This window comes from Podarcis bocagei (assembly GCF_964188305.1).
Source record: "Podarcis bocagei genome assembly, chromosome: 7".
In the NCBI taxonomy this organism is placed as follows: domain Eukaryota; kingdom Metazoa; phylum Chordata; class Lepidosauria; order Squamata; family Lacertidae; genus Podarcis; species Podarcis bocagei.
The window spans coordinates 70665831-70809607 of NC_138132.1; the positions used below are offsets into that span (position 1 = coordinate 70665831).

Genomic DNA, 143777 nt, shown 5'->3' on the forward strand with positions numbered 1-143777 from the left:
CCTCTGTTTTGCACCCAAGTGTTTTTGCTTGGCTGGAATGTGCTCTTGTACTCCTGAGAATGCTTCTTGCTTGCCAGGATGGGGGAGAGAAAATGTGTGCAGAAACTAGCCTTCTGTGAAAAGGCACCGCCTCCTTCCCACTGGCTTGTGGCCCCCAGAAGGGAATGCAACCCTTTGGCTTGAATCAATTCCCTTGCTAGGAGCATGAAAGGAAGGGTGCGCATTTGTGCATGTGTGTGCAACAGCGATGCATCTCTCCCTTTTGAGTCAAATGACGTTTGAAATCCATTTATTGTGTTACCCCAAGAAAGCTATAAAAATAACACATTTCCCCGCCCCTCCCCCTCAAAGATATCATTACAATAAAAACGAAACGAAACCTCACAATTCATGACAAAGTTTAAACTCCACTTGTGTTTCTTAAGCCCATGTTAAGGTGAATCCCAAAAAGCTTGGGCACGCACACCTGAGAGGGGTCAGGCAGCCACCAGAAGGACGAGATGCAGAGGTTGCCGTATCAGACATCAGAAAGTTTACTGGCCATTTCCAGAACAAACCAATGTAGATGGATTGTTCTTTGCCCTGTTTTATCTGGGAAATACAACTGCATGAAAGACCTGTGCATGAAGGAGGAGGAATCCCCACCCATAGAAGGGGCAATGGGGTCATGGTACTGGTTTGGCCTCATGCACAGTGCCGCATGGGAGCTGATGGCTTGTTGTCCATACACTGAGTGTGGACCTCTGAGGATTAGCCAGCGGAGATCTAACTTTGCCCCCGGTTATTCCAGAAGGGACTCTCATTCAGCACCACTTGTTACAGCAGGGAAAATTGAGTCAAAATAATAATGAGGCATCATAGATGTCTATGGGCATAGGGAGCTGGGCCCCACACACCTGTCCATTAGGGCACTGCCTCACCAACTTCAGCCTTGATTCCTCCAAGCTTACCTGCCTTCTCACTCTTGTAGAACTCGGCACAGAGAAAGAGGACAAAAGTAGTTACAGTGGTAGCTCGGGTTAAGTATTTAATTCGTTCTGGAGGTCCGTTCTTAACCTGAAACTGTTCTTAACCTGAAGCACCACTTTAGCTAATGGGGCCTGCTGCTACTGCCGCACCGCCAGAGCACAACTTCTGTTCTCAACCTGAAGCAAAGTTCTTAACCTGAGGTAATATTTCTGGGTTACTAGAGTCTGTAACCTGAAGTGTATGTAACCTGAAGCGTATGTAACCCGAGGTACCACTGTCGTTGGTTCTGCCTGTCATTGGTTCCAGAGCCACCTGCTTCGCAGCCCTAACAGGCACAAGCCCATCACTGTGGACAGCCTGGGTTTTCAGACTGCGTGGAAGCCTGTAAGTGCTGGCTTCCTTCCTCATATGTTCTTTCTCAACAAGGGACAGGGAGGAAGGCAGGAAAAGAAAGAGAAGGGGAGGGAAAGAGAGATGCCACTCCAGAGTTCCCTACAGTTATCTAGAGTGCCAACACCTTTCTTTCCCTTTTCGTGGTTTTGAATCTACCAGAGTAAGCTGTGGTTTTGGCAGGTGTATATAGGCCTAACTCTAGCTGAAGCCCAGGTAGGTCAACAACATGCACTCTCTCTGTGAATCCCATGGGTCTCCGTTCTCCAGTATGGCTATGAATTGACAAAATGTGATAGGCCTTTCTCTTGCAAACTGTGAACCTTGTATACCTCTAGGTACAAGTACACTTTACATGCATGTTTGTACACATTACTGTGCTGTGCTTCAGTCCTCGTATTTTTCCAGAAAGTGCGAATGAAGGCTCACCTTTGCATGCATACTAAACAAATGTACTCTCCCATCCCTGCTGCTGACTCCAGGATGCTTCCAGAGCTTCTGGATTTTTCCTTAAGCTGCTCATGACGTGTGCCCAACATTTTGAAATTTGCTAGTAACATAAGCATGCAGATGCACACGCACACTCACACACAGATTAATTATATATAGTAATACTGCTCCGGGAAAGCATTTTTCTGACCACTGAAGATGTGAGAGAGTGGGGGAAAGAACAACATAAAGTGCTTTAACTTGCTGCTGCTTCACAAGCACTATTGCATCTTGGCTGTTCCCAAAGTCTCAGCCCCTGCAGGACAAAAACACATGCACAGTTTTCAGACAGGATCTTTAACAAGGTGCAAATCTGGGTGCTCCCTAGAGATAGTCACTGAGTAGTGATGCAAAGTGGGTGAGAGAGAAAAGGAGAAGGATTTTTTTGCTGCGTAATGAGTGACAGATCTGTAGCATTTTGGCTGTGCTAGTTCAGTGGCAGGGGCAGCTGATGTATGTGTCCTGCTTTACAGTGGGCAGTCCTCTGAAAGAGTTCTCTCTTTAAGGGATGGAAGTCCAGAAGAAGCCTATTGAAAAACCAAGAAACACAAACCCAAACCAAAACATTTCCCCTTGCCCTGCAAGGGGCTTTTAAACAAACAAACAAACAAACAAAATCACACAGTGTCACAAAAGGGGGCTCTAAAATTCTACCTGGATGCTGCAACAGGATGGGTGAATTGCAAACTGTTCTTAGCAAAGACAAGAAAACAGAAACGTACAATAGCAGAAGCATGTGAAACAAGGAAAGTCAATGTCGAAAATCCTGGTCAGAATCAGGAGGAAATTTCCAGAGGTACCGATTATGTGTACCTGGGATAGAATGGGGAACCTCAGGCCTTCCAGGTATTGCTAGGCTACAACTTGCATCGTCCCTGCCACTTAGCTGTGTTGGTTGGGGCTGATGGCAATTGGAATTGTTAACAACATCTGGAGGGATTATAAGAGTACTGTGTCCAATTCTAGGCACCCGGGCTGGAGGGTAGAGGATGGCAATGCAAGAATCTGATAACCAAGCCTTATGAGGAACCAAGTTCATCTAGTCCAGCTCTCTGCAATGCAGGAATATGTAGCTGTCCCTTATGGAGATCAAACCTGCAATCTTGGTGTCATCAACTGAGCTCCAACCAATTGAGCTATCCAGATGATTTATTTAACAGAAATTATATACCCCTTGTTCATAGCTATATTCTGTTCCCAAAGTGGCCAACCTGATGGAATGAGTTGCTTTAAAGCAAGAGTAACTAACCAGTTGTCCTTCCAGATGTTGTTGGACTACGACTCCCATTATCCCTAACCTTTGGCCATTCTGCCTGGAGCTGCTGAGAGTTGGAGTCCCATAGCATTTGGAAACTCCCTCCAAAACCTCTTACCTTTCTGGAGTCTATTGAAATGTGCTGCGACAAAAGAAGAAGAAAGTTTAAAGAAAAAGAGAGCAACTTTCTTACAAAGCAAAATTTTGCACTCCAGCCAATAAAACACACACATTGCTGAATGCTACTCCTTATCACCTAAGCATGAATTTGTTCTGAAATCTAGGGAACATAACCCATCTATAGGGCTTCTAAGCAAGAAACAGCTAGTACCAAACTATATATCATTGTGTGTGTTTTTGTGTGTGGAGAAGTGTAATGACAGAGAGCGCATTTCTCCCAAAGATGAAAACTATAGCTTTTTTGATGTTTTGCTTAGGAATCCATTACAAAGACCAAATAATGATTTGGATTTGATCAAGCAATAAACCTTTGACTCTAGAAACAGTTGTGGAATTGTTTTCCTTTCTTGGGTAGGGGAAGAACAATGCCATCTTTGCACCCCCTCAGAAAGGGGGGAAACCTTGTCCATCTGTGAACTCTTCACAATAGCTTACATAGAAAATAAACCTTACAACATCATGGCGAGTATACTGTATATACAACGTGTGTGTACAAAGTTGTCTTGCTAGGCAAAGCCTTCACCCAGCTAACACAGATATCCCTCAGGTTAATCAAATCATAAAGAGCCGCTTTTCTGTTCTGCAAAGTACTGTAGAAAAACAAACACTTTTTTTTTGGCAGTCTGTTAAATAAAAGAAGTCCTTAAGTGGTTTGGTTCCAGTTGGCCATGGAGACCTCCCACGATGTACGATAGGTCAGCCCTGTTCTCACTTAAAGAAGTTAGGGGCTTGGAGACTTTTCTGATGAGGTGGAAGAGAATAGATAAAATGAGATACATGATATCCTTAAGGTACTTGATGCTGTGATACACATTTGACCCAGGTTTGCTACACAACCAAGTGCAACACAACACAGGGGTTTTTTAACCCAGTGCATGTCCTGCTGCTAAATGCAACTGCCAAATTAGCTACCCTTCGTGAAAAGGTACATTGCAAAGGACTGCATTTAAGCTCCAGAGCGCAACCGTCACGTCCTGCCCCAAGCTCTGAAAAAGAATACTTTTCGGTGGCTACCCGAAAGGCTCGTTCCGCCTGGCTGTTGTGCCAAATACCTTTCAGGTCCAATTGTTCAGTTCCTTGCCCTTAATTTGCTGGTTTCCGTGCACCTCTCTAGAGACACTCAGTTGATTTCTCCCTCTGTGAATTCCTCTTTGATGGACTGTTTGCGGGACTTGCAGTCTGGGAGGTCAAAGCCGAAGTCCGCCCACTCATCGGCCCCACTGCGGTTCGGGATGGTGATGGTGTGGCGGACGCGGAAGTGAACGGCTTCCATGACACGTTGCCTCTGCAGCTCGCCAGACGTGCCGATGGAGATGGTGGAGGCATTGCTGCTGGAGCGGATGAGCTGCTGGGCTCCGTAGTCGTGGCCCTGCTTCAGTTCCTGGAGGCCCCTCCAGATAATCATCCGGTACTGCTCCGGGATCTTCAGTGCTCCAAGATCCTGCAGAGAAAGGTGTTTGGGAGATTGGGTTGACAAAAAGGACTGGGTGAACTGTAAGAATATAAGATCAAGTTGCCAGATTTTTTTCCCAATGAATCCGGGGACACTTTCCAACTTCAATGGATTTTGTATGGGGTAAAAGGTAAAGGGACCCCTGACCATTAGGTCCAGTCGTGGCCACTCTGGGGTTGCGGCGCTCATCTCGCTTTATTGGCTGAGGGAGCCAGCGTACAGCTTCTGGGTCATGTGGCCAGCATGACAAAGCCGCTTCTGGCGAACCAGAGCAGCGCATGAAAACGCCGTTGACCTTCCTGCCAGAGCGGTACCTATTTATCTACTTGCACTTTGAGGTGCTTTCAAACTGCTAGGTTGGCAGGAGCAGGGACCGAGCAACGGGAGCTCAGCCCATCGTGGGGATTCAAATTGCTGACCTTCTGATTGGCAAGTCTTAGGCTCTGTGGTTTAACCCGCAGCACCACCCACGTCCCAACTTTGTGTGGGGAGTGATTTGTAAATCTTGGGACTGTCCCCAGGAAATGGGGACATCTGGTAACCTTAATATAAGAAGAGCCCGCTGCATCAGGCCGACAGCCCATCTCGCCCAGCATCCTGTTCTCACAGAGGTCAACCAGATGTCTTTGGAAAGCCCACCAAGAGCACTCTTCCCTCCAGTGTTTTCCAATAATTCGCATTCAGAAACATTACTGCCTCCCTCCACATAGCCATTGTGGCTGCTCATAGCCATTGATATCCCTCTCTAGGGATTTGCCTTATCCAGTCCTGATCTCTCTACCTCACGGCTACTATTTCAAGCTAAATAAATAATAAACAAACATGGAAGGCCCAAGTACTACACGTTTAACATAGCAAGTGCTCTGGCCCTCCATGTGTGATTCATGCAGGAGAGAATTTGGGGGAGGAAATGAGGAGACACAGAGGCCTAAACAAGCCTCACGTTCTTCTCGGAGGACTGATTTACAACACAGCCAGTTTTAAGTCCCACTCATGAAAACAACCATGGATTCATGCGCAAGTGTTAATTTAGTTAAAACAGTAAGCACTGTAATACGCTATTACAGCTTTCCCTAATGTTGTGCCCTACAGATGTTTTGGATTTATTTTGCAGGGAGTTGGCAGTACCACTGCCTCTCTTTTCTTGCTGATGATGCCAGCCATTTTTTACCGGCACTCAGATAACTTTTATGAAGAAATGAGTATCAGCACCTCATTGGGGGTTTTTTAAACAATGACAACAAAAAGAGATGGAGCCCAAAATGTCTGGAGAGCATCAAGTTATGAAAGGCTTCTCTGTTGGGAGTTAGGTGTGGGCATAACTCAGGAAACATGGAAAGTCTTCATGCAAAAATGGGATCTTTCTTTTTTAAAACAATAAAACAAAAAAACAAGCGAACACACAATGCTAAACTTTATGGGGTTAAGCAGCAAGCAGCTTTTGATTCCAGTCTAAGACTGTGCAACTGGCTCCAGGTGTTTGTGGAAGGAAAAGCCCTTATTCTGTGAGTTTTCTGTTCAGTGCTTGAAGCCCGGAGCGGAAAATGACATACAATGCATGGCACCAAAATACGACATGGTGAAGACTTGGTTCTGCGCAACATGTGGCATTTATTGGACAGACATGTGTGTAGGGTTCCCTTAGAGCAGCCTTTTCCAGCCTGGAAACCGCCAGACATGACTGGACTCCAACTCCCATCCCAGCATGGCTGATCAGCAAGGATGATAGGAGGGCAGAATGTTTGGGGAAGGTTGCTCAGGGGACAGTGGGTAGAGATACAGAACTCTGCCTAATTTCTGACCCATACCGCTTTCATATGTTTTTACCTATAATTCCCTTTCATCTGCCATTAAAAAACAACAACACCTCACAAAACCCATGCTTAACTGCATATTTTCTCCCAGAACATGTGTTTAAATGTGTGCTTTTCTCAGAATCTGTGTTTAAATATGTATCCTTTCAGAATAGGTTTTCCTCACAGAATACACATTTAAGGTATTTTCTCTCACAACACATATCTAAATGTCCGTTTTCTCTCAGAGCACATATCGAAATAGGCCTCCCCCCATGCATTTAAATGTGTATTCTTTCTCATATGTTTTTCATTCAAAATTCGTATTCACATATGCATTTTCCCTCAGAATATATTGTATTCTCTCTCAGAATATGTTTTCCTCACAGAATGCATATTTAAATGTGCATTTTTCTCAGAAGCTGCTTGAAGGTGTGTTCTTTCTCACAATGTGTTTTTTGCTCAGAATACATATTCAATTGTGCATTTCCCCTCAGAATACATTGCATTCTCTCTCAGAATATGTTTTTTCCTCAGAACACATATTCAAAGGCGCATTTTCTCTCAGAATATATTTTTCTTTCAGATTATGGGTTCTAACATGTATTCACTCTCAGAATATGTTTTTCTGTCATATTTAAATGTGTGCTTTCCCTCAGAATATGTATCTAGCTCAGTATCATCCTGCAAGCTCCCTATTGTCTACACTGATGGGTTTCAGGTGGGGGACATTTCCTACCTGGAGATACCTGGAGATTGAACTAGGGACCTTCTCATCAGATGTCAAACAAATAAATATTTGACTTTTAGAAGACATCTGAAGGCAGCCCTGTTTAGAGACGTTTTTAATGGTTAACGTTTGATTGTGTTTTTAATATTTTGTTGGGAGCCACCCAGAGTGGCTGAGGCAACCCAGTTAGATGGGTGGCATAATAATAATAATAATAATAATAATAATAATAATAATAATAATAATAATAATAATAATAATAATATTTGTATACCACCTTTTTCCCTAAAAGAGACTCCATGTGGTTTACAGAGTAAATCTGGATTATTTTGAAAGTTGCATGAAGTTTTGCATTAACTGTTCAGTGCTTGACAGAACTGACCACATTATTTCACCATTTTCTGCTATGTGCTCTTCATATTTTTAGAACAAAAATGCAACCAATGATTGTGTGGGAAAGTCACATTATTATTATTATTATTATTATTATTATTATTATTATTATTATTATTATTATTATTATTATTATTATTATTATTATTCTGCATGCAAAGCAGATGTTCTACCACTGAGTTTTTGGCCTGTTCAACCATACCTGAGTACCCAAGCTTGTGGGGAAGGGTGCTCTAAGTAATTGTCTTTATTGTTGAACTAATAATATCGTCAAGATATTTCTCCTGTGACAAGCATGCATTTCAGCTGATTGAGATCTCTCTCCCCCCCCCCTGCAATCCCATCCCCAAAAATGTTGTTTTGAGAGTGACAGCCCCAAGAGAAACAGAGCGACAGATCTTCTCGGTATTTACCTCTAGAGTTAAGTTCTGCAGGTGGTAAAGAGTCTGTAACCCTTGTGAAGTGAAATAGTCAATGCAGTTTGAGCACCCCAAACCTGTTAAAAAACTGCAGAAGAAGAAGAAAAAGAAAAAATATATAGATATATAATGGGGGGGGGGGTAGAATAATGTCCTCAGGTACATTAAACTCTTATCAGTAAGGTAATCTAGGAATGGTAAAATAACGGACAAGCTTCTCATATCCTAGGATGGCTCCAATAACTGATAAGATATTTTGTAATATTGAGGGGAAATGGTTCCCATAACATGTCCCCTTCCCCCTGCCCCGGCTCCCATTTAATGCTGACAGAAACCAATTTTTAAGAATATGATGGGTTAATAGGGACAGCGGTGGTAGGAAATGCGGCTTAAGGCAGGGGTAGCCAACGTGGCGCCCTTCAAATGTTGATGGACTACAACTTCCATCATCCATGACCTTTGGACCTGCTGGCTGGAGCTGGAGGGCAGCAACATCTAGGCCACATCCGTACCAAACATTTAAAACTCTGTGATGCCACTTTAAACATCTTGTTATCCCTTAGCTAAAGAAAACAAGTTGTGAACGGAGCGCTTTCTCTCCCACCCATCTCCCAACAGAACATTGCCTAAGCCAGAGCTTTCCAAACTGTGTGTTGCAACATGTTAGTGTGTCGGCTGAAGTGTTGTCACACGATAAGGGCCTGTATCATAAGGGGTTAGTTTAACCTTCGGTTTGCTAGCAAAACTGAATTACTGTTTCGCGAAACGATGCACGTCTAAAAAGTGTGCCACCGACATGAAGAGTTTGGAAAGCTCTGGCCTAAGCAAACCAGTTGCTACAGAGGTTAGTGTGTGGTTAAACAAAAACAAAACCAGGCGTTGCTGAGTTGACCCATGCTGAGCAACCTTCTTCCTACCTGACAAGGTTTGGGTCTGGGTTGTAGGGCGGAGGGGGCGTGCAATGCGACCCTGAGACCATGGACTGCGAGGGGTGCCCACCGTTCATTTCTCCATTGGACTGCATGGTGTGGCTGTTCAGCATTCCTGGCCCTGGGTTCAAGAAATGGCAGCAAACCAGCCTGGTGAGTTTGCAAAATACATTCCAGGTACAACCTTACACAACTCAGAGGCTGCCAACCCTTCGGGGCCAATGGGATCATAGAGAATGTTGAGAAAATGCCACAAAATGGCTGCAGCGTAGTGCAAAATGGATGCCTTGGGGTGGGGCATGATCAAAAATGGCTATCCCATGCGAAATATATGTATTTAGCGGGGACATTGTGCTGGCTCCAAAGTGGGCAAAGGTGGGCACATAGGCATCGATTGGCACCATGTGTAAGTATCACTGTTCCCCAGGTGCATGCTGGGCTTAGGAGGACAGTCTCACAATACAATGGTGCATGTGTGTACTCAGAAGTAAATCACACTGAGTTCACTTGGGTTTACACCCAGATAGGGATGTTAGAACATGCCTCAATCCATGCCAATATTCATTTGCCCTTTCACCTGACAATTTTTGTTCTGCTGCAGTTGGGTCTTTTTGCACATGCCTGTGTTCCATCTAGTCATCCTCTGATGCAACAAGTATGTATTTTTAAATGGTGTGTGGTGTGTGTGTGTAGCACATAATAGACACACACAAAGCAGTCATCAACAGATATTCACAATCCTTCCTTGCATGTTCCCTTCCAAAGTTAATAAATTTCCCTCTTAGAATGTTTGCAGCCAAACAACAAAGAGCCAAAAATGGCTTTGTGATGGGCCATTAGCCCATTCAAAGCCATCTATGGCTCCAAACCTAGCTATGTCCACTCAGAAGTAAGTCCCGCTGAATTTAGTGGGGTTACCACCAGGTAACGGTGGTTGATTTTGCAGCTCAGGGTAAGCTTGATGTCCTATCCCATTTTCCTCACTCAGGCATCAGGCAGAGACAGTTTAGCTGGTCAGTTACAAGTCAAGAATACATTGCAGGAAAGGAAAGCCATTTTAAATTTTATTTGTTTTTAAAACAGAGACTTAGGGTGGTCAAAAAACGGGCAGCCAAGTCCAGATGGCATCGTCTCTTCTTGGCTGTTGGAGGTGCTTCCCCCCCACACCTGATAGCCATTATTTTACACTTGAATCCAGTTTGCTAGAACCTTGGGAGTTTTGTAAAAAGAGAAAAAGGAACCACAAAGTAGCTCTCACAAGTTTGGGGAAGGGCTGTAGCTCAGTGGTAGAGTGTCTGCTTTGCATGAAGAACCCCACTCCAAGATCAATCCCTGGCTTCTCCAGGTAGAGCTGGGAATACCCCCTGAGTATGAAACCCAGGAGAGCTGCTGCCAGTCAGTGTGGACAACAGTAAGCTAGATGATCCAATGGTTTGACTCAGCACAAAGCAGCTGTTTACACTTCCATATTCCCAAATCGCCCCATCTCGGTTCCAAAAGGAAGAGTGAGGCTTTCCATTTTATTTAGAAAACTATATATCCCATTCTATACAGCCCTGAGAGGCTGGCTCAGGTAGCATGCAAGAAGCCCAAAATACAGGCACACTGAAATTGACTACAGGAAATGAAATGACAGGGTGTCTGTAGGGAACCAGGGAGATTCAGAGAAAGGGTGCTGCACAGACAATAAGAAAACATTTTTGGCCTTTTGCATTAGGTGCCTTGCCTTACCCATCGGCCCAAGGGTGGTCCCAGCGCCGGAGCTGTGCTGCGGGGGCTGCCCCACAAGCTGGTTGACGGATGGCAGCTTATTGATCCCTCCCGTGTGATGCTTGTTGATTGGCGAGAGAACTGGGCCATAGGAAGAAGGAGGCTGAAGGTGAGTCCTGCATGGGGAATAGAGTTTGGTAGTCAGGGGCAGGGATGAGTGGGAGGGTAGGAGAAGTTTGCTCCAGTAAGCATTCAATCAATCAATCAATCAATCAATCAATCAATCAGCTTATTTAAACTTGCGCTCTTTCCAATATGCAACAGTGGCTGCTAGAACACTAATAGCACAAAACTGGAAGACATCAAAAATCCCAACTATAAATGAGTGGCAATCAAAATTATTTGACTATATAGAATTGGCAAAAATGACACAGAAAATAAGAAACCAAAAAGGTACAAAGTTTAATAATGAATGGAATAAATTTATGACATATATTGAAACAGATGTAAAAAATCTAAAAATCACAGTAGGCTCGATATAACGCTTGTGACGCAAAGAGTTTTAAGAAAACGAAACTGCAGATAGGAAACCTTTTGTAACATATTCCAAAACCGAGTTGAAGGGAAGTCAACTATTGTTGTGTGATTTAGTTATGTAGTTATTGTAAGTTTAACTTGTTGGTGTTTTATGTTATGTAATGTTTTTCTTCTTTTTTGTTGTTTTCTTGTGTTTTGTTTGTCTTTTTTGTTGCTTTAATGTTTGGTGTTGCATAATGAATTTGAAACTAATAAAAAATAAATTAAATAAAAATAAAAATAAATAAATAAACTTGCGCTCTCATGCAAACTGCCATCCTGCAATAGCTGATGGACCAAAGGGTTAACCATCCTTGAAACATTTGAAATTTGCTGAATGGTTTTGAAAACATAGAATCCGCTCTTCTGTAAAAATACAAAGTGGCTTGCAACACAGGTGGTGCCAGAGCGAATTAGAGGCAGTCCCAACTAAATCTTGTTTTGTCCCCATCCTCCTCCAGCACCCTGTTCACCCTAATAGTGCTGCAAGTTGTTTTGGGGGAAGATTGGGGAAAGACAATTGGGGACTTACTGGCGTTGCAAGAGCTGTTGCTGTTGCTGGCGGTAGGAGTCGACCAGCTGTTGCGGAACCAGCTCCACCAGCTCCAGGCTCTCCTTGATCTTCATTAGGATCTCAAAGTTCTCTCTGCCACGTACCTGAATCAAGGAGAACAGATGTGAGTTAGAATCAAAAGAATCGGAAGGGACCCTGAGGGGGGGGGGTCATCCAATCTAACCTTCCCCCGTTCAGTGCAGGATCTGCGGCTGCAGCCTCTGCTTTCATCCCTCCAGAGTAGCAGAGCCCATCACCTCTCAAGATGCCTCTTGGACTCTTGGTGTCCCTTGCAACTCAATAGTTCTATGGTTCTATGATCACAGTTCAAATGTGCAATGGATCTTTTTTTTTGGGGGGGGGATGTTCATTGGGACCTTTTGCAGGCATCATAGGAGGCAGTGGTGAGTTCACTGGTGACTGTGCATGCCACCTTGGAAAGCCATGATCTAGTTTATCTTAAAGCGTGCTAGAGTGGCTTGACACTTGTACATGCACACAAACACAAACCAGTCTCAGGTGCTACTTACAGGTACGTAATATGTCTCTTCTTCCCCATGCCTCCTTTTCTTCACTCCAGCTCCCAGTGCTGGAATACCTTGAGGACTTTGCTTGAAAGCTGGGTGAGGGGAGAGAAGGAAACAATGACTGCTATTAGACAGGGCTTAATTTGAGCCAAGGTTGCGACAGTGCAAAGGCATCTTGGGGAGAATGGCGGAGAACCTGCAGCTCAAGGTGGTGTAATGCATTGCTGCCTCAACGGTCCATCATGGCTATAGATAAGACTTCTCTGTGAATTTGTCTAACCTTTTAAAGCCACCCAAGCTGGTGGTCATTGCTGGCTCCTGTGGTTGCAAGTTCCACCGTTCCATCTACAATTCTATGAGTCTATGGAGCTTTAAAGTGCATACCTGTGTCTAGAAACACAGTACAGTGGTACCTCGGGTTAAGAACTTAATTCGTTCTGGAGGTCTGTTCTTAACCTGAAGCACCACTTTAGCTAATGGGGCCTCCCGCTGCCACTGCGCCACCGCTGCATGAATTCTGTTCTCATCCTGAATCAAAGTTCTTAACCCGAGGTAATATTTCTGGGTTAGCAGAGTCTGTAACCTGAAGCGTATGTAACCCGAGGTACCACTGTACTTTCTTTTATCTCATGCAGCAACAGATAGGCAGCTTCCAGTGACCTGTCCATGGTCCTGCGAACCCTGTTCATACCTAGGATCCTACGGCCAATTAGCTCCAGTCATTTGGGTCATTTTATGTTTTGGTATATAGGAAGCTGCCTTGGGGGCAGCTGTCCTTTTTTAAATGCTGCCCACGATCCACAACCCAAAGACTTACTCCGCTTATTTGGGTTGCCATTTTTCGCCACGCTTTCATTCAGGGCCTGCTGCTCTCGGTAATGGTCCTCATCCGCTTTCCGGTCTCTGCCAGGACAAGCGCAGATTCGGCCTTCAAATGACCTCCTCCCCAAGACCTGTCCGCTGAGAAGCAAAGACAATGTCAATTCAGCAGACGTAAACCTCTATACCAACAGTGGGCTGTATCTAATGTTAGTCCTACCCAGAGAAGACCCACTGAAACCTATGGACATGACTACCTTGAGTCCATTAATTTCACGGGGTCTGCTCTGAGCAGAACATAGTTGGATGCAACCTGGTGACCTTGTTTATAATTATTATAATTATTATTAGACTTGTTACTGTGATTAGCAGTAACATAAAAACATGAATACAGTGTAATGTCTTGTAATGTTAACACATTCATTAAAAAAAAGTGCAAGTCACAAAAATATTCAAAACAATCCCTCCCTAAAAGAATGGCCGTGGAAAGTTTGGCAGCAAAAACGATAATCTTCCTAGTTTATCAAAAGCCTGAAGTGGGGAAAGATACATTTTTACTTGGCATCAACAATATGTCAATGAAGGTGTCAGGTGGGGCTCACTGGGGAGAGTGTTCTGCAGTCTGGGAGCCACAGCTGAGAAGGACCTCTACCTCACCATCCTTTTCCAAGCCTCCCTTAAAGAAGGAACCCAGTAGAGGACCTCAGAAGAGATTTAAGGGTCTGGGTGGGTTCAGATCAGGAGATATTGAGGTCTCCTACGTGCTACGCTGATACAGTAAACCACTGTACTAGTTGTCAAATGGGAAGGGGATAACTTTGCATACTTCCATGAGCTGCTGTGTGGTGGCAGTAGCGGGAAGCAGAAGAATGATAACAAAGGAGGAAGGTCCAAAGCCTGACTCTGGGTGTGTTAGGGCCAAACTAGATATAACACAGGAGTTGGTGAATCCATCTCCTGCTGTTATTTCTTCAGTTAATAGCATTAGAGGGAGGGCTGACTTGGTGTGGGTAGTGGGGGATGGGATCCAACCTTTCCCCTCTTGCCCCTAATTCAAATTCTGACAACACACACCCAGCATGGCCAATGGTCAGGGATTCACTGGCTTCCTACATGTGGTTTAGCACATCAGAAGGAAGAACCATCACCTTGGGTTTGGCATGGAAACAGATCAGAACCCAGTGCACTTGACATAAGGCCAATCTAAAAAGCATGTGCCAGTAAGCAACCTGTTGGCTGCACTTCACATGCATTTCCAAACTGTCTTCAAGGGAATACCCCCTATAGAGGCACGGCTCCAATCTTCATCTACCTTCCCAACCCAGCACAAATCAACCCCACTCATCTGACTGTCCATTGGGGAGTTGCATGTCCTCTTGGAGAGCTGGTGTTCACATGACTGACTCACTCTCTGGTCTCCAAGGTGATGATGATGAGGATGGGTCTCCTGTTCATTCCACCCACACAGCTGCTGTTGCACATGAAGTTGTAGAGGATGGTGGTGAATTCGGTACCCACCTGCCGAAGGAGAAAGAGGGGAGAGAAGGTGTGGTGAGCCATGTCTGGGATATGCATAACATTATTATTATAGCTGGAGGTGGGTGGGGATCTGGCCCATTTGCTGGAAAAGGACAGGGGAAAAGGTTAAGAGTAGAAGGGATCGGCTGGATGGGAATGGGTTTGAGGAAAAGGCATGGCTCAGCAGTACAGCATCTGCTATGCATGCAGATGGCACCAGGTTCAATCTCTGGCATTTCCAAGTAAGGCAGTATGAAACCTTGGAGAGGCACTGCCAATCATTGTAGACAGTACTAATCTAAACGAAGGGCTGTGCAAGGGCAGGAACCCAAATTCAACCCACAATTTCACAAACCAAACAGCCAATTCTTATTCTTCTTTAAGTCCCAAGTCTCCCAAAATTATTTGTGTGGAGGTCCAATATGCTGGCATGGTTTAAGAACATTTTAAATGTTGGTTTTCGTCTACGTTTTTAGCAGTTCTCATTTTTATCTGTAAGCTGCCTTGAGTGCTGTCAGGGGAAAAAGGCAGGGTAATTAATAATAATAATAATAATAATAATAATAATAATAATAATAATAATAATAATAGACCCCATAAACAAGCCTCCTTCCTCCACCAAAAAAGCAAAAACAAAAACAGTTTAGAGGGTGAAATTTATAAGGGGGAAACCTTTGTTGTTGCTGCATCTATCATTAAACAAACAGGAGTCAGAATCCTTGCTGATCTATGAAAGATCATTCAGAACTCCACTAGTAAATCTTCTGCCCACCCCAATGTAGGTGACCTTTCGAGGTCTCGGACCTTTTCCTGAAGTGGAAAGCAAAGGCTTAGTGTGGTGTAGTGGTTAGAGTGGCAGACAAAGGCTCTGGAGACCCAGGTTCAAGTCTCACTCAGCCATGAAGCTTGCTGGATTTCCCTGGGCCAGCCACTATTTCTCAGCCTGACCTATCTCGCAGGGTTGTTGTAAGTATAAGATGGGAAGGGGAGAACTACACATGCCACTTTGAGCTCTTTGGCATAGAAAGGCATGAAGCATTGCAAGATGAGCGTGGAATCAAAGTTGCAGTAATGATGTCCAACAGTAGGGGGAGATCCAAGCCTTCCTATAAGCAGTCTTCATTTTTCCTTCTGGGCTTCCCCCTAAAACTCTCCTGCATTTCTCCTCCTTTGAGATGCTGCAGTGTATGTGAGTTTAGAGCAGTAGAAGGTGGGCATATCCTTTAAAGAGCGAGGAGCTACAGGTGTGCTTCTTGACAGGCGAGGATGCAGAACACACCTGGTAGGTGTTCCCATCCTGAATGCAGATGCAGCTAACATCTGGTTTTCCTTCTTGGGGTTTGCAAACATTGGCGGTACATATGTCATACCCCCAGATCCCTAGTTCAATGAATGCAGAAGGAAGGTAAGGCGAAAGTTAGGAGGCTGCTTTGCACCAAGTGAAACCAATGGTCCAGCTAGATCAGGATTGCCTATGCTGACTGCCAGTGGCTTTCCAGGATTTCAGACACAGGGATATTCCCAGCCCTACCTGGAGATACCTGGGACCTTCTTCGCGCACAACAGATGCTCTGCAACTCAGCTGCAGCCCTTCATTATGCTAAGACAGGCTATTGATCCATCTAGCTCAGTACTGTCTCCACTGGCTGGCAGCAGTCTTGAGAGTTTCAGGCAGGGGACATTTCCAGTCCTTAAAGTGAAAGTAAGATTCTAGTCCTCATGGTTCCAGATGAGGAGCTGTTAAAGAAGCTGCATTGTATCTAGTCAGACCATCAGTCCAACTAGCTTATCTTTCATGAAAGGGGGACATTCCCAGTCCTACCTGGCGATGCTGGGGATTGAACCTGGAACCATCTGCATGCAAAATAAATGCTCTGCCACTGAGCTACAACCTCAGTGGTGGATTAAGACTGGGCAATGCTCACGCGTAGCTGCTTTTCCTTCAGAATAAAAACCGGCCAGCTTAAATACTGCTTCCTCCCTGCTGCCTTTTAAGGCCTATTTAACATGCTTGGCCCTTAAAGGTAAAGGTAAAGGGACCCCTGACCATTAGGTCCAGTCGTGACCGACTCTGGGGTTGCGGCACTCATCTCGCTTCACTGGCCGAGGGACCCGGCGTTCAGCTTCCGGGTCATGTGGCCAGCATGACTAAGCCGCTTCTGGCGAATCAGAGCAGCGCATGGAAACGCCTTCCCGCTGGAGCGGTACCTATTTATCTATTTGCACTTTGACGTGCTTTCAAACTGCTAGGTTGGCAAGAGAAGGGACCGAGCAACAGGAGCTCACCCTGTCGCGGGGATTCGAACTGTCAACAAGTCCTAGGCTCTGTGGTTTAACCCACAGCGTCACCTGAGTCCCACAGCACCACCCAAGTCCCTTAGAAGCTTGGCCCTTAGAAGTGGAGAAACCTGATTTGCACCGGTGTCCTCTTCCTTTCCCACACAGTGGGATGCTGCACTCTGTGCAGCAGGAGTGGGGAACCTCAGGCCCAAGAGCTGGATGTGGCCCTCAAGGGTCTTTCTATATGGCCCTTGAAACTCTTCTCAGACAACACCCTTTCCCCTATCCTCACACAATAGCTCTCAATGGCCCTGTTCTGCCCTCCTTCTTGACTGTGATGGTAGGATCCAACTCCTAGGGGCCAAGGGGTCTTCGGTCCCCCCAATAAAATATTTGAGGGCCCCCCCAAGTTGATGGGCATTGCCATTCAAATAGTGCACTGCACCACATCATGTGATTGATTATGCAGAGCAGAGCTTCCCTGGGCCCCTCCAATATTTTATTCTAGGTGACTGATATACTGCCTTTTGTGTGCCTGGATGGAGAGATGAGTGCAGGGCTTGTGTGTATGTGAAACCTCTGGCTGTTACCATATAGTGGTGAGAATAGTGAATTTAAAACTTCAGTCTGCCAGTAGCTGCCTCTACATGAGAAGCATGCTTTTCCTGAAAGCTCCACCCTGTTCTCCAATCAACATTGTGGATTCCCAGGCTCCTCCCTCTGGCTCTGATCCTCAAGAGGTCTAGCAACCTCCACCCACCACCCGCAAAAGAGAGAGAGAGAAATTATGCCTATTGCTTCAAACCTTGCTCCCCCCCCCATTAGCAAGTCAGATTACCTGGGGAGGTTCATAAGGAACCATCACGCTCTGCCTCCCAGTTACAGGGTCATCCACATACTGAGATAGGTTGTTGCCTTCCACGCGGATTAAGTGGCTTGCAGGAGCCGAGAGACCTGTGAAGACAAAAAGCAGGCTTAACTGCAAGTATTTGCTCCTTTAGTTGCCTTTTTGGATGGAGAAGCCAGAAATGCCACTCAACGGAATGTCAACATCAACAGCAGAAATTCCTGTGAGGCCAAGACCCATCATAATGTAAGCCAACAAGATTGTCCTTATGACTGGCTGCTGGGGGGAAGCAATCCACCTTACCAACCTCAGTCTGCCCTGATGTGCCTGCGGTCTTGACATCAGTAAGGGATGAACTTTGCCTCTCATTGGCTCTGGTGCCGCCTAGTGTTGCTCTCACTGTCTTCTGCCAAACTAATCGCAATGGACAACCCATTATAAGGGGGCAGAGGGTCATATTCAGTGTGAGCCCTGTTCAAAGTGGACACATTGAAACGAATAGACATGAAGATTGACCAGATGGCCTGTTGGGTCCCTTTCAACTCTAGAGTTTTATGGTCCTATGGATAACTAAGTTCCACTGATTTCAGTGGGTCTGTTCTGAGTAAATCATAGCTGGAGACAACCCAATGCATTCCTGAACTTCTTGAGAAACAACGGCATACATTTCCTGCTGAACCTGATCTCACCGTCATTGAAGTCGCGCCCGAGCTCATGGTTTGGACACCGCTTCACCACTTCTGTCACATGCTCTGCCTTCTTGTAGACTGGCATGGCTCGGATGACAGTCCCCGGAGGAGGAGGCGTTGACACTTTGATCTGGATGGGGCACGTCTTCGCAATCTGACAGTAGAGCTTCTTGAGCAACGGGGAATACTGGAAAGAGGAACAAGGTGCAAATGTGAATGGGAGTGTGCTAGAACTTCTCATTCGTTCTCCATGGACGGCCACCAAGAGGGGACAACCCATCTGCCTGGAAGGTGGATTTGGAAAACCTGTTCTCCTCCTAACCAGCACTGACCTTTGCATTTGCCAAGTTGCAGAATCAGTTGTGATGTCTTTCTACAAACCTATGGTGCAACCACTTTTGGAATACTGATTACCTCACCTCCAAAGGAGATATTGTAGCATTAGAAAGTGTTCATAAAAAGTTTAGGCAACATTAAAACTTGTGGACATCCAATGAAGGTGAAGGCTGGAAGATTCAGAACAGGTAAAAAGAAAGTATTATGGAACTTACTCCTTCAGGAGACAGCAATGGCCACCCTCTTGAACCACTTTAAAAGAGGATTGGGCAAATTCATAGAGAATAATGCTATCAATGGCTACTAGCAACAGTAGCCTTCCTCCATGGTCAGAGGCCATAATGCTTCTGAATAAAAAAGGTAAAGGGACCCCTGACCATTAGGTCCAGTCATTGCTTAAAACCACAGGAGGGAAGAGCACTCTTGTGCGAGGGTCCTGCTTGTAGGTTTTCGACAGGCATTGGATAGCTCAGTTGGTTAGAGTGTGGTGCTGATCATGCCAAGGTGGCAGGTTTGATCCCCGTATGAGACAGCTGCATATTTCTGCCTTGCAGGGGGTTGGACTAGATGATCGTCAGCATCCCTTCCAACTCTACAATTCTATCATTCGGGAGCTGGAACATTTGACTCCCAAGGTGTTTGGGAGCCGAGGTACGACTGTATTTCTTTGAATGCATATTCCTACTTATGAATGCACATTCCTACTTATGAATGTAGCATGCCTAAATCAAGTGGGTGCATTCATAAGTAGGGATATGCATTCAAAGAAATACAGTCGTACCTCGGCTCCCAAACATCTTGGGAGTTGAATGTTCTGGCTCCCGAACGATCGAAAACCGGAAGTGAGTGTTCCAGTTTTCAAATGTTCTTTGGGAAGCTGAACGTCTGATGGGGCTTCCACAGCTTCTGATTGGCTGCAGGAGCTGATCTTTGGATGTCGAACATTTCAGAAGTTGAATGGATGTCTGGAATGGATTCTGTTCAACTTCCGAGGTACGATTGTATAGGAAGCTTCCAAGCTAGACCATGGGTCTGGCTAACTCAGGACTGTCTACATGGGCCAACAGCAACGCTCCAGGACTTCTGGTAGAGGTTTTTTTCTAGCCCTACCTGGGACGGCAGTGAATGAACCTGAGACCTCTTGCGTGCAAAGCAGATGAGTTATCTACCACTGAGTTATAGCCCTTTACAAAATTCATTTCAGAACAAATGGAAAATTTGGCTGAATGTGTACCTCTCAGTACAGTTTTCAGATATGTTCTGAAATTAATGCAGAGAGGAATGAATTATCGAGTCAGATGTGGAACTGGAGCTCATGCCCATTTGTTCTCCTATTAGAGGTGTGAGGGAAGCACTGGTGTGTTTTGGTGCTTGTGGTTATAGAGCTGACATCTGTAATTGTGGCTGGATCTAGATACATCAAAGAAGCAATTCAGTTAAACACATTGCAAACTTCATACAGGGAAGTTCTGTCAGTGTCATAGTGTTATAACACATAAAAAGTGCTTTATCTTTACAAATGTAGCTGAGTCCTGTATCTAGTGGCCATCATTTATTGCCTCCCAGAATGCCCTTGATGTTGCATAGTTCTTTTAGAGGGGAAATGACAACTACTAGTGGGGGGGGGGGACACCATTTTCCCCCTTCAGAAATGCTGAATTGGGGGGGGGTCTGAAAGGGGGGGAGTCTTGTGGAATGGCTCCAGAATCCAGCTTTGCTGCTGGATTCCAAAACAAAGGTTTTTTTTTATTTAAAAAACTGTTTTAAAAAGAAAAAAGAGGAAATGATCAACAAAATGAATACAAAATCCAAATGAACAAACAACTAAATTAATGCCAGTATGGTGTAGTGGTTAGAGGGCTAAGCTAGGATCTGGGAGACCTGGATTCAAATCCTCCACTTGTTGAGCAACCTTGTACTGGTCACAATCTCTCAGCATAACCTACCTCTAAGGGTTGTTCCTAACACTATATGCTACCTTGAGCACCTTAGAAGAAAGTTGGGAATGTAAATCTAATACTAAGTTCAGTTGAGTTATAATGGAACAAATTAGGATCCTTTAAAAAAAACCCCAAAAAGTGATAATGAAATAGAAGAAAAAGTATTGCAGATCTCTGATACAAAGCAGTTCAATCTACTGTTCTTTTGATCCACCCATCCAGTTATAGTTCCACTTGATCCCAATCATCTAATAGGTTATGCTGACAGGGAGAAATTGATTGACAAGTACTCAAAGGCTGCATACACATGCCATTTTATTCTGGAATCAATGGAGACTGATTTAGTACGTCTTCTTTCTTTCTTTCTTTCTTTCTTTCTTTCTTTCTTTCTTTCTTTCTTTCTTTCTTTCTTTCTTTCTTTGCCTTGGATGGGCAAATGTTTCCTGAGGAATCGGTTTCATTCTGAAAATAAAAGCTCATTGCAGATTGATCTTCTGTTACTCCACAGCATGTCCATTAGAAAACAGGTGTAGGCGGGGCCGGCAATGGAGGGAAGATGCATCCACACCTGTCCGATGACACTGTGCAGGTGTGGACATATACCAAGATCACAATCGCCACTTCCTCCTTCATTCACCTCAGGCAGGTGCAAGGAGGAAAAGGCATGGCTAACCTAATCAAGGGGAGGGTTTTCAGATGTATATCAAGTACCTGCACCAACCCTTGTGGGCAGCAGGATCTAGACTCAATCTAGATGGAAACAGCATGTTGAAGATGAGCTTGAATGACTCAAGATTGAGAAAAACTTCATTTTTGCGCTGCATAGTGTATATGCAGCCCAAGTCAACTTAAACCATTTCCATAGTTTGATGGGTAGTTAGTTAGTTTTAAATGTAAGCTACTTTGAACTTATGTATAAACAATGCAGTATAACTAAGTATAACTAATTACAATTTGAAATAATAAATTATACATAATTCTACTTGCCAAACTCCTTTTTGTTTTCAATAGCCACATGCAGGTGTATGATCAGGAGCGAGAAGCGGAGCTATATCGCGTTCAGTCAATAGATACATCACCACCAGGCACAGCTCATGCTAATTATCTACCTGTCTCTCTGTCTGTCTACAGAGAAAGCTATCTGAGCAGGGTACCACCACATGACATAAGACAAAGTACAAATGCACATGGTTGTATCCAGTTAAATCCTTCTCCCAGTAGACCTACTGTAATTAATGCTTTTGACTCAGGTACACACTTCTGCTAGCAATTTTCCCATATACTGTACAATGCATTTGTGTATGTCATTTTTCTCTAACATGTTCATTTATAATTCACGTACCCCCCCATATATGCATTTTTTGTTGCTGTTGCAAACATTGGCAGGAGAGCAGCCCTGCAAAATGCAAATTCTGAATGGCAGCTGCATTTCGGTTCAAGTAGTGGTCCAAGAAGTGCAAATTCGGTAGCTTCTTGTTTGAATGCAAACATCCCTAGCAAAGACCACAGGCCCACTTTGCCACCCATTGTGGACCAGCCTCTATTAGGCACACCCCCCTGCACCCACCAGTGGTATCCTGATTATTTGGTTGGCCTCTCTCTCTCTCTTTCATGGCAAGGACTGAGAATGGGAGGGGTTTCCCCAACATGCCAGAGCAAGCACCTTTGCTCAGAGATCCCAAAAATTCACACTGAGTTTGCTCCTTGCATGGATCTGCTGGGACAAGTTGGCTTGAGGTGGAAGCCGAGAATAACAAGACCTCACTGTTGAAAAATCTAGAATACCCAGCTCCAAAAAAAGAAAAAGAGCTTTGAACAGGTAAAGACAATGGCAACCTGACACTGATAATTTAGCAAGTGATTGCACAGCCCATTACTTACCCCCTGCCACATTGCTATTAGAGCCTCTGGGGCACACACACACAAAAAAGGTGGCAACCCTCTTTGTTAATGTTTGGACATCTGGTGGGATATTGGTGTAGTGCCGAATCTCCCCTCTGCATTGATCTGGAAAGAGGCATGGGTCAGTTGTAGAGCACATGCTTTGCATGTAGAAGCCCACAGGTCCAGTCCCTGGCATCTTCAGGTAGGGCTGGGAAAGACCCCTGCCTGAAACCCAGTTGAACTCAACTTTGTCAACTTCAAGCTTATGCTTTGTCAACTTCAAGCTTATAGTCCATAGTTTCTAAACCCTCCACACACACACCCAACAGAGTACACAGCAGAAGTGCAAATGCTATTTTCCTAGTGGAAAGACTCCAGCTTTGAAATGCAATAATTAATTTTCTGGTCTTCACAAAGTTCAAGCCACTGTTACAGACAGACTTCAGAATTTGGAAAAAAATGTAAGGAAAAGCCCAACTTATACTGACACTCCTCCTAATTTATACAGTTCGCCTGCTTTGTTGCCTGATTAATTTTTGTCACATTCCAAGCCCATCAGTCCAAAAGTTGCACAAGAGCAGTAAATTTTGAATAATTGCTATCATGAAAACTAATAATTCTCTCCCCCCCCCCATTCCTTTTGTGCCAAAGAAAAAGCATTCTGTATGGAGTTCAAGGTGGAGTCATTTGAGGACATAGGAGTGAACACCTAGGGGCCGCGGTCCCTTCTGCCCCCCAATAAAATACTTGAGGGGGCTAGGGCCCCCCAAAGTTGATGGGCATTGTCATTCAAATGGTGTGCATCTGCTGTTTCATGTGATTGATTATGTGGGGTGGGCTTACCTGGCCCCCACAGTATTTTATTCAAGTTGGCGCCCCTGTTTGAGGGGCAGTTTCTGATGGGCTCTACATCCCTTGTATTTTCTGAACATGCTGAGATAAGGTGATTGTTCTTTCAGTGCATGAGGGAGGTGGGGGCTGTCACAGGATTTTGCTGGTTATTCCTTCCCCACAGGGCTGACCCAAAACATTTTGGCACCTGAGGCAAACCACAAAACGCCCCCCAGCCAGGGAAGAAGGGGGTGAATGAAGAGCTACACCAGGAACAAGGCTTGTGGTGGAATAAAAATCTGCATTGGGGAAAAGGATGAAAAATTAAGATCTACACTGGGAACAATGGGGGGGGGAGAGAAATAGATAGATGATAGATAGATAGATAGATAGATAGATAGATAGATAGATAGATGATAAATAGATAGATAGATAGATAGATAGATAGATAGATATAGATAGATAGATAGATAGATAGATAGATAGATAGATAGATAGATGATAGATAGATAGATAGATAGATAGATAGATGATAGATAGATAGATAGATAGATAGATAGATAGATAGATGATAGAGAGACAGACAGACAGATATAGATGATAAAAATCTACATCTGGATCAAGGGGAGGGGTATCAAATCAACCATACTTGGTGGTTGAAGTGGGAACCAAAGGCTGTTGCAGTGGAGGGGGGCACTTTGAATCACACCAGGCGAGTGCAGAGTCCAGAGGACCCCAGAGGGCAGCCCCCACCATTTCCTCCCTACGGGTGGGAGGAGACCAGCAGTGCCTCCTAGTCACCAAGTGGCCATTGTAGAGACAACATGGGGGGGGGTGTCCTGCCAAGGAAGTCACAGATCTGGTCTCCAAGGAGCGTGTTGCAGCTGCTGCTTCCGCAGAAGCAGTAGAAGTGGGCGATGCATTCCTTGGAGGCCCCTACTCCTGCCCCTACAGATCCTGCCACCTGAGGTGGTCACCTCACCTTGCCTCTTGGGTGGGCCATCCCTGCCCCCCTACCCAACATGCACAGTGGGCATGACCCTTCCTAGCTGCTTGCTAAGTCTCCACTTGGGAGGGCCACTTGCATCAATGCCTGTCATTCCGCTTCCTCTCTATGTACAAGAGACATGAGGTTCCCTTTCCGTGCTCCACCGAGCAAAACAATAGGAATAACCAGCCACATAAATCAACCCCAAAGCACCTTCAATGGCCAGTGGCCCATCCAGGTTCCCTCCGAATGCGGCAACGCTTTGCACGTGCCGCTGAAAGGGGATTGTTGTTTTCGAAGAATCTCTGGAGGCCTCGCAGGAGCTGTTGGGACTTGACGGGGTTATCAGAGGAGGCTTGTCTGTGTGGGGTTGTGGCAGCCTCCCCCCCCCCAGGCTCTGAGCTGCTGCTGCTGCTCAAGAAAAGGTTTCTTCTCCGTGTCATAACATGGCATAACGAGATAATTTGTACTGAGCGGCTTAGCGTAAAGCACCTCCGCTGTCCCAGAACTTTTTCGTTTCCCAGACATGCTGGGGACGTGCCTGGGAATGTCGGCCATGAAAGGGATCCTTTGACAGGAGTCATCCATGTGTTTAACACCTGGCCAGGGGAGGGGGAAATCCCCCCCCATAATCCCCAACCCTTCCCCAAAGGGGAACCCCGGAGGGATTATTGGACTCCTCACAAATGGACAGTGAAGCTGGCAGGGAAACTGGGGAGAGGTTGGAAAACAAGGAATGGTCCTTTTTCACATAAATGGGTCAGTGGAGACATTAAGGCAGTTTCACAGGCAGGACCAGAGTTTGAGACTTTAGTTGACGTCAGTAGGGATGCAGGAAATATACAGAAGGAGCCTTTTTTTGGCAGATTGGTATAATAAGGCCATGCACTGGTTAGAGTAGCAGACTGGCACCTGGGAGAAACCAGGGTTCAAAATCCCACCTGGCCATGAAGCTCACTGGGTAACCATGGGCCAGACACTGCCTCTCAAACCAACCTACCTCGCAGGGTTATTGTGGGGATTAAATTAGGAGGGGCGGGAGAATCACCCACTTTGTCTTCTGCCCCGTCTTGAAAGGAATGCAGCCCTTGCATTAAAAAAACAAACACTTTCATACCCCAGGTCTAGAAGTATGCAGATTACAGCATAAGAATTTGATTGGTTGGTTGATTGATTGATTACGCCATCCTTTACCTGTAGATCTCAGGGCGGTTATGTATAATGTATAATTCTCTTTATGCTCATACGTTTATGTTGGGTTACATCCTGCCTTGCTAAGACATTTGAATATAAGAGCAACCGACTGCCGGGTTGGTTGGAACCCTGGACAGAAGCACTTCACAGTGCAACATTTTATGGCAGTGCTCTGTTGTCTGTTGTTGGTGTCCAAGCTGTATATCCCTTCTTCCTTATTTGCAAATTCTGGGCAGTTAACAATTGTTTAATGTACACGATGCTGCAATGATAAAATACCCATCATTCCATTTTTTCTTTTTAAAAAAGATTTAATTGCATCAGACTTCTTAAACGATACCATAAAACATCATAAAAATCCTAAATGCTTCTCTTATCATGTTCCATCTGCAGCAGCAATTTGTGGGCCACCGTGAGAGGCAAAACATGTACAACATAATTTTGCACAAAGAAAGTATGATATTTATGTTGGCTAGCCTGGTTCAAATTAATGATTTCCTGGCTTGTGGGGTATCTCCCCCCCCCTTCTTCTCACTCCTTGCGTTCCTGTTACCTGTGGCTAGTTGGAACCCACCATGGTGGTGACAGAATAGCATTTACGGTATATATAAAAAAGAGGAAGATAATTGTTAGGATTCCATGTCTGAAAGGAATGTAAGATTCCCACCCCCAAGTCATTGTTGGGGTGTGTATGTCTTAGTTGTAATTCACATCCAAGTGAAGTGAAGGCAATAACCCCCCAAAGGCAGTGCTGACTCTAGACTATTTCACATCTAAAGTGAAAAGTCAAAATAACATTGTTTCAAATTGAGTTGCTTTTAAAAAAATTAATTTACAGAATTGGTACCCATCTCAGCAAGGACTAATGCACAATTCTTTGAGAGAGCCAACGAGAACATAGATAGTGGTGATCTGGTCAACATAGTGTATTTACCTGGACTTTCAAAAAACTTTTGACAAAGCACCTCGCCATCTCAGCAAGGACTATAGCACAGAGAACCTTGCTTTTCTGGCATAGGGAGAGTCCTACTTGCGGGCTTCCCAGAGGAATCTGGTTAGTTACTGTGAGGATGCTGGACTAACCCAGCCTTTGTCCTGATCCAGCAGGGCTCTCCTTGTAGGCTTATGGGGTTCCACCAAGTGTCTATGGAGATGTAAGCAAAGCAAAACTTGAGGTTTTACCTGCCTTTTCTCTCTTAGGTACCACATTCTAAATCCTGGGATATTACCTGGAAGGGCATGTTTGGGCAGGTGATGAACATTCCTTGGGAGCTTTTGATGTGAGCTGGTGTTTTTAAGGGACTTTTTGGTGGTGTGTGTTGTTTTGGTGCTCGGGTTGCATTTTGTGGGGCGATGGGAGGAATGTTTTTGACAGCAAAAACTTGCCCTGCCATGTAGGGACTAGTCAAGCCATGCACTTTGCTTCTAGAGGGAGGAAGCAAGCAAAGAGAGAGTAGCAAGAGACTATCTCTGTAGAAACAGGAGCAGGGATACCTTTTGTCAATCCCAAATGCCAGTGGTCTGTGGGGCCAGAGGCAAAGTGGGTAGAGCAGGGGATGGCATTGTGATCTGAAGGTTAAAAAGCAACAACTTTTACCTCCCTTGTTCTATAGTAATATGCACAACCAGAACATAGTTATTCCCCAGATTTTGTGCCTCTGGTTTCTCTCTCTCTCTGAATTTTGTGGTGCAGTTCTCAACTATCAAATATGTTTAAAATGCATATTTAAGTAATTGCAGATTAATGGAAAACCAGGACATACTGGGTTTCTGAATGAACAGGAACAGACTGATCTGCCCACCCATGCTTCATCAGACATGCGTAATAATTGCAGCTATTATCTTATTAAAGAAGTCTTACCTGTAACCAACTAATAGACTAGTATCACATTTGCATACATTTGGCTGGCAATAAAAAACAACTGCTCTGGAGCAAAAAGTAATTCTATTTTTGTTTTAGATTACCAGACATCGTTTTAGAAGCCCATATTTAGAAGTACTTGAGTCTGATGCCCAACTAAATCAGGGCACCTTCTAGGTCATCCAAAACGTGTGTGCAGGTGCTATTAAAAAATCACTCTGACTCCGGGGTCATCAGCATTGGGATCTTTTGCATAGCAGCTGCTCTACCACTTAGCTACTATCATGTACAAAAGGATCGTTTAGGAAAAAATGACAAAAAAATTAACCAAATGAGGCCATTATTCCCCCCCCCCCCAAAAAAAACACCCTGTGAGATAGATTACACTGAGAGAAAGTTCTTGGACCAAGGTCATCTTGTGACTCATTGAACTGCAGTGTTGGAAGGAACTGCCCCCCCCCCCACAAGGGTGATCTACTTGAACCCCCTGGAATACAGGAATCACACCTAAATCACAGTGACCTTTATGGCCAAGCAGGGATTTGAAGGCTGGATACAGATGAACACATGTAAGGCACCTCCTGATTCCCCAGGGAATCCCTCTTCAGTCTCCCTAGGTCACACAACCTCTTCCCAGCCGTATCTGTCACTGTTCCTGCTTTGCATCCTGAATGTTTTTTGTTTGTTTGTTTGTTTTGGTCTGGGCCAAAGGCATCCTTGAACTCCAAACTTTCTTCTCTGGATGTAGGATAGAGAAAATAACCAATGGTTTGGGACATTGCTCCACCCACATTGACTTCTAGACTCCTTGCCCCAATGGCACGCATAGGACCACAGGAAGCTGCCTTATACTGAGTCAGGCCATTACTCTACCTAGCTTAGAACTGTCCACACTGACTGGCAGCAGCTCTCCAGGATTTCAAACAGGAGTCTCTCCCAGTCCTATCTGGAGATGGCAGGGACTGAACCTGTGGCTTCCTGCTTGCAAGGCAGAGGCTCCTCCACTGAGCCGTGGTCCTTTCACCAACTACATGTTGGCCGTAGGGGAGAGACAACACAGGCCACTCTAAACCCCTTGGAGAGAGAAAAAGAGAGGGGTGGGAAGTATAGCAACGCAAGTCAGTTTCAAAATTACTGGGAGCAGATGGGGAACTGATTCCTGCTTTTCCGGATCCCATTAACCCTCTCAGAACCCATGCTGTTGACAATAATATACAGTGGTACCTCGGGTTACATACGCTTCAGGTTAGATACGCTTCAGGTTACACACTCTGCTAACCTAGAAATAGTGCTTCAGGTTAAGAACAGAAATCGGGCTCCGGTGGCGCGGCAGCAGCAGGAGGCCCCATTAGCTAAAGTGGCGCTTCAGGTTAAGAACAGACCTCCAGAACGAATTAAGTACTTAACCTGAGGTATCACTGTATCCCTAATTATGACAAGGCAATATTGCAAGAAGCTTTTTTCAGCTCAAGGGCCACCTATTCTCCCAGGGGCCACATGCCAGGGGAAGGCGGGGCCAGAGGTAAAAGTGATCAAAGCAATAGAAGTGGATTGTACAGTGGTCTAGTTTCTGCACAGACGTCCAGGCACCCCACTCTGTCCTCCACCATCCCGGTAAGCTAAAGGCATTGCCAGATTTCAAGGGCGCATTTCAGTCAGAGCAAGACACTGAAGGAGGATGCAGAGCAGAGCTGGTGAAGGGTGTGGCTCTGGAAGATTTTTCGAGGGCTGGCTAGAGAGGGCTTGAGGGCTGCATTTGGCCCTCGAGCCTGACATTCCCAGTCGCTACAATATTGTAAGACTGTTTTGGGTTAGCGGTTCCATTTTTGCTTTAAAAACGTTTCCCCTTGCTTTGTTGCAACCTGCCCAGGGCGAGAAACCCTGTAACAAGACAAGTTCCAGGCAAGGAGGGCCTTGGGCTGCAATTTATATCGTCATTTGCAAACACTAATGATGGGGCCCAATTAATGAGTGGTTAGTGGGCTGAAATCAGAGGAAGAGGTTCTCCTGTGTTGCACTCTAGGCTGAGCAGAAAGTAGACTGGGTTATTCTGGTGGATCTCTGGGTGTTTTGAAGCAGATCAACAAGTGCTTTCTGGCTCCCGGCTGCTAAACTAAGGATGCCAGCCTGGTCTCCTTCAAGATGAAAGGTGGATTATATATCCAATAAATAAAGTAAACAACAAAATGACTTAACTGGAAACTCTTATGCTCAGACTGTGGAGGCTGGTCCATTTGGACAAACACCTCAACAATTCTTATTTTTGTTTATTTTTTCAATTTATATCCCACCCTTTCTCTAACAAGTTCAAGGTGGGTTACATAGTTCTCTCCTCTTCCTCATTTAATCCCCACAACAACCCTGTGAGGCAGGTTAAGCTGAGAGGCAGTGAGGGACCCATAGCCACCCAGTAAAATTCATGTCTAAGTGGGAATTTGAACCCTGGTCTCCCAGTTCCTAGTCCAACACTCTAACCACTGCACTAAGCTGGGTCTCCTAGCTGATCTCTAATGGCCTATTTCAATTTGAGGGGCAGCATAGCCCGCCAGCTTCCTCTTCCTCTTTAATCTCAGTGTTGTTCTTCTAGAACCCAGCAGGGAGGAGGATTGGCGCAAAACTGGAATGGGTTAGCTCTGCCTGTCATTGGCTCTGGCTCCCCCTACTGTTGGGCTCCCTGCTTTCCACCCTACCAGTTCTAGGGGGCACCAACAAACACTGGGCTCATTATATGGCCAACAATACCAATTATGCATCTGGTTGGGAGATCTTGGGGGTTCTAGCAAAAGGCAGAGTAGAACTGACTAGCCTGAAATGTGCCAAACCCTGGTCTAGGTATAAAAAGAGAACTGTGCTCTTTGTTTCCATTTCCTTCTTCCTTTATTGCAAGGAGAAAAGACCAGATCATTCAAGGATCATTACAGCTGACTGGTGTTCTTTGTTGTTTGGCCTTTTGATTTGGCAATTTTTCAAAGGAGCTGTCCCTGGTATTTGTCCTATATGGAGTGAAATGGAAACAGCAGCAGCAGCAGCTGATACTGTGGACATTGTGGCTGAGAAGAGGGTGAAGGAGAGGCAATAAATAATCATTCTCATATTGTGAAGTATTGTATCATGGCTGACAACACCTATTCTGCATCTGGTTGGAAAAATCTTGATTGTTCTAGTAAAAAACAGAGTAGAACTGACTAGCCTGAAATATGCCAAACCCTGGTCTAGGTGTAAAGCGAAAACCAGGTGTAAGACACACTTTTGGGGTGACAGGGACAGGTGATGGCTTTGCTATTTTTTTATGCAAATGGATGTCCCATGCAATTAGGCACTTGGTAGGATTCTTCAAATATGGGGAATTTTCTTTTCTCTTTCCTTTGAATGCATTACGAGTATGAAATGTTCAGAATAGTCCTGTTGGCCCATCAGGTCCAGAACCCTTTTCTCACAGTGGCCAACCAGATGCCCCAATGGGAAGCCCACAAGCAGGAGCCAAATGGAACGGCATTCTCCCCACTTGTGAGCTCCAGAAACTGGTATCTCAGCAATTGCTTCTGAGACATGCAGGCAGAACATAGCCATCACAGCCAGTAGCCACTGACAGTCTTACCCTTCATGAATTTGTCTAATTCCCCCTTTAAAGATTTCCACATCAATGACCATCACTGCATCTTATAGGAGTCCTGTGCATTACAGCCATTTAAAGGCAACTATGGGGTGTTCATCTTGCTTCAGGCCGAGGGAGCCGGCATTTGTCCACAGACAGCTCTCTGGGTCATGTGGGCAGCATGACTAATCTGCTTTTGGTGCATTGGAACACTGTGTCGAAAACCAGAGTGCACAGATATGCTGTTTACCTTCCTGCCGCAGTGGTACCTATTTATCTACTTGCACTGGCATGCTTTCAAACTGCTAGGTTGGCAGAAGCTGGGACAGAGCAACAGGAGCTCACCCCATTGCGCGGATTCGAACCACCAACATTCTGATCAGCAAGCCCAAGAGGCTCAGTGGTTTAGACCACAGCACCACCCGCGTCCCTCTTTGGATGATTCTTGAGAGACAGGGGATTCCACAGATTTCTTTTGGATATTGTTTTGTTATTCCTGAGTGCCTATATCTATATATTGGATACATCCCTGCTCCAAAGTGGTGTCTTGCACAAAGTCAGTTGGATGCAAATCAATATGTCATAGTAGACCCTTCACTGTTTTTCCTAGACTCTCATGTCCTAAGCCTGATTGGCCATCAAAAATAGATTAACAACATTTGCTTATTGTGCTAGGGCATCATAGTCTCTCTCAGTTTACTTGGGGAGAAACTCTTGCAGAGAAAAACTGCCCAGCCATTGCTCTTTCTAGCTCAGGACTGTCCACAATGACTGGTAGCAACTCTCCAAGGCTTTGGAAGGAGTTTCTCTGAGCCCTACCTGAAGATGTTGGGGATTGAACCTGGGACCTTCTGCATGCAAGGCGTTGAGCTCCCCGCCCCACTATAGCTGCAGCCCATACCCAGTTGCCAGATCGGATCTCTCCACCTCCCACTCTGCGACCCTCTTCTGGCTGCCTCATAGCAAGATTAAAACTCCTTATATATTGTAGAAAATAAAAGAGGGAGACAAGGCAGAGACAAGGCAATGAATGTCTCTCTCTCTCCCCCCCCTCCCCTTTTAGCATTTGGAGAGCTGAAGGCTAGCCTTGCCTTGCCCAGAAATATTCCTTCGGAGAAATAACTCTGTGTCCGGAACCGCTAGGTGGATGTGTCTCAACAGAATCCCAACTGATAAGATCCCGTTTATCATCAGCTTTTGACACAGAAGTGTCTAGACTTGAAAAGCACAGGGAGGGGTTTGTCCTCCTTCTTTCTTAAAGGAAATGATCCAAACCATTACTGTTGTTTCCTACTCATTCCCATCCTCATCCCCCCCTTTAAAAAGCCACACCCCTAATTTTTCTTTTGTTAGGATTTTTTTTTTTTGCATTCCATTCTCCTCATTAGAGTTTCTCCTCCAGATGTGTTTGGGGATGCAGCAGTCAATGGATCCTAAGGAAACTGCTACCCTGGAAAGAGGGAGCAAGACAAGGGGGGTGGGGGGAGAGGAAAAAAATTGCGCCCCGGGCTGCTAATTTCTCTGCGTTCCCTGAGCAAGCAGTTGCAAGGACCCCCTTCCCTGGTTTGGGCAGGTTTGGGCAGATAGCAGCAGAGAGGTGATAATAATGCGTCTGTCATTTCCCTTCGACATGTAGGATCTTGCAAACCGCAAATACCGTTAACCAGCTTGGCCAAATCTGTTAGGACAGATCCTGGGAGATGAGAACACATGCCTACCGCAAAGCTTGGCTCCTTATTTTATTTTATTTTTTCATTATTATGGATAAGAGCAAGACTCACCCACCCACCCAAAATCGGGGCGCAGAGGGTGGGGGCAGGAAGGGAACATTATTGGAAGGAATTGTGGTCCAGAGCTGGCGGAATCTTTACACAATGAGCAGCAGGTTTTGTAGATCTTGCTACCCCTGACACGGACGATGCTGGGCTTGCTGGTTTTCACAGTGGCCGACCAGTTGCCTGTTACCTTATGAGGAGCCTGCAAAGAGGGCAACAGGGCTCTCTCCCCAATTGTGATTCCTAGCAACTGGTATTTATAGGGATCCTGCCTCTAGCAATGCAGGTAAAATGTAGCCCATATCTGCTAGTTGCTAATGATAGCCTTATTCTCCACGAATGCATTTAACTCCCTTTTCAAAGCCATCTGGTTTGGTGGTCATCCCTGATCCCACAGTTTATTCACTGCATGAAGAATTACTCTCCACCTCATGCATTTCCCTACTACTTTCACACCATGTCGGATTTTATACACTCCTATCCATTATCTCTCCAATAGTCAGATAACAAAAGCAATAACAACTATGTCTTCTCTTATTTGCCTTTCATCTAAACTAAAAAAGAGAGAAGAAACCCCAAGACCAAATGCTGAAACCTTTCATCATAAGGGAGTTGCTCCATCCTCATGATTATTTTTGCTGCCCTTTTCTGAAACTTTTCCATGCTCTACAATCTCCCAACTATGCAATAACTAATGGAACAACTCAGAATAACACAGATAACATGCACTTTTACAGAGTAGGGTAGTGGTGGGTGCATTTTGTAATGAATAAAAAAACTGAGCCATTTCATTTTTCAAATGCTAGTGAAAATGAATGGGCTTTGATTTCCTGACACAGTCTGTGCTGGGTGAGAGCGCTTAACCATCTCTGTCCACAGTGGAGCTGATGTTAACTCGTCCTAGTAGCTTTCGATTTATTTTCTCAATTGCCCCAGTGGAATGAAAAACAACAACAAATTAGGCTGAAACCCTAATTCCACTTACTTGGGAGCAATTGAATCTGTGAGGCAGAGGCCATAATGATCTTTAAATACATCTTTAAAACTTAAAGGTTTTCCCCCAAGCTTTCCTGGACTCTTACCTTTTTAACTCTGCTCTGTATAATGCTCAGTTTTATTTGTGATATGAAGTTTTGTCTTGTTTTTATCTAGGTTTTAAATTTTTTTGCTAAATTTTAATTCTAAGAAATGTCTTTTCATAGCACACTTCAATATTGCATCAAGCAGTATGTTTTAAGAATGCGTAAATAGGTGAGGAACAAAATGAATGTGACATTTATGAATGTGAGTTGCATTCAACGTTAGTCCTATACGAAGCAGACCCATTGAAATTAATGGGCATGCTGAATTTAGTTCCATTAATTTCAATGGATGCTGAGTAGGACGCTGTTGGTTATCACCCAGAGTGACCAACCCAATACATTTCAATTAATGAGTAATAAAAGAAACAAGCCCTTTGATAACAAACATGAATGGCCCTGTGAAATCAAAACCACTTTGCCTGTAAAGGAAGAAACTTGATAGATATTGCTATGTTACCAAGATAACAGCCCTGGCTACTTTCAGAACAGACTTCACCAACCTAGCACCCTGCAAATGTTTTGGACTACAACTTCCATCAACCCCAGCTAGAATGGCCGTGCCCTATTTCGCACCCTCCTTGCTTGTTTTTGCCTTTCTGGAATATGTCATCGAACTCTGACCATGCTTCTTGCTTGTCTGGATGGAAGATAGAGAGTTGTGTGTGCATGCAGAAACTAGTCTACTATACAAAGGTGAAATTTACATTCATTGCGCCACCCAGTATAGCCCCTGGACCAACCCATTATTAGCATGTGGCCCTTGGAAGGTTGTCTGGAAGTAAATGTGGCCCCCAGGTCAAAAGAGATTCCCCACCCCTGCTTTATATGGACAAAAGTTTCTATCTGCCTGCTATGGCACTGTCAACAAACCCAGGTTTAGAACGCAAGAAGGTGAACAACTATTTCCCCTGCCTACTGATTTTACAGATTGTGAAACTGAGGTATGGGAATGGGTCCCAGAGGGAGCCTGTGTTGAATTCACAGAATCACTCCAATGCGAGGAAAACAAAGCAATTAAAATTAGTGTTGCATTCAAATATGCGAGACTCTTGTCGAAATCTGGCATGAGTATTTGTGGGAGTTTATGGTTAATGCTCTTAATCTGGCCTTAATGCAACAAGGGATCATCTTTGATCCTGCCCATGCAATTGGAGAGCCTCAACAAGCTAAAGGGGGAGAGGGAAAGGCAGGAATGCCTTCCAGGTGAACTCAACAACAAGAAAAGCAACCATTGCACTTGGACTTCTAGCAATCGGCGAGGTTCCTTGCTGAATTGGACCAAAGGGCTATCTTATCCCTACACTGGCCAACCAGATGCCTCTGAGGAGCTCACAAGCAGGACCTGAGTACAACAACAGTCTCCCCACTTGTGATTTGCAGCAACCAGTATTCAGCGCCCTGCTGCCTCTGAAATGGGAGGTAATACACAGACATCTTGACAAGCAGCCATTGATCACCTGCAATTTATCATCGTTTCTCATTTAAGGCATCTTCAGATGGTCAGTATTTTGCAGGGAGGCTTCAAGCGCATACCTGTTAATTGGGGTTTGCACCGTTAAATTGGATTCAAGTGCTCTGTCACCCCTAGCACAACAAATGCACTTAAAGAAAAAGGCATTCGGCAATTAGGAAAGTGACGAGGAAATGGGATCCAAAGGCATGGGATGAACAAACGAGCAACACAAAGATGTCTAAACACCGTGCAAGCAAACCAGCAGAAATGCTTGATGTCATATAACAAACACTCAATAAAGGCTGGGCATAGGGTTGCAGCAGTGACAAACCTAGACAGCATCTTAAAAAGCAGAGACATCACCTTGCCAAGAAAGGTCCGTATAGTTAAAGCTATGGTTTTCCCAGTAGTGATGCATGGAAGTGAGAGCTGGACCATAAAGAAGGCTGATCGCCAAAGAATGGATGCTTTTGAATTATGGTGCTGGAGGAGACTCTTGAGAGTCCCATGGACTGCAAGAAGATCAAACCTATTCATTCTGAAGGAAATCAGCCCTGATTGCTCACTGGAAGGACAGATTGTGAAGCTGAGGCTCCAATACTTTGGCCACCTCATGAGAAGAGAAGACTCTCTGGAAAAGACCCTGATGTTGGGAAAGATGGAAGGCACAAGAAGAAGGGGATGACAGAGGACGAGATGGTTGGACAGTGTTCTCGAAGCTACCAGCATGAGTTTGACCAAACTTCGGGAGGCAGTGGAAGACAGGAGTGCCTGGCCTGCTCTGGTCCATGGGGTCACGAAGAGTCAGACACGACTAAACAACAACAACAACAACGGGTTGCAGCCAACTAAGTCATACCCAGAGTAGGCCCATTGAAATGAATGGACTGAGGTTAGTCACATCAATTAATTCCTGTGTGTCTGCAATGAGTAGGACTAATGCAGGAGACAACCCAGTCAAATCTCTCCCTTGTCTGTGCAAGCAAATCTGGATGAAGGCTCAATAAAGAGGGTTACCTGGAAGGGCCCAAAGACTCTGTTTGCTGGATTAAAAACTGGAGTTGCATTCACAGGGCAGTTTATTCCATTTTGCATGACATTTCCTCAACTGTCAGGGGCAGCGCATGATGCTTGAGGTGCAGCTCCACCCATTGAGCCGCCTGCCGTGCCACCTACACTGTGCTGCCTCTGCCATTGGCATGGGTGCCAATTTCCAGCAAGATCTTGCCAGAAATTGGCACTGCTGTGGGTGCCACTTCTCTGCTGGCACCCACAGAGCTTCCACTGCCTGAGGCAGCTGCTTCGCCCTGTCTAATGGGTGGGCTGGTCCTGCTAACTCTTTTTTTCTTCCAATATATTTTAATAAATTTCCAGCAATTTCACATAAACATTCTGATACATGACAATGTAACATATACACTCCAATAAATCACGAATTTTTCTTTTGTTTTGTCAACTTTGCATCCCCTTTTCCATTGTGTTTTTTTTATTTCTCCCCCTTGCTGCACTGTATCTTCTATCTTTTATATCATAACAATGATACAGTAATCTCTAATTCCTTCTGTTGCTCATAGAACAAATCCATCATACTATGGCCCTGCTAACTCTTGAAATTTCACACAATGTAGAAGTCACTTCCAGAACTATAGAGAATATAGTGCAAGTTTAGCACTCATTTGCATATTATTTGCAAATGATCCCCCCCGGAAGCAAATAACATGAAAATGAGCACTGAAGTTGCACTATATATTCCTCTATACAGTAGTTCCAGAAGTGGCTTTTACGTTGGATGAAAGCTCAAATTCAATGTGGAATGTTACAGTAAGGGGAAAGTTGTGGCAAACTGTCATGTGAATGCAGCCTAGGTGAGACTAACAAAGAGTCTGGGCTATAAGTCTGTTTCACATGAGCACTTCTAAACTGGAAGAAACCAATGCATGTGCATGATAGCGATTGCTGGATTGCTGGAAATAATCCCATTTCCTTTTCCTCTTCATTCATTTCCATTCCTCCTCTTTTGCCCACTTCCTCACTCCAAACTAGGGTTTCCATATTTCAAATCTGGACAGAAAAGTTGTTGAGCTTGAAAATATTGACATTTTTGAGCTATTTTGGGGGGGGGGGGAGGGGGACACACACCAAAAATGAAACTGCCAACATGGCTTGCCATAGTTTCAGCTATTTCTGCCCAGACAATGTTTCCGATTGCCAGGTATATCCAGGAAATTCCAGACACATGGCAACCCTACTCCAGCATCTTGAGCAGAGAGTTAAATTTATTAAGTGTAGTGTACGCTGATGGCAGAATATAAAAAATGCAAGCTAGACATGTTCATTACCCCTTCTTTTGCCTGAAGCAGGAGACAGTTTGGGTTCTGGACCATACAAGGCCACTTCCTTGCAGAACACCAGGGCAGCTCCAAAAGAGAGATCATGATAGAGTTGTATGCAGTTATGTGGAAAAAGAGGACAGGAAGAAGTCTGCCCTCTTCCTCTCGTAATACTAGGACCATCCGATGGAGCGGAATGCTGGAAGATTCAGGATGGGCAAAAGTACCTCTTCACACAGTGCATAGTTAAATGATGGAACTCACTCCCACAAGGGGCAGTGATGACCACCAACTTGAATAAGCTTTAAACAAGGGTTAGACAAATTCATGGAGGATACCCATCAGTGGCTACTCTCTGCTATGGCTATGTTCTGCCTCCACAGATGGAAACAATGTGTGCCTTTGGATCCCAGTTGCTGGGAATCGCAGGGGATCACTGGATCATGGAATTGGAGAGTTGGAAGGGACCCCATGGGCCATCTAGTCCAACCCCCTGCAATGCCAGAATGACAGCTAAAGAATCACTTTGTCAATATGGCCAACCTCTGCTTAGAAGCCTCCAGTGAACTTTGCATTCCCTGCTGCATCCGGCTCTTACTTGTGGGCTTCCCACAAGCATTTGGCTGGTGACCCTGAGAGCAGGACGCTGGGCTAGGTGTCCATCAGGCCTCCTCTTCTTCTGTGTGCTTATGCCCTTACATTCTTGCAAGTCTCCTCTGCGGCATGCAAGGCGTGGAGGGCCAAAGGTGCTTTTCTCACTTCAAGCATCCCCCATGCTTTTTGGGGGAGTGCTAAAGAAGGGAGGCAGCGCGTCCCACAGCTGCCATTGCTGCTGCCGCGATTGGACTTGAGAAAAATACTAATTATCTATCAGTTACCAGCTGGCTGGCGTGGCAAGGAGAGGGGAGAGGGGCATGGGGCAGATATGGCAGCTGCGATCAGCTCCCGGTTTTGACACGTCCAGGCAGCTCCTGCAGGCAGACAGCCTGATAGCTTTGCACATGCTGTCGGGCTACTGACATGCTCCATCATGCCCATGGATCAGAGAGCCAGCTTCTCTGGCCTCCCACCCACTATGAAAATGAATCACAAACAGGAGAGTGGCGGTGGGGGGGGGGTTGCTGCCAGGATGTGGGGTTTCTACGAGTTGACCCAGGACCTCAGAGCTGAAGGGGAGCACCCACTGGTCCATGAGTCAGGAGGCCAAAGGGCACTAGGAGGGTGCACCTGCTGCCTCTCAAGGAAGAGCTTGTAGCAATGGGGGCAAGATTAGCCAGGCCCCCTCCATCAGCCAGAGAAGGAGCAGATGCAGGAAGTTGACTTCTCCCTCTCTGTCCCATCTGCCAGTTGCCCAGGTGCCTGCCTTCTTATTTAGATAAGCCTACCCAGATGTGTAGGAAGTTTGTAGGAGTTTCCATTTGTCTTTTGTCTATTCTATTGCGCTTTTAACTTTCTATAAGTTTTAAATCATGGTTGTATTTATTTATTTATTTATTACTGATAAGTTTATTGTTTTTTTTCTTTTTCTTTTTTTGTATACCGCTTTCCCTACAATCAAGGGGTATATAAATAAATAAAAAAACTGAACAGAGGCGCACACTGGTACTATTATTTATAGTTCGTTAGAGCATGGTGTTGGTAATGCCAAGGTTGCAGGTTTGATCCCTGTATGGGACAGCTGCATATTCCTGCATTGCTGGGGGTTGGGCTAGATCAGGCATAGGCAAACTCGGTCCTCCAGATGTTTTGAGACTACAATTCCCATCATCCCTGACCACTGGTCCTGTTAGCTAGAGATGATGGGAGTTGTAGTCCCAAAACATCTGGAGGGCCGAATTTGCCTATGTCTGGGCTAGATGATCCTCATGATTCTGTGATCTTAACAGCCACAATACTAAGGCTAATGAGAATTTCACTCTCTGCTTCTCAGGAAGCACATCATAGTTTGGAGGGCAACCAGCCAGGCACCATCCACCAGCCAGAGGACTAAGAGAGTGCATGGCTGTGTGGATTTAGGGCATGCTGTTGCAATCTATTACAAGTCACTTTGATTAAAAGCTTGGGTGTAAACCTCCAAATCAATGGAGGGGAACTTTTTCCTGCTTGAGGGGCCACATTCTCATCTGGGCAACCTTCTAGGGGCCCCACACTGGTGACAGGTTCAGCCAGAGACAAAAGGGGCCAGAGCAAGAAATGTAAAGTTTTGCCTTTGTAAAATGGACCAGTTTCTACAAGCACACACAAACACCCCTCTCTCTATTCTCCATCCAGGTCAGCAAGAGTCACAATCGAGGACACATTCCACCCAGACCAAAATGCCTGAGGAGGGTACTAAGTGGGGCTGGTGACAGGTGTGGCCTTGGGGAAGGGGATATAGGTGGGGAAGGGGTGTGGCCTGGGGCAAGCCTTGAGGACCAGGCAGAGAAATCTGGATGTCCACATTCTGTCCACAGGCCTGAGCTTCACCACCCCTGCTCTAAATAAATACATTTACCCTATGAGGTCCTTGTTCAGGGGTGAATGATGATGATTATGGAGATGCAGCAGAAGCTGCTAAAGAGAGACCCAAACGATCCTTTGCTGTAGCAGTCACCATGCCTTGAGGCTGAGGGCTAGCCATGATAAGCTACCCGAGACCTGAGTATGCTTCAGGCACAAAAGGGAATAGTGGTTTGTAATGCCAGAACTTTGATTGGCTGGCAGAGGGGAAGCCTCTGGATTGGCTGGGGCTGCTGTAAATACCAGGAGCTTGCATGGCAGTTGTGAAGGTGTTTGTAGGAAGATGCCAGGGATCAAACTGGGACTCTGCCGGAGAACTGCAGGTTTGAACACTTCCAGAAGTCAGGGATGGGGAAGCTGTGGCATTCCAGCAGCTGTTCAACTTTAAGGCCTCATCTGCACCAAGCAGTTAAAGCCCTATAGTGCCACTTTAAATGGCAAAGAATCCAGGGGAACATTAGTTTGCTAAGGATTCTGAGAGTTGTTAGGAGAGCCCTATGCCCTTCACAGACCTCCAGTTCCCACAGTATTGATCCATTTCTCTGGGAACTACAGCCAGAGACAGGCAAATCTGTCAGTTTTGGTTTCTCACTTTTGCACACATTACCCGTGTAGATGCATTTTTAAAATTTATTTTTGCATCTTTTACTCTGCTGGAGAACTGCACTATAAAATTTAGAGAAGTGCATATTTCGAAGGATGGCTGTTGTTTCGGTTCACCCGTTTGTTTCGGGGAGTAAATAAGCTCGCTTTTAGATGCAAACGGAAGTGGCTTTCTTCTCCATCCCTACTGATTGGTTCTCCGTTTCTGACTATCTGGTTAATTCATTGGCTACATCCTCCTGGTGCTCTTCACTCTCATCTTGGACAGCTGCCTGCAGCCAAAGTTCAGTGAGGTTTCTGCCTCTGAGGACAAATGAAGAGAAGCAGAAAATGGTGGCAGCACATTGGAAAGAAGTCCAGTAGATGCCACCTACAGTCTGACCTTCATCTTCCAAACTAGTCTGCTGTCCCATCACCAGTGTGGAAATAAGAATCACCTGTCCACCTGGCCAGATTTTGGGAATGTAACCGGGGGAAGGGCATCTTATCCTTTGCCTCATTAAGCAAAATGTCTTGGGTTAGCACTGGCTAAAGGCTTGTCCACCTCTCCTTTGTGTATCTTCCATTTATTTTAGTGAGGTTTATGTCAAAGAACTTCCTCATCATTGAAAGAGCCCTACAAAATCAGGCCAATAGCCTACCTGATGATGCATCATCCTGTTTTCCTACTGGCCAAGCAGATACCTCAATGGAAAGCCCACAAGTTGGACCTGAGTGTAATTGCAACTCTCCTCTCCTGCAGTTTCCAGCAACTAGTAGCCATTGATAGGCTTATCCTCCATGTATGTGTCAAAACTGTTGTAATACACAGTTACTGACTCACACTTGTGTGCATGAAAGGGTTTTTGAGACTTCTTTTTGTCCATTTGTTTTTACTGAGGGGGATAGGTATCCACCACCATTTCCCCCCCCCTTCCCCATCCACCAGGTTTGTGTTCAAGTCTCCAGGAAGGTTTTATTATTATTATCAAACATTTTTTATTTTATTTTTTGCAATTTTAGCGGTGTGTGTGTGAGCGTTTCCAGCATTTTGGGGAAACTTCCTTTTTAACCATGACAGCCCTGGATCCAATGATCTGTCATAATTCCACCCTTGCAAAGCTTACAAACTTCACAATTGTCCATTGCAAAATGAGATTGGAGATCTTTTTTAAAGGCGAAAGGCGTATTAAATTGCATTGAGAATCCCAGGCTCATAGCCAATGATAAGGAAGCATGCCAATGGGACACAGAAAGCAATTCTGCCATGGGGGTCGTTATGCAAAGCTTAGCGAATTGCCAGCTGATCCACCTTGAGCATTGTGAAACTGCAGCTGAAGCTTTAAGAAAGCTAGAATTTCCATTTGGATTTGTTAGCAAGAGACATCAGGCAAAATGGGTGAAGGAACTATTCAGGCTAAGGCTGAATTCTGAAAGAGACTGTGGCAAGTGTGCTAACACCAACTGACCAGCTGGCTCTAACAGGCTTTTTTTATGACGAGCAAAGATCTCCGTTCTGATCAGCTCACTAGGAGATAATTTTGATGCTTTTGCAAAAGTGTTGGAATGATGAGATGTCCTGGACAGAGCCATGGTATTTCTGAAAGAACACTGCTCCCCAAAGGATGAAGCGTTCCTTTCGTCACAAAGAGAGCCTTCTGACTAAAATGACTTCTCCCATTCCAGGGAGAATTCCCTGCCCAAGAGAGAGCCTCTTACTTGCTTCAGATGTGGGTAGGAGGGGCACAAGGCCAATGTGTGCTGGAGCAGCAACCCTACCCACAAGGTTAACACATTCTAGACAACAATGGGGGAAGCCCCAGAGGAATGTGAACAAATAGAAGGAGACAGAGCAACATGAGTAATATGTTCCTACAGGATCCCCCTCACAGGATTATCAACAGTGGGCGTTCTTCTCACAGTTCCCATAACAGGAATTTCTTTAAGAGTCTAGAACCCACGAGCAGGAACATTCTGATTTCTAACAGTGATGTAATGGAGATCCAAAACAAGGGATCCAGAATGTTAAGATGCAGAGTAAACAACAATCCAAGAGGCCAACAATGTGGTTGATGTTTTTGTACGCTCCAAGTCTGAGCTGCAACATGCTAAACGTCTCTGCATTAGACAAGAAAGAGTTTGCAGGACACTTTGAGAAGAACAAATGCCATGGAGTTAAAGATGGTGTCTTATATGCTGAAGCAAACTTGGCTCTCTCTTCCAAACCTCACTCTCCAACATAAATTTATTTGAAAGCCATCCAAGTTGGTGGCCATCATTACCTCTCATGGAAGCAAATTCCATAGTTTAACTATGGGTTGTGTGGAGAGGTATTTTATTTTGTCTGTCCTGAATCTTCCAGCATTCAGATTCATTGGATGGTCCCAAAGATCTAATACTCTAAGAGGAGGAAGCACCTCTTCCTGTCTACACCATGCATAAATTGTACACGCCTCTGTCATGAACTCCCTTTGGAACTGCTCTGCTGTTCTCCAAGGAAGCCAGATTTGTGTGGTCAGCCCCCAAGCCCATCCTATTGTCCTCAGAAGGCACAGCCTTGCTCCAGCAGGTGCTCCCTAGGAACCTGAGTTCCAATCTTTGCTGAAGAGTTCCAGGGAATTCACCCCCTCAGCAAATGTGATGAAGCCCCCAAGAACACAAAGCTAAAAACAAAATAAAAAAGTGTGGGGAAGATGAACCAGAATAACAGAAGGGAACACCCAGGTGCCGAATGATATTTAATTGCTAAACAACAAAAGTGAGCCACTATCATCTGAAAACATTCCATCGCGGAAGTAATACTAATGCTAAAACATTCAAAGTCAAAATTTATTGATTCCTTCATACATGCTAGGTTTTCATTACAGAAGTATTTCAGTACTTTGAGAAGCGGATAAATAAAGACAGGATTTATTAAATCTATTTAATTTATTAAATTTATTAAATTAAATTTGGAATGTCTTGAGTAGCATATATAGATTTTTGCAGGACACAGTCTCATAAATATATATATTGCTTTTTCTGGGGGGATGCAGGGGTACACATACCCCTAAACATTGTGTGTGTGTGTGTGTGTTTGTGTGTGTGTGTGTGTGTGTGTGAGAGAGAGAGAGAGAGAGAGAGAGAGAGAGTTTAGTAGCAAAATTTTGCATTACATTTTGCCTCTCTGCAACACTCTGCTGATGGGGCATCTGGGGTGCTTCAAGACTGCCAATATTTTCAGGTAGGATTCAACCACACACTAGCAAATCCAGGTTGTGCAATTAAAGTTGATTTGCACAGCAAACTACCCACCCCACCACCCCCAATAAAAAATTATGGAATGAGGAAAGTGACCAGGAAATGAAATGGAAAGTGTGGGATAATAATTGCTTAATGCAACATCTTATAGCCTCCTTGCAAACAAATCACAATGAATGCAGAATAAATAGTTCATCTAAAGGTGATCCTAGTTGAACCCCTATTGAGTTATAGAAATTCAGAGCCCGCATCTCCCTATTAGATCATTGTTCAGTAAGTTCCAGCTGATTAAAAAAGCCCTGGGCAATATGTATAGAATCATAGAACTACAGAGTTGGAAGGAACCTCAAGGGTCATCTAGTCCAACCCCCTGCAATGCAGGAATCACAGGTAAAGAATCCCTGACAAATGGCCACCCAACCTCTGCTGAAAAACATCCAATGAATGAGAGTTCACCACCTTCCAAGGTAGTTTGCTCCACCATCAATCAACTCTTACCACCAGAAAGTTCTTCCTAATATTTAGCTGGAATCTCCTTTATTGTCGTTTGAATCATTTGGATGGTGTCCTCTCCTCTGGAGCAGCAGAAAACAAGCTTGCTTCATCTTCCATGGGGCATCCTTCAGATATTTGAAGATGCCTATCATATCACCTCTCAGTCTTTTATTCGCCAGGCTAAACATACCCAACTCCCTCAACCGTTCCTAATAAGGCTTGGCTTCCAGGCCCTTTGTCATCCTGGTCCCCCTCTTCTGCACATGTTCCAGCTTGTCAATATCCTCCTTAAATATATTTCTCTTCAGAGTAGGTGCAAGGGAAACAGTGGCCTTTGGAAGATCTCTATTCTCCCCTAGGGACTTTCAATAATCAATTCGTTCTGGAGGTCCGTTCTTAACCTGAAGCTGTTCTTAACCTGAGGTACCACTTTAGCTAATGGGGCCTCACGCTGACACCGTGCGATTTCTGTTCTCATCCTGAAGCAAAATTGTTAACCCGAGGTAATATTTCTGGGTTAGCGGAGTCTGTAACCTGAAGCGTTTGTAACCTGAGGTACCACTGTACAGGTATCTCTGCCCTAGAATGGGAGGCCCCTACAGCAGTCATTAATTTCAATGGGTCTACTCTGAGTATAGTGTACTTGAAAGCAACCCTGGGTTGTTGTTGTTGCTGCTGTTTTCTCTTCTGGAAGCGCAACCTCTCTCAAACCACCAGGAGGCCGATTATCCCAAACTGCACATTGAGAAATGGAGAAAGATCTGCTTTGGTCCATAGGATTGACTTGGCGAATCTATGTCCAAACTCTTGTGACATTACTGGGTTGCCCTGGACAAACTATTATCTCAGCTTTATCACCAGAGGCCCATGAACTAACAGTGGCTAGAAGCTCCTTTAACCAGATGTGCCAGCTTAACTATAGTACATCAGGCAGTGGTGGCCTCAGTACCGGATAACTGCAATGCACTCTATGTGGGGTTTCCCTTGTGCTTGGCCTGGGAATTGCAGATAGAGCAGACAGGAGTGAAGCCCTGTCAACATGCAATACCTCTGCTCAGAGACCTGGAGTATTTGCCTGTTCATTACTGGGTCAAGTTCAGGGTGTCACAATTGGTATATAAAGCCCTTAACGGCTTGGGGAAAGTTTACTTGCGGGATAGCCTTACCCCATGTGTGCCCAGTTGACCGCTTCAATTAGCAGAACTGGCCCTGTTACAGACACCACATAATACTCGTTCTACAATTGTAAGAAATCAATCATTTAGTGTAGGAGCACCTACACTTTGGAACTCCCTGCCTATTGATACAAGGCAGAGAGGCCTTTGTGCTATACTCTTTTTGGCACCTGCTTGAAATATTTTTGTTTTGGCAAGCCTATCCAGACATGCAGAATAATAATAATAAAGTGTTGTTATTATTATTTATACCCCGCCCATTTGGCTGGGTTTCCCCAGCCACTCTGCGTGGCTTTCAGCAAAATATTAAAATGCAACAATGCTGACAACTGTTTTGATCTCATTTTAATTACCAATGTTAATTCTCTTTTAAATGTGTTTAGCGTTACCTTTTAAAAAATTGATCATTTTAATATTTCTTGCAAACCTCTACTTAGAGGTTTATTGCATTCAAATGGTATATACATTATGCTAAATAATAAATAAATAAAGTGCAATCCCAGGATATCTGATCAATGGACACTCTGTCCCTAGCAACACTTACTCAAAAGTATCCCCACTGATGGCAAAACAGTTTACATTCCAAGCAGGTCTTCTTGGGGCAGTCATCATCTCAGCCTAACCTACCTCACAGGGTTGTGAAAATAAAATGGAGAGGAAGAGCGCCGTGTATGTCACCTTGAGCTCCTTGAAGGAAAGGTGGGAGATTAAAGCATAGATAGATAGATAGATAGATAGATAGATAGATAGATAGATAGATATAGATAGATAGATAGATAAGCAAGCCACCATTGCACGAGCAGGCAACAACTCAGATTCTGAATTGCAATCATGTTCTATGCCTCTTTATTTGGAAGTATGTTTGGTGGGGCTTACTCCCGGGTGAGTTTGTCTAGGCATCTCCACATTGAGATTGCAGCTGCCTAACTGTCTACAGGACTATAGTCAAGGAGATGTGCATCCAGAGTCTGCGTGCGTTTCCTCGGGAGCTGGGCTCCACTGAATTCAACGAGGCTACTCCCAAGTGTGAATGGACAAAACCTGTCTTTTAGTTTCTTGTTTTTCCAATCTCAAGCCCGTGTTTTCTCCACATCAGCGCCTGAATTCCAATTTTTTATATACTTCTCATGAAAATTCACCCGCATTTGTGAATTCCTGCTAGTATGCATAGTTTTTGGTATGAAGTGCAAAGTTTTTGCAAAGCAGTTTCCCCACAGCGCAGCGCATTTCGGTACATCATTTACACCAATATATGCACGCTTTAGGGACATCTTTACCCCAGTATATGCATTCTGATACACTGGAGAAAGACACAGCAATATTCGGAGACATCCAAATTCCAAAGGATGTCTGTGTCTTGTTGCAGAAAGTACAGATTAGGTTCACCTTTAAATGCAAACTGAATCATATTTCTTCCCCCATCATACCTGGCTCCCAGGTACTGTAAGTGTGCTTAGGCTTGTGGTGAAATATCAGTTGAAATCTTAATGCTAGACAGTAGCATGTAAGACTGGTGATGAGCTCATCCTAACACCTTCCAGTATGAGAAGCGTTTTGTGCGTGCCGTTTAACTTGGGCTGGTATAGAAATATTACCACGATGATTTAACAGCTAGCGGAACACTTGCTACAATATTTGCATGCGTGTGCAGACAATGGGCTTTTATGCCTGGGTGCCAGCTCTCCTTTCAACAACCACTAGTCAGTGATCATAGAATTGTAAAGTTGGAAGGGACCCTGAGGATCAACCCCCTGCAATATGCCGCTGTCCTATACAGGGATTGATCCTGCAACCTTGGCATTAGGAGCCATGCTCTAACCTGTTGAGCTATAACTAAACACGTTAACGTCTGTGCCATGAAAAGAAATTCTGCCTTCCTGTGGGATCCTGGTCACTCTGGGCTGGGTCACTTAGCTAAGGGAGTTCAGTTTAGGGAAGGGAAGGCTGGTGGTAGACCACCTGCTTTTCATGCAGAAGAGCGCAAGTCCTACAACCCTGCAGAATCACCAGGGGAGGCTGGGAATGTCCTCTGCCCAAAGCCATGGGAAGTTGCTGCCAGCCAGTGTCAAAAAGACAGAGCTAGATGGACCAATGGTCTGGCTCGGTATACAGCAGCTGACTATATTCCTGTGTTTTAAGGAAAGGGCTATAGCTCAGTGGTGGAGCACCTGCGTTGAATATAGAAGGTCCCAGGTTTAATCCCCAGCATCTCCAAGGTTGACAGAGAGAGACTTCTGCATGGATTTCCTGGAGAGCCACTGCCAGCCAGTGAAGGCAGTACTGAGTTAGTAGGACCAGTGGTCTGATTCAGTCTAAGGTGGCTTCTTATATTCTGTGATGGAGGCTAGGCTTTGCCCAGAGATGGTGCCCTTAACAGCACTATTTTATGGGTTTGAAACAGCTATATGCTGCCTCCTTCATGACAGCTTGCATTGCAGAAATGCAATGGCGACAGTTAGCGAATAGAATACTGAGAGAACAGTAACGGATAAGGCAGGCCGACCCACTCAAAATTACTACAATATCATGAAAGGGCTGAAGCAAAGGGAAACCCGGTAACAACCCTTCGAAGGACAGCCTGCAAAGGGTTGGGGTTGGGGCTGAGTCCCCGAATATCTCAGGAAAGCCTGCAGCATTTGTGGTCTGGCAATGAATTCCAAAGCCACGTGCCTGCCAACGAGAATGCTCTTGTACCCAAATAAACAGTTTACTTAGGAGGAGAACGGTGCTGTAGTGCCCTTGGCACTCTCCTCACCACTCACACTGCATTATCCTGACTGATAAGGATGAGTGAATCTGTCATCTTCAGCTTCTCGGTTTCTTTTCTTAGTCTTAAATTCAGTTCTCCACATTTCCACATCAATTTCCTGATTATTATTATTTTTTCCCTCTCAAAAAAACCCCAAAAAACCCCAATAAAGTGCTCGTGAAAATTCACCATGATTTTAATGAGACGATCTCCTGATATATGCATGCTTGTCTGCAAGTCTGCCTAATATACACATTTTTGCAAAGCAGTTTCCCCTAACAGAATAGTTTTGCATGTTGTTTTCACTTAATGTCATGCATTTTCATGCATGCTTCTTCACCCCAGCCAATGCGCTTTTGGTGCACGTAACTTGGCTGCCTTGAAAAATTCAAAGAAGCGCAAATTTCAAAGGATGGCCATGTTTCCGTTCGCATATTGTTTCGGAAAGCGTGGAACAGGTAGGCTCGCCTTTAACTGTGAAGTGAGTCAAGTTTCTCCTCCACCCCTGACAGGAACCATGTGAGAAGGGAGGTTGTGTGTGTCACAGGAGCAGCATAGAGGGATGCCTCTCTATGTACCATGTACCACGTGTGTGGTGACCATTTGAGACTGCTGAGGAAGGGAACTGGCTAAACCTGCCGCTTAACCTGAGTGATACTGAAGAAGTGGGTTCAGACCCCTCTCAACCTTGCTGCGGAAAGTGGCTAGTTCGCTTTGTCTTTTGGAGCTCAGTGGGTGACACTTTGAATGATGCCAGTTCTGAAGGCACGGTCTAAGAGTTACAGCCAACAGGGTGCTCTCCCCAGGTGTTGTTGGACTACAACTCCCATCAGCCCAAGCCAGCAAGGCTAGGGATGATGGGCATTGTAGCCCAACAAAATCTGGAAGGCAACACTTTTGGCTACTGCCAGTCTAAAGGGATATGACACAGCCAACTTGCCATACTTAAACAGAGTGGCTGGAGCCACCCAGAGTGGCTGGGGCAACCAAGTCAGATAGGCGGGGTACAATTAAATTGTTATTGTTGTTGTTGTTATCAGGTCAGGTCAGCACATGGATGCAATGCTACATGGGAAACCCCGCCTATGCTGCACTAAGTTGTATGGTCAGATATATGCGTAATAAGTGAACAGTAAATGCCACATCTGTTCAGCTATGCCCTGCACCCTTTTGCTTGCATTGCACCTGGTGTGATGGGATTTTGGAACTGGCTTGATGAGAGAGAGGTCCCATATAATGGACATACCGGTGACCTGGCTCCCAAAATTGGACTGAAGGGCGTAAAAGGCAAGATAGTTGTAAGATGCACCGACACATCTGAAAAGTCCGCTTGCCCAACACGGGCAAATGCATATTTAAAAGAAAGCCTATTGGCACGCACCAGCATTTGAGGGAAGGCCATAACTCAGTGGGTTGAGCATGGAAAGGGGCTCAGATTCAATCCCTGGCATCTCCAGGTCCTTCAGAAACCCTGGGGGGCTTCTGCCCGTCAGTGTAGGCAGCACTGAGTTAGATGGATCAGTGGCCTGAGTCTGCACAAGGCAGTTGCTTAGGTTCTAAAATAAATAAACAAGATGGTAACCTATTGGGAGTGCATTCCTGGCTGGCAAATCCCCAGCTAAAGGACATGAGAAGCTGCCTTATACGGAGTAGGACCAGTGCTTTTCCCCCTAGAAAAATAGGTACTGGTACTCACCATGAAGTTGTTATAGTAAGTGGCACACTTTTCAACAACAACAAAAAATGGTGCTACCCTTGAGTACCCCTTGAAAAAAAGCACTGAGAAGGACCATTGGTCAATCTACCCTAGTATTGTCTTCTCTGCCTTGCAGTGGTGTTCCAGGGCTTCACTGAATCACAGAATTGTAGAGTTGGAGGGGAACTCAAGGGCCATCTAGTCCAACCCCCTGCAATGCAAGAATCTCAACTCAAGCATCCATGGCAGATGGTCATCCAACCTCTGCTTAGAAACCTCCAAGGAAGGAGAGTCCACCACCTTCTGAGGTGGTCCATCCCATTATCAAACCAGCTCTTACTGTCAGAAAGTTCTTCACAATATTTAGGTTAGAATCTCCTTTCTTGGAATTTGAATCTATTGGTTTGGGTCCTACCTGCTGACGGAAACAAGCTCTTTCCATATTCTATGCAGCAGCCCTTCAGGTATTTGAAGATGGCTCTCCTATCACCTCTCAGTCTCCCCTTCTCCAGCCTAAACCTTCAGGAATGAGATTTACCTGGAGACACCAGAAATCAAACCTGGGACTTTCTGCATGCAAAGGGAAGCCGTTCCTCCACTGAGCTGTGGCCTTGCCCCCCCAAAGAGCCAAAAAAATAAAGCCATGCAACTTACTGTCCAGGTTGCAGATTTAGCCGTGCTGGATTGCTGGAAGGTGACCTCGAAGTGATGTGGCCCCGGGTAGTCAGTGTTGGACGGGATGACAGGCGCTGGGGACATGGTGTCGAAGGTGGAGCTGGGCTGCGAGTAAGGTGAGAGCGTCGGGACATTGGAGGCGTGCTCGGAGCTATAAGGGCTAGAGGAGGCGGCCCTGCTGTCAGTGCTCTGATCCATGCTGTTGTTTAGCAAATTAAACTGAGACTGGAGGAAAGGAAACGGAGGGGGAGGAGGATGGAAAGGGGGGGGGAGGAGGAAGGAAGGGATGGAGAGAAATAACACCGCCAGTTTAAACACATGGAAATCTCAACACACTCCTTTTTTTTTGCAAAAGAAAAAGTTTTCCAGGTGTCTTGTTACAGGCACCTTTAAAGGGGTAGCCTCACTCCAGAGAAAACCAGCATGGGCCATTCATGGCTCAGCTTCTTATCTTTAGCCACTACACCACCCCCAATTCCAAGCAAGCCACCACTTGTTAGAAAAAGAGAAGGGTACTCTCTTTTTTTGCCTTTTGCCTTTTTTTCTGACAAGTCTGACCTTGTTCCTCAACTTGGTCCAGGATGGAGATGACATGTGTGCAACCCTCCCCCTCCAAAAAACCCCCCACAATCCAGGATATATACATATATACATACATATATAATACATATAACACATTTAGCAAAATGGAACCCTTGCATTTTGCCCTTGGGAAGAGCTAAAGGTTTTGTGATTTGGGCGCTGTCCATTCTGAAAGTGAGACTAAAGGCATTTGCCTTTATGGACTGGCCCTCATGAACTACCATATCTTGAGGTGCAGCTGTGGGTAGAGATAGAAAGAGATGTCCATTTCAGTTCCTCTCCTTTTTCCAGTCTTAAATCTAGATTGCACATTGCATTTCCCCCCCTTTTACATAAGGCTGCATGAAAATGTGTGTGTGTGCATTTTTACACACGTTTCTCCTTATTTGTGCATTTTTGCAACACATATTTGCCTTCTGTGAGCATTTTTGCAAGCAGTTTCCCCCATCTTCCAATAGGATGCAAGTTTGACTGTTATTTTCACTAATACGTGCGTGCTTGTGTATATATGCAGTCTTTGCTTGGACTATTTCATTGAAAATCTTCTCTTGGAGAAGTGCTCATTTCAAAAGAGAACTGTGTTTTGGTTCACATAGCTGTTTAGGGCGGGGCAGATTTGAGAAGTTTGTATTAAAATGCAGACCAAATGAATTTCCCCTCCATCCCTGAGCCCCAGCCAGCATACAGCCAAAAGTGATGATGGGAGCTGCAGTACAGCAACCTCTGGATGGCCCATAGGTTCCCCACAAAGGAGGTGATGTCCAAGAATCCTTCCAGCTTTGTAAGCCTATGGGCAAGTGTACTTGCAATGGGCTGCAGTGCATTCTCATCCACAGATGTAATGAATGAGCACAGCAGTCATCTGTGGAGAAGCATACAACTATTAAGAGAACAGCAGCCGTGGCTCAATCAAAAGAGCATCAACTTTGCATGCAGAGCAGAGCTTCAAACTGTGACATCTCCAGGCAGAGCTGGGGATTTCCTCTGTCTAAAACCCAGGAGAGCCACAGCCAGTCAGTGTAAACAACACTGAACTAGATAGACCAATGGGTCTGGCTCAGAATAAAGCAGTTCTCTACTTCCTTGTGCAGGTAAACTTGTCCAAGGAACATGCCACACACATGTAGCAGATATAAAGCCACTCACATAGGTCATGCCACCCTCATTGCCACTGAAGTGCTGGGCTGAGTGGCATAAACCTCTCCATACAATTCCATGCTTTAACTGGGCCATTTCACCGTTGCAGTGCTGAGCTGTGCAGAGGGGCTTTAAGCTGCTCAGCTCAGCGTTGAGATGGAGAAAAGAGGGTCTGATTTTGCTGGGAGCTGGTGGGTCCCCTGCAATGGATGTGGTCCATGGGCTTTGGGCATGGCACCCATGAGGCTACCCCACTGATTTCTCCCTGGATGGGCAAATGAATCTTGAAGACTTTGCAAAGAATCTTCCCTGGGGGCAAATGGGGTCCTGGCTTGCCAGCTACCTTTAGCCAACCCCCACCTGCCAGCCTTCTTACTTTCCACTAGTCAACGGGGGGGGGGGGGGCAGGCACTGTCCATCAGCTTCCTCCACCTTAGCCTGAGTGTTGCCCCTTGTATAACTCAGCAGGGAGAAGGAGGCAGATGGGGCACAGCTATAATGAGTCAGCTCTGCCTCTGGCGCCACCTGCTGTTGGGCCTCCTCCCTTTGGCCCCCACCACTCCCAATGGGCACCACAGTGCCACACCTGAGGATGCTGCTCAGAAAGCAAATGCCCTCTTGCTGAGTTACAAAGCCTCCTTCTGATCCACTTTCCTTATTTCAACGTATGCATCTCCCACCTTTTTGAGGTCTTCGAGGCAGTTCGTGAGCGTGTTTGAACAAAGTATATTTTTGGTCTTGGCAGAGGCAAGCCTGCGCACGTACGTAGGTCTTCCACCCCAGAAAAGGCACACAGATTCCCTTGCCCTGTGCTTGGTGTCCATGCTAAAGACCCATGCCAGGGCTTCAATAGCTTTCTAGCATCACTCACTGGGGAGGGACCATAAACTCAATGGTTAGAGCTCCTGCTTTGCACAGACAAGGCCCCAGGTTGAATCAGTGGCATCTCCCGGTACAGCTGGGAATATCCCCTGCCCATAACACTGAACACATGACAGGCAGGGCCAACTACCACTTAGCTGTGATCCCTGCATTGCAGCGGGTTGGACTAGATGACCCTTGGGATCCCTTCCAACTCCACAATTATAAGCTTCTATGATTCTAACTAACTAGTTTCTGCTGCCATTCTCCTCTCTGCTGAATTCTTCAAGGCTCTAATGCAGCCTTTCTCAACCTTGGGTCCCCAGAAGTTGTTGCACTACAACTCCCATCATCCTTAGCTGCCAGAGATGATGGGAGCTGTGGTCCAACAACAGGAAAGTCTGCTCTGGTGCGTTCAAAAGAAAGCTGTATCCACACTCTAGGTCTCAGGCTCAAAAAATAAAGTCCGCTTCCTGGTTGCCATTACAGAATGCAGTTGGGAGAAGGAAGGGTGACAAAGCTAGAACCAGTTAGCTGTGCCTGTCGTTGGCTCTGGCGCCACCTGCTGTTGGGCTCCCTGCTTTCTGCCCCACCAGTCCAAACATCCACCAGCCACCATGGCATGCAAGGGAAAAAATAGAGAGCACAACAACTGATTGGTTAAGCCCTTAAGAGATCTGAAGCGAATGTGAAGGAGAGAGGGAGATACCCAAAGTGGTCCAAGAAGGAGGGGTTATGATGGTTTAAGGAAGGTGTGAAACCAGCCCAGGAAGGTGAGAGGATGGGGACAGCACTGAAGGCCAAACAGAGAGGCTTGGAGAGGCATGTTCAGGTCCAGGAACTCACCTTCCTCTCTACTGGCATGAAAAATACTGCCATTTATATCTTTGGGAAATTCCTAAAGTTCACCTTTACCCAGAACATGAATGTGTGAGCAGTGTACATAAGAATCAAACATCAGTACAATATCATCATCATCATCATCATCATCATATACGCATATGAGTTAAAATAATTTATAAGTGGTTTTTTTTAAAAAAAAAAACTTATATGCCACCTTCTATTCAGGAGTGGAGGAAGGGGGCAGTGGGGGCAGACTGACCCAGGTGTCTTCGCTGAGGGGGGTGACATTTGGACACCGCCAACACACGGCTTCCAAGCCTACCCCAAACTGTCAGGGGAAGGGGGGAGCTGCGCAGCTTTGCCAGCACCATTCCCCCCTTCCCCCTTCGTTTTGACAGCTCAGGGAGGCTTGGGAGTCATGGGTGGGCAGCGTGTTGAATGTCGCCCATCAGCGGCTCGCTCCACCCCTGGCTCCAGGCACTCATGATGCTCCACCCCTCGGGAGTGTGCTCCCCCCCCCCCGGGAGCTCCTCTGCCCTCGTTGGGTGTGCGCCTGCCCTGGGCAGCTTGGGCATATGCTCCACCTCTGCTTCTATTCAGAAGATTTAAGGGCAGTTTACAGTCAAACTATAATGCTGCTGCTGCTGATAATGATGATGTACTATAAAAATGCAATAAGCCAACACTGAAACGCCAGAGCAATAGCACCTACAACATGCAGCAGCAATTATCAGCACAATATCTGTGTCCAGAAAAATGCTTGGGCAAATAAGTGCATGGGTTTGTTTGTTTTCAGCATACACCAGAAACTGTTGGAGCTGAGCTTACTTTGCTGGTGAGTAGGGACATCTTAAGCATAACCGGCACCGTGGTGCAAAGATCCCTCAAGCGCCCCACCCGTGTTTCCCAGAGTTGTTGACCTTTTCCTAAGCCTCTGCAGGGATCACTCTCCTCCCACGGAGGTTTGGGAGGCAAGCTGCACGCCCGCCAGCCATATAGTTGGCGGGGCGCAGCTTCCATCCTAAGCCTCTGCAGGCATCGCTCTCCTCCCATGGAGGCTTTGGAGGCAAGCTGCATGCCTGCCAGCCATATGGTTGACGGGGCACAGCTGGCGGGCATGCAGGGAAAGGGGAGGCCACCGGTAAAGCCGCGCAGCTCCCCCACTCGCTGGGGCGCCCCTGAGAGGCTGGCACCCTGGCGCAACACACCAGTAAACCTAATGGGAAAAACGGCTCTGCTGGTGAGAGGGTAGTACAGCCATAGAATCATAGGACCGTAGACTTGTAAGGGACCCCGAGGTTCATCTGGTTGGCATGTACCAGGGTTGCCATATTTCAAGAACTAAAAATCCAGGCATTTTTTAGGGGGGAGTTTCAAAAACCTGGACATTTTGCCGATTTCCCAAAATCCTCCCCCCTCCAGACCCTAATTCCACCATTACAATCCCAGACATCTCTGGGGAAATCTGGATGTATGGCAACCCTATCATATACATTATTTGGCCACACCCATCAGCATCAATGGGTCTACTCTAGCACTGGATCCCACCCAACGACCTGACTCTACACCAGATAAAGCAAAACTCTGAAGATGTGTCTGCAAAGCACCAGAAGCTGGGTGGATTTCATTTTGCAGATCCCCAGTTCAACACAGCAATGGAACTTAGTTACCCTCCCCTTCTTACCAACATGCCATCAATCTTAAGATTTTTAAAACTAACCAGACTTTGGAATCAAGGGACAAGTTATAACTTGGGATTCTCGAACCTCACCCACGGATAACTTTCTGATGTTGCACTCTAATAGCTTCCTTTCTTTTTCTTTTTTCTTTTTTTTTAAAAAGTACCAACATGAGACATCCATGTCAAGCAAGACCTCCAGCGCGTTGCAACTCCTACAATATCATCAGTGTTCAGTGAGTAACAGTTGGAATTTGGAGCAAGACTGAACTTGCACTGGTGGAGAACACCTCTTTTCTCCCCGAAAATATGCATGCAAAACTCCTTTGTCCTCTTTGATAATACAGTTCCAGGATGCTTTCGCCCTCCGCACCATGGATCCTGAGGTGCCTCCTCAGATAGAGATCCCCAAGAATAGGAATTGAGGAGAATTTTGTCTTGTCTGCATTTTAAAGCAAACCAACCAAATTCACAGTTCTCCAGCTAATATGCAGCTTGAACAGAGTCGGCAGAGTCCGTTTTTTAAAAATGCAGTTTTGGCTCAAAAGACATATACTGAAATCTGTATTTTATGAGGATAATGGGTTGTGGCCAATGCTAGGCTTAATGAGACCAGACCCATTGAAATTACCAAAATGAAGGTAGTCATGCCCATTAACTTCAGAAGATCTACTCTGAGTAGGACTAGCACTGGAATCTATCTAATGCGTACAAAGGTGGAAGGCATATAAAGTGTGAACTTTATAATAGAAATGTATAAAATGTATGTGCAAAAAAATTGCATATTTCAGGGGGAAGTGTGTACAACGATGTATATAATTTAAGCACAACATTTTCATTTTTTAATTTAAAAAAAAAACCTATTAAAAAACAGGACAGGACAGACTTCTGGCTGAAAAACACATGAAAATACAAAAATGTGTTTATCAGGAGGAAATTCACACTAAAATGCTGAAGAATTTTCATGATGATGATTGAATTGCAAATTGCTGCAGAAAGAGATAGAACTGAATTTAAGATTGGAAAAATGAGACACTGATATGCCACAAACTAGCAGATCCTTCCATTGCTAATGGAATAAGAACATACTTTGGCCACCTCATGAGAAGAGAAGACTCCCTGGAAAAGACCCTGATGTTGGGAAAGATGGAGGGCACAAGGAGAAGGGGACGACAGAGGATGAGATGGTTGGACAGTGTTCTCGAAGCTACCAGCATGAGTTTGACCAAACTGCGGGAGGCTATGGAAGACAGGAGTGCCTGGCGTGCTCTGGTCCATGGGGTCACGAAGAGTTGGACATGACTAAACAATAACAACAAGAACATCAGAGGTGTCTTTCTGGATCTGACTAAAGGTACAGCATCCAGTTTCCCAAGCTGGTCATCCAGATGTACATGGGAAGCCCGCCATAAGGACATGGCTGCAAGAAACCCATCCCACTGTTATTCCCCAACAACCGGTCATCAGGGGCATAATATACAGCCATCATGACTTGATGCCACTGATAGCTTCCTACTCCACCACCAAGAATGTGTCTAACCCCATTTTCAAGCCATCACAAGCAATCACCTAATTTTGCAGTAGCAGCTTCCATAGTGTGCAGTCCTTCCTTTGGGCTGGAATCTCCTACCAATCCATTTCTTCAGTTGATCCTGTGTCCTTGTCTCATTAGACACTCTCTCCACACCATGCCTAACTTTCTAAAAAACCTCTGCCAAGTCCCACACCCACCTTTACTCAAACTAAACATTTCTCTGGTGAAAATAGAGACGTCCCATTCCATACCCCCCCAATATTTCTCTGATGAAAATAGTGACATCCTAAGGAAAAGCAGCACATTCCTGGATCAAATCAGAAACCCGGATGACTTCTTTAAATCTGGGATTGCCCCTGGAAAATAGGGGCACTTGGGGAACCTGAACTTCCTTTTCTTTTCTTGAACTAAAAAGGCTGCAGGGATAGGAGCTTCTTAGTTCAAAAAAAGAAAAGAAAATTATAGGGGTGTTGCTGCACCTCGGTGATCATTTTAGTTGCCCTTTTCTACTCCTCTTTTTCCTGATTTGCAACCTCTTCTGAGACTGGGCATAGCATTCCACATGTGATTGCACCGTAGATTTCTACAGAAGTATTGCAATGGGGACAGAGGGTATGGATTCGCTTTGGTTACGATGCTATTGCGGACCTCTGCCTAACTGGCGCTTTCTGAAAAGATAAAAGAACACAGTAACAGCCTGTGAGATCAGCACAAAGGCTCATCTAGCCCCGGATCCTGTTCTCATGGTAGCCTAACAGATTCCTCAATGGGAAACCCGCAAGCAGGATCTGAGTACAAGATCACTCTCCCCTCCATTGATTTTCAGCAACTGGTATTCAGAAGCATGGCTGTCTCCAACTATGGTGGCAGAGACTAGCCATCACGACTAGTAGCCCTTGGTAGCCCTTGCCTCCATGAATTTGTACAATCCTCTTTTGAAGGCCATCAAAGTTGGTGGCAGTTCAGTAACCAAATAATGTGTACAAAGCTGTGAATATATTGGAGCGGGGGGCAGTGTGCATAGAAATGCTAGTGAAATGCATATATTAGTGAAAATGCATCATGTTAGGGAAGACTCCTTGTGAGTAAGTGTATGTATGGCATTTACCATATTTTTTGCTCTATAGGATGCACCGCACAATAAGACGCACCTAGTTTGGGGGGGGGGGGAGGAAACAAGAAGAAAAAAATTCTGAACCCCAGAAGCCAGAACAGCAAGAGGGATCTGGCTTCTGGGATAGCCTCTTGCTGTTCTGGCTTCGGGGACAGCCTGTGAAGCCTCCGCAGGGCAGTGGGGTACCTTCACCCCACTGCCCTGCGGAGGCTTTGCGCAGCCATCCCCAAGCTAGAACAGCGAGACGGAGCGCTGCGCAGCACTCCATCTCCCTGTTCTGGCTTTAGGCTTAGCCGCGCAGCCTGCATTCGCTCCATAAGACGCACACACATTTTCCCATACGTTTTAGAAGGGAAAAAGTGCGTCCTATAGAGCAAAAAATACGGTAAATTGTTTGTACTATCACAAGAAAATGCCATGAACTTGGTCAGCATTTTAACTGTGCTACACCCTCAAGAGCTTTAGTATGTGGTACTATGACAGAATTACTAAATGTAATCCAGCATGGATCAGATCAGAAATCTAGACGAAAGATTACCGGGAGCGCAAGATATACAGATAATAAATGGCTTGTTTTAAAAGAAGAAGAAACAAAACCACAACGGTGGCGATTACTGGTGAAGTAAATTAAAGAGACACAGTCACCCTGACTCTGGCAATTATCTCCTAAGGTTACAGAAAACACATGGCCTGTGAGCATTACACAGGATCGGAGGCAGCTACCGTGAGTGACTCACGCCAATTAGCACAAGTTAAGAGTCAGACCCCACCGAGCACCATGGGTGTGTTACACTGTTTGGTAGACAACAAGGTCTAAGGCAGATCACCTTAAATGCTGAGTGATAAACTGACAGATAACTTCTAACTGTGAAGAATCAGATTATAAATCCCTTTGATTTTAGTGCAATTCACTTCTAGGTAATACATTTAGGGTCCAAGCTAGGAAGCAGGATCCCAATGAAATGGCCAGGATTTAATAAATGCAACTTAGAAGCTAGGCTCTGGAGTGACTTTTAAAGTTACAGCAAAGGGTTTGAGCATGAATTAACATTGCCATTGTTCATATATATGGGGGGAGGAGGGAGAGAGAGAGAGGGATTATTTGTCGTCGTAAACTTCGTGGAAATTTCTGTGCCATTGGAGATGTTCTTGCGGGTTGTTAATTGTTCTGCGATTTCATGGATCAAAGCAAAAGAGAAATGGAAATAATAACTGTGAAATTGCTTTCTTTGCAAGATAGCTTTAAGAGTATAACATGGTGATTTTTCTATATAAAAAGGTATTTACTGTTTGAGATTGTCAAGGATAAATAATGTCAGAAAAGCTAAGAAGCACGCCACCTGAACGTAACATGTTCAAGCAGAAGTCTCATTCTTCTCAGTCTTCCTTTCTCACTTGTTAAGAGTGCTTAATATACTTGCCTTAAAAGCACATACAGTAATGTATGAATGCCATCGGTGAAACACAGAAAACCCATAAAGAAACAAGCCTTCATATCTGTAACCAAGCAATAATCCGATAATTTCAAAGGCTAGGGCACCAGCACAAGAGTCTGGGTTTATCAAACATTAGTCCCATTAATTTCAATGGGATGTATCCAACTAAGTTTAACATAAAATAGACTCATTGGAATGAATTGGTCTACTCTAGGACTAATGTTAGATAAAGCCTAATGGGTCTACTCTGAGCAAAATCTAACTGACTGCTTAATGGAACACTTAATGGACTACTTAACTGACACATACTATTGATTAAAGGCATTTATAATATTTGAAATAAGAGCCAAGCACATTCATCAGTAATTGCCAGTGAGTGCCTTTCTTTTATTCTAAGGAAGCTCGTTTCCGATTCACCGTGGTAAGGAGCCAAATTCTGTGGGCATGTTGACAAACCCTCCTCTGTCACTCTTTGAAGACCATGCTGAGGACCAAAACATTGTGTTGCATTTCGCTGGAGCCCCTGCAAACAGCTGAACTGTCACAGCGTAGGCTACATCGCAGGATCCCATTCCTAAAAAGGACAACGTAGATTCCCCTGTGGTCTTTGTTGACTGCCATATCCTAAACGTACCGGGTCTTTGGTTTTACAGATCCTTTTTTGTCCCCAGTCCTCTTGAGCAGCTTCCTAAACAGCCTCCCTTACAAAGTTATGGATGCATAGGGAAATACCCGCAAGAGAAGCATTTAAAAAATTGACATGTGGGAGACAAAGGTCAAAATACACCACTGAGCCACCGTACCAGATGCCTTGCCAAACAAGCATCCTGTGCTGTGGGACCCAACTCCATCTTCAATGCAAGCCTGCTAGAGTGAGATCAATGCATCTCCCCACATGCTCAGAAGTGCAAAGACAGTGGCTGGCAGCGTCCCTCCAGGTTTTCAGACTCTCTCTGCCCTACCTGGGGATGCCAGGGATTAAAACCCAGGACCTTCTGCATGCAAAGCAGATGTCCTGTGCCACCGAACCATTTGCTAACAGGCAAAGCAAACGCTACCCTGATTCAACCCATCCTGAGCCAGCCCACACTGGCATTCCTCAAGAATCCACAGGTGCCCTGTGTTGGTCTAGCCAAGCGCCACCGCATCACGGGAACCGAGCCCCCGGCAGAAGAAAAGTCGACACCTACCGTGGTGTAGTGCTGCATTGGGTTGCTAGCGTACAGCATTTTAGTCTTCTTGGGGTTTAAAAGTAACAGGGGAAATCCCTGTCGCCGGAGTCATGGAGTCAAGGGGTGGACGGTGGAGCCGCGGGGGGCATTTAAACGGCATGCAAAAGTGGGGAGGGCGGTAAAGTGCCTGTGGTGTGCCAATGGGGAAAGGGCAGCGGAAAGATGTGGGGCTGGCTACTTTGGTGGCTGGCTATTTTGCTTGCTTCTCTACCCCCACCCCCGGCACCCTCCCCACACCTTGGTTCTGTCATCTAGCTGCATCTAACAACAAAACTCATACCCACCCCTTTCCCTCTCTCATGACTATTCATTAAAGAAATAGGCAGGCCTAGACTTGCCCGGTGATGTATTGGACAGTACCACTGGTTCTCAGTGGAAAGGGGGGGGGGTTGGAGTGTGAGGTGGGTGTCCTTTCTGCAGAATAAAACTGAGCCAGACTTAATTCCCATGTCCAAAATATTTTTTTAGCTGCATGAAACAGATTTCGGTGATACGTTGCTTTGTCACGGACAGAGTGAGACTTCTCTGCATGGGCAAACGGAACGATTTGGAAATTGTCCCCAGGTGTGTGTGTGTATTTGTGTGTGTGTATTTGTGAAGCTGAGAAAAAGGTCTGCTCCCAAGACAGATAGTAATAGATTATAGAAGTCTGTGCTTTAAAGAGAAGGCCTTCTTTCTGCAACAAAAACATGTATCAATCCATCGATCGATAGATGCAGATACTGTGGTACCTCAGGTTACATATGCTTCAGGTTACATACGCTTCAGGTTACAGACTCCACTAACCCAGAAATAGTGCTTCAGGTTAAGAACTTTGCTTCAGGATGAGAACAGAAATTGTGCTCCGGCGGTGCAGCGGCAGCAGGAGGCCCCATTAGCTAAAGTGGTGCTTCAGGTTAAGAACAGTTTCAGGTTAAGAACGGACCTCCATAACGAATTAAGTACTTAACCTGAGATACCACTGTATATGCAAGAGTGCAAAGCGGGGTACTGATTGTGCTGCTTCCGTACCACTGGCATGAATGGATTTTAATATCATGGAGTCTGCAAGCTGGCAAGCTGCATGAAAGCTTCTCATTGTTGACCTATAAGGCTTTGGTCCACACCATTAGGGCTGCCATACATCCGGAATTTCTCGGACATAGCCGGGATTCGTCCGCCAAAAATAGTGACTGGGCAGAATTTATGAAAATTGGTCAAAATGTCTGTGAAAACCTGGTCGTACGGCAACCCATGTTTTTTGCAAGAGATTTTGCAAAAGAAGCTAAACAACTTTTGTGTCTGGATTTCCACTTTCTGAAGTATGGCAACCCTGCACATTATACATTTAAAGCATCTCGATCGCATATTTAAAGTACCTGGCTTTCACCCAAAGTACCCCTCATGGAGCAACAATCCCCCATGCCTTTAACATACTACAGTTCCCAGGATTCTCTGGAGGAAGTCATGAGTGCTGAACGTGCTTTGAATGTATGGTGTGGATCTGGATAGTTTGTCTTTTGATTTTGTGTGTGTGTGTGTGTGTGTCTCAAGGACTGGCAAAGAGAGGATCAGGAAGCATGAAGGGTGATGGGCAGCTGTCTTATTTACTGCATCAGACCACTGGTCCATCCAGCTCAGAATCATCGATGGCAAAGATGCAGAATTTTTTTCCAGCTTGAGGGACACATTGCCTTCTGGGCAATATTCCAGGGGCCACATGCCAGTGGTGGGTGGTACCAGAAGCAAGAGCAGGTGGAGCAATGAATGTAAGCTTCAGCTTTGTGCAGTAGATTGGTTTCTACTCACACTTGCAGACACTCATCTCTATCCTTCACCAGGCATGCAAGAGGGATGGTCCAGCTGGGCAGAAGCACTTTAGGAGAGGCTGTGCTCCCCCCGCTCTTCCTCCAATGAGACCCCTGGTTCCAGATCTGAGCAAGAACGAACCCTGACACCATGGTGATTCTTCAGTGTCCACCTTGTTCCCCAGGGCCTCTGGATATAGTTGAGAGTTGTGGCTTGGGAAGAGTTCCAAGGGCCAAAACGTGAGGTTTGCAGGACCACATTCAGCTCTGGGCCTGAGGTTCCTAACCCCTGGTCTATGCTGAACCACAGTGACTCTCCACCCTTTCTGACAGGGCCCATTTCCAGTTCTATCAAGAACCAAACCTAGGAGCTTTTGCCTGCCAAAAGCAGGACTCCAAGTCGCCTCTCCTTCATGCTTCCTTCTGAAAGGAGCCCAGGGCAAGCAAGCAACAAGTGATAAAACAATAAAAACCACCTTGAAAACAATTCCTATACAGATGCAGACTGGGAGAGATCTCAACTTAAAAGGCTTGTTGGGAGAGGAGGAGGGTAGGCACCGAAAATACGGCAGAGACAGCAGCTGTCGATTATTCAAGGAGAGGGTATTCCAGAGGGCAGGAGCCACCACACTGAAGGCCCGGTTTCTACGTTGTGAGCAAAGAGCCTCCTGGTAAGATGGCATTTGCAGGAGGCCCTCACCTGCAGAGCGCAGTGATCGACTGGGTATATAAGGGGTGAGATGATCTTCCAGGTGTCCTGGTCCCATGCTGCATAGAGAGCTTTGTACACCAAAACCAGCACTTTGAACTTAACCAACCATATGAAAAGAACTTCTCAACACTCCGGGATGTAGAGTGCACATACTAACAAGTGCATGCATATCAACCAGCAGGCTCATCTGGATCCACATTCACATTCTCAGGACCATTGGAGATATTGGGATGAAGCCTCCTTTTATCATTCGCTGCCTTCTGCCCATCCCTCTTGCATTCGTCCCCCATCCCTTTATCCATACACTTTCCATGAGCAACGGAGCTCCATTTTCCCAGCAGACTTGAAAGAGTCTGAGGGGGCAGCAAGAACGACCACTCTCACTTCTCCGGAAAAGAGGGCAAAAGAGGAGAGAGATCTACGTCACATTCCCATAATGCTAATTTATATGTGCAGGGGCAGATTTAGAGATAAAGACAGCGATTTAATTGGAACAATTTAATTGGAACTTCTCAGCATAGTGAGGATGACCATGCTTGGTCAGCTTGAGCCACTGTCCAGGTGGAAACTGTGGTTGGGCATCTCCCAGGTCTCTCCTTCGTCCTCTTCCAACAGAGGGCTGTTCTCTATAAAGTGGGGTACATGACATGGTTTGTGTTGGGTCAAGTGACCTCAACACTGCCCTGTAGCCCACAGTATCTTAGGCTGTAGACCAGGGTTTCCCAAAATTGGGTCTCCAGCTGTTTTTGGACTACAACTCCCATCATCCCTAGCTAGCAGGAGCTAGTCAGGGATGATGGGAATTGTATTCCAAAAACAGCTTGAGACTGAAGTTTGGGAAATCCAGATATAGACCCTGGTGCAGAACTTTACAACTCTGGGCAAGATCAGTTCTTCTGTAAACCACAGATTGGATCCTACTCAGAGTATACCCACTGAAGGTCCTCAACATGACTAACTTAGTTAGGTCCAATGATTTCAGCAGGTCTTCTCTGAGCCAGACTCACCTGGATGCAACCACATCCTCTCGGCTCCCACGTAAGGGGCTGTTATTGTGGGGTTACAGCAATTCAGCTCAGATATTATTGACAGGGCTTGGCATATTAGCCCTCCACAAGCAGAACCTGCAATAAAATATTACAGAGGATCCTTGCTTCCAAGAGGGCTGGGAAACCTGTGCCCCTAGTCATGTCAAGCTCTCCAGATATTGGCTTCCAACTCCCATCATCCCAAATCAATTGTCATTGGGGCTGATGGGAACTGTAGTCCAACAACACAGAGAGCACCGCATAGCTATCCATGCCCTAGGCAATGGTAGCTGATGCCTAGTGAGACTGATAGGGCAGAAAGCAGGGAAGTCAACAGCAGGTGGCACCAGAAGCAATGACAGAGCCAACTGATTCTAGTTTTACTCCCCATCCTACTCTTCATACCTGCTAAATTCTATAAGGGCAAGGTCTGAGACTAAGGAGTATGAAAAAGACAGCCAGGGCCACCCTGTAGGCAAGTTGCAAGTAAGAAGGCAGGTGGACATAGAATTATAGAGTTGGAAGGGACTCTGCAGATCATCTAGTGCAACACCCTGCAATGCAGAAATATGCAGTTGTCCCATACGGGGATCGAACCTGCAGCCTTGGCATTATCAGCACCACACTCTAGCCAACTGAGCTATCCAGGCACATCCGGAGGAATCAAGGTTGGTGGGCCAGTACTCCATTTGCTGTAATGGACCAATCTCCACTGCCTCTGGGGCTGCATGCACTCAACTTTCAAAACCCCTCTGCAAACTATCAGTTCAGATCTCTACTCAGAGTGTCTTGCCCCTCTTCCCACAACCAGCTGGCCCCAAGTTCAATTCCCAGGGTCTTCAGCTAGATGATGAAAGTGTTGGAAGTTTGGGTGCAACTCTGCTTGGGGTTATGACAGATAGAGTGAGGGACATCCATATCCACAGATGATCCCTGCGCATTTAACCTATCCGCTTCTTTCTCTGTCTTCTGTCTGTTTAGGCTGATACATCTTAGGTGCCATGTTTACAACTTCCTCCTTCTCCTCCTCACACTTCTTTCTTAGACCTCAAGATGACAGGTCCTCTTTGAACTAGCCTCTGAGAGATTGAAGGAGCAAGCATGGCTGCCTTGTTGTTCTCTGGGCTAGTTAGACTAGAACTAGAAACCTTTCTAGCTGCTATGTATTTCCTAAAATCATTTTGGTGTATTTCCTACAACAAACAACTTTATTATTCTCTTGCATCTCTCTTTGTGTGATTTCAACAGGGAGAGAGGGAAAAATAGTGGAAGTGAACAGCTGGCTTCACAAATGGTGTAAACAGGAACGGTTTGGATTCTTAGATCATGGACTGCAGTTTCTTGAAGATGGACTTCTGGCAAGCGATGGGCTGCACCTCACAACGGTTGGGAGAAATGTTTTTGCCAAAAATCTCAGAAACCTCATCAGGAGGGCTTTAAACTGACTAATGTGGGGGAGGGAGACAGTGCTCCTGAAGGTAGGAGTCTATCAATTGATGAAGATGATCATCCAAATGTCACAGACCAAATGGAGCAAACAGCACGCAGACCTAGTGGTGGGAGGAAAAAATCCTTAAATAAGAAACATGGGGGAATGATTAATGGACTTCAATGTCTGTACACTAATGCGCAAAGCATGGGAAATAAACAAGATGAGCTTGAGCTCTTGGTACAGCAAACTAAATATGACATAATAGGCATCACTGAAACCTGGTGGGATAAGTCCCACGATTGGAATGTAATAATGGGGGGATACAATCTATTTCAGAGAAGCAGACCAGACAAGAAAGGAGGAGGAGTGGCGTTATATGTCAGGGATGTGTATACCTGTGAAGAGATCCAAGATTTAGAACCTCAAAGCCAAAGTGAGAGCATTTGGGTCAAAATTAAGGGAGAGAAGAATAACAGAGACCTCATTGTGGGAGTTTACTATAGATCCCCAAGCCAAACGGAGGACATAGATGATGCCTTCCTGGAACAGATGGCCAAGCATGCAAAAGGAAGGGAGATAGTAGTAATGGGGGACTTCAATTACCCGGATATTTGTTGGATGTCAAACTCAGCCAAGAGCATAAGGTCAAACAGATTCCTCACTAGCCTTGCAGACAACTTCATTGTCCAGAAAGTGGGAGAAGCAACAAGAGGAACAGCCATTTTAGATCTGGTCCTAACCAATGTTGATGAGCTGGTTAGTGGGGTAGAAGTGGAAGGATCATTAGGAGCGAGTGATCATGCTCTTCTGAAGTTTACTATACAGCGGAAAGGAGCAGCCAAGCATACTAGGACTCAATTTCTTGACTTTAAGAAAGCCGACTTCATAAAACTTAGGGAAGTGCTGGGTGAGATCCCATGGACAGTAATACTAAAAGGAAAGGGAGTTCATGATGGCTGGGAGTTTGTTAAGAGGGAGATAGTAAAAGCACAACGTCAGGCAATACCAATGAGACGGAAACATGGAAGGTGCCTAAAGAAGCCAGGGTGGCTATCTAAAGAACTTTTAACTGAGTTAAGATTAAAAAAGGATGTGTACAAAAAATGGAAAAGGGGGGAAACCACCAAAGAGGAATTCAAACAAATAGCCAGCACGTGTAGACACAAAGTCAGAAAAGCTAAAGCACAGAATGAACTCAGGCTTGCTAGAGAGGTTAAAAGCAACAAAAAAGGCTTTTATGGGTATGTTCGTAGCAAAAGGAAGAACAAAGAAACAGTGGGGTCACTCAGAGGAGAAGATGGTGAAATGCAAACAGGGGACACAGAAAGGGCTGAACTCCTCAATGCCTTCTTTGCCTCAGTCTTCTCCGATAAAGAAAACAATGCCCAACCTGAAGAATTTGGAGCAAATGATTCAGCAAAGGAAACACACCCCAGAATAACTAAGGAGATAGTACAAGAATACTTGGCTAGTTTAGATGTATTCAAGTCTCCAGGGCCAGATGAACTGCATCCAAGAGTATTAAAAGAACTGGCAGATGTGCTCTCAGAACCACTGGCAGTCATCTTTGAGAATTCCTGGAGAACAGGCGAAGTCCCGGCAGACTGGAGGAGGGCAAATGTTGTCCCTATTTTCAAAAAGGGGGAAAGAGAGGACCCAAATAATTACCGCCCAGTCAGTCTGACATCAATACCAGGGAAAATTCTGGAGCAGATCATTAAGAAAACAGTCTGTGAGCACCTAGAAAGGAATGCTGTGATCACCAATAGTCAGCATGGATTTCTGAAAAATAAGTCATGTCAGACTAACCTGATCTCGTTTTTTGACAGAATTACAAGCCTGGTAGATGAAGGGAACTCAGTGGATATAGCCTACCTTGATTTCAGTAAGGCATTTGACAAGGTGCCCCATGATATTCTTGTAAAGAAGCTGGTAAAATGCGGTCTTGACTATGCTACCACTCAGTGGATTTGTAACTGGCTGACTGACCGAACCCAAAGGGTGCTCATCAATGGTTCCTCTTCATCCTGGAGAAGAGTGACTAGTGGGGTGCCACAGGGTTCTGTCTTGGGCCCAGTCTTATTCAACATCTTTATCAACGACTTGGATGATGGACTCAAGGGCATCCTGATCAAATTTGCAGATGACACCAAACTGGGAGGGGTGGCTAACACCCCAGAGGACAGGATCACACTTCAAAACGACCTTGACAGATTAGAAAACTGGGCCAAAACAAACAAGATGAATTTTAACAGGGAGAAATGTAAAGTATTGCACTTGGGCAAAAAAAATGAGAGGCACAAATACAAGATGGCTGACACCTGGCTTGAGAGCAGTAAATGTGAAAAGGATCTAGGAGTCTTGGTTGACCACAAACTTGACATGAGCCAACAGTGTGACGCGGCAGCTAAAAAAGCCAATGCAATTCTGGGCCTCATCAATAGGAGTATAGCATCTAGATTAAGGGAAGTAATAGTGCCACTGTATTCTGCTCTGGTCAGACCTCACCTGGAGTACTGTGTCCAGTTCTGGGCACCACAATTCAATAAGGACACTGACAAACTGGAACGTGTCCAGAGGAGGGCAACCAAAATGGTCAAAGGCCTGGAAACGATGCCTTATGAGGAACGGCTAAGGGAGCTGGGCATGTTTAGCCTGGAGAAGAGGAGGTTAAGGGGTGATATGATAGCCATGTTCAAATATATAAAAGGATGTCACATAGAGGAGGGAGAAAGGTTGTTTTCTGCTGCTCCAGAGAAGCGGACACGGAGCGATGGAGCCAAACTACAAGAAAGAAGATTCCACCTAAACATTAGGAAGAACTTCCTGACAGTAAGAGCTGTTCGACAGTGGAATTTGCTGCCAAGGAGTGTGGTGGAGTCTCCTACTTTGGAGGTCTTTAAGCAGAGGCTTGACAACCATATGTCAGGAGTGCTCTGATGGTGTTTCCTGCTTGGCAGGGGGTTGGACTCGATGGCCCTTGTGGTCTCTTCCAACTCTATGATTCTATGATTCTATGATTCTATGAAAGTCTATTCTCTAACCAAGTTTCAGTAGACAAACACTGCTCAATATGCATATGAAAGGGTTTCAGTAGGTAATGGGACCCCAACAGAAAGACCTCTAACTGAATCCCTGGAGAACTCTTGCCAGTCTCTGTAGACAATACTGAGGCAGGTGGACCAACGGTCTGAGTCAGTATAAGGCTCCTTCCTGTATTCCTAGAACTGCAGCATCAGTATCACCGCAGGAAAACATTTTCACGGTTCCTTGCGGCATACCTCTATACCAGCACAAATTGGAACCTCTGCTTTTGTGCTGTTAACGTGCTCCACCTACTGCAAGAATGTTTGCCTTCCACTTGTCCAGTCAAGCAACAGAAGCTTTAAACCTGGATAGCACAGTTGGTTAGAGTGTGGTGCTGATGAACACCAAGGTTGCAGGTTCAATCCCTGGCTGCATATTCCTGCTTTGCAGGGAGTTGAAGTAGATGGTGCTCAGAGTCCCTTCCAAGTTTACAGTTCTATGATTCACATTCCTACACCTGAGAGACGTTTGGCTGTTCAGCTGAGGTGGATGAACTTAAAAAAAGGGGGGGAGGAGGAGGAGGAGGAGGAGGAAGGAAGATGGTCTTCCCTCTTGGGACTCTTGCTTCATATCCTCCCCCACCCCAGCAGCCATGAACCCAACCATGATAAGAGAATAGGGAGGAGAAGGAGAGGGAAGCAACCAAGAGAAACTATAGGCAGTGGCTTCAGCTTTGGTTTTGAAACTCTGGCAACTGGTGCCCGCTGGGGCTAGTGGGGCAGGAGGCAGGAGCCCAGCAGTAGGTGGCGCCAGAACCAATGACAGGCAGAGCCAGCTGATTCTGGGTTGGTCCCTTCCACTCCTCCTTGCTGAAGTTCTACAAGGGCAACACAGAGACGAAGGAAGAGGAAGCAGCGGGCAGTGCTACTCCCTTGACTGGGTGTAAGCAGCGTGGCAGGCAAAGGGTGCACTGATATTGGTGGGGCAGTGTGCCACATTGGCCCTAATGAAGTAGCCTCCACCACTGTCTCCCAGAGAGAAGCCTTGAGGGATCCATGGAAGGTTACCAGAGGTACCTCTGTGTGAAGAGGATGGCACACAACCAGTGGCGTAGCGTGGGTTCTCAGCACCCGGGGCAAGGCAAGTATTTTGCGCCCCCTAACCCGTTGATTTTAGCACTCGAGTCTCTTCCGCCCCCCCCCAGATGTTGCGCCAGGTGCAGCAGGCCCCCCCTGCACCCCCCACACTACGCCACTGCTCCCACCACAAGTCTTCAGGACAGCCATCCTAAGGCTGGCGCGGGGAGAAGGTCTCTCCGCCCCACCGCCAGGCTTCGGAGGAGCCTTCCGAAGGCTGGCGGTGGGGCGGAGAGCCCTCCTCCCGCCGCCAGCCTTCGGAGCATCCTTCCGAAGCCTGGCAGCGGGAGGAGGTCTCTCCGCCCCACAGCCAGGCTTCGGAGGAGGTCCGAGGACAGTGGGGTTCCTGCTTCCTCGAGGAGGGCCGCCCAAACGCGCCCCCCAAAATGTTGCGCCCGGTGCCGCCGGCACCCCTGGCACCCCCCACGCTACGCCACTGCACACAACTCCATGGTAAATCACTCCTTTTTGAATGCAGAGGGTCCTTGATTTGATCCAGCATGTAGAGGAGTGCTGTGCCAAAATCTTCTCCTGCATTCCCCCCCCCCAATTTTCCCATCCAATAACATGAAAGGAAATTGCATTTGCAAAATATTGAAAGGGGAGATGAAAATTTCAGAGAAATTCTCGGGTTGTTTGTTTGCTTGTTTGTTTGCCGTGTGTACCTTTTCAGGGGGCCAAGGGAGTGGTCTGTGACCGTCCTTGCTTTTATTCTATACATCATCTCATCAGTGGCCTGCAGCCTTCCTGGGTGCCCACGTTCCAATCAAAGCCCAGGGAAAGCCATTGTGAGTGACTCACTATTCTCAAAGAGCTATGGGGCAGAGGGGGGAACTGGGCAGGAGGCTGCAGAGCCCCAGAGAAATGTTTACTGTGGAAGAAAGTAACACCAACCACCTGTGACCTCCTTGCAGCAATAAAGTGAGCTCCAACCCTTGCATTGAGAGAAATCCTACAGAAATTCTAAAATGCCTTGAGAATGAGGCAGAAAATCTGAAGCTTCATTTGCGAGGAAAGCAAGCTTTTGAGAAATTGGAGGACACATTTCAGCACACTGATAGTGTACTAGGAGTGTCGGGGGGGGGGAACCAGTTTCAAATCTCTGCTCACTTGTGAAGTTTACTGGATGACCTTGGATCAGTCTCCCAGTCTGACCTACTTCACAAGGCTGTTGTGTGGGTAAAGTCAAGGGGCTTGAATTCACCATCTGGTGGGAAAGACATCTGCCTGAGATTCTGGAGAGCTGCTGCCAATTAGAGGAGACAAACGGTGCCCAATGGTCTGATTTAGCCAAAAGCAACTCTGGAAGATGGAGCATAGCTCAATGGTATAGCATCTGCTTTGCATCCAGAAGGTCTTAGGTAAGAATCTTCAGTAAAATCTTCAGAATCTTCAATAAAGAATCTTCAGTAAAAGGATAGGTTAGAGTAGATAAGACCTCCAAGGGCGTTTCAGAGAATAGCATTGGGAAACCTTTGCTCAGCCTCATGGGAACTGATCTGTGAGCACCACCACCCCATAAGGTTGAATCTTCTCTCCCATTCTATTTAACAACCTCACAGATCCATTGGGACCAGTCCTCAAGAGATCTGAAGCAAAGCATCATCTCTCTCTCTCTCTCTCTCTCTCTCTCTCTCTCTCTCTCTCTCTGTTATCTGGATCAGGAGAGAGAGTGCAGACAGTGAACCAGTGTCTGGAAGGTGTCATGTGATGGATGTGGACCAACAAAGGGTGAAGAAGAAGAAGAAGAAGAAGAAGAAGAAGAAGAAGAAGAAGAAGAAGAAGAAGAAGAAGAAGAACTGGCTGCTCTTTTGCTCCCCTGCTGTGATGCCATGGTGACAAAAGTGGTCCCCCAAATTGTTTCCTTTTCTCTCTCTCTCTCTCTCTCTCTCTCTCTCTCTCTCTCTCTCTCTATATATATATATATATATAGCATAGGTAGTTTAAGAGTGTGATTAACAAAAATGAGGTTTATTGTGAGGAAATCACATCACACAAAATTCAAAATGTAAAAGAAAAGGATGTAGTGTTAAAGCAGCAATCTACTGGATTGGGGCAACCTTGAAAGAGCTCACCTGCAGAGGCCAAATCTCTGCAGGACATGTTGGTAGAGTTTTGAAATGATAGGACAGACAGTACCATTTCAGACTAGGAGTGGGAAATACCCCTCTCTCTCTCTCTCTCTCTCTCTCTCTCTCTCTCTCTCTCTCTCTCTCTCTGTGTGTGTGTGTGTATGTGTGTGTGTGTAGTAGTAGGAGGAGGAGGAGGAGGAGGTTGTTCCATTAGGGCCAAAGGGGCCCTATGATCTCCGCTAGTCTCCAGCTGCATTGCCTTCTTACTTACAGCCCAGGAGGTGGCACTGCCTATCAGCTTCCACTTCCTTAGTCTCAGTGTTGCTTCTTGCAGAACTCAGTAGAGAGGAAGATGGAGACAAAACTGGGATCAGTTGGCTCTGGCTACCCTTGGCTCTGGCGCCGCCTACTGTTCATCTCCCTACCTTCCGCCCTACCAGTCCAGACACCAGTGCTTGAAGTCTGACGTGTCCCTTGAACCAACCCATCACCATGTCATTCCTCTGCATCTTCAACTGAGTCAACAAAGCCTTCCACTTTCTTGCCATCTCTTACCATTACGGAGTCATTCATGCTTCTCATCTGGAAGACATCCATGGTGACCTCTGTGCGGTTAGAAGCTTCACTGCTCCCTGCATGCCCCGACTGGGGAAGGTCAAAATAGGTGCTGTCAGGTTCCCTGGTGGAAAGGAAACAAGAAGGCTTCAGTGCATCTGGTCTGGTTTCCCCATTCATATTTAGCAAGGTGTATATATATATCAGCTTAATCCCCAAAATCTTCAATGGTGCAATCAAAATTCAAAATTCCCTGGCATGAGAGAGTATGGGTTTAGAGGATCTTGTGTTTTCACAACTGGTTTGGAGCTACACTAGAGTAAGTTCCCCACCCTCAGCTCAGTCAGTAAGTCCCACATCCTAGGTTAAGCAGGGCTCTGCCAGCTAAGGTGAGGGTCATCTGGCAAAACTTAGGATTGCTTGGTACATGGCAGGCATGCAATATAAGGCACTCATTAAAATTACCAATAAAATCAGGTGTTAGCTAGGCTGCTTTTTGCAAAATACAGCCAGCAGTTTAAATATATACATAATGAAATAAATTTGCAAATTTAATAGCATGTCAAATTTACCTGTCTGGGGCACAGAAAACAGTACAGTGAAGGCACTTACTTAATATCAATGGGCGGTGTGTTCCAAATAAGAAGTGCTGCCACACTGAAGGACTGATTCCTTGCAAGCATAGAGCAGGCATTATGTGGTCCTCTTTGCCCACAGAAGATCCAATCCCTGGAATCTCTAGGTAAGGCTGGGAGATAGATCCCTGCCTGTAACTCTGGAGAGCTGATGCCAGTCCATATAGGCAGTTCAGACAATATTAAGCTTGTAAGACCAATTGCCTGACTCTGAAGAAGGCTGCTTCCAATGTCCCTGTGATATACATCATTTTGAATGCATGCATTTTAAAATTGCCTTTCAAAACTGTGCATCTCTGCAAACTAATTTCATCTGGAATACAGATGCATGCATGTTGGTTGTTGCATGGCTGTTATTGAAGTTGTAAATTACCTTGTTGGTATGTATGTATGTATGTATGTATGTATGTATGTATGTATTTATTTATTTACTGAAAGCCATTCATTATGGTCCCAGAATCCTGATGGCATAGATCAACCTCCACCAGTCTAGAGCACTCCAGATTGGAGAAGGCTGAAATATTGGAGAAGAGATGATAGAGATGATGGGTAAAACTGTTCAGACAGAGCCAGGCCTGGTAAGAGCCCTGAAAACACAAACCCTGCAATGTCAACTCCCACTGGACAGGGCTCTGTCTCTGAGGACAAGTCCCCTTTGGAACTGCCCACAGTGGAGGGAGGGCACTTTGCGATTACCGCTCTGCAGCCTAGAGCAGCAGTGGTAGTCCCCAGCCCTGCTGGTGCCAGTGCTTAAAATAGGAGTTGTCTCTGTAAGAGCCCACAGTTCCTTTCCTTCTGCTAAAATTAGACCTGAAGGCAGCACTTTGCTGCAGCCAGTTGAACAGTGTGCATTTGTTGCCCTCAACAGTTTCTTCTATTTGTAGATGGGCCCATGGGCCCCAGAAAGGTTGGCAACCTCTGGCCTAAATAGGGCACGACCTCTTTAAGTGCAGCAGTTTCCCCCAGAGGGGGTGGAGCTAAATGGCTGCAATATTATTTAAACCCCCCAGGTGGCTCTGCACCTTTGCTGCAGTTGCATCCTTAGCTGGTGGTATCTGTGCTTCAAGGAGCTGGCCAGGGTCCTGAACGCCTGTCCTGTTACTGAGCCATGCCAGCTCCTCTGTTGGGTCCTGGCCAAAAGCACAGGTTACTGTAATGCTGATGTCTGGGCAGGTTGATGTTACCTGCTTAACAATGGGGGGAAATAAGCCCTTTCTACTATCTGCATCAGCTAGGTGAAGCTCCTAAATCCAGCTATGGCATCAACAAACAATACATGTGGGGTCTCCTCTTTGCCCGCAGTGGGAGAGAAAGTTAGCCAAAATTGTGCATGGAAAGTCACTCAGTGCAACAAGGACATTACTGTAAGCTCTTTGGGGCAGGGGCTCATCACTGCAAAGCTCCGTTCACCTAGACAGTGGCATGCAGACGATACTTACAGGGTGCTCCAAAGGTGCTCAAATGTGGTGCCTTCGTCTGCTGGGGAAGACTCAGACATCTTCACAGCAGGGGTCTCTGATGAAGGATAGATGGCCCTAAAGGGGAGAAAGGGAGTAGGAAATCAGCTTAGCAAGCTTTGAGGTATGTTATTTATAGAAGTGTTCATATACTGCTGCGTCATAAAATAAGGCGGTGTACCATGTTAAAACACAAAGTGCCTTAAAAATAAAATAAAATAGAAGGGCAGGTAATTATAAGGTGATTTTGAACAGCCATAGGTGTTTGACTGTGAAGCTAGATCGAGGTTGGGAAATTTCCAGCCTTCAAACCAGATTAGGTCTACCAAGCCTCAGCATTTAGCCCTCAAGGCCATTTCAGCCAAGCCATAGCCATCTGCCCAACACCTGATATGTCACAGAAGAAGTTAGGTATTGTGCAGGGGAGGAGCCATAGTTCAGTGGCAGAGCATCTCAGGGCTAGGAATGTCCCACTGCCAGACAGTGTAAACAATGCTAGATGGACTGGCTCTGCAGCTTTCTCTCTTCCTATGTACAGGTAAAGGTCCTGGTTCAGCCAAAACTTGTAGGACAAGCACCACCAATCAGCTGATCGGCACCTGAAAAGCCCTTTGCAAGACCCCCCAATAAGCTGATTGCTGAATCCTGTGGAGTGCATTTGCCTACATGGTTTGGTGTCAGAACATGTAGGCAAAAAGGGTCAACCAGGCATCACTGTGATGCACCACTCAGCTGTCAAATTTGGTTTGCATGCAGGGGTGGGGAGGATAACAATCTGGCTTACCGCCTCCCTCTGCCCCAGACTGCGCTACAATGCTTTGCTACTACATCTGAGGCCAGGTTCCAGTTCTGCCTAGAGCTTAAATGGCAACAATTCAATGTAATGAGTTCTACAGGGCTTTTGTTTCCAAGCACAAGGCCGCAGAGGAGATGTGCTAGATCCCCAAGCTCTTGGAACCAGGGGACCAGCCAAGGGATTAAGGAAGGAAGCAACCTGCACACCAGTGAGGTTGGAGGCTCTGGTGTTCCTCTATATAAAAATAAAACATTATTAATTAGCCCTGCCACCAGCTTTATGGATAGCTGCTCTTTTTGCTTTCCACATTGGGGTCACAGGTAGAAATTCAGCAGGTGTAGAGTCTCCCCCTCACACCATCATGTCCTCCCCATTTCAGCCTGTTATTTGGCTGTCAAAGGTAAACAGCTTCTGGCATTCTTTTTTTTTTTTTAAAAAAAAAAAAGGCATCAGGCCTATAATTAATCACCTATTTACTTAGAATCATAGAATTGCAGAATAGGCGGGACCCCAAGGGTCATCTAGTCCAACACCCCACAATGCAGGTATATGCAGGTATCCCCATCTCATCTCAATGGATTGGGGTGGGCAGCTAGTTCACACTGGCTCCTACCCCAGAGGGGCTGCTGGTTGTTTTCTGGGTTTCTTAAGCTTGTGGCTCTTTACCTATCAGTTGTGTTTTCTAAACCTTGTTAGGAACATAGCAAGCTGCCTTAAAGCGAGCCAGAACCATTGGTCCATCGAGCTCTGTACTGTCTACACTGACTGGCAGCAGCAGGGAATCTCTCCCAGTCCTACCTGGGGGTGCTGGAGATTGAACTTGGGACCTTCTTGCATGCAAAGCAGGTGCTATGGCCCTTCCTCAAGAAACAAGAAGCTGCCTTGTGCTGCCATGGTCCTATTGGTCCATCTAGCTCAGTATCACCTCCTACACTAACAGACAGCAGCTCTTCTGGGTTTCAGACAGTGAATGTTCCCAGCCCTACCTAGAGATATCAGGCATTCAAACCTGGGGAAACAGATTCCTGGGAAAGCAGGTTCTACATGCAAAATAGATGCTTTACTCCTAATCTGTGCCCCTTCCCTGTTATCCATTTCTGAGGACTCTTATAGCTACTGAACAACTTACTGAGCAAAACTGTTAAGAGAAGCCATAATTGCCATGATGCAACAAAAATGGAAAACCCCAGCACTTCCGGGGTGGCGTCATCGGCAATGGCGGACTCCCTCTGATCTGGAGGGACTAGCTCCACGTGAAACGGGTCTTTTCTGCTACGGCGAAGCAGGGACCCTTTCAAAAATCACAGGCGGATGAAGCCTGTGACCATGGGACTCGGTGGGCACCCTTAGCGCCCCCCAACCCGCAAAAGAACCCACTAACGGGCTCCGGAGCGAAGAGGGGGAAGTTGCATGGTTTTGAGAGTCAACTGCTTCTTCCGTGGAGTGAAGCCGCACAGCCGTTGCCGGAGAGCGCTGCCTTTTTCCTGGGACAATTTGGCTTCTAAAATAACTTTAAATAAGGACTTGTGAGCAGAAAGGAAAATTGGACTTAAAAGTTTACCGCAATTTGGCACTGAAATGGGAAGGTCTAAACAGGAAGTCAGCCTTCCGTTTCTTTGTAGATAGATTAAAGCAAAGACATGGCAAACTAGAGCTCAGAAAATCCCTTGTAAAAGATTAACTTTCATCATTTAAAATTGTTGAACCCCCTTCGGAAGCAGGGGAAGAGGGGGGATTTTTTCAGACTGTTTAAACCTGCAGAAGTGAGTCTAAAGTAAAGTAACTTTCCACCGTCCTGATCCTGGAGGGGGGTGTCAGGACTGACGTTTGTTTTTTGAAGCTCATTGACCAGAGACAAACGTTTTTGACAGATAGCTATAAGAGGAGAAACATTGATTCCATTGTTCCCCTTCGCTTTTTAAAGGAACAAATATTGACAAAATATCTGAAAAAGGAAACTTTGTTCTTAGACTGGTTTTTAAAAGAAAGAATAAATAGAAGTTTTCCCCCTAGAGGGAGACTGTGAAACTGTAACCAACTCCGGGGAGCTTGCAGCTGTTACAGATTACAATCGTGGGAATAGACTTCTGACCTTGCAGGACAATGTATTCAGAAGCTCTGTTGTGGGAAATGTAAAGAAACTGAAGGTACTTTTTATCACCTTTGGTGGACGTGCCCGAAGATTAAGGCTTTCTGGGAAATGATATATAATGAAATGAAAAAGGTACTTAAATGTACTTTCCCCAAGAAACCAGAAGCCTTTCTCTTGGGTATTGTCGGCCAATTGGTGCCAAAGAAAGACAGAACTTTTTTATGTATGCTACTACAGCAGCAAGAATTCTCATCGCAAAGTATTGGAAGACACAGGATTTACCCACTCTGGAAGAATGGCAGATGAAGGTGATAGACTATATGGGACTGGCTGAAATGACTGGCAGAATCCGAGACCAGGGGAAAGAGACGGCGGAAGAAGATTGGAAGAAATTCAAAATTTATCTTAAGAAATATTGTAAAATTAATGAGTGCTAAAATGTTGAGGTTATAGAAAAAAGGGGACTACAGCTGTAAAAGATTAAGTAAAAGAAAAGAACAAGGGAAAATTAGATAAAATCAAGGGGGAGGATTTGCTGAAACAAATTTGGAAATTGGGATGCAGAAAGGGGAGGTACGGGGAAGTCGGTGAAGTAAGGTTTAAGAAAAAAGGATTTGAAATTATACATGTTTGTTTATGTGTTTGTTTGTTTGTATTGTGTATTGTTTGTGTTTATATAAATTGTGAAAAACCAATAATTTTTTTTATAAAAAAACAGAAGCTCTGTTAATGCACTAGATCGATGGGACAATAAGGACTGACAAAACCCGGGACCAGGAGGAAGGGATGCTGGATGAAGATTGGGTTGTTTTTATTTCTTTTTTTCACTACTAGGATTGTTTTATAAAATTGATGAATGTTAGAAAAATGTTCTAATGAAGTTACTTGGCTTTAGCAAAAATGTTTAAAGAATTATGTAAGAATATTATGGTTATGAGAAGTTGGTAAAATAAGATTTAAGTTTTAAGTTTTAAGGTTTTTTACAGTAAGATAAGATTAAAATAGATTAAGGTAATGTAATGACAGAATATTATGAAATATGGAAAGGATTTGCTGCGATAATGAACAACTAGGATACAAAAAAAGGGAGGAGGAGGAGGTCAAAGAAAGAAGGTAATGACAGTTGAGGATTTGAGAATGATAGATTTCTTTTTAAGTGTTTGTGGTGTATTTTTGTTTTTTGAATTTGTATTGTTTGATGTGGTTTGTTTTTTCTTTTCTTTTTTTCTTTCTCTTTTTCTGCTTTGTTCTTTTTTGTAATTCTATAAAACTTTCAATAAATATCATTTTTTTTTTCAAAAAAAGGAAAACCCCAAACGAACTGGAAGTAGGAGCAAAAGGAGGGGGGAGCCAGGAAGGTATTAATCCACCACATTTCAAGTTCTAGTAGTTCTTCTTTGTTGAAATTTGGGAAAAGATACAACATTTAGAGCTACTGCCACTTTGGATTAATAAATATCTCTTTTGTCCCCTTGCTTTTTGTTCCTAATCGCCATGCGCCTGGGTGATGCTCCCCTTCTTCAGGTGGATTCTGAATCCCATGGGGAAGGGCAGGCAGTGACTGGCCACCTCTCCCAGAAAGCCAGGCTCTGTGAAGGTCCCACTTAGCTATTTATCTAAGCCCAGACATGGCAAGGAGGTCAAGGGGGGTGTTCAGAAGCATTACCGGCTCTGAACATGGAGGCAGCGCCAACCATTCAGATGGCTCACAGAATATTTCAGAACATACTAAAACATCAAACATTAAAAACTTCCCAATACAGGGCTGCCTTCAGATGTTTTCTAAAAGTGGTTGTTTATTTCCTTGACATCTGAAGGAATGGTGTTCCACAGGGAGGGCGCCACTACCGAGAAGGCCCTCTGCCTGGTTCCCTGTAACCTCACTTCTCGCAGGGAGGGAACCAGCAGAAGACCCTAGGAGGAGGAGCTCAGTGTCGGGGTTGAACAATGGGGGAGCAGATGCTCCTTCAGATATACTAGGCCGAGGTCGTTTAGGGCTTTAAAGGTCAGCACCAACACTTTGAATTGTGCTCGGAAATGCACTGGGAGCCAATAAAGATCCAATAAAGATCCGGCTTCCTTGATTTTGTCCAGCGCTCTTTTAAAGCCATCCATTTGGTGGCCATTACTGTCTCCTGTGGGAGGGAGTTCCAAAGCTGAAAAGTGTGTTGCATAAAAAAAGCTCTTCCTTTTATCTGTGTGTGCTGAGCCTTGCAGCTTCATTGGATGTCCATGAGTTCTAACATTACAAGAGAGAGGGGACCAGATTTCTCCATTCTCCAAACTAAAAAGTCCCAGAGGCTGCAACCTTTCCTCATAGAGGTGTCACAGTGGATGAGTAACAGTGGACCTGCATATATGAAACTTTGGTGACTTGTAGGGAAACTGGGTAGTGTTTTTCTCCTGAGGTTATCATAAGAATCTGGTTCTCAACCACAGCCAACCAGCAACCTCTGGAAAATCCAATTGCAGGACCAGAGAGCAGCCATGCTTTCACCTCTTGCAATTCCCCAGCAACTGGCTTGCTCTAGCAAGACTTTTCTCATGCTCAGAGGCATTCTCGAGAAATTAAGGTGGCAGAGTCTTCAGCCACCTTGCCCAGCACTTTCAGAGTTCTGGGCTGTTTGCTGCTGTTGTGATCCACTGCCTGCTCATTTGTCCCAGTGCTGCTGCCCTCTGCTAAGAACTGCTCAGGGCCCCTTCAAACCAGACACCAGCCCTGCTCTTTCTAGACAAACTCTTGCTGCCACACAGGAACACAGGAAGCTCCCATTGTGCGGTCCTTGCTCCTGCCAACCTAGCAGTTCAAAAGCACGTCAAAGTGCAAGTAGATAAATAGGTACTGCTCGGGCGGGAAGGTAAACGCCCTTTCTGTGCACTGCTCTGGTTCGCCAGAAGCGGCTTAGTCATGCTGGCCACATGACCCGGAAGCTGTACGCCGGCTCCCTCGGCCAGTAAAGCTAGATGAGCACCACAACCCCAGAGTCGGCCATGACTGGACCTAATGATCAGGGGTTCCTTTACCTTACCCCCATACCAAGTAGTATTGTCTGTGTTGACAGGCAGTGGCTCTCCAAAAATGCAGGCAGTCCTATCTGGAGATGCAGGCAGGGGTCTATCCCAATCCTATCTGAAAATGCCTGTAATTGGACCTAGGTCCTTCTGCATGCAAAGCAGAAACTCTGCCACTGAGCTACAGCCCTTCCATCGCTCTTTCTTTCCCACAAACCCCCTGCTTTTAAATATGGTCTTTGGCTCATCCATTCAGTATTCCTTCCAAATTCTAAGTACATATCATTGATTTGAACCATGGGCCAAGTCGAAATCACAGATAAATATACCCTCTAAATAAGACATTGTGGGGGACAGGCTTCTGTGTGGGAGGGGGGCAGAACCTCAGATAATCGAGTACATGCTTTTCAATATGCCTCATTCCAAATCCTTACCTAGCTTGGAGTGAGGCATCACTTATTTTTAGTTTTGGATTGCTATTTCGTACAAGCATGGTAAATCACAAAAGGTGTATGTGCACACGTAGAGACCCATGGATCTCAGGTTTCATGGCTTAGAGAAACACACACACACAGAGAGAGAGAGAGAGAGAGAGAGAGAGAGAGAGAGAGAGAGAGAGAGATGGCTGCTGTTTTGTGCAAATCTGGTAGATTGAGAAACTTGTATTTAAAAAACAAACAAACAAAGGTTTGTTCTCACAGGTAAACAGATACCAGTGTGCATGCCCATAATGACCTCAGGCAAGGCCAGCCCACCCATGAAGTGGCGTGAAGTAGCTGCCTGAGGCAACAGAAACCTCTCTCTCTCACCCCCCCCCCCAGGCACCACCCTCATGGGTGCCTCCTGCCTGCATCCTGGGAATAACTCTCCTGACAGATGATTTGGACTGGAGCCACAGTGTGCAAATAAAGGATGAGACTGCCCCTACTACTAGGCCTGGGATCTCCAATGTGGTTCACCCAGCCCCCACTCACAGTACTCCTATGTTGTGAAATGTGGGTTTTTGGGGGGAGGAAGACCCGTTTGATTGGGATATTGCCTGCTCGTGGGTGGGGTGTGGGTGTGGGTGTGTACCTGTGATCCGTGCTATTTCTCTAGAAAAAGATGTGTCAGAAATCACCACAAACACCTCCCCTTGTTCTCTTACAATGGCAACGGTGCCCACCTGAGAGGTGCTGGAACTGAGTTTAAGTGAGTTTTGACTGGGGGGGGGGGAACATTCCCTGTGGTGATGTTTTGCTGGGTGCTGTCACCCTCTGTGCCCCCTACTTCCATTTTGTTCTTCCATTTTTGTTCAAGGAAAGGCTGCAATCTGCCTTTCTCCATGACCAGCTGCTGAAGACACATTTATGGTACAGTGGACGCTCGGGTTGCATACATGATCCATGCGGGAGGCACATTTGCAACCCACAGCGTTCGCAACCTGCAGCGCCGCGTCTGCACACGTGCGGGTTGCAATTTGGCACTTCTGCGCATGCGCAAGCGCCAAAACCTGGAAGTAACCCATTCCGGTACTTCTGGGTTCGGCGTGGTGTGCAACACAAAAACGCGCAACCCGAAGCATCTGTAACCCGAGGTATGACTGTATTTATATTTTTACAGTTAAAACAGCTCTTTTTGGGCATCCCACATTGTTGAGCTTCTTTTAGGGAATCAGTAGGAAATTGTGGGGGGCAAGCTTCTGCATGCAAGGGGGCAAAACCTCAGAAAACTTTCAATGCTTTTCAATAATATTTGTGGAATCGGGGCAGGGGTTGTAGGTGATTTGACCCCTCCCTTCTGTGACTGTTTCTCACCTGCATTGTCCATTTTAGATTGAAGCAATACTTCTCTATTTCTTTGTAATGCATTTTCATAGGTGGTGCCGCAACAATAACCATTTGCCACATAAACAAAAACTTTGTGAGAGCATTGGCTCAGTCTGGTCAAACTTCAGCACTTGGAAATTGTTGACGGTTTCAGTGGGAGACGGAGGCTGTGATTCAGAACACATATACGTTTGGGGGCGATTCAGTTCACATTTAAGGGTGAGCCTGTGCAACCCATACTTTTTGAAACAATATGCAAACCAATACGCAACCATCATCCGAAATTCACGTGTCCTGATTTTGCAATGCAGGTTTCCATCCAAGTAATGTGTACAAAAAAAGGGCACATACTGGGGTAAACTGTGCATGCAAATGAACGTATTAGTGGAAATTGCTTTGCTGAAATATGCTTATCAGAAGAAATTTGTGCTAAAATGCTGACGAGGAGTTGTTGTTTTTAACTGCAAATTGCTTCAAAAACGTGGATAACTGAATTCAAGACTGGGGGAAATGAGAACCCCAGAGAACCAAAACTGAGCAGACCGTTCCATTCCTATTGAAATTATAGAAACAGTTGAACGCAAACGCCGGCGAGCATCACTCTCTAGAGCCAAGTCATCCACACACAACTTTTGCTAACGGGTCATGTGTCTGCTGTAGCGCTAATGCCCCATCCAAAAATGCAGACCTATCTTTCCTGCCAGAGGGGGATTAGCCAGGGAAGCAAATCCCACCCCTCTCCCTTGCATCATAGCCAGCAACACCAGGATCTGATCGTGACCATCAAAAGTGTGCAAATCACACCTTCTTTTAAAAGAAAAAAAAAATGCTTCTAGAGCAGAGCAAAGGAGGGGAAGGGGAATGTGTCCTCTTACCTGTTCGCAGCCCCCAGAAAGTTTGGGTTTCCCTCAAAGAGACAGAGAGAGGCCTAAAGGGTTGAGATTCTGAGTTATTTAACTGCACCCGCTGACAAAGTAGCGTCCCGGTCGCCTAGGTGATGACATTGGAGCTGTCGAAAGCTATGTGAAATGTGTGGCAAAGGCCCGCGCACTCCTTCCTGGAACGCCAAGTGTGGCGGGGAGGGGCTGTTCACTCCCCCAACTGTGTCCCTGCCTTGAGGAATTAGAGAGCAGGCCCTGGAGCGGAAACCCTAGACGACTTGCCTCACCTGGACATCCGATTCTTTTCTTTTCCTGCAAACTCTCCTGAAAGCATCCAACACCTTTTGCAGATTCTGCGTAGGTATATGACCCCGCTTACATCTGGCTTTTTAACTCGGGGTGCCTCTGCCAGGCTATCCGTATTTTTGCAGAAGGGATTTAAAAAAGCCAAACCGGGGAAATTCAGGTTTACGCAGCAATCAAAGTGGATTAAAGCACTCCGTCGCCTCAGCGCGACAAAGCCTCTTTGGAAAAGAAACAGACCTCCTTGTTTTGCAGTTAGGAAACTGTTAGGAGAAAGTGCACTGACAAGCGCGAGATGAGCAAATGATTAATGGAATGACAGATTGTGCGAGCAAATTGTGATGAATGCTTATTGTCAGATAACATCTGAATGAGCAGACCTGAACGCCATCTAACCTCTGCGTAAGCTTTGTAGAAGCAATGTGGGATGAATGCTCAATATATAGTTGTTCTGGAAGAGGCCACTGACAGTTACATTTCAGCTGATATCCTGTATGTACATACTTAGGAGTCAGTCCGTTCAAACACAGCCCAATTTATTTCTGAGTAAAGGTTCAAATCACATTGTTATCCAATTAAGTGGCTGTCTTTGTTGGTTAAATAGTGTAGGCAAAATTCTGACAGCAGGCACCATCTTAGCCAGGAACCTAGAATCACAGAACTGTAGAGTTAGAAGGTATCACCAAAGGTCATCTAGTCCAACCCCCTGAAATGCAGGAATCACAGCACTCCAGTTCCCTGTCTGGGGCTACCAGGAACTGGTGCCCAAAAGCATCTGGAGGGCTATGGGAAGAACTTTCTGGTGGGAAGAGCTGTTTGACGGTGGAACAGACTGCTTTGGAGGGTGGTGGACTCTCCTTCATTGGAGATTTTTAAGCGGACTAGATGAATCTCAGGGTCCCTTCCAACTCTACAATGTTTCTAATTGGAAGGCACCAGGTTGGCAAAGTCTGCGCTAATTGATCACCTGACATTGGACCTTCCATTTCATGCCAACAGCCCTGTATTGTTTTTGTTTTTGTTTTTTTTTATAAAATTTTTATTGGTTTTACAAAAATTTTTAAAGACAAACAAACACCTAAAAAGACATACAAACACGTATAATTTCATAACATTTTTTTCATAAACCTCTTTTCCGGGACTCCCCCATACCCCCCCCTTTCTGCATTCCAATGTCCATAATTTTTTAGCAACTTCTAAATATTCCTTTCCAACCTCTGTCATCTTAATCTTTTCTATAGTCTGTTCTTATGTCACTGTATCCCTTTTTTCCTGCAAACCTCAACATTCTAGCATTCATCAAGTTTATAATAGTCCTTAAGATATCTCTTAAATTTTCTCCATTCTTCTTCCGCCGTCTCTTTTCCTTGATCACGGATTCTGCCTGTCATCTCGGCCAATGTCATATAGTCCATCACTTTCATCTGCCATTCTTCCAGAGTAGGTAGATCTTGTGTCTTCCAATACTTTGCGATAAGTATTCTTGCTGCTGTTGTAGCATACATAAAGAAAGTTCTATCCCTCTTTGACACCAATTGGCCGACAATGCCCAAGAGAAAGGCCTCTGGTTTTTTAAGGAAAGTACATTTAAGTACCTTTTTCATTTCATTATAAATCATTTCCCAGAAAGCCTTAATCTTCGGGCATGTCCACCAAAGGTGATAGAAGGTACCTTCAGTCTCTTTACATTTCCAACACTTGTTATCGGGCAAGTGGTAAATTTTTGCCAGCTTGACTGGGGTCATGTACCACCTATAGACCATTTTCATAATATTTTCCTTTAAAGCATTACATGCCGTAAATTTAATACCGGTGTTCCATAACCATTCCCAGTCAGCAGACATAATATTATGACCAATATCCTGTGCCCACTTAATCATAGCCGATTTAACTGTTTCATCCTGTGTATTCCATTTCAGCAGCAAGTTATACATTCTTGATAAATTCTTGGTATTGGGTTCTAACAGTTCAGTCTCTAGTTTTGATTTTTCCACCTGGAAGCCAATTTTCCTATCCTGTTTGAAAAACTCCATTATTTGATGATATTGAAACCAATTTTGTACATTATGTTTCATTTTCTCATAACTTTGTAATTTCAATTTATCTCCCTCCTGCTCCAAAATTTCCCAATACTTCGGCCATCCGACCTCCATATTGAGTTTCTTCACTGCCTTAGCCTCCACTGGTGACACCCATCTGGGGGTTTTATTTTCCAACAGATCTTTGTATCTTATCCAAACATTAAACAATGCTTTTCTGACAATATGATTTTTAAAAGCACTATGCAGCTTAATTTTATCATACCATAGATATGCATGCCAACCTAATGCGTTATTAAAACCTTCCAGATCCAAAATGTCTGTGTTCTCGAGGAGCATCCACTCTTTCAGCCAGCAAAACGCTGCTGCCTCATAGTACAGTTTTAAGTCCGGCAGGGCAAAACCCCCTCTTTCTTTAGCGTCTGTCAGTATTTTGAATTTAATTCTGGGCTTTTTGCCCTGCCAGACAAATTTCGAGATGTCTTTCTGCCACCTCTTGAAACATTCCATCTTGTCAAGAATCTGCAAGGTCTGAAACAAAAACAACATTCTAGGCAATACATTCATTTTAATCACTGCAATTCGGCCTAACATTGACAGTTTCAAATTTGACCATATTTCTAGATCTTTTTTTATTTCTGACCAACATTTTTCATAATTATCCTTATACAAATTCACATTTTTAGATGTCAAATAAACCCCTAGATATTTCACCTTTTTGACCACCGTCAACCCTGTCTCCTCTTGGAATTTCTCCTTTTCCATATCTGTTAAATTTTTTCCTAAAACTTTAGTTTTTTGTTTATTCAACTTAAATCCGGCTACCTGGCCAAACTGTTGGATTATTTCTAACACCTTTTTCGTACTAGTGTTTGGCTCTTGCAAAGTCAATACTAGGTCATCTGCAAATGCTCTTAGCTTGTAATGTTTAGCTCCGACCTGCACTCCTTTAACCTGCTGGTCATTCCTAATCATATTCAGCAACACCTCCAGAACTGAAATAAACAGCAATGGGGAAATTGGGCACCCCTGTCGTGTTCCTTTTTCTATCTTAAGTTCCTCAGTTATTACATTATTTACAATCAATTTAGCTTTTTGTTCAGAATATATTGCAGCCATACCATTCTCAAAACCTTGGCCTACCCCCATCCCATGAAGATTCTTTATCATAAAGCTCCAAGAAATATTGTCAAAGGCTTTCTCCGCGTCCACAAAAATCACTACTGCTTTAGTATTTATATTCACCTCTAGCTTTTCCAAAATGTCTATTATATTCCTTACATTGTCTGCTAGGTGTCTTTTTGGGAGAAAGCCTGCATGGTTCTCATGAATCTTTTCCATCAACGCTTTTTTAAATCTTTTTGCCAGAATGTCTGCAAAAATTTTGTAATCCACATTAAGTAGTGATATTGGGCGGTAGTTCTTCAGTTGAGTCTTTTCAGTCTCTGTCTTTGGTATGAGTGAAATATATGCTTCTTTCCACGATTCAGGTGCCTTTTTTCCCTCTAGAATCTCATTGCAGACTTCTTTTAATGGTTGAATCAACCATTCCTTCAACGATTTGTAGTATCTAGAAGTCAGTCCGTCTGGTCCTGGAGATTTGCCCAATTGCATATTCTGAATGGCAGCCTCTATCTCTTGTTCTGTTATTCTCTGATTCAGATCCATCTTACTTTGATGAGAGATTTTTTGTAGTCCATATTTATCAAGGAATTTGTCTATATCTTCTTCATTTTGCGGTCCTTGAGTATAAAGTTTTTTAAAATAACTCAGAAAGCAATTTCTAATTTCATTAGGTTTAGATATATTCTTTCCATCCACTTCTAGGCTTGTAACTGTATTTAATTTCTGCCTTTTCTTCAATTGCCATGCCAGAAGTTTGCCACATTTATTTGCTGATTCAAATGTCTTTTGTTTCATTTGCTTTATCTTCCATTCAATCTCTTGATTCATCAATTCCATATATTGTGTTTGATATAACTTAATCTCTCTTAAAATCTCCTGGGACTTTGGTTTTACTCTTAATTTTTTCTCTCCTTCCTTTATCTTTTCCAAAATCTTTTCCTTTTTCTCATTTTGTTTTTTCCTCTTTATTGAGTTTTGTTGAATCAAGAAACCTCGCATCACAGCTTTGCTTGCGTCCCAGATCACTCTTTTTTCCACATCAGCCCTCAAATTTATTTCAAAGTAGTCTTTTAAAGTTTTTTGGGCCTTCATAAGGATCTCCTTATCTCGAAAGAGGGTGTCATTCATTCTCCATCTAAATTGACCAGTTGTTGTAAGTTTCATTTCCATCTTCACAGCGTTGTGGTCGGAGCAAGTTTTTGGGCAGATTTCTACCTTCTTAATCTTTGGAGCCATGCCACTAGTAATAATAATAATAATAATAATTTATTATTTATACCCCGCCCATCTGGCTGGGCCTCCCCAGCCACTCTGGGCGGCTAGTAATCCAGATTTGATCAATTCTGGTCCAGGTCATCATTGCTTGGGAGAAAAAGGTTCCCTCTCTCTCCAGAGGGTTCCTTGTTCTCCATATATCTATCAAGTCCATATTTTCCGTCATTTCAAAAAAAGTCTTAGGAAGTCTCCCTTCCTTGGTAACTGTTAGTCTTTGTGCCTTGTCCATGTTAGTGGAGACAACACCGTTCATATCTCCCATAATTATCATATTGTAATCCAAATAGTCCGTCAGAGTTTCATGAAGTCTCTTGAAGAAGTCAGATTTGCCTTCATTTGGTGCGTAGATTCCAACAATCAAAAATTTTTCTCCTTGTACTTGTATCTCCACTGCCAAATATCTCCCTTGTTCATCTTTAAACATCATTTTTGGAGCCCATTTCTCTTTAACAGCCCTGTATTGTTTTATTGAAGCACACCTGATCTGATTATTTGGATAAGAGTGACCTGTGCAGCCGCAGCAAACAACTTTGCTTCCTTATCATCAGGCGTAGCAATCTGACAAACATGAAGCTTTGGGTCAAGCTGGGGCTAAGGCCCCTTAAAACTTCTGCATAAAGTAAACTCTTTGGAGGCTGCACACACGATCTTGAAATGCACAGACATGCATCGTGCTTCTTTTTCCAGACTGCTTTCCTTAATCCTGCAATGTTCTCCTTATATCGGCACTACATCCATGAACCAGCATGCAGATCAAGGGCATCCCTGCACTGATGCTTAGCCAGTTTTATTTCTCCTACTCGTGTCCAATGCTAGTCCTGCTCACAGCAGACCCACTGAAGTTAATGGTCATGGCTAACTTGGGTCCATTAATTTCAGGGTGAGTAAAACATAGCTGGAGGCAACCCTCTGCTTCTGGTCTGTGTCGGTGTCATATGTGCTGAGCCATAAATTCATTCCATCCCATTTTTTACTGGGGGTTTTTAAACACACACACACTTAAATTGTCTGCAAAAGATGGGGAACTGGATAAGCAATATGATACACATTGCCATCTAAGACTGTGGCAGCTACATAACAGGTGGAACTTAGCTGGTAAAGCTTCTCCATCACCAGTAAGGTGATGCAGTAATGAGCAATGACATACCTGTTGGGTTTCTGCCTGTGTCATGCAGCTATTCAAGACAAAAAATGTGTCTGTTCTTCAAAAGGCAACAAGGTGTGTGTGTGTGTGTGTGTGTGTGGTTCAGATAGGTCATTTCACAACCACTCCCTTGATCGTTTTGTAGCTGTTCTGGGAAAGAGGGCTGCTAAAGCGTTTTTCTGTTTTCTCCCAACCCGATAAACAAATGCAAGGCTTTATTAATTGGGAGAGATATCTTCAGAATCAGGAACTATGCTGGAACCAGACTGGGTCGCTGGTCGCCATTACTCCATCTACAAATTAATTCTCTCTCCCATTTGTCTCAGGAAGAGGCCATCTTAATCCTGAATAAATGCCTGGGCAGGGCCATAGCTAGGGAGTGGTGAGGAAGGCCCCCACCAAAGGTGTAGGCTTTAAAATATGTCATAAATATGTCTATAAATAAAAATATTGGCTATTGCCTCATAAGAAAAGGTTTTAAATAGAGGGTCTTTATATGATATGCGAGGGCCCTGTTTTTCCCCTATTCATTTTTCTTTAAATAGGGGGTGCAATCTGGATGGTTCTGCCAGGGGCGCAAGATCATCTAGTTATGGCTCTGTGCCTGGGTCAAATCCAGAACAAGTGAATTGAACATAGACCCCACTGAAATCAATGACCAAGGATGGACAATGCTGCCATTTTCAAATTCTCTCTGATTCTCATTTTGTCTTAAGTATACCACATTTCTAGATCAGCTTGCTATTACATACAAAAACCCATCAGCATTCTACAGCATATTTCTCCCAACATAATCATTTTTTAATGTGGTTTTGCCTTGTAAGGACATTTTTATCCTAATATAATGTATGTTGTTATGTGAAGTTATCCCTCATCCTTTCTCATCACCTAACTCGCACCACACCAATTTTGATTGGAGTGAAATTAATTTGATTGGAGCCGCAACCCCAGAGTTGTCCACAACTGGACCTAATGGTCAGGGGTCCCTTTACCAAGGGATGCAGGTGGTGCTGTGGGTTAAACCAGAGAGCCTAGGACTTGCTGATCAAAAGGTTGGCAGATTGAATCCTCGCAACGGGGTGAGCTCCCGTTGCTCGGTCCCTGTTCCTGCCAACCTAGCAGTTCGAAAGCATGTCAAAGTGCAAGTAGATAAATAGGTACTGCTCCGGCGGGAAGGTAAACAGCATTTCCGTGCACTGCTCTGGTTCACCAGAAGTGGCTTAGTCATGCTGGTCACATGACCACATGGCAGCTGTACGCCAGCTCCCTCAGCCAATAAAGCGAGATGAGCGTCGCAACCCCAGAATCATCCACAACTGGACCTAATGGTCAGGGGTCCCTTTACCTTTCAATTAACTAAACCACCATGCAATTCTAAGCATGTGTGTTCAGAAGAAAGTCCACTGGGATGCAATGGGGTTTACTCCAAAATAAGTGATACCTCAGTCTAGGATCTAGTCCTGTGACTACTATTAGGGGGAGGAAACAGATATTTTATTTAAGGTATTTTTACCCCACTCTTCAGCCAAAGAAAGCTCCCAAGCAGATTGCAATTATCAATAAGGCAATCCCAGCCCTTGCACTTACTATCGTGACACAACACAAAAGGAAAATTGACTGGGAGGGAAGAGGTGAAAAGCAAACTCAGGCACAAGCTTTCTTTCTGGCAGGGAGGGTGGATCTAAGCTCTCGGCATACTGGAATTGAGTCGTGTTCATTTTAGGTATGACATTTATGGAGAATAAGGAAAGTATGAATCTTCATCAATTTAATATACACATTTCTCTGAGCACATTGAATTTTAAAATGGTTTCATTTTGTACTACCTGTAATGTGAATAGGAAATGCACCCATAACATTTTTTAAAATTTGATGACATATTGCATTGGATTTTACTGCTGTGTATTGTGTTGTTATGGGCATAGTATATAAAAGTTATACAAAGACCATATATGTAAAAGCAGCCCTGGAGTCTCTATAATTTCCCCTTTTAACCCAATTAGTGACTTGTTTACCTACCTCTCCTTTTGCAATTTACAGCCTTTCCCTAAAAGCTGAGGGCAACTTCCACAAGCTGTTGTTATCGATTTTCTCTCATTACGTCCCATAATTAGCAGAGACGCTGGCCGTGATCAGAAATTAAGAATCGGGGGACAAGTTGGAACATGCTTTATGTACAAAAAAGGGGGGTAAATATTATAGGAGACTCTTCTAATTACAACAGAGTTTTGTTGACATTTGTAGGCTTTGGGGAATGAGTGACGGGATGGGGGAAATGGAGGTTTAATTGCCTGGTGAAGTGTGTTGCATGTAATTAAGTGTGGTACAGATTCCCTTCCGATATAAAAATATTCAACATCGTTTGCCGTTATTAATGTGCAAGGATGTTAGTCGGCATTACAATGCAGCAGGGGAGCCCCATAACCGGGGGCCCTTTTTCTATCTGCCCCTTCGGATTTTTCCCTGGCCGCTCGCTCTCTCTCTTCTCAGGCCACACTTCTCATAGGTCTTGCCTTCCTTGAGTGTTTTTGCCTGGCTGGAATGTGCCCTTGAGCTCTGATCATACCTCTTGCTTGCCTGGATGGAGGAGCGAGAAGGGTGTTGGTGTAGAAATTAGCCTACTGTCCAAGGTAAAATGAACTCAGATAATGAGTTACGTGGCAGCCCCTGGATAGCTCAGTTGGTTAGAGCATAGTGCTGATAATGCCAAGGTTGCAGGTTCGATCCCCATATGGGACAGTTGCATATTCCTGCCTTGCAGAGGTTTGGACTAGATGATCCTCAGGGTCCCTTCCAACTCTATAATTCTATGATCTATAATGCTGCTTGCTTGCCTGTCTGGATGGAGGACAGAGAGGAGTATTTGCAGAAACTTCGCCTATTGTAACTTCATCTTGTCTTAACTCAGGAAATGAACTCTCAGCATCACTTGGTGAGGGGCATCTCTCTTACCTACCACAACCACAAAACCACTTTCAGGCTACTACAATGGGTAGGACTAGTGAATAGTATCACTGAGATCATGACAGTGGACTGAATTCAGATAATGCCGCTTTCCTGACTGGGTGGAGGACAATGCGTGGAACAACTAGCCTATGGACAAAAAAATAAAATTGAATTGAATTGCTCTAGCCATTTTTACAAAGGTGAAATTTGCATCCATTGCTCCACCCACTCTTGCCTCAGGTACCACCCACCCCTAGGGAAGCTCCTCGCCTCTGATCTGTTAGCATTTCACTCCTCCGTTGCTGGATGTGTGGTTGTTACATCACATGTCAGTGTTTACTGTCTAGGCTTGGAAAGTGTGAGAACGGAAGTCAGTCTTATCTCTCTTCCGCGGTACTGTACTTTTATGCTTTCTTTTCCCCCCTCTCTCTTTCTCTCTTGGAGAAGAAGCAAGAGGACACCATGGTTGTTTTGTCCTGTATATAAAGGTAAAGGTAAAGGGACCCCTGACCGTTAGGTCCAGTCATGGCCAACTCTGGGGTTGCGGCGCTCATCTCGCTTTATTGGCTGAGGGAGCTGGCGTGAAGCTTCCAGGTCATGTGGCCAGCATGACTAAGCCGCTTCTGGTGAACCAGAGCAGCGCACAGAAACACCGTTTACCTTCCCACTGGAGTGGTACCTATTTATCTACTTGCACTTTGACGTGCTTTCGAACTGCTAGGTTGGCAGGAGCAGGGACCGAGCAACGGGCGCTCACCCCGTCATAGGGATTCGAACCGCCGACCTACTGATCGACAAGCCCTAGGCTCTGTGGTTTAACCCACAGCACCACCCGCATCCTGTATATATTGCTTAATAACTCACTTAGAATGCTACACTCATGCTCCATGATCGTTTCTGCTATACTCTGCTGAGTGAGCGTGCACATGTCTTTTGATATGTGTCGCTGGTGCGCACCAGGACTGATTTATGAACATCCTGGGCTGCACTTCATCAGATGCCTGGAGAGGTTTGTCTCATTCCAGGGGCTGCGTGTGCCCCCCAGGGGTGTTCCAACATGATCTACTGCAAAATTCCAAGTCCAGATTTTAGAAATTTGGCTGTTAAACCAAACTCTTGGTTTGGGTGTGGAGCCACAAACTGGAGCTGGGGACATCCTAGGCGACTGAAACAGTGGCGGCAGTTCAAAATGTACTCACGCCTGCCCAATTACACAGGAAGGTCCCCACCCAGCCCTGGAGAGGCGCTCCTTGGAGAGCAGCAGAACTGCAAGGAGCAGCAGGCAGGCAATTAAAGGCCCGCACAACTGGCAAAGGCAATGAGAGGTGAATTGATTCTCCAGCTGGTACCTTGCAGGGAGCATGTTGTTCTGTGGCAACTCAGGGAGCTGAACGGGGCCGCAAAGCAGGAGATGTTCCCTGCTACTTGTTAGGGGTTATTCTCCCAGTGTTGAAATTTAGATTGTATGCTCCTACAGGTGAGGAACCTGGAGCCCTCCATGTGTTGTTGTTGCTGCTGCTATATTGTGATTGTTGATGTTGTAACAATAATGTCTTTCTTTTTCCTATTTGATGCTTTCTTTTAAATTTGAGTTTAAGGTGCAGTTTACACGGAATATCAAACCTTTTTCATTATGATTGTTTGTTGTTGTTAACATTTATAATATAATAATATTGATATAGATAAAATATATTACTGTTAAATTACTACTGAAATGTATATAAATGAAAATTTATATACATAAATAATTTTTTTAAAAAGATATAGATGCAATAATATTGTTGATAATAATGTTTATTACATTATTATTATTATTATTATTATTATTATTATTATTATTATTATTATTATTATTATATTGATATTCCACCTTTTTCTCCAAGGAGCTCAAAGGTGGCATACACACTGCTCCCCCCCTCCTAGCTTTTGCCTCTACAACAGCCCTGTGATGTAGGCTGGGCTGAGAGAGACAGCCGCTGGCCCAAGGTTACCCTGTGAGCATTATGCCTGAGTGGAGATTTGAACCCATAAAACCATGTGTGGAGGGGCAATGGTGGTGAGCTGCCAAGGGTCACCTGGCGTCAGCCCTGTACACAATGATGACAGGGCGTATGATGCCAGCTACATCCTGCTGACGTTACACTGATATTAGGTATCCACCGTGAAGCAGGGCTGCTGTGATTGCTTGACTAGCGAATTCATGGCAGAAGTGTGGGTTACACCTCCCCACACCCCCTCCAGCTCATGCACTTAGCCGGTCAAGGATTCGTAGCTCAGTGGCAAAACACCCGCTTTGCACGCAGAAGTTCCCGGGTTCGGGTGTCGCTGTCTCCGCGCTCACTCGAGAACCTTCAAAAGCAGGTTCTCAGTCTTGGGTGACAACTCCATACAAAGCCAACTTTAGTTATGTCCACTGGGCTTCAAATCGAAGCCACCAGCTCCTCCGCTCTGCTTCTTCTCTCTGTGTGTTTTTTGCTGCAGTGGTTTTATTTTTAACTCGTCTTAGGGCACCACAATGGGAAGCTCAGGGAAGATATTCTGGACCAGTCAGCCAGGAATTTTCAAGCGTGGTTTTAATGAGCCTCCTTCTCAAGCTCGGGGAGAGGAGGCGTGACAGGTGGGAGGGTTCTCCGCCCCAGATCACAGCCCGAAACAGATGCAGCGCTATTGTCCCTCCTTTGGAAGCCTCTTGTTTTCTCTGATTTCACCAGGGACAAGCTCTTTAGACTAGTTCTGTTACATTTTGTACCTGTTCATTGCAATATCCCCTGGTTGGTTACACTAGCCTCTATGGCAACCGCCATAGTAACACAATTGCACAATGCAAAGGCAGGGCCACCAAGCTTTTGCCGGCTGGGCTGGGCGTGTGGGATAACCCAGAGGGCCCCGCTCTCTTGCAGGTAAAAACTTGGCTCATTGTCTGAAAAGTGGGGGGGGGGGCGCTCCTGACTCAGGTCCTTTGCTGCTTTGCGCTAATTGGAACAGATCACTTTGGGTGCATCCAGACAGCCTTATTGTTTGGGTATTCGTCCTGATTTGTTTTCACGCATTTCATGCATTTAAGGCCCCTTTCTTTCTCCTCCAATGAATCCTGGGAACCTTAGCTTGCTAAGGGTACTGAGAACTGTAGCTCTGTGAGGAGTAAACTACAGCAACCAGCCAGGCTTCCTCGGGGAGAGGACCTGTACTTTGGATCCGTGTTTTTGAGTCATAATCGGTTTGGAAAGCAAGGAGATAGATGATTTTCTCAGTTTAGTCAGTAGATGCAGGTGTGATTTATGATTTGATGATGGTTGCGGGAGAGACAAACTCATGAATAAATTAACCAAGAGGACTCATTTTACTGGACCCTGGTGTCTCTCTCTGTGTGTTTTCGTTCTTTCACTCCCTCTCTCTCCCTCCCTCCCTCCCCCCCCCTTGTAGCAACCCACTTTCTCCCCATTCTTCTCACAGTCTCCCAGAACGTTCCCTTTCTCTCTCCCACCCTGCATTCCATTCAGTGCCTCCCCGACTGATCAGAGCCTCCAAAAGCCCATAGAGCTGAAAGAGGAAGTTTGAAAGAGCAACACTCTTCTCATTTCCTCTATTGCAGGGAAGGAGCTAACCACTCCCGAACACCATGTGATGTGAGCAGGGTAGGACTCAAAGACTGCACAGTCACCAAGGGAAGTCCTCATGGACACTATCATGCCCACGGGCACCACGTTGGCAACCCCAAGCAGCCGGTATATTGGTAGCATGGCTACCTCTCCGGATGTTGGAAAAAAGGAAGGAATCAGGAGATCAAATAGATCAGCAGTTCCATCAAACAATTTAAGGGTACTGGGGAAGAAGAAACGAATATTTAAACTGTATAGTTCCATCAATCATAGCAGTCTGTCACCTATTCCCCCCTATTATTTCTTCTGATTTGCAAAAGAATTTATTATAATAGACTCTGCATAGTGGATATTTGCTCAAATCCTTGCCCAACAGTGAATCTCACCCTGATCTGATCCACAAGGTTGTTGTTTGGCAGAAAACCCATGTATGATAATCAGTCGCTCTGACTTACTCTAACAGGATGGTTGTTGAGGGGGAAAGCCCAAATCAGCTAATCACTCACTCTGACTGCAAGGTTGCTGTTCTGGGCAAATCATGTTTGCTAATCCTCTGGCCAACCCAACAAGGTTGTTGTTGGACAGAAACCCATCTGTATTAACCTGAGCTTTTGAGAGGGAAAGCGGGGTGCATCCTTTTGCTCTCACCAAGTCCAGGACCCAAATTTTTTCTTGCCACAGCTTCAGGGAAAGAGCACATCACTCCAGTAAATTAACAGCAGGCAGAACTTTTCTCAAAGAAAGGAGATGTCCTGTGATAACTTAGGCCAGAGGTAGCTAAGGTGTATTCCAGGTGCTGTTAAACTACAAGTCCCATCAGCCCCAGATGGCATGGCTAATGGGTAAGGGTGATGGGAACTGGAGTCCAGTGACTTCTGGAAGGCTGGAGGGCTCCTATTCCTGGACTAAAGACTCCTGGGGGCTGACTGAGCCCATGATCCAGAAAGGAGGCTCCCTGCAGTATCCCTGCATGAGCGGCTACCCTGGCTTATATTTAGACAGGCTGATTTGTGGGGTGGGAGATCTACACACATTCACACACCCTTCTATTCTCCAACCAGGCAAGCAAGAGGAATCATTGAGCCCAAGGACACTTTCCAGCCAAGCAGAAACTCACCAGATAGTTATGGACTGTGGACTGGAGAATGGATGGGATGGAAAGAGCTGGAGGGTGATTTATTCAGCCCCTGGACTTGAGGTTCCCTCATCTTGTGTTAGGACTTTGTGGAGCTGCTCCTCAGCACAGGACCAGGCTTGGTGGACCAACACTTCTCTTCCTTTTTCAGTACTGGAGGCTAGTCCACAGGTGAATGAAGCACTGCTCCACCAAGCTCAGTCTGCCTTCACCCGGCTCCCACCAAGCTGCCTTCTTACTCATATCCAGCCCAAGGGGTAACACTGCCCTCCAGTTTCCTCCTCCTCCTTAGTCTCAGTGTTGCTGTTATAGAACTCAGCAGACAGGAAGTGGGTGGGAACAAAACTAGAAATTGTTGGCTTTGCCTATAATTGACTATGGCGCCACCTACTGTTGGGCTCCCTGCCTTCCGCCCTACCAGTCTCAATGAGAAGCAGCCGACACTGTTTTTCCAGCCCTAACCGGCATCCCACAAAGAACTGAATCTCACTATCGAAACAACCAGAGTCTCAGAGTCACATAAAGGCTAACAGGTTTGCTTGTGGCATAGGGTTTTGTTTTTCTTCCCCTTTTTTTGGACTAGAGCTTATGCTAGTTGGTGCTATCATCCATCTTTAAGGTACTATCAAAGGCTTTTTTCTTTTACGTTTGCTGGAGCAGAGGGTTGACCCACCTGTTCCGCAGGAAAGTTTGTAGCTCAGATCATATCCACATCATACATTCAAAACACATGATTTTCCCCAGAGAATCCTGGGAACTGTAGCTTCCTGCTCACAGGGCTACAGTTCCCAGGATTCTCTAGAGAAAACCACGTGCTTTAAATGTGTGGTCTAGAACTGGTGTCAGCGGCTGAACATCTGCTTGGCATGCAGAAGGTACCTGTTTCAGTCCCTGGCATCTCCAGGTATGCTGGGATAAAAAGGTAAAGGGACCCCTGACCATTAGGTCCAGTTGTGACCGACTCTGGGGTTGCGGCGCTCATCTCGCTTTATTGGCCGAGGGAGCCAGCTTACAGCTTCCAGGTCATGTGGCCAGCATGACAAAGCCGCTTCTGGCGAACCAGAGCAGCGCACGGAAACGCCGTTTACCTTCCCACTGGAGCAGTGCCTATTTATCTGCTTGCAGTTTGACGTGCTTTCGAACTGCTAGGTTGGCAGGAGCAGGGACCGAGCAACAGGAGCTCACCCCGTTGCTGGGAATCGAACCGCCGACCTACTGATCAGCAAGTCCTAGGCTCTGTGGTTTAACCCACAGCACCACCCGCGTCCCTAGTACTGGGATAGGACCCTGTAAAAATCCCAGAGGGCTGCTGTCAGTCAGTGTAGACACTATAGAGCTAGGTAGGCCAATGATCCAACTCTGGTTAAGTTATCCCTCTATAAAAGTAATATTTCATTTCTTTGGGTCCTTTGTCCCCTGTTAAACTGGCATTGGGGAGGAGGTTGCCCCATATAATGGATTGGGGGGGAGGATTCTCCTTTATGGAAAAAAATAGGATTAAGCAAATAAGAGAGCCAGGGAAGTATAGCAGTTAAGAATGTTGGGCTAGGACCAGAGACCCAGATTCAAATCCCCAGTCAGCAGAGAAGCTCATTGCATGACCTTTGACCAGTTGTTCTCTCTCAGCCTTGCCTACCTTGCAAGGTTGTTACAAAGATGAAATGAAAAGCGTGTTTACCGCCTTGGACTCATTGGGGGAAATAGAGGGGTATAAATGTAGTGAATAAAAAAAAATCAATAAGGACTGTGGAAAGGTGCCTTTTCCCAAGTCAAACCATTAGTCTATCTAGCACAGTATTGCCTACACTGACTGGCAGCAGCTCTCCAGGGATTCAGGCGGGGAGACTCCTAGCTGTACATGCAGATGCCAGAGACCAAAACTTGGGCGCAAGGTGTTCCAACCACCGAACTATGACCCTCCCCTTAAGACGTAGGTACATTGGAAGCCACATTATGCAAAATCAAACTCTTGGTCCATCTAGCTCAGTATTGCCCACACTGACTGGCAGTGGCTCTTCAGGAGTCTCTCCCAGCCTTACCTGGAGAAGCCAAAGATTGAACCTGGGACCTTCTGCATCAAAGAAGATTCTCTGCCACTGAGCTATGGCTCCTCCCTCTGCTTTATTTGCAGAATAAATAAATAACTGGAATTTTAGGAATTAGAGAAAGCAAAACACCCTAGCCTAGCAGCTGGCCGGGCACTCCAGCCATCCTTAGGGCCATTTGCCCCTCTACCCGCCTAACCCAATTCCCCCTTCCCTACCTGGCTGACTGGGGTGTGGGTTCAGCTCTGCCAAGGGGGGGGGGGACGCAACAGAGGTTGGCACCCACGTCCAACAGAGCCAAGCTCGCTCATCTATTCTTCTCTTGTTTCCCCGCTTGGGCCTAGGATGAGATGGAGCTTTCCTCCCCTCCTTCCCCTCCCTCTTTGATTCCAGGTTGTAGGGAGGGGGGGTGTTTCCCCCAACGCGTTGCCTTTTTAACCCTTCCCTGTCATTCTTGGAAGGGGATGGCCAGGAGGAAAGGCGCCTTTTCGCTCTGAGCAGGCGGGAAGGCAGAGAAAGAGAGGCAGAGGGGGAAAGATGGGGAGGAGACTCACAGAGGTCCTCAAGGCAACTCTCCCACCTACATCGCCCACACCCAAACTAACCTACGGCAAGCATCTTTTCATTGTTGCAGAGAAACTAACTTCTCCATTCCCACGTTCATTGACAAACAGGCACGATCCTCACTCTGGTATCTTCAGAAGTTAGTCCTGTGGATGAGGACCGTTGCAGCTCTTACAAATCCTGCTCAGAGTAAACCCATTGAAGTTAATGGGCATGCTTAATTTAGACCCATTAATTTCAGTGGGTCTGCTCTGACTGGAAATTGGTTGGATGCAACCCTAGGGCTGCTGCAATCCTAACCCCACACATTCCTAAGAATAAACCCGGCTGAATTAAATGCGGTTTACTTCTGCGCAGATGTGGTTAGAATCTCCCTTCTAATGCTGGCTTCAGTCTAATATCACCTTGTTAAATATCCCGTTGGTTGCATTCGGCGGGTTTTGGACAATGTTAGTCTTACACATTGAGTGCTGCCATGTAAAATGACAGCCATGGTAACTAAGGCCCCTTAATAGGTTTAACTCTCTGTAGGACTTAGCTAGATACATCTCAGTGGGACTTACTTTTGAACTATGGGTGGGGTTGCATTCCACGCTCTGTCAAATAGGTATATAGGTAATTCAGCTTGAGAACTGTCACTCAGAGTGGGCACTCGGGTATCTGCAAGATTTTTTTTTCGTTGTGGGGGGGCAGGTTAATTTCTCACCCCCCAAAAAAATTTTTTTGAGAAGAATCGTGCTTGCATATTTTGCATTCTACAAATGCTAAAAACTTTTTTTAAAAGATGGGGGGCGGATCTGGAAATTATGGTTCACGGGTGTGTAGCGGGGGTGCCTTCCTTGCACCCCGTGGACGCCCATGGCCAGATACCTCACAAACACGCGTGCCAAGCAGGACAGCAGCAAAAGGAGCAAATGGTCTCCTCTTTTGGGGTTTCTGTTTGCGAATTCATGAACTGGAGACCTTCCTTTCCGCGCCATTTATACCTCACGCTTCTTTCAAATTTGGAGGCGGCTCAGGAACGACAGAATCCGAAGCGTCTGACTGCACCCCACATAACCGTGTGGTGATAGTGGTGGGGTTTCGGTTTTTTTCGGGGGAGCAGAATTTTAGACATCGTATTGACAAATCGAGGCTGCAATCCTAACCCCACTTCCCGATTAGATACAACACGGCTTACTTCTGAGAAGGCACTGTTTGCATTGCACTCCAGGAGGAAAAATGCTATCATGTAGGTTGAACGACACCCGATGTTTATATATATATATGGCCAAAGGGATCTGTTTACATTGATCTCTGCGATCATGCCATCCTCCTCTTCCTGATCCCATCCCATTTCTTTACACACGCGCGCGCGTACACATCATGGACTTTCCTGCAGCACCTACCCGTGCTTGCTTCTCAAATCGCTTCTCCCCTCCAATTTTCATCATTATAAATTATAAAAAAAGTTACCTTACCCTTCCCCAGTTCCAACTCTTTAAAAAAGGCATGGAGGTCCATCTTTTATCATGGCAATTTATTACGATGCTCGGCTAGCCCTCTTGCAAACTAACACACACACACACAGAGAGAGAGAGACACACCAACCCACTCCTTCTCCTGGGAATTTTCTTTTAAACATTTCCCCAATGGTTGAATAGCAGTCGAGGGTTGTGATTTTTTTATTTTATTTTTTAAAGCACAGAAGAAACGAAAATGCACACAGATTTGTTTGTTTTTAAACAAACGGATCATACATATTGTTATATATATATAAAACAAAACAAAACAAAACACGCCACTGTTAATGGGGACCCCTCACCAATCAGGCCATATATAAATATAGATATAGATGTGAATGTACCTTTTCGGAAATTGCTCCGGGATCGCAGGCGGTTTTGCAGCTTGCTGCGGATTCCTGGTGGATCCCTTCCTTTGTGGGTGTTTTTGAGGGTGTTTCCCCCCTTCTTCCTGGGTGTTCATTTGTTGTTTATTTGAGCTTATTATAGAGGCGGGTGGAGGGGGGGTGGGCGGCAGTTGCCTAACTCTGCCAGCGCTGGTCGTGTGTCAAATTAGCCTGTGCGCCGAATGAACCCGCAGCCGGAGAGCGCAGAGCCCCGTGTGGATGCAAAAATAAATAAATTGGGAGGGGCGGCCAAGTGAGATTCGAGACATCAACAAAAACAGCAACGCGGGGGGGATCTGTGCGCCAGGGGTTTAGTTCCTTTTGAAAGCAGCAACAGCGCAAGCAGGGCCGAAATGGCACGCAGAAATGTTTCAAGCTAGCTATGTATTCTGCTAAAGGGGATTCCTGGACCCCGCTGCAAGGATCAATCCGAATCAAAGTGTTTCCCACACCAGGTGTAAACGGGGCAAGCGTCCTTACGACGGCGGAGCGAATCCGAACCGTACGGTCGGGGGCGGCTCAGGCCTCCAAGTTCGCGTTTGGCCAGCTAAGTCCTGCTTAGAGTAGACCCACTGAAATTAATGAAGCTGTTGTTCATGTCCAAACGATCTGCTCTGAGGAGGACTAGCATCGGGTTCAACGCATGGATTGCCGTTCGTTCAGTATTAAATCGTATTATTCGTATTAAGACGCTGCTTTTAAAGTTGTTATATTTTATCCACTCTTTCAGGCGACTTATATACCTTTGCACAGGCCACAAGGCGGTTTGCAATAATACACGAAATCTATTTTTAAAACAAACAAACAAAAACAAAACGACAGCCCATTAAAAATCACTGGTTATGGTTATTTAGTAAGCCATAACTAGTAATAATGTCAGGCCCCTGGTAGAACGCTTGATGAAAAGGTGAGACTCAGGTCTCAGGTCCTGTCAATATTTTATCCATATTTACATGTTCTTGTTTTTATGCAGATTCTTCAACCAGGTGCTCTCCAAACGTTGCTGAACTACAATTCCCATGAGCAGGTGCTGGCAGGGGGGGTAGGAGTTGTAGTTCAAATGGCATCTGGAGGGCACCAGGTTGGCAAGGCTGTTTTAATGCACGTTAGCCTCCCTCAGGGCCCTGATGTGGCCAAAGAGGAGCAGAAATCTCGGAACAGATAGCAAAATGAATAGAACGACAACAACAATTTTGAATGGGAACGCACTTTTCAGAATGCAGCTTTAATTCAGAAATAAATCTGACCCACTCAACTCAGCAAGATTTGCACGCGAGAAGTGCTCTATAAAAATTTGCAGGAGAGTGGCAGAACCCAATTTTCTCCCGGACAAAGGAAGAAAGTGAACTACTCAAAGCCCTCCAACCCATTTTTCCTTGGGAGTAAAAGCCATTGAACTCGATGGACTGAGTAGTCGTGATTTCACTGTTGAACTTCCTGTAATGGGATTTCATTATTTCTCAAACTGTCCTTTCGAGAGAACAGCAGCAACAATAGTAATAACACGAAATAAATAGTAAAATATCACCACTAACGTTGAGGCTCATCATTCAGAACCTATTTTCAACGGTAAGTCATGTGCTCCGGAACAACGAGATAGCAACAAACAGGACCTCTGACCATACACAAAGGGCCCCTCTCCGCTAAATAGCCCCTCCTACCCACGGATGTGGAGAATGAGCTTTCGAGCAAAAAAAAAGGGGGGGTCTGGATTTGCAGGCAAGTTTGACACCTGCGAAATCAGGTCGAAACCCTGACTAGAAGGGCTACGATGCAGCCACAGCCGTGCCATTTCAGCAGAAGGTGAGCTCTCCCATTTGATTCAATGGAGCCCTATACACGTCTGTTCAAAACGAAGCCCCATTGAGTTCAACGGGACTTATTTCCGGTGTTTATAGGGATCGCTGGCTTCTGGCCCTGCAGTTGGGATGATATCGTGGAAGTGCCTGGCTGAAGCCACAATCAGCCTGGTTGGTGTCTCACCCTCCGATTTCCCCGTGACTCCAACTTCCATAGCCCCTAACCATTGATCATGCTGGCTGGGACTGATGGGAGTTGAAGTCCAACAATATATGGGGAGAAGCAGGTTCCCCAGCTCCGATTTGGACCGCCACTTGCCTTTACTGCCCCTCAGTTGCCTCCATCACTATCCAAGAGGCGAGGCGTCCCTATGAATCCTCAAGGATTGGGTTTCGCTGCAAAGCTATTAATAAGGCACTTAGGAGATATGTTTGAGGCATATCACTTAATTCATCTGAGTAGTTTTCTATTTTTCTAGATAAATTTTTAGGTATGATTATGGCTGCCATGCAATTCTTAGCATATTTATTAGCTGCTGTTTATTTAACGTTGTTAATATTGTTGCATAGATCATATAATATGTCTTTTGCTGTGATTGGGATGCTTAGCTTATTTTTTTTAGTTGCTGCTGAGTTGTTTTACTGTTGTTTTGTTATTTTGTATGATTATGTTATACGATTCACTCCGTTGTTATTTTTTTTTTGTAAGCCGCTTTAGGCTTCATTTGAATGAAAAGCAGCATTGGAAATACAATCAATCAATATAGGCATAACTTTATTACAAATGCACTCAGCAAAGACTTAAAACACACACACACAAAGGCAATAATATGGACATTTGGAGACTTTAATGTATGTAACATGAACTCTGGGGGACTTGTTATCCCTTGAAGAAGTCATGATGTGCCTTGTCCGGTCCTACTCAGAGTAGAACCATTGAAATTAATGGACTGAAGCTTGTCATGGACTAGAACTCAATAGCCCAGGCATGTCCAAAGTCCGTTTCGGGGGCCTAATCCGGCCCCTGTGGCGGTTTATTTCCTGGGGTAAAATCCTAAAAAAAACTCTCAACAACTCCAACCCTAAAAAAGCAACTTTGGTCGGCCCTTTGGTCGGCCCTCAGGGCCTTTCACTTCATCAAATCTGGCCCTCTTTGAAAAAAGTTTGGACACCAATGCATAGGCACACCGACCTAACCCCAAAGGAAGAAATACACACACACGTGGCGTCAGGAAGATGTGATTTCACATACCTGGAGCACAGCAGAGTACCGGCTATCATGCGCGTGGGGGGTGCAGATGCCCCCATCAATATAAATAAATAAAAATTCATTGCTAACTGAGGTTCTCCTCCGCACCCCCAAAAACCAAAAGGCCTGCAACCCCTAACAAAAAAATTAAAATATTGGCTACTCCCTTGTCGGCTTTGCACGCATTACCTGGGAGGAAGTGCCATTAATTTCGGCGGGACTTACTTCCGAGTAATGGGAAGAAGGAAGGTATAATCCCCACCGACTTCCTTTCTTTTCTCTAATAAATATTTATAGCCTACCTCTTTCGATTAAAGAGAGAGAGAAACCTCTCTCATTTTTGCGAACACTTTTTTTTTTGCAAGGCTCAGCCTGGTTGCAATCCTACGCGCCCACTTCCCTGGGAGTAAACCTCCTCTGAATGTAGGACTTCCAAGAAAATCTGCACAGGACTGAAAAGCGAGTTTATCCTAAGAATTAGATCCAGATTGTGGATGCATGATCTGAGCAAATCGGACGGAGAGAGGAGAGAGGGGTGGGAGGGAGGGAGAAGGAAATTTTTGTCTGGGTTTTAAATTGTATTTGGGAATTAAAGGGCGACGAATGGACTGGTGTGTGTGTGTGTGTGTGTGTGTGTGTGTGTGTGTGTGTGTGTGTGTGTGTGTGTGTGTGAGAGAGAGAGAGAGAGAGAGAGAGAGAGAGAGAGAGAGAGAGAGAGAGAGAGAGAGAGAGAGAGAAATAGCTGGGGGCGGAGCAGCTCTGTTTGCCCAGATGATCGTTAAGAAGGTGGCGCGCTTTTTCCCGGGAATCGCTTGTGTGTTTTTTCTGTTTGCTGAGTGGGAAAGCAGGCCAGCGTTTCTCCATTAGGAAAATATCTGGCAGCGGTTTAACAGGGAGGGGGCATTCCAATCCCTGCCTGGAGACTGAATCTGAGACCTTCTTCTGCATGCAACGTACTACATAGAACTAGAGGGTTGGGTCCATCAAGCTCAGTATTGTGTACTACACTGACTGGCAGGTTTCAGACCAGAGACATTCCCAGCCCTGTCTGGATATACCAGGGATCGAACCTGCGATCTGTTGCACGCAAAGCAGATGCTTTGTTGTTGTTGTTTAGTCATTTAGTCGTGTCCGACTCTACGTGACCCCATGGACCAGAGCACGCCAGGCACTCCTGTCTTCCACTGCCTCCCACAGTTTGGTCAAACTCATGCTGGTAGCTTTGAGAACACTGTCCAACCATCTCGTCCTCTGTCATCCCCTTCTCCTTGTGCCCTCCATCTTTCCCAACATCAGGGTCTTTTCCAGGGAGTCTTCTCTTATCATGAGGTGACCAAAGTACTGGAGCCTCAGCTTCACAATCTGTCCTTCCAGTGAGCACTCAGGGCTGATTTCCTTAAGAATGGATAGGTTTGATCTTCTTGCAGTCCATGGGACTCTCAAGAGTCTCCTCCAGCACCATAATTCAAAAGCAACCATTCTTCGGCGATCAGCCTTCTTTATGGTCCAGCTCTCACTTCCAAACATCACTACTGGGAAAACCATAGTTATGCTTTACCACTGAGCTATGGCTTTCCCCTGAAAACCTAATTAGGAACCCAGAAAACTGCTTGATATTGAGTCAAAATTTTGGTCCATCTGGCTTGGTAGTGTCTACACTGACTGGCAGCAGCTTTCCAGGGTTTCATACAGGAGATATTCCCAGCCCTCTTCAGAGACACCGGGAGCCTCTACAGTGGTACCTCGGGTTACAGATGGTCCAGGTTACAGACTCTGCTAACCCAGAAATGGTACCTTAGGTTAAGAACTTTGCTTCAGGATAAGAATGAAAATTGCGTGGTGGCGGCGCTGCGGCAGCGGGAGGCTCCATTAGCTAAAGTGGTACCTCAAGTTAAGAACAGTTTCAGGTTAAGAACGGACCTCCAGAATGAATTAAGTTCTTAACCCGAGGTACCGCTGTACCTGCAAAGTTGATGCTGTGGTTCTTGATGAAATGCAGTTTAAACAGGAACAGAGGAAGCTGCCGAATCAGAGCAGTGGTCCAACTAGCTCTATATTTCCTACACTACCAGCAGCTTTCTGGGTTTTCAGGAAAGAGTCCTCCAGCCCTTTCTGGAGTTGTCCGGGATTGAATCTGGGACGTTTTGCATGCAAAACAAATGTTCTACCACCAAGCTAAAGCCCTTGTTTGAATTGTGCTTGAGTGGATTTTATCTGTTTATGGCTGAAACGTCATATTATTTATTTCATTTATTTATTGCATTTCTATCCTACCTTTTTCTCCATACAGTTCAAGGTGGGACACAGCATTTGTCCTCCAAATATCTGAAGGGCTGCCACATGGAATATGGAGCAAGCTTGTTTGCTACTACTACAGAGGGTGGGGCCCAAACCAATGGATTCAAAGGACAAGAAAGAAGGAGATCCCAACTAAACATTAGGAAGAATGTCCTGATGTTAAGAGCTGTTTGACAGTGGAAAGGACTTACTTGGAAGGTGGGGCACTCTCCTCCATTTGAGGTTTTTAAATAGAGGTCAGAATCATAGAATCACAGCATTGTAGAGTTGGAAGAGACCACCCGGGTCACCTGGTCCAAGCCCCTACACTATAGGAAACTTTTGCCCACCAGTTAGAGATTCTTTAGGTGCAATTCCTGCACTGCAGAGGATTAGATGACCCTTGAGGTCCCTTCCAACTCTTACCATCGTCATAGGCCATGGACTACCTTCTCTTAGTTGCTCTTTCCTCCGCAAATGAGAAAGACAGGTGAGTGCAGAGTATAAGTTGCGCAAACCTGAGCGAGCTGGTAACTTTCCTGAGCGTGTTGGCCCCGATGCTGGAACCGAAAGAGAGTCTTTCACCATTGTATCAAAACTGTATCTGAAATCCCACACACCATAATTTTGTGGTTTAATCATAAAACTCTGCAAATGGGCTAGGCTAAGAAGCAGAGACTGCCCATCCCACCCCCATCCCATATCACCCAGCAAGTTTCATGCCTGGGTGGGGTGATTTGAACCCTGGTCTCTCTCCTGGATCTCATTCTCTAATCCATGGGTAGGCAAACTAAGGCCCGGGGGCCAGATCCGGCACAATCGCCTTCAAAATCTGGCCCGCAGATGGTCCGGGAATCAGTTTGTTTTTACATGAGTGGAATGCATCCTTTTATTTAAAATACACCTCTGGGTTATTTGTGGGGCCTGTCTGGTGTTTTTACATGAGTAGAATGTGTGCTTTTATTTAAAATACACCTCTGAGTTATTTGTGGGGCATAGGAATTCATTTATTCCCCCCCCCCAAAATATACATAGTCCTGCCCTCCACAAGGTCTGAGGGACAGTGGACTGGCCCCCTGCTGAAAAAGATTGCTGACCCCCTGTGAGTCTAACCAGTAAACTGCTTTCTACATGACTTTTGCTTTATTTGCTTGAACACAGAGATATATATCTATATCTAGATATAATATTATATAGTATAGCTATATGTGTGTGTGTGTGTGTGTGTGTGTGTGTGTGTGTGTGTGTATATATATATATATATATATATATATATATATATATATATATATATATAATACTCATATATACACACACACACATCTATCTATCTATCTATCTATCTATCTATCTATCTATCTATCTATCTATCTATCTATCTATCTATCATCTCCCCTACTGGCCTAGTGGAATCTTCATTATCATCAACAATAAAAGCAGCGTCCCCTTCTCTGCAAGCCGGCCAGCTGACAACTCCTCGGCGACCTTCCTAGCTTGCTTCCTAGCTCGAGAGTCCGCGCACCCTGCAGAACTACACCTCCCAGCGTGCCTCGCGGCCTCCTCCCCACCCCATGCCTTTTCCGGAAGGGAGCGGATAACTGTTTCCGGCCCGGGAAGAGCCGGTTGATTGGCGGGCGGCTTTGAAGCGGGCGCGAGGCCGCCTCTTCGCTTCGGCAGCTGCGCCTTCCCCTCCCCCACCCCATTCCACCGCCCACCCCACCGAGAGAGAGACAGGGAGGGGGGCCTCGGTTTTTTGGGTGGTGGTGGTCTTACCCCCCCTGTCAGTGAGGGGCAGCGGGGGCGCCTTACAAAACAGCCCCCTTTGCTCAGAAGGGTGGCTGGGTGGGTGGGTCACCTCTCTCCCTTGATTATTCTCTTTTTTGGGGGGGGTCCCAGTTTCTTCCTCACTTCAAAGACCAAATCTCTCCCCCCCTTTTTAAAATTGTGGATAATTTCCTAAGTGTGTGGGTCACACCCCCCACTTGTGTTTTGAGGCTGGGGGTCTCTTCCTCTCTTCCTCCCCTCTTTTCTTTCAGGGGGGCAAATTCCCTTGAAATTTTTAAGGGGCGGCATCTTTTCTTCTGAGGTGTATTCCCGCCCTCCCCCGTTTTTCTATATTCCTTTTTTTGGGTGGGTTAGGGGTCGTTTGTACCTCCTCCTTTTTCTTCAGGGGACAGTTCTTTGGCATCTCTTGAGACCTTAAGAGTTGCATTCAACACCTTTGAGGAGGGCCTCTCTCCTGTTTTCTTTTATTGGGGATAATGATATATATATCTGCCAGGTTGTGTGTTTTTTTTGGCGGGGGTATCATCCACTTCTTCCTTGGGGTCCTCCCTCCGCTTACTCAAATTCTCACCCCCCCATCTCTTAGACATTGATGGACAGCACCTTCTCCTTTGAGGCTGTGTTTTTATTTTGAAAATTTCTTTCCCTCTGTTTTGTCCCCCTCCCCTGCTTTCTGAGACTTCTCAAAATACAGCATCCTGTGGGCAAGTCTCTACTATTCCGGATACCTCTATATTATATATTTCCCAAGGCTGGGCTAGTTCATATCACCCCTTCACCCACACGCATACACATTTCTTTATGGGAAATGGCATCTTTCCCAGTATCTGCTGGATATCTCCTCCACTCTGCTTCCTAGGACAGACCTTACACAGAACCGTTGCTCTCTGCTTGGAGCAAAACTGTAATGTGAAAACTCCCTGTTCCATAGCCTCTACCACAAGCCACAGGAACAGGCATTCCGTCCTTGGGAGACTAGATTTGGTCCTGTTCATTCGCTAGGCTCCCCTTCTCCCTTGTTAGTTGGTCAACATGAATTTCTCCGAGGTATTTAAACTCTCCAGTCAGTTGTGCAGGTTCTCTCCGGATGGAAAATGCTTGGTGAGCTTAGCCTTGTGATGTGCCGTGTGTATCTATTTTACAGATAATGGGTTGGTGGGGGGCAAGGACTAAGAGTGGGCGAACAAGGGGGGTTGAATGTGGATTCAGGGAAGGAAGGGAGATGTGGGGACCAGGGGTGGCTTTGATATTTGATGCTAATACACATGATTTTCATGTTCTAACTCAGTTTTATGTTGGGACAGCCTTAGCCCAACAGTATCTGATTTCTGCTGAGGAGAGCAGCATCCCTAAAATGAGCCTTTCCACCTAGTTAGCAACCTTGTATGACATTTGCCCATTAAATTCTTAACTGTTTTTAAATGAGACCAGGAAATCTCTTCCCAGAAGATGTGCATAGTAATATCAAAGTATAAATTGGCTGTGATTTTAAATAATCATTTTAATCAGCGCCACCTCTGTGCCCCCTTCTCTTTCCTACTTAATGTGTTTTGTCTTTTAATTTATAAGCTTTTATTACTATGTTTGGTTAGTAGTTCTAACAACCTGGATTATGATGATGTGAAATCTGTTCCTTGTTGTATATCTGCAGAAGTGCACGTTTACTGCGACATTAGTATGCAGAACTGGTGTAGCTGTTTAGAGCTGCAGTCCTGTGCATTGCTTCTTGGAGTGTCAACCCCACTGATCTATTCCAATACCCCCAGTTTGGTTTAAATGAACAATTTTGGGTTCCTCTCTCCCCCAGTTGCACCACTTCTTTTGTAGCAAACCATAGTTTGCTTTGTTCAGATGAAATGACAAACAATGGTTTGCCAAGGACGAGGAAGTTCAAGAGTGGGAGGAATGCATAAACCGAAGGTGTTCAGATATAAAAGAGGAAGGGGCTTGTGCACCTGTAATAGTTACATAGAAAAGGGAGCTTCAGCAACTGAAGCTTGTGTGATCAGTTACAGTTGGAGAAGCCGCCGCATTTATTTCATTGGTTGTCCTGCATAGGCCTAAGGATACTTTCTGTGTTGTTGGCTGAAGTTACGTGTGAACCAAGCTATGTGTATGGGGGTAGAGACTTCCACTGAAGCCATCAGGAGAGCTTCATTAACTATGAACCAGAGCAAGTTGGCTTTCTGGGGGATACCTATGTCCTCTGGTTTGAGGGGCCCTACAAAATGCGTGATTCACCCTACAAAACCCTGCTAAATGACTACAAAACCCTACAAAGGTTTGGGAGCGGACTCTAAATTTCAGGGCTTGTAGTTACTGAAGCTCATCAGAAAATCTGTCGGTGGGTCTAAAAATCTTTGTGTATGTGTAGTTTTGCTGTGTTACAAAGTAGGGAATGCAAAAGAAAGTATGAAAGATTGCCTTTCTTTTGCAGTCCCTGTGGTAGGAGTGGCAGTTCCTATTAAAACCTAAGATATTTTTCTTACACCTCATTTGATATCAAATAAGCACCTATATTGAAATTTGTAAAACAGGTACATTTAATATATTAATTGGCAATTGACAAATCAGTTATTTTTTCTGCATGACAGGCCTGCGGTATGTCATCAATCTATATTTTGTAGAGCTTTCATTTTATTCTACAGGTTTTCTGATGGTTTCTCCTGTCTCTAATACTAGAGGATTTAGGAATCACATCTGAAATAATTTTGCCCCCTGTCACTCAGCTAAAATGCCACAGCTAAGTTATTAATTTTTTGTTCTATTCAGGCCTCCGGTGTCCAGTATCGTTTGGTGGTTCGTGATGTAAACACTCTCCAAATTCTGCAGCTCTTCACCTGCCTAGACCAAATCCAGCACATTGAGTGGTCTTCAGATTCTCTTTTTATATTATGTGCAATGTACAAGCGTGGAATTGTGCAGGTGGGCACCCATGCAATATGCTTTCTTTTCTGGAACTTGCCAGTTTCTAAACTGATGGTGTTAAGCAGCAAGTATTTAATATAGGTGCTGAGGAAACAAATGCACTTTACCTACAGAATGCCCCCAAGTTCAAACTGGCATCTTTAGATAGGGATGGTAGAGTCTTCTTGAAACCATGGAAAGCCTATACCAGCTAGTGTGGTTGTACCATTGGCCTGACCTTGTTTAAAGCAGCTTCCTATTAATATCAGGTCTTTATTCAGAAACATGAGGACTAGAATGTTTAGGGGAAGGACCATATCTCAGTGTCAGAGCATCTCTGTTTTGTATGCAGAAGATCCCAAGTCCAACCACTGACATCTCCAGGTAGGGCTGAGGGAGGCTTCTCCCTGAAATCCTGTATTGCTGCTCCCAGTCACTGTAACACAGTACAGAGCAAGGTTGAAAAGAGCATGTCTTTTCCAGAAACAAACAAACTACGTCCCCTGATGCAAAATTGTGGTTTTTAAGTAGCCTTAGGGTTTCGCTAGTTTCAGAAAGAAACAGCTGCTGTCATTCCTGTGGACAATGACTGGGCTGGGCAGCTAGGTTAAGGATCCAGCTGATTTCTAGCCTTGCTTGGTATCATCATTTACAAACTGGGAATAGCAGTGGTGGACCATCAAGGTGATGCTTAGCAAAGCAGACTTGAAAATAATTTCACAAAACTTCCTAGCCCATACGTTTTATTTCAATGGCTCACATATACTTGGTGAAACAACATCATGCTTAATGAAAGACCACTTATAAAATTTCCCTCCCTGGTCGCCTGGAGGTGATTCATGCTTGCCACAGGCAACTTGATAAGTGTGAGCCTGTTGTGAAGCACTTTGCATCTGAAAAGCACCATATAAGTAGGGCAGTATGTAAATTCAATAAACAAAAAATAATTTAAACAAACCCTTTCAATTTTTTGAAATTTTAATGTGTGGTGGGTCTTTAATAATATCAGAGCTCTGTGGCATCTTTAAAGTCAAACAAATATATTGTGGTCCAGATCTCTTAAAGACAGCCACCATCTTTACTGGAGGCCTATACAATCCTGTGCCACAACAAACCTCTTGATCTTTACAGATGCTTTTTTGGAATAGTTCTGTGGATCTAACTGGATGTAAAGAAGAAGAAAAGGCTTACCTCTGTAGTGGGATCCAGCGCCAGTCTTTCATGGTCTTTTGCTGGTGGGCTTGTCTTTTTCTGTTGAAGAGTGATTCTTGAGAGGAAGCTGGTAGGGCTTTGGGTGCCTTGTTCAAGTTAGCGCTGACTTGACTGTTCTTCCTCCCTTGCCTTAGGTCTGGTCCTTGGAGCAGCCTGATTGGCACTGCAAGATCGATGAAGGCTCAGCGGGACTCGTGGCTTCTTGCTGGAGTCCGGATGGTCGTCACATTCTCAATACTACAGAGTTCCACGTAAGTGTGAAATTGGGGCTGCTCTTGTAAGATATCAAATGTTACTGTCTACATCCTAGCCCCTAAAATAGCCTGAAGCTCTTAAAGCTGCAGTGTGCTGCTAAGTTGTACTTGTGGGACCTTTTTTTTTTTAAAAAAAAAAATGAGGCTGCATGATTAAGGAAAGGCTCCTTTAATATTCTTTGCAGGAGAATATAACAAAGAAAAGTAACAAGTCTCAGATTTTAGTCACATAATCTTGGGTATATAAGGAATCATAAACATTATCTCCAGCTCTCCTGAGGACTGATGCGTTGTTTAGTAGCCAAGAATAGGATTAGTGAGCCATGAAGTCTTTGTTTCCTTGTTCACCACCACTAATTTAATTAAACCACTATCTCAGCCCCCCTTTTTTTGCATTTATGTGCATGTTACTGAGCTACCTCACAAGTAAGGACTATTGCAGTGATTGATGCATATGGACACTTCAAAGCAATATACAAATTAGAATTGGAATTATTCTCCCACTGATATTTTTAATAGAGTACAGTAGCTTGAGATGGCTTTGTGTAGGTCACCATGCACATGGTGAACCTTGCCCTGCCTTAACACATGTCACAAAATACGGGTTCACTTCCTTACCTAATCTCGAGTAAAGCTCCAAATATTTCCATCTCCAAATATGCAGTCAGTTAGATGGATGTGTGAAGTGAAGGTCTGTTGTGGAGTCTCTGCTCTGGACTGTCCCTGATTCCCCAAATGTGGAAAGGTCCCAAAATCAAAGGAAGAGAGAGAGAGAGAGAACACCTTTCTGTTTTTCTTACTGAGTGAATTGAAGGGCTAGTTTGTGAAGGATATTTTCCTCCCGTATTGCATTAGAGCCTGTCAGATGTTTTTCCTCAACTGTAATAACTACCCAGGTGTGGAAATAACTGTTGCTGGTTCAGTAAATAAAAGAATAATAGAATCATAGATGATGGCATGCATAGAGCCACTCTCCCTAGAACATAAGAGCTCTGCTGGATCAGATCAAAGGCCCATCTACCCCAGCATCCCAGTCCCCACCATGGTCAGTCCTATGTGCATGACAATCCCACAAGCAGGATATGAGGGCAGTAGCCCTCATAAGAGCATAAGAAGAGCCTGCTGGATCAGATCGATGGCCCATCTTATCCATCATCCTGTTCTCACAGCTCAACCAGATACCTGTGGGAAATTGCAAGCTGGACTTGAGTGCAAGAGCACTCCTGTGGTTTCCTGCAACTGGTACAGTAAGCTCACAACTTGAGTGGGAGTTATGTTCTGGGGATAAGCCTAAAGCCAAAATCATGTATAGTCAAAACCCACTGGGTTCAATGGGGCATTGGATTGCCCAAGTCATTTCCCCCCAATACCTAGCCCCCTTTCCACCCCCTTTGTCATGTGTATAAAGCTCAGTGTGCACAAGTTAAATGTGCGTAAGTTGGGGGCTTACTGTATTCAGAAGCAGTATTGCCTCCAACCATGGAAGCCTCCATGAATTGGTGTAATTCTCCTTTAAAGCCATCCAAGTTGGTGGCCCTGTCTGTCTCCTGTGGGGGGTGACTTCCATAGTTTAACTATGCACTGCATGAAGAAGTGTTTTCTTTTATCTGTCCTGAATCTTTTAGCATCATCAGTTATCCATGAGTTCTAGTGTGATGTAAGTGAGAAAAACGTTTCTCTTTCAACTTTTCCCAGGCCATGCATAATTTTATAAACTTCCGTCATGTCACCTCTTAATTTTCCTTTTTGCAAACCAAGAAGTCCTGAATGCTACATCCTAGTAGCTACTAGGCTACTAGTAATCTCCCGTAGTACAGGTGAATATTATCCTCATGGTGCGGGCTTATCCTCTCCCTGCATCTTTGCCAGTTCATCCGTTCGATTCATGGCTCTTCCGGGGCCATGCGGCAAAAAAGCAGGCACGAGACTTCACTGTATTGGATAGTTTTAATAGGGTGAAAACTATTCCAGTTATCCAGCTTCATTTTGTTAGTCAGATGCCTGGCTAACAGCATCCCGAGGAATCGAAGATGGTGGGCTCCTTCTGCATACCTCTCACGGCTTCCAAATGGCACATGTACGTGGGGGCGGGCTGACAAGTTATTTATTACCCGCCATCAGAACTCCATTTGACCCTGCAGGATTTTCATTAAGCCTTTGCCAAGTTGGCATGTGTGTTTGGGATAGACTTTCTCCCCAGCTGTAAACAGGTTGCTAAATTAACTTGTGGCAGACAGCTGGCTGGGATATGTTGGTGTCCGCACTGTTTACTCTCTCAGGTCCTCTAAATCCATCGTCTGCCGGAGCAGACTGTGGACTAGTGTTTTGAGATGAGCACTTTAAGGATACATAATATCCTTGCATTGTGCACATTGCCCAATTCAGGGATCACTTAGAAGGTTTTGCAAGTTATTCCTCAGCCGCTGCTGCTCACATTCAGAAGGCCGGGTTGTGTCCAACACTAGTTCTGCTCAGAGTCAACCCATTGAAGTTAATGGACATAGTTTCAGAGTATAAACATAGTTGGCTCTGATCATGTTTCCATGTATTTTACTTATTTGATGCATCCTGACAATGGAGAGGCTCTGTGGTCCCATCTCTCTCTTTCTCCCCTGCAGCCTGATGACAGTTGAGGGAGGATCATGACCCAGTAGCCATTGATAGCCACCTCCTGCATATATTTGTCTAGTCCTATTTTAAAGCTGTCAGAGTTGGTGGCCACAGTAATGACTGACAGGCATTGCAACTGGGAGGGGACTGGAATTCCCAATGCTTCTGGGTTTGTCCCTTCTGGTCACTCAGTTTTGTAGCCTTGGGAGGTGCCTGGGTTCCAGGTGTTGGTGCTGGAACATGGGAAGCTGCCTTGTACTGAGTCAGACCCCTGGTTAATCTAGTTCAGTATTGTCTGTATTAACTGGCAGTGGTGCGCCGGGCTTTTATGCAGAAGTTTTCCCAAGTCCTACTTGGAGATGCTGGGGATTGAACCTAATACCTGCTGCATGTAGATTAGGTGCTCTTAACCACTGAGCTACAGCCCTCCTCCTCTCCCGGTTTTGCCAGAAGTGGTTTCTACCAGCTTCATGGATAGAAGACTTGCTTTTGCATAGTGGTGCACACCTAGTGGCCGTCATGTTATACCTTCATAGATTTGAGGCTAGCCTGCTGTATTAAACATTTTGCAGGACTACCATTCACAGGCTTCAGGTGATGCAAAAGACACTGATCCACTGTCTTCTGATGGGAGAGGATTATTGAGAATAACTTGCACCAGGATTCAAGTGTTGGCATTAGCTCCCTTTTGATTTCCAAGTGCCATTCAAGGAGCCCAGTGGCTTGAGCTTGACTAGGATGATGTTTAAGATTGGCTGGGAATGTGGAATGCTCCCTAAATGTCAAGTAAGTCCGTAAGGGCCTACAACAAGGAGATAATTGTTGGCAGTGAAATTCTGTTTCTTTGCAGATTCGACTTCTGGAAATATTGTAAGATTTTTTCTTTTTTTCCAGACTGGCACCCAGTGGCCAGGGATAGTGTAGAGGAAGCCTGCAAACATTGTTCCCTAATGTGAGTTCTCTAAATGGGGTGGGCTGTAAGTCCAATAGATAGACAAGCTATTCATTATGAAACAGTTGCATGCAATTGTATTCACTTGGGTGTTTAGTCACCCGCTTTTATAACTGGGTTTACAACTGCAAGTCTTAACCTGTGGCAATGAATTGTATCTGAAAGATCATTTTCTGATTTGTCTCCTGGTAAGCTAATAGGATTGTAAAGAAGTGAAGAGTGTGTTAACAAGTTCCTTTTATGTGACTCTTGGATGATTTCTGGTAATGCTATCTATTTTAAGAAGGCAAGTGATAGCATTGAGGAGAGTTTATATTCCTATGAGGTGCTGATTTTAAAGAGAGGCCCCTTATTTCTTACAGTGATATAGTTATTAAAGCTGTGAGTATTTTTCAAATAGTTGTAGCTGATTGATGGGGCGGGAAGGATTAACTTTTCCTTTATAAGGCTGAGGCATAAAAATTTGTCTGAAGTCCTCCAGATGTTGTTGGGTTGCATCTCCCATCATCCTCCGTCAGCATGGCTAACGGTCAAGCATACCATGAGTTGTAGTCCAACAACGTCTCTAGGGAAAGCATGGACTACCCTTGATTTAAACATTAAATTCCCAAAATAAAAAAATTCCTTCCAGTAGCACCTTAAAGACCAACTAAGTTAGTTCTTGGTATGAGCTTTCGTGTGCATGCACACTTCTTCAGATACACACTTCAGAGTCTTTAAGGTGCTACTGGAAGGAATTTTTTTATTTTGACTATGGCAGACCAACACGGCTACCTATCTGTAATTAAATTCCCATGCGTGCTTAACCTCTAGCCGTTGAACGCCAGCCCAGACAAGAAAAATCCTTAGAAAACATCTGGATGGTATTTTGCTTGAGCTTTAAGAGATCTGGGAAGCGTATTGCACACTGGTTGGGCAGCCACTGAGAACCAAATTATTGAGAAGCTGTTTGCGGACCAAAAGATACATGTTACTGTTATAAGACATATATTTACTCCCATGCATCTGCTAGACACCATGTAGAGCTGAGGAGTCAGCCACTCCTATTTATTTATCATGTTTTGTTTCCTATCCTTTCTCTAAGAAGCTGAAGCCAGTCTACAATGGGTTATCTAACCCATTTTATCCTCACATCAACCTTGAGAGGTAGGTTGGGCTGAGAAGGTGGTACTGGTCAAGGCCATTTAGTAAGTTTCATGCTGAGCCCAGACACCATTTCAGTCCAGCATTGTAATTTTCCTGCTACACACACACACACACACACACACACACACACACACACACACACACACTTGTTATTTTGTAGGACGAGTGTGCACTTACAGTTGTATGATGCTTGTGTTTGCACACTAAAAATGCTTCAGGGTCGCTGCTTGACTCATTACCATTTGGAGTAATGTTTGTTCTCTGAACGGCTGGAGGAGCTGCTAGCAGCAGTTTTCCCTCTTTCGGCGAATACTTGGGTGCCCTGTCGCTCTAATCCTTAGTAACTGTAAATGGCTATATTGGTTGAAAAATACTTTCTGTCGAGGAATGTGTGCTGCGTAATCCCCTGAAATCCTGTGCTGACAGACACAGCTATGTAAGGAGGCCCAGTGACCTAGTCAAGTCTGGGACAAAAGTTGACAGTCACTTGAGAACGCAAGGTTGTTAAGCGTGGGTTTTGTGTAATGAAAATTGCCAGTCTTGCCACCTGCCTGGGGTTGTCAAAGCTTGGGTGCAGTTCCTTAGCCCAGCTCTTCAGACTGTTTTATCGCGTTACTGTCTAAATACCTCTTGTTTCTCAGCTGTTTTTAGGCTATTTGAAAAATGCTGCTTCTGCTTCTGCTTCGCCTCCCACCCATCCCTGCCCTGTGCTGCAAAACAACAGCTGTATGCTCCTCAGGCACCTTAGCAGTAGGATGTGAGTTTGGAAATTTTAATTAAGTCCGTAACCCCCACATTTGGGGGTGGGGGTGGGCGGGAGAAGCTGGCTAAAAGCCCCTGTAGTGGCATTTGCTGGGATTTGCACACACACACCCCAACATTACAATCTGTTGTTAAATTTCTTACTTTCTCGATCTTGTACATAAAAATAAGGGTGACTAGCGAGATTCTCGTGCTGGTAGGTGTTGGGTGCCTAAGTGCCTTGGCATTAATTATCTGTAATGCTGGAAGGTAGGAGCAGTTTGACTCATGAAATGTGGACGATCTGCCCGCTTGTTGTTCCTTATCACTGTAAGCAGAAGGGCTAAATACTTTTCTTTTAAAGTAAACATTCAGGGAAGCGGTGTTGGCACTGGAGCCTGGCCTGTTAGGGTGAAGGTGGCATAGCTCCACCAACCTCAGCCTTTCCTAATGCAGCTGCCACTTCACTTACAGGCCAGAGGGTGGCACTGCCAGCACCTTCCTCCTCCTTAGCCTCAGTGTTGCTCCTTGCAGAACTCAACAAAGAGGAGGATGGGGGCAAAACCAGAATTACTTGGCTCTGCCTGTCATCAGCTCGGCTCCATTTTCTGTTGATCTGTCCGCTTCCCTCCCCGACTTATTTCAGTGGGCATCGGCCACCACTGGATGTTGGTAGAACTTCATGTCTCTGGAAGACCATTAGTCATTGCCCATACTCCAGTTCTGTCAGGTCCCAAAGGTGTACAATTTCACTCAGACCTCTGGGTCTTCTTGAGGTTGCTGTTTAATTAGGTATGGGGAACATTCAGTTCGTAGAACTGTCTATGGGTGTGCTTTATCTTCCTGGAATGCTAAGGTTAATGTTTATGGTTCTGTTGTCCTGCAACATCTGGAGAATATATTTTGGAAACTGCTCTGTAATTTTCTGAATGGTTTATAAATGAACCTAAGGATATCAAAAAACTAGCAGGGGGCCATCCCTTATCACCACTTGTCTACGAGTTTGCCTTTATTATCGTGGACTTGCTTGCAGATAGGGCAGTCTTCACCAACCTGCTGCCCTGCAGATGTTGGACTACATCTCCCATTGACAACCGGGGACGATGTGAGTTATAGGTAAACAACATTCTTGAGGGCACAAAGTGTGTGAAGGCTGAGAAAGGGGATGCCTCTTTCCAGCCTGAATTTGAAATCACTTTTGTAGCTCCCTGACCATCCCTAGATTTTACTGGGCAGTGCGCTTCAATCTCTCTTCTGCTGAGATAGGCATTGTGTTGCTGTTTCAAAAGAAATAACTGGTGTCAGGAGTGTAGTCTGAAATTTATATTTTGGCATGACTGCAAACAAGCTGATGAGACGATGGTCTAAAAAGCCTTTCACTGGCTCCGACCCAGAATTAATCTTTTTTTTTTATGGACATAGAAAATTATTGCTTGCTACTTTGTGATTAATGTTACATTGCTGAGGAAAACTTCAAACTTGACTGAAAGTATGTGGATTGAAAGACTAGAGTAGGAATAAGAAACCTAAGGCGCAAAGGCCAAATATGGCCCTCCAAGCTTCTCTATTTGGCCCTTGGGACTCTTAAGTATGCCACGCCTCCTTTTCCCATGCCACACCCTTCACTGGTCCTGCCTTAAAGCCGCAGTTGAGTATTTTTGCCTGGCTTGAATGTGCCCTTGAACGCTAATAATTTGTTTATTTATTTATCTCATAAAATTTGTACACTGCTTGATTGTAAAAAAATAAATAAAAAATGTACGGTATATGCTACCAATTCCTTCTAGTGAGAGGGCTGAAACAAGGAAAAGAGCCCAAACACTAGGCCCTTGCCCTTGATGGTAAGCAGTCCCTCCACTATGACTGTACCTCACCCTAACCACCACTGAAATTGGGGCAGCATCTTCAGCACTCCTGCTACTTGTCCACCCAGACACTTTAGAGCATCATTATTTACCCCCCCCCCCATTTACAGCTGGGATATTAGGGCCACAAGATAGTAAACCAGTATTTCCCAAACTTGGGTCTCCAGCTGATTTTAGACTACAACTCCCATCATCCCTAGCCAGCAAGACCAGAAGTCAGGGATGATGGGAATTGTAGTCTGAAAACAGCTGAGGACCTGAGTTTGGGAAACCCTGTAGTAAACTAAAGCCCAGCTGTATGTGTGTTCCACACTTTCAGACCCACAGGTGGGTTGTGAGGCCACACCTAGTGGGCCACAACAAAGCTGTTGCTGTCATGTGGGTTTCCAGCTTAGTCTAAGGAGCGTTAACTACATGTGTGTCTAGACCAGGACACATTTTAATAAGGCATTCATTTCATCCATTTCCACAAGTTACACAGTGTGGCAGGAGAAAGGCACCAGTTGTTTTTTTTAATAAGATACGTATTTCTGATCAAGCACTTTCTCCTACCACATGGCAGCACTCGTTTTCCTTTACCAGTAATGCTAAGTTAACACTGCATGTGTTGTTCTGTGAATTCCCATTTTAGGATTAGTAAAGGGACCCCTGACCATTAGGTCCAGTCGTGACCGACTCTGGGGTTGCGGCGCTCATCTCGCTTTACAGGCCGAGGGAGCCGGCGTACAGCTGGTCATGTGGCCAGCATGACTAAGCCGCTTCTGGCGAACCAGAGCAGCACACGGAAACACCGTTTACCTTCCCGCCGGAGCGGTACCTATTTATCTACTTGCACTTTGACATGCTTTTGAACTGCTAGGTTGGCAGGAGCAGGGACCGAAAAATGGGAGCTCACCCAGTTGCAGGGATTCAAACCGCCGACCTTCTGATCGGCAAGTCCTAGGCTCTGTGGTTTAACCCACAGCGCCACCCGCGTCCCTTTGTTTTTGTTGTTGTTTTTTTAGGATTTTTTTAGGATTTTAGGATTTTTTTTAGGATTTTAGGATTAACAACATGCATTATTACCATAACTAAGTATAAATCAAAAGTGAAAAGACAAAAGTGCACCCCATGATGCAGCTTGGGAGTTGGAGATTGGGGTCACAGGTGTGTACCAGTTGAAGACCACTTTTTTGAACTTTAGGGAAGCACCAGTTAAGATGCTTGAGGGATGTAAGTTTGCTTTTGCTTGTGTGCTGGGAAGAAGGTATCTGAAGCAAAACTGCCATATGTCTTCATGTTTTGTCCCCTAGTTTGGTTTCCCATTCTTTCTGCAGAATGGAAACCACGCCATTGTCGAGTGTGGAGATGAAGCTCAGTGCGTTCTGTATAAAAAACATTCCCCCTGCATGCATTTCATCTGCAAAGATAAACAAATACTTCCTCTGTCTCTTTCTCTGTTTCCAACAGCTGCGGATAACTGTCTGGTCCTTGTGTACAAAATCTGTGTCCTATATCAAGTATCCCAAGGCCTGTCAGCAGGGTAAGTGGAGCTAACCTAAAACAGGAATGGTAAAAAAAAATAAAAATATTATTATAGCGAAGATTGCCATGATCTGGGGATATCCCGTATCCCCTTGAACTGATATATATCTACCAGCAGGAAGGGTACTGATATGGCAGGGTAACTGTAGTGTATGTTTGTCCCAATGGATGTTGGTGTTCACAAGTGAGCAATCCCCTCTTGTTCCCAAGCTGTATTCTGTCAGATGCAGGCACCTGTCCGACTGGTGGAGATCTGTGGAATAAAAATCCAGAGTACAAAATCAAATTAGTAGTGGATGGTGCGGGGTGAGCTTAAAATTACACTCCTGATTTCTGTGTGGGTAAAGTTTTGAAGCAGGAAGGAAGTCAGGTGTGGTTCTTGTGCACAGCGGCCTGATATTGCTAAGCCAAAATGTGCAGGCTGACTGGAGGACAGAATGTCTGAGGATGTGTAGTATATCTTTCTGTTACCACTGAATAACCACAACCAGTTCTGCTAAAATACGGTACATGCCACTATGAATTGGTGCTTCTGTTCAGGGGATATAGCACTGAAGAAAGAAAGGTTCCCCCCCCCCCTGGTACAAGTGGGGAAGGCCTTGTCATACATAAAAGACAATAAAGGTGTTTGGGTAGAAGAACAATGCCAACATGGAGGATACGTGTGTCGACTTGGAAAATGTGGCTGTTCATTTCTACAGCCCTTGATGATTATGTTCTATCTCCGCTGTTGGAGGCAGTGTGCCTCTGAATACTGGGAGCTGGGAATCACAGGACGGGAAAGCTGCTGTTGCACTTGAGTGCTGCTTGTGGGCTTCCTGGGGGCATTTGGTTGGCCACTTTGAGAACAGGAAGCTGGGCCCTTTGACCCGACTGAACAGCGCTAATTTTAGGTTCATATTCCATTGGGCAGCCCAGGCAATTTAATTAAACATGACTCTTTTCTCTTTCTTCTCTGTATTTACCATGTTCTTGCACACAAATGAATATGAATACCATAGGAGAGGCTGAAAATGCTTTGAATGGCATGTGTGGAAATGTTCAAGAAAAGTGGAAGGGTTAAAGAACGCACTGAGAAGTAGCTTCATCTTGCAAAAACAGTATCTCCCTGATATCTGATCTTAGGTTACATGCACCCAGTTGTTTTTGATGATTATAATAGTTATTGCATAACCAGTCTCGTGAATCTGCTCTTAGACTGGCTCTCCCCACTCCAAAAGATATGGATTCTTTGTACTTATAAGCACCAGTTTGTCCAATCAATGTTACTCAAATCATGTGCCTAAAGAAATAGGGAAGTATTCTAATATTTCTTGTCTAAACTAGAGGTGAGAATACTAACTTCCGCTCCTCCCCTTATGTAGTTCATACCAGTATTTTGAATTAAACATTTGTGGTTTTGTGTGGCCTTTCAGAAAGCATTTCTTCTTACCAAATAAGATGAGGACAGCTGAGAGTCAAGGGTCCTGGGTCAGGGTTCTGTTTTCCTTTCACACACAGACAGGCTTTCTATTACTTGGTCTTGACAGTAGCGGAGTTTACAATGGTGGTACTTCAGGGCCTTGAAGAGTCGAATGAAAGCAATAGACCTCCACTTCAGAGCAAGTATAGCGTGTGTGTTATGCAAGGCCTCTCAAGAGAACAGGAACTAAGCAGCAACAAATATGCCTTAAGACATACTCATCCACCCTCAAAAAAAGCCTCTTCTGTCCAGGTTTTGTTTTTCTTTGGGTTTGGCCCATTCCTTGGCTGGTATTAATTGCTCAACTTCCCCCTCTCCTAAGTGCTGCCATTTTTGTGTGTGTGTTTGGCAGGAATAGCATTCACAAAGGATGGCCGGTACATGGCCTTGGCGGAGAGGAGGGACTGCAAAGACTACATCAGCCTCTTTGTATGCAGTGATTGGCAACTTCTGAGGGTAACCCTCCCCCCATTATTAACCTTCCCCTTTTAGGCTCCTGTGTGCCTTGTAACCTTATAGAGCATGTGCAGATGTAATGTCCCAAATTCCTTTAGCGATAAGGAGTTGACCACCAGTTTGTGCCTTTTCCTTCCACCTCGTTCAATTTGCAAATTCTCTTCGATAGGCTAGAGCTGGTGCTGTCTTTAACCATGGTTAATGCCAATCCTCCTGGGAATCCAGAGGACTTATTCCAGGGGAGAAGGCAAAGCAAGACAGTGAATTGTAGGGGTGGGGAGCAGGCTAGTTTCTTGCAAAAAGTGAGAAGAATAGTGCTTGAATATTTTTGCTTCATGTCTCAGGCTCTACAAATGCTAGAACCTCAGAGCTAGATTCACCTAGCCAGTTCCATTAACCTAAGGCCTGTACAAACACTTCCTCATGCACAATGGGGTTTCCCGCCCTCTGAAATTGGCTCAGGGAGTGTCAGGAAAATATCCCCAGAAGAGCAAGCAGGGTGTGTATGCTTGCACAGATAGAACAACTGGAAGAGCGAGACATTTAATTCCACTGTTAGGATTGTATTCATTAATGGATACAAGTTGCCCATACACTCTCTCTCTCTTTAAAATGAAAGCTGGGAATCGGGATTATAGTTATCAGGCATGGGGCAGGGGGACACCCTGTGGGTGCCCATGATCATTCTTCTCAAAATGTGGTCCAATATTCATAAAAGAAACTAAACTATTTATCTAATTGGGTAATGTATTTAGAATCACATAATTACAGCGTTGGAAGGGACCGCAAGGGTCATTTAGTGCAATCTTCTGCATTGCAGGAATCGCAGCTAAAGAATCCCTGACAGATGGCCATCCAGCCTCTGTTTAAAAACAGCAAATGAAGGAGAGTCATTTACCTCTTCATATTTCAGAGAAATTTTCTAAGCTGTTTTCCACATCCGAAAATATCACAAATAGCCAAGTCAAAATAATAATGTGTTTTTTTTACAGCACCTCATATAACAATTATGTAAGAGGCCTTCTTAAACATTAGTAGAAATGGAAACAGCTGTCGTAATGGGGACCGTACCTATGGGCAGATTCAAGATGTAGCAGTACAGCAGAGACAACCAGCCCTCACCCACCAACTATAGAAGCATAGGAAGCAGCTGCGTCTCTCACTTCTGCTGTTTCCCCACCTTAAGTTCACACTGAAATTATTTCCTTTGTTTCTGTTTGGAAGCATTTTGATACTGAAACACAGGACCTGGCTGGGACAGAATGGGCGCCGAACGGCTGCGTATTGGCGGTGTGGGACAGCTGCCTGGAGGTGAGGGGAAACTGCCAGTGCCTCAGTGGAGGGATCTTTTGCCAAACCCATTGCTGCGTTTCAGAGCAGCTGCATCCATATTGACTTAATAGCCCACATAAAAATGTGGCTGAGAGGTTGGTTTAACAAGAGCATTATCTAGGTAATGGCCTCTTGAGAACAGGCATGGGTAGTCTGTGGCCCTCCAGATGTTGCTGGACTGCAATGGCCACCCCCCTGACCATTAGCTATGCTGCCTGATGGGATCTGGAGTCCCAAACATCTGGAGGGTCACAGGTTGCCCCTTCCTGTCCCAAGAGATGGCCTTTGCATCAACTTTTTGAGCATATGCATTCTGTTGCTGGAATCTGAATGTGAAAACACTTCGAGGTTTTGCAAAATGCGAAAAAGATTCGCTTTTTTTACTGCTTACCACTCAGCACTTGGGTATGGATAATTGATAATGCAGGCTGTGTATATGCATTTTTGGAGTGGGGCAGAGGTTGCTTGTTTCAAGACCTTCAGATGGGACAGACTAAAACTCTTAAGCCATTGCCAGTCTTAAGATGTAAACCTTTTATTTCAGTATAAAGTTTTGCTGTACTCCCTCGACGGGCGTCTGCTGTCCACATACTGTGCTTATGAATGGTCACTAGGCATTAAATCTATCGCCTGGAGCCCCAGCAGCCAGTTCTTGGCAATCGGCAGCTATGATGAAAAGGTAAGGCTTCTGAAGCCCTGCCAAAGTTGCGTTTGTGCCACAGTTCATTCTCTCTCTCTCTCTCTCTCTCTCTCTCTCTCTCTCTCGCTCTGTGTGTGTGTTTACCCTGGGCTTTCTCCTCTCTTAATCAGGTGCGCATTCTGAACCATGTGACTTGGAAGAAAATTACAGAATTTGAGCATCCTGCAAACATCGCTAGCCCAAAGATAGTAAGTAGAAAAAAGAAGGGTGGCTGGCTCATGCTGAAGGAAACACACGGGGGGGGGGGCATTGAGACCTCTTATAATGATAATACTTGGTATTTGCATAATTCTTCAAAAAGTTTTCAGCAGTCCTTACAGAAACTCTGTAAGGGTCGTCAGTATCATTGTCCCCAACAATGAAGGTCTTCAGGCTGTGTGGCTTGCTTAAGGTCATTTAGTAAGCATGCAGCTGAGGTGAGATTTGAACACGGGGCTTCCTGTTCACATCTCAGCCTTTTAGTCACTTGATATAAATCAGCCAAGTGCTGGTTAGTATGGACAGCTTTGACAATTATTTTCTTTTTGTTTGTTTGAACCAAAAACATGCAGATTCAAGGGGATTGGAGCATTGCTTTGTGATCAGAGATTAGGAGAAATGTGAGGCACTGCCTTGGTTCATGTGTTCTTCTTCCTGCTCTTCCTCCCCCATGGAATGGGTTTTTAAAACGTGGACACCCATGTTGCAGCTTCTATTCTGCAAATTCTCTTGCATTTCTTTACATCACACAGTCTGGATATCTATGTTCTGATTTGTGTTAGAACAATAGTTGAGAAGGATTAAAGAGACTTCTCACCCAAACCCCACACCCTGTTTATTCTTAAGTTTCTGTTTTCATCTGATGACATCCCCACCACTCAGACCTTGCTTACTGCCATGCTTTCCAGCCTGAGCATGGATGGTCTAGCAACGTGTCTCCTATAAAGAGGTGCAGGGCTGACTTGCCTTTCTCTCCAGATTGTCTATAAGGAGGTGGAGAAATCGCCGGCAGTGGAAGTGGAGAAACTTGCCTTCCCCCCAACCAAGACAATGGCAAGCTCTCTCTTCAGCACGAAGAGCAAATGTAAGTCAAAGCAGGGACCGTGTGTACAAAGCCGCGTCATCACTTGTTTGTTTACTTACTTAAAAGTATTTGAAATAACTTTTACTCTCTTCTGCTCAAAAGACCCCCATGGTGAAATACAAGACGTACTGTGCCCTTAGACGCACTGTGTAAAAGGCAAGACATAAAGGGAAAAAGAGAAGGGGAGGAGGGGAAAAACAAATATCAAAGCAGTATTTCTTATAATGGCTAGCTGGGGTGGAAGCAGGTTAGAGAAAGGAGGTGCCAAAAGGATTTGGTTTTGCCACAGAAAAAGGTTCAAATACATGATACCCAGAGTGATACCATATGGTTCTTGTGAGATCTTGACTGCTTTTGAGACCATTGACTGTAAGGTCTTAGCAGCATACCTGCTAGACTTGGCAGATGTTGAGCAACTGCTGTGGACTGGATTCTCTAATTCCTGTCAACAGATACCAAAATATACTAATAGGTAGTTGCTCAGTTTTCCTAGCCCCCCCCCGCCCCAAATCTCCTGTCTGCTTCCATTCAGCATGTGTCTATATGAGGCAGCTGAACCACATTGTGAGACACTGCAGTTGTGTATGGTGAGATATATCTCATTTTTGTGAGACTGGGCACTTAAAAGAAGGTTGGACTAAGTACTCAGTATCTGTTGATTTGTTGGATTTATACACTGCCTTTCTGTCAAGCCACTCAAGGTGATTTACAGTTTTAAAATACTAAAACATATATATTATAGAGTCTTCTCATTGCCATTTGGGAGCTGGTGGTCTGTGTTCTTCCTGGCCTGGGCTCCTTCACTTCAGTAGGGCTGTGTACCAGTCCTGGTGGAATCCTGGTGGAATCCCGCCAGAATGGGTTGAGGTAGCCCCAGGTTGGATTGGATCTACCCAGAGTGATCCAGGGCTGTCAAGGGGGTTGGTGGAGGACAGTCTGTAGTGAAAGTCAGGGAGTGGGGAGGAGGAGATCTAGGCAGGCAGCCTACAGGTGTCTTCCCTCTGCTGATGCATGTTTAATTTGGTTTTTAAAAGCTAATTAAACACTTTGCAAGGCCCCCATTGGGGTGCCTGATTGGGCCCAGAATTGAAGCAATGGGAGGAGGTGCAGCCCTAGTACTCTGTGTGCATCATAATATTAAAAGGAAGTTTATTCCAGGATCCGTAAAATAGAACAATCTATGGTTTAAGTGTCATTATGACTTTTAATTTTTCCTCTCCTTCCAGATGAAATTGCCCAGGTCCCAGTTTCTTTGCATCATGTCAAACCTGCGGTGGACCGGGCAAATCCTAGAATTGGAGTCGGAATGTTAGCTTTTAGCTCAGATAACTGCTTTCTGGCGACCAGAAATGGTTAGTATCTCAAGAGGGGTGAATGAAGACCAATGATGGGCTTTGCAGTAAGTTTTCACTGTGGGTGGTTGCTGAGGTCCGTCTGCCTCAGTTCCATAGACCAATTATTAGTACAATTGTGAACCAGGGACTGATTGCATTGTGTGCCTGTATTGTATAATTAATTGCTGTTTCACATCTAACAGATAATATTCCTAACGCTATTTGGATCTGGGATGTCCAAAAGATGAAACTGTTTGTGATCCTAGAGCAGCTGTGCCCCATCCAGCTTTTCCAGTGGGATCCCCGTCAGTCCCGGCTTGCCATTTGTACTGGGAACAGCAGAGTGTACCTCTGGTCCCCAGCAGGATGCGTGTCTGTACAGGTACCAGTGGAAGGTAAGGAAGCTCCAAACTGATACTGCAGACAAGTCAGGCCTAGGGGCAGTTTTGCTACAGTGGGGAAGGGTATCCTTGAATGGGTTGCCGTTACCTACTGGGCAATTAGCAATAACAGGTTTCATTAACATTTTCTTAAACTGTGAAGCCTTTTTCTAAACTGGCTGATCATTTTCAACATGTCTTTAATAGACAGCTCACATTCTCTAGGTGTGTGATGATTTTAACAACTCTAGGTCAATGCTTGGATTGATGTTACCACATCAGAAAGGAACTGAAAGCAGTGTGCTGGTTGGCCCTCATTTGGTTGTTAAATATGTGGTGCTGATTAAATGCATTGCACGTGCCTGAAAAAACTGAGGCAGATGTCACAAGTGGAGATTAACTCTGAGCTAATCTCCAAAACCATATAGATCATACTTGCATTGCTGACACGAAGCACACGGGGTGTGTGTGTGTATTCTACTCTGAGTAGGCCCATTAAAATTAACAACAACAACAACAACAACAATTTTTATTTATACCCCGCCCTCCCCAGCCAAGGCCGGGCTCAGGGCGGCTAAAATTGGTCAACCTTCTCATAGTAGGACTAACAGTGGAATATAGCCCATGTCAAGATTCAATCCTTCACATCCCCAGTTAAAAGGAGTAGTAACAGGTGATGAATGCAACTGTCTGATAGAGACTCCAGAGAGTCACTGCTAGTCAGAGCAGACAACACTAGGCTAGATCGTTAATCTGATTTGATCCGAGTTATCTTCCTACATCAGCTGCTACGGCACACATTCTAGAGTGCTTTCTGCACTTTTAAGATACTGAAGAAAACACAAAGGAATCCTAAAATCTATTAGGATTATTATTCTCTTGATCATCCTTTCAAATTCTGAAGCTTGTGACCAAATAAGCACCACCCACGCAAACAGGGAGATATCAGGAGGTCTATGTATTTGAAGAACCTCAAAACAGCCCAACGAGTTCTGAGCCTGCTTAAGAGGCCACAGGATGTTGACTGCTGTAGGTCAGGGTAGGGAATAAGACTCGGAAACAAGATGGAGTGGTTGAGACCATGAGCAGGAATGCTCCATGCAGCAACGTGTTTGAGTACATTTTAGAAAGTAGTCCTTAAATATTTACGTGTACAGTGCAATTCTGCAAATTGGAGCTAATGTATGCCTACAACTATCTTTTATCTGAAGGGGAGGGCAAAATTTTGTGCTTAAAGGGCATTTGCCAGTAAAAGTTTTTGATCCTTGTCCACAGGTGACTTCCAGGTAACTTCTCTGTGCTGGCACTCCAGTGGGGACTCTCTGGCTCTCCTGAGTAAGGACAATTTTTGTATGTGTTACTTAGAAAAAGAAGAGGAAGATGTGAAATAGCTACACCCAAAGCTAAGCTGGGTTAAAACGGAAGCCTGGTTTTGTGTACTGGTTCTCTAGCATTGCAAGTGGAGGGGGAGGGTGGAAAGAAACTGCTGCTGGGCCTAGTCTGTATATAGATGTGTGGAAGCTTGTATTTTGCCCTTGATGCACTTTAAACAGCTGAGCAGTATAAAATGTTATGAAATAGTGAGGAAACAGGTGTTTTAGCTTTAAACTTCTAGATCCATTTACAACATAATGTATATCTTAGTGTGTAAATTACTTAGTTTATTTTGAAAATAAAATAAAACATTTTTGTTACATAATGCATTATTAAAACATGGCTACAAGGCTGCCATTTTTTTCATTTTTTAGAGTATGAACAGTATGTGCTGTCGCCTATTAAAACAAAAAATTGAATGAAGGTGTGCAGTGCTGACTTATAAAGGGAAAGCTCTCAGGTTAAACTCAGCACCTGAAATGTTCCCAGAAGCGGTCTGCCTGAAGCAGGATTTGGCCAGTTTTCAAGGGCCCTGGCACCTGCCCCTTCAGTCCTTTAGTGAGGTTTCCACTCACTGTTACGGATGCAGTCAATGATAACCAAGGCAACAATTTGGATAGAAGAGCTGCTTGTTGTCCTGTTGGTTGACTTAGAAAACACAGAACTGCTTGGATCAAGAGCAAGGAGCACAATGCTCATTTGATTCCACCCCATGCCTCCAGTGCAGTTCCTTGGTAAGTGGAAAACAGAAATGAAGAACAGCTAGGCAGTCTGTATATTAGCAGCTGCCAACACCTACCTGTTTGTTAAGTAAAGCTACCCAATTAGTTTTGATTTTTTTAAAAAAATACTTCGCGTACAGCCTAAAATCTCCAGACAGTTTGTTCTTCCCAGTATGCCTTGGTACTACACGAACTACTCTTAACAAAACCTCATTTGAATGCCTGCTACCCCCTCCCACTCTCTACCTTAAGGCTGTTACCAGATGCAGACACAGATGGGAACAGTACCAGCCAATTCTGCCCCTCCCCCCTATTTTTATAATATAGTTGGACAAAGAGGTCTGTCAGCACAACCCTGCACACCATTTTGTAATTATGTTAGCTGGTCTAATAAATTACGATAAGGGCTTTAGGTTAAAAATGCTTTTCTTTGGTATACAAAATAGTGTAACAAGGCCACTGGCAGCACCCAATGTAAAAAGTGTGTGTGTGTGTGTGTGTGTGTGTGTGTTTTACTTGTTTCCCTTCCATTAAACAATTGTTTGCTCCTCCATGCCTGACCTTTGACCCAGTACTGTTGAACCTGCCACAAGGAATAAATAACAGTTAAGATTCACATTTACTTCAAGTTTATTAAGCTTAAATATACCTTGCTTAAGACAAAAAAGTCATGCATTTGGTTCCATTCCAGCACCATATATTTTGACACAAATTTTCAGAGAGAGAGAAAAATGGTTCAGAGAAATAAGCACTATAAAACATTGGATTACCAGTACCAAAGCAGGATTTCTTGCATATTAGTGACAAACTTTCAGTAAGCATAGAAAGATTCAACCAGCAAAGGTGACACAGGCCGGGAGCCAAAGCTCATGTGCAGGCACTGGGAGGTTTGGCATGGTTGCTATTTCCTCCCTTCTGGCAGCATCTTATCTCATCGAATGCCACCTGGAAAGATCTGTGACCTTTTGGGGTACCTTTTTGGAGGAAGGATATGAGGAGTTTCCGATAAATCCTTATGCACAAACCTCACATGGCCCTTTGGATCCCAGCCACAGAACATTATTCATGCAATAGAGCAGAAAGTCTCTATATACTTGACTTTTAAGAGATACAGGTTTGTCTAGTTTTAAGGAAATGTCCATAGTCTTTTCTCCTAGCCCTCTTATTAGAGAGGTACTTTGGTGCTATTCATCTAGTTTAGATTAAAACAAAGTAGAAAGCTAATCAAAAATTCCCTTTTCTTGTAAGATAAAAAAAAACTTGATCCCATCTTGGCAAAAGTTAATATAAAAATCGGACACTGCTGCTTGTGTGTTCACAGTGAGACTTCTTTGGATATCTGACTGCAACGAGAAGCTGTAGCTAGATGCATTTGCATCTGACTATAGAAGGTTATTAAAGGCAACTACCATCACTCAACCACATTTCCACTCAAATGTGCAGTCTCCAAAGATTAACAGAAAATAACTTGGGTTCTGACAAAATAATCACATTAGCAAAACAGTTCACAACCTGTCAAATTGACAGGTGCTCTCTTTAAATGGAGAGAGAGAGAACTTTTATCCCTGCAAAACAGAACCTCAAGCATACGTAAATATGACACTTGCAAAAGTAATATGTTTACTGATAAGAGTTAAAAATGAAACCATGCTTCAAAATATACAGGTGGCTTACTTGAGACACACTGACGGAGGGAAAGAACTTTTCACTGGAATATTTATTTGACTCACCAAATGAATTTTATGACAAGCAAGACTTGTTAGATGAGCTGGAAACTCCTCTATATGTTCTTCTCTCTCTCTCTCTTTCTTCTTCCAGGGAGTTGATAGGCAGTGATCTCTCCACCCTTTTTTTGGAAGCAGACTTTTAAAATCCAATTTTGCCTCTTGTCATTGAATAGCCCAACTTGGCCTCATTATTGATGAAAGACATTAATCCCACATAGGTCTCAATGAGAAGAGGGCGCTCCAGCAGCAGAACTCCATTTGCCCTCCCAGGCAGAGGGCACTCCTTGTGGGCCTTCTTCACAGCTTGGATAAGTTGAGTTTTGAAGTTCTCCAACTTAAAAAACAAACACAAACCATACCTGTTAATTAGACAGAAGTTACGATAGTCAGTAAACCAACACTGCAGAACTTCTGTATCCGTGAACAACTAACTGCAAATGGCTCAAGCGCTTTTTTAAACCCCTCACCAGAAGTGTGCCATGAAATAACAGGTTTCATTCTAACTCCATAACAGAAGGATGGAAGAAGCCATACAATTAGCACAGCCAATGGGACTTTGGAATAGGGCTTGTTTCTCAAACAGCATCCCTCCGTCCATATATGGCAAGTTACTTTTGAAACCATGAGGACTCTCAAGAGCAGTTTGTTGGCATAGCAAGAGTATCTGCAGTATAAAAGAATGACCCTCACAGGATGGGTCCAGAACCTTAGATGTACCTACAAATTTATATATTTGAAAGTCTCAAGACCTTTCAGTTGGCATCAAGTTGTCTACTGCAAACTCTTGTCAACCTTTTTTGGAAGTAAACCAAACAACTGTCCTTTGCCTGTATGCTTAGATGTGTGGATTTTGTGCTAAGAAAACCAAAGAGAAGACACACATTATTTTTTTAAAAGGCCAGTGGAGAAGGGGTCAGTAGCAATGGAGAATATTAAGGCAGCTAAAATCAATCCCAGCTCCTTCTCCTCCAAATCAAGCCTTTACACTTCCATCAAATCCTCAGAAAGGACAAAGTGTAGGATGCTGGTCTGTCTTATGTACAGTGGTACCTTACTAAAGTTCTGTTATGATTTCTACCTAAAGAACTTGACCTCGACTAAAGTCACCCAAAGAACGCACATATGGCAACACCTTACTTGACAAAGAGATGCAATCTTTTCATCAGCATCAGCCATCGGATGTTCTGTGAAGGTGGCATATGGCACATTGGTGGACCATGGGTTCCATCTATTTATGAAGGAGGCACGGCTTTGTTTATCCCACTGGACTCTGATTCCAAAGCCTTCTCGTCTGAAAAAGGGAAAGATTGTGTGCTCACTCAAGCTCCCCTTCAGCCATGCAGTTTCTGTGAACCCTGCAACCATTTAAACTGCTTTATGGGAAAGCAATGACACACAACCTATATAAAAATATGTTACACTGTGAAACCTGATAGTTTTTGTAGTAATTAAAGATGCATGAGGAGCTTAAATGGAGATCCGGAAGCAAGAAGCTTAAGCAAAAAGCTTCTATAGTCCATATCTACTAGAAGACAGGAGCTAACAACTGCAAGCCTTCTATCTTTACAAGATAGACAAAACAAAGAACAGGAAACAGAATCAGAACCCACTTGTTCAGTGATTTAGGAGGAAACTCAAATTCTCCAATAGAAATTGTATCAACGGCATTAAGTGATATTCTGGTCACTTGCTGGCACTGCAGGCTGATGAAGTCATATTTACAGATCAAAAGGGACCAATCAGTAATGAGAACCAAGCGCTCCTTCTCATTGTTCCAGTGATCAATTCTGGAAAGGGGGAAAAATAAAGATGAGTTAGCATGGTTTATCTCCCTAAACTAAACACATGATAAAGTGAGGAGGGCTTTTAAGAAATAAATTATTCGTACGCATGCCGATCCCAGTTTAAATCGAAAGTCTATTTTTACTGCAGTTAGATATACGCTAAAAGGTTTGTGGCATGGTTAGCTAATCCTGTAATCAAGAAGTATGGAGTGATAATTCACCAGTACCTCTTCTAAATCATTGCTTGTGGGCCACCCTTGCACCTTCTAGGGCAGAGGCAAAAGTGGGCAGAGCAATGGATATGATCCTTATCTTTGAACCATACATTCCAGCTCTGCAAAAGTCAACAGGTCTGTGTACTCTACCCCTGTCCAGATCTTAGGTCAATAAAAATTCTAGCCAGGCAAGAACATGCAAGGAGTGGGGCTTGTGAGAGTCCTGAGGGTCAAATGGAGAAGCCTGCAGAGTCACCTTTGGCCTCTGGGCTTGTGGTTTCCCACCCCTGCCTTACTGCCTGGATCAAAACAAGTCAGTCTGGTTCCTGCGCCTGGTCTTTCTGTTTACATCTCACCCTGCTTTTGGGAGGACTGTGGGTGGCATGGTCAAGTGCTTCTTTTAAAGAGGTTGCAGTCAAGAACTTTGTAAAGACTTCCCCTGCCAGATCACAAGATCTTCTGCATGCAGTTTGGCTGCCTTTTCTGATGTTAATTGAACCACCACTCCTAAGTTTCAGCTGTTTTGTTGGAAAGAATGAAAGGAGAGAAACTGCACTAAAACTGCATATCAGATCTGCTACTTACTCAGTCAGCAGCCATACACTCTGCACTTCCCCATCTTCAGTGGGCATCACCACCACTCGTATCTCGTTCACTGCCTGCTCTATTGTTCCTGGCTAAATTAAAACAAAATGGAAATAAATTTTCCCCAGTTAGAGTAATACTGACATCTTCTCACAGAAGCCCCCATACACAATTGCAGTCTACCCCAGGATATTCCCCCCCCACCAAAAAAATTACATGCCCCTTTCTCCTGTCTGCTTCCCAGAGCTTCCAACCACAGGGGCAGTCTACCCCTTGAATGACGTTCTTTCTCTTAAAAATTGATTTCCTTCTCTTGTCTGTCTTCTCACCACAGTTGCAATCTACTCGCTGCTAAATATTCCTCACCGCCCAAAATTATGTGTCCTTTGGTCTCCTCTCTTCTGCCCTCCCAAACAAGAGCCTCTAGCCACGGGGGCGGCCTACCCAAATATATTTTCCTTTCCAAAGTAAATTTCTGTCTGTCATCTTCTCTCCATAACTACAGTCTAACAACCCCACCCCACCGAATATCCCCAGGCCGCCATCCAAAATTAGGTGTCCTTGAATAGCTCAGCTGCTGACGATATCAAGGGCGCAGGTTCGATCCCCTTGTGGGACAGCTGCGTATTCCTGCATTGCAAGGGGGTTGGACTGGATGACCCTGAGAGTCCCTTCCAACTCGTACGATTCGGCGACCCTCTTCCATTTCTGCTCCGGAGCCTCCAAGCCACGGTTTCCCACTAGAATATCCCCCTAACCGCGCCCAGAATCGCGTGCCCGTTTCTCTCTCCTCTCCCTCCAAAGAGAGCCTCCAGCTACAGGGGCAGTCTACCCGCAGAGAAGCTCCCGGGCGCGAGAGAGGTGGGCGTGGCCTCCGCCGCTCCCTCCCCCCCCTCCTCACCCGGAAGACGAAGTACTCCTTGAGGCGGCCCCCCCGGGTGGGGTTTCGGACGCTGAGGGGCCGCAGGGTCTGCCTGGGCGGCGTCTGCGCCAACAGCGAGGCGGAGGGCGAGCTGGGCGGCAGCTCCCCTGTCGGCGTGAAGGGCACGTCGGCCTCGGCCGCGGGCACCAGCAGCGCCGCCCCCCCGGAGCCCTCGCAGGAGCCCGGCCCGACGCCTTCCACCGAGTCCCGCATCTGCAGCATCGCCCACACCGGCGCCTAGCGCGCCAGGCCTCTCTGGCGGCCGCCTCACAGCAGCGCCTTCTGCGCCTGCGCGGCGGCGGCGGCAACGGCAGCCTCTCTCCTCTCGCCCCCCGCGCGCCGCCCAACGGCCGTCTTGAAGGGCGGGGACTCGGCAGCCCGTAGACTCACACGGAGGGGGGACTGTAGACTCATCAGCCGTGGAGGACGAAGGCGCAACTTCCGGGGCGGCTTCACGCATACGTTCCACGTGTATCAGCTGCTGGGGATGCTCAGCGCTAGGCGAGTTGCTGCTGCGCTCAGCACCTGCTTGCTGGCTTCCCGTAAGGGGCAGCTGGTTGGTCACTGTGAGAAACAGGTTGCTGGACTTAGATGGGCAACCTTTGCCCTGATCCAGGAGGGCTGTTTTGGTTGTTCGCGATTGGGGTTGCCAAGCCAGGGTGGCCACCTGTCACGAATGCCTTCGTTGAGATTCCTGTATTGCAGGGGGTTGGACGAGATGACCCTTCCAGCTCTAGGAGCATCCCAGACCTTGAGATGTCAGGGACCAGACCTGGGACTTAGGGGTGAACCCCTGTGATGGCAGTAAGCAAGGCAATGTTTAAGCATTGCTCACAGCATAGTACCTGGAAAGGAGGAACAGAGGATGTTGCAGCCTATGCTTGCTGTGAACTGCCCTTGCAACAGCCACTGTTAAGTGCTGCAGGCATTCAGCTCCCTTCTGATTTCACCACCTACATCTATGCTTCACTAAAACCAATGCCCAGGTTTTGATTTGTCCTGTTTTTATTGGTTTTTAACATCCTCTCCTACTGTTGTATTGTTTGCGTTTCGTGTTTTTGTTTTAGTGAGAACGTTCACTGTTATTTTTACATTGTACACCACGTAGATTGAAATACTTTATTGTCACTTGTACAACTTGTATACAGTGAGATTACACGAGCACGCCACTCAGCTCTCTTAGTCTTAGTTTAAGGTTACCAGACGTCCCCGTTTCCCAGGGACAGTCCCTGGATTTACAAATCAGTCCCCATACAAAATCCATTGAAGAAAAAAGTGTCCCCAGATTCATTGGGGAAAAAATCTGGAAACCTTATCTTAACTCCCCTCCTTTACTGATGCACACCCACCAAACCCAAAAGTCAGTTGCCCTGTTGTTAGCTTTTCATTCAGCAGCCTAACAGCCCATGGACAGAAGCTGTTCTTTACTCTGTTTGTGTGACTAATCATGCTTCTATATATTCTGCCCGAGGGCAGGAGATCAAGAAAGTGCTGGCCAGGGTGTGAATCATCCCTGAGAATTTCCCTCACTTTCCTGAGGTAATGTTCTTCCACAATGTCATCCAGTAGATAGATAGATCGATCAAGTACTTTTAAAAACAATTGAAATACATGGATATCACTTTTCTCTCTTTATTTTTATTATGTTGTTCCCTTTTCTGGGATTGAAAACATTCAATAAAGAGTAGGCTTTAACACTTCAAATAAATAAATAAATAAATAAATAAGGCACACCTAGTCCAACCCCCTGCAATGCACAAATCATTTAGCTAAAGAAGGGATGTTCCACCCGGGTGAAAGACCTAGTTTGGCACCAAACACCACATGCATTTCTGTAGACACACACACAGAGTCTGAGAGCCTCAATGGCACCTCTCTGGGGGCTTCAGCTGGGGCAAATAACCTGGCTAGTCCCATAGGTATGGTTTTGGCTAAATCACTGACAGATAGGCATCCAACCTCTGCTTAAAAACCTGCAATGAAGGAGTCTAAGGTCGGTGGTTCGAATCCCCGCAATGGAGTGAGCTCCCGTTGCTCGGTCCCTGCTCCTGCCAACCTAGCAGTTCAAAAGCACATCAAGGTGCAAGTAGATAAATAGGTACTGCTTCCGTGGGAAGGTAAACAATGTTTTTGTGCGCTGCTCTGGTTCTCCAGAAGCGGCTTAGTCATGCTGGCTACATGACTCAGAAGCGGTCTATGGACAAACGCCGGCTCCCTTGGCCAGTAAAGCGAGATGAGCGCCGCAACCCCAGAGTCTGCCATGACTGGACTTAACAGTCAGGGGTCCCTTTACCTTTTCACCACCTTCCGAGGGAGTCCATTTCACTGTTGAGTAGCTCTTACCCTCAGAAAGCTATGTCTATTCCCACGGTTTAGTTGGAATCTCCTTTCTTGAAATTTTTATGCATTAGTTTGGATCGTGCCATCAGAAGCAGCAGAAAACAAGCTTGCTCCGCCTTCCATGTGACAGCCCTTGAGATATTTAAGATGGCTATCATATATCCTCTCAATCTCCTATTTTTTTCAGGCTAAACATACCCACCTTTTCCAACTGTTCCAGACCCTTGATCATCTTGGTTGCCCTCCTATGGACACGTTCCAGCTTGTCCATATCCTTAAACTTAAACATCCTAAATATCTTTACAGAAGCTTATCGAAAACTTGACCCATCACTCAAAAAACAAAATGCTGCACCAACAAGCACAAAACAACCCCTCTTCAGTGCCACAAATCCAACTTAATGGTGTAACATTGGAAAGTATTGATCACTTTTCCTACCTGGGCAGTTATCTTCCCACAAGGACCAACATCAATGATGAAATCCAGCCTTCCCTGAGAGCTCTGCGAGTGCAGCTTTCTGCTGATTGAAATGCAGAGTGTTTGAGGAATGAGACATTCACAGGGAAACCAAAATGCTTATTTACAAAGCTACTGTACTACCAACTTTACTGTACACTTGTGAAACATGGGCCACTTATAAATGCCATCTCCCAACTCCTCGAAAGATTCCATCAACAGTGTCTCCAAAAATTTTTACGCTTGGGAAGACAGGCAAACTAATTTCAGTGTACAGGAAGAAGCAAAGATCACCAGTGTTGAAGCAATGTTTCTTCAACATCAGCTTTGTTGGACTGGTCATGTTGTTCAGATGCCTGATTATCGTCTTCCAAAGCAACTATTCTATTCCCACCTCAAGAATGGAAAGTGAAATACAAAAGAGGTTTAAAGATGCTCTCAAGGCAAATCTAAAAAAAATGTAGTATAAGCACTGATAACTGGGAAACACTGGCCTGCGAGCACTCCAGTTGGAGAACAGCCTTTACCAAAGGTGTCATGGGCTTTGAAGACACTTGAACTCAGGACGCAAGGAAGAAACGTGCTAAGAGGAAGGCATGCTTGCCAAACCCTTACTGTGATCAACTCCCACCCAGAAACCTATGTCCCCACTGTGGAAGGACGTGTGGATCCAGAATTACCCTCCACAGTCACTTACAGACTCACTGTTAAGACCCTTTTCATGGAAGACAATCTTACTCGGCTATGGGTGATCACAGAAGAAGAAGAAGAAGAAGAAGAAGAAGAAGAAGAAGAAGAAGAAGAATTAAACGGTGGTGCCCAGAACTGGACACAGGCCTCCAGGTGGGGTCTGACTTTGACGACTCGTAATGTTGTGACACAGACAATATGTCGTTTTCTTAGGGTCTCACAATGTGTTCCTTATTTGGGAGTTCTTCAGGTGACAACTCTGCAGTTTAATATGTCCTGTTTCACCTGCCCAGATGTGATTACAGGTAAGTGCTGCCACCTAGTGACATGATTTCGAAAAATTCAGCCCCTGAGAGCTCTATCTAAGGAGAGCATGAACAGCAAACAGTCACTGGGTTTTAAGCCTATTGATAACATTCCTTCTGTTTTATTTGTGCTTTCATCATGGGTTTTTTTATTTAGTTATAAAAAATATGCTTTAGGCATCCTCTGGGGGATGGAGAAACAGGATAGCTATGTCTTAACTGAATGAAATTCTTCCAAATGTCTGCCCAGCTACCTGTTCCAAAAGGGCAATGCTGCCTGGTCTGTATTGCAACAGACAGAAACAGGAGGAAGTTGACATAGCTTTAAAACAAAGCAGTGACCCTTGAGGTTACTGATTAGGAAGTAAGTCCCTTTGAACTCAGCGAGAATTACTCCTGAGTAAATGTGGAGGGCTGGCCTGCCAATTGCATTGTAATAGGGGGGTGGGGTGGAGATCACTGCATGTTGTGTTGGACCTCCCAAGTTTGGGAAAAACAATTGCAGGAGAGTTTTAAATGTGCGCTGAAATGCAATAAGTATGCAGCTGTGCGAGAGGCAAATTCCAGAGGCATACCGATTTAAGCCTCGCAGTAACTGAAAAAGGGTAACCGATTTATTTCAACATAACCATTTATTCACCCTAAACCAGGTCTGGAGAGTGTCAGGTCAGGAATGGGTGGGCAAAGGCAGCCCTCCATAGCTCCCTATCGTGCTACTCTGCCAAGCCATGCCCCTCCTGGCTCTGCTTCATGGGGGCAAGACCTACCAGAGATGCGCTGTGGTGCTCATTAGGCCTGGCAATCCTGTTCAGATCCTGTATTTCCTAATGAAGAGTTAAATCCACTTGCTTCGTGTGATTGACCGCTGGCTCACACCTGTCAATAAACAACTTGAGTGAGAGCAAACAAAGCAGGTGTGACTTCCCCAACTCTGGAGAGCAGATGCCAAAGAAGGTCGGATCCTGTGCCTCTCATAGGACGTTGCCTAGACTGTTGCAATTTTGTGGTGGGATTCAGTCACCAGCAAATTCAGGCGGCACAGTTATTATTTACAGTGGTACCTCGGGTTACAAATGCTTCGGGTTATAGATGCTTCGGGTTACAAACTCCGCTAACCAGGAAGTGATTGCTCCAGGTTAAGAACTTTGCCCCAGGATAAGAAGAGAAATTGTGCGCCAGCGGCGCAGCGGCAGCAGAAGGCCACATTAGCGAAAGCACGCCTCAGGTTAAGAAACGTTTCAGGTTAAAAACAGACCTCTGGAATGAATTAAGTTCGTAACCCGAGGTACCACTGTATTTGTTTGCTGCCCTTCATCTATAGATCTCAGGGCTGTTCACAACATAAAACTGGCTTGTCACTCTTGTGTAAGAAACTTGCCCCCCCCCCCCCCAAACTTTGTGTGATAGGCAACTGCTCTGGGAAGTTTGGAATAACAGTAGATTGGTGCAAGGTCGCAAAGCTTCCCTGCAGACAAATCGGAATGAATGTTTGATAAAGGGTTGATGTTGCTTAATCAACTTCTGCAAACTTTGTGCAAGTCCACCACTCCACAAGGATGAATATAAACAGGCTGTCTGGAGGTGACCATAGCAATATATGTGATGGCATGTTTGGTAGGCAGAGAAACACAAGGGGGACCTGCAGCAAAAAGTGCCCCCTCTTCAACTGTGCTCTACCTCCTTGAATGTTCAGTGATCATCGATGAAAGCAAAAAGTTCATTTGCTATCAAACTCTTTAAAAATTTCAATGGCCTTTGACCTCCTTCATCTCTGGCCACCGTAATCCCAAGCAGGCACCTTCCATTTTATGTGCAGGAGAAAGCAAATGGATTTCTTTTTAAATCAGTGGAAGGTTTGTGTATGCAGCTCTTTGAAATAAGTGGCGGACAACAGTTCGTGAGGTTAGATTAGGGACTCGCTGTGAGGGAGTGGGGATTCGCAACAAAACACAGTCGCATTATATGTTATACATACCTTTCAACTGTATAGAAGCCTCAAATACCAATATTTATTTTGTAAAGGTTCTCTTCCAGATTTACACCAATCATATACTGGGCCACATTCCTCCAAATTCGGGCCCCTTCTCCCTTCGACATGTCATTTCCCAGTACTAATTTCCCATTTTTCCACAACAAAGGTTCTTAAAACCCCCTGTTCCTTGCATTGTATCCTTCTGAATACACCCCAAAGGGGCTCCTTGAGAATCTCTTCTGAGAATCTCTTCCTCCCGCTGAACACCCATGCCCTATACCCACCACTAAGCAGACGTGAGTCATACCCATTCCTTTGTGGGATATCGACTTCCCCCGTAGGGAATTTGTCTTACGTGAAACATCTTTTCCTAGTTGCTCCTCTATTCCAGGCACACAAGAGGGAGCCAATCGCTAAACAGTTTTAACAGGAAATGCCTTTATCCCAGAATGGGTTTGCAAGTTATTTCTCTCTCCCTGTTGTTAACTTTATTTTGCATCTGCATTGGTTCTTCTTCCACTGCAAAAATATTTGTAATTCATTTAAGCCCTATCACAAAGACGCAACTGCATTTCTTCCAGCCCCGCGAGGGACCATAGCTGGAAGCATCTGGAATGAACATCATCGACATGGATGCACAAATCCAGCCATTGCAGGGGCTTATTTTCAAAGCATTGTAAACGGACTTTCCTGATGCCGTGTTCTGTTTCCGATGATTTCGGCTTCGGTGCTCCTCACAGCTGGCCTGGATCTCTGTCAGCTAGAACGGCTTGGCAATCAGTCCCCAAGAGGATGCTACTGATCCTGTGAGCGCATACAGGTTCCCCATGATTTCCCTGAGCCATCAGAAGGTGTGGTTCTTCTCCAGGTGGCCTGTTTGTGGCACAAAGCTAATGCAGAGATTAGACGCCTCTTCTTTATTGAGTGACCGATATGTCGTTATACATATTCCCATTAATAACCTGCTCATTCCACACTTTGTAGTGTACTCACCATCACTTTCCTAACTATAAAGGTAAAGGGACCCCTGACCAGGGTCCAGTCGTGGCCGACTCTGGGGTTGCGGTGCTCATCTCGCTTTATCGGCCGAGGGAGCCGGCGTACAGCTTCCGGGTCTTGTGGCCAGCATGACTAAGCTGCTTCTGGCGAACCAGAGCAGCACACAGAAACGCCGTTTACCTTCCCGCCGGAGTGGTACCTATTTATCTATTTGCACTTTGATGTGCTTTTGAACTATACAAAGCCTTAAAAAAAGTGGGTTTGTTGTGCCAGACCATTTTAATCCACTTCGATTGCAGAAACCTAAATTTCCTGTATGCGACTAAACGAATCCCTCCAACAAAATGCTGACAGCCTGGAGGCGACCTTGAATGGAACGACTGACCATTGCAATGTGGAAAAAGCTTAATTCCTTGATTCTCATGAGTCGGCCTTGGCTTTAATCGGCCACCGGCCTCTTCTGCCTTGACTGATAAGATGGAAGGAGGAGATTCACTCGATTTTCCCTAGCAGCAACAGCCTGAAAATGACTGATTTAACGATCCGTCCAATTCATTTAAGGCATTCATTGCTGTTCAGAAATAGATCAGCCCCCGACCCCTTCAGGTTTGCTCACTTAACAGCATGTTTTCGTTCCCCTGTGGGCTTGGACCGAGAAACGAAAATCCCTGTGTATTCCACTTCCTGAACTAGGCACTCTTTACTTGCAACACGATTCCAAAGTCAATAAAGATGAAGTGCTTGTGGCTTTGCCTGCGATTTTTTCTCCTTAGCCAAAACCTTAATGTCTGTTGCAGGTGGAGGGAGTGTTTTCTGCTTTCTGAGTCAG

At 45.1% G+C, this 143777-nt stretch overlaps 3 protein-coding genes across 5 annotated transcripts; 1 reads left to right on the plus strand and 2 right to left on the minus strand.

Annotated features, from left to right (window-relative positions):
- Positions 1 to 272: 272 nt before the first annotated feature.
- On the minus strand, positions 273 to 73189 carry TP73 (tumor protein p73). Of its 2 annotated transcripts, XM_081201540.1 has the most exons (12): positions 73066 to 73189; positions 50879 to 51124; positions 18520 to 18706; positions 17822 to 17937; positions 14594 to 14703; positions 13184 to 13326; positions 12370 to 12458; positions 11819 to 11943; positions 10732 to 10886; positions 8989 to 9121; positions 8066 to 8159; positions 273 to 4724 (listed from the first exon to the last, which is right to left on the minus strand). In XM_081201540.1, the coding sequence occupies exons 1-12, from the start codon at positions 73105 to 73107 to the stop codon at positions 4404 to 4406; spliced, it is 1761 nt and encodes a 586-aa protein (XP_081057666.1). In that variant the 5' UTR covers positions 73108 to 73189; the 3' UTR covers positions 273 to 4403. The 2 variants fall into 2 exon arrangements, with proteins under 2 accessions (XP_081057666.1, XP_081057667.1); XM_081201541.1 differs by lacking the exons at positions 8066 to 8159; positions 8989 to 9121.
- Positions 73190 to 108745: 35556 nt separating this feature from the next.
- WRAP73 (WD repeat containing, antisense to TP73) lies at positions 108746 to 130569 on the plus strand. Of its 2 annotated transcripts, XM_081201594.1 has the most exons (12): positions 108747 to 110020; positions 111692 to 111844; positions 113173 to 113289; positions 122056 to 122128; positions 123945 to 124048; positions 125273 to 125359; positions 125925 to 126059; positions 126191 to 126268; positions 127038 to 127143; positions 128370 to 128495; positions 128681 to 128872; positions 130133 to 130569. In XM_081201594.1, the coding sequence occupies exons 1-12, from the start codon at positions 109952 to 109954 to the stop codon at positions 130246 to 130248; spliced, it is 1356 nt and encodes a 451-aa protein (XP_081057720.1). In that variant the 5' UTR covers positions 108747 to 109951; the 3' UTR covers positions 130249 to 130569. The 2 variants fall into 2 exon arrangements, with proteins under 2 accessions (XP_081057721.1, XP_081057720.1); XM_081201595.1 differs by lacking the exon at positions 125273 to 125359 and having other exon boundaries at positions 108746 to 110020.
- A 996-nt stretch (positions 130570 to 131565) lies between these two features.
- Positions 131566 to 136494, minus strand: TPRG1L (tumor protein p63 regulated 1 like). Its single transcript, XM_081201691.1, has 5 exons — positions 136166 to 136494; positions 135265 to 135356; positions 134291 to 134467; positions 133818 to 133971; positions 131566 to 133014 (listed from the first exon to the last, which is right to left on the minus strand). Exons 1-5 carry the CDS (start codon positions 136406 to 136408, stop codon positions 132820 to 132822), a joined length of 861 nt encoding a protein of 286 aa, XP_081057817.1. The 5' UTR covers positions 136409 to 136494; the 3' UTR covers positions 131566 to 132819.
- Positions 136495 to 143777: the final 7283 nt, after the last annotated feature.

What these genes read in the sequence shown, in the direction of transcription:
- TP73 (XM_081201540.1), bottom strand. Translation starts at nt 73,107, where the DNA reads ATGGATGTCTTCCAGATGAGAAGCATGAATGACTCCGTAATG. An exon ending in CCAGACCCAAACCTTGTCAG is followed by an intron (nt 8,160 to 8,988) that starts GTAGGAAGAAGG and finishes CTTCTTCTGCAG; the next exon opens with TTTTTTAACAGGTTTGGGGT. An exon ending in TGCAGAACTTAACTCTAGAG is followed by an intron (nt 4,725 to 8,065) that starts GTAAATACCGAG and finishes CTTTCTCTGCAG; the next exon opens with GATCTTGGAGCACTGAAGAT.
- TPRG1L (XM_081201691.1), bottom strand. Translation starts at nt 136,408, where the DNA reads ATGCTGCAGATGCGGGACTCGGTGGAAGGCGTCGGGCCGGGCTCCTGC. An exon ending in CCTCCTAAATCACTGAACAA is followed by an intron (nt 133,972 to 134,290) that starts GTGGGTTCTGAT and finishes TCCCTTTTTCAG; the next exon opens with ACGAGAAGGCTTTGGAATCA. An exon ending in AGATTGCATCTCTTTGTCAA is followed by an intron (nt 133,015 to 133,817) that starts GTAAGGTGTTGC and finishes TTGTTTTTTAAG; the next exon opens with TTGGAGAACTTCAAAACTCA.
- WRAP73 (XM_081201594.1), top strand. Translation starts at nt 109,952, where the DNA reads ATGAATTTCTCCGAGGTATTTAAACTCTCCAGTCAGTTGTGCAGGTTC. An exon ending in ACATCGCTAGCCCAAAGATA is followed by an intron (nt 126,269 to 127,037) that starts GTAAGTAGAAAA and finishes CTTTCTCTCCAG; the next exon opens with ATTGTCTATAAGGAGGTGGA. An exon ending in TGTACAGGTACCAGTGGAAG is followed by an intron (nt 128,873 to 130,132) that starts GTAAGGAAGCTC and finishes CCTTGTCCACAG; the next exon opens with GTGACTTCCAGGTAACTTCT.